This window comes from Arvicanthis niloticus, chromosome 12, assembly GCF_011762505.2.
Source record: "Arvicanthis niloticus isolate mArvNil1 chromosome 12, mArvNil1.pat.X, whole genome shotgun sequence".
NCBI lineage: Eukaryota > Metazoa > Chordata > Mammalia > Rodentia > Muridae > Arvicanthis > Arvicanthis niloticus.
In genome coordinates this window covers 65,771,876-65,916,054 of record NC_047669.1, presented here as the reverse complement: position 1 = coordinate 65,916,054, position 144,179 = coordinate 65,771,876, and positions in this window count along the sequence as shown.

The following is a 144,179-nucleotide window of genomic DNA, read 5'->3' as shown; positions in this document are numbered from 1 at the left end:
TCAGCAGCTGCCATGAAGTCACTGGTGATTGGCCATTCTCAATGATGCGAGTTGGGGTGATCGGGTAACCACATCTCTCAGCACATATATGGAGTTGTCTTTTCTCTCAAGCAATGCCTATGCCAAGCGCCACCTTGTAATGGCGAGAGCAGAGCCGCTTCCCACAGCTCCCCCTTTTTGTTTTATGCAAGCAGAAGGACATAGAGGTCTGACCCCCTGTATTTGAAGGGAGATTGTCAACCCCATTTTCACCACCTGCCGTCTACAGTATGGTTACCATGAGCGACCCAATCCAATGCTGTTTTCCAGGGGACAGGAACTGTGGCAAAATCTGTATGCAGTCAGACATATGTCTGAGGGCGTACAGCGCCCTCTGCAGTGCTATGCCCTACATCCTGCTGCATGTTACAACTCAGAGTTCTTCAAATAGCTTAGCCAGATTTGCGGGGACTGGCCTCCTTCAAGAGCAGTAAATGCTTGAACAATCATGGCATTAGCGTTGCACTGTTGCATATATATATATATATATATATATATATATTTATTTTTATATCTTCCTTTTCTCTTTTCTATTTTTTTTTTTTTTTTTTTTTTTTTTTGGCTAGGAGATCTAACAAGTATGTTACAACAACCATTGACATCATCTCTATCATAAATGTTTCCATTATAAAGTGAAAATCAGGAGTTTCATAGCTAGGTTCATCTCCTATAACAAGGATGAGAAGGACAAAGGCTACAGACTTGTTCTTCCTTCCTTCACTATTCTGAAGTTACTGTTCACATGACATATGGATTAGAAAAGAAGGGTCAGATTGTCTGTGCACCAAGAGATCTGTACAAAACTGATGATTCGTGTACTCTTCTGTCTAGGAGAGTTGCCATTTTCTTTCCAAGTTGTTGGAAAATTTCCCATAGATGTACTGAAAGTCGTAGTAAATAGATGCACAGTGCTATTTCCATGAAAAACAGTCTGTTCCTGGTGTAAGAACCATCTCAGATACAGTTAAATGCCCTGTTTCCACAGAATCTCAAGATATGACAAGCAGTTTTTGTTCTACAGGCATATAGCACAGGATATCAAGGTTTATCCTTGTGGTTCTGTTTTGTCAAAGCCATTTGTAAAGTTCAGAGTTTTAATTAAATTTAAGTCTATTATAAAAGATTAAACATATCCACTGGGTGGTTATTAGCCACACATATACTGTGACCATAGGGAAATATGAACAAGATAAAGGTTTCTATGTTGAGGTGAAAGAGTTGTTTTTATATTGCAATTGTTTAATGTTACTGTAATAGTAAATGCCCATCTTATAATCATAAAGGTCAACAACTATTATATTTTAACAAGTGTTAAAATTCATCATAATCTATTTTTATAGGTGATGAACACTTTTCTTTATGTAAGTTCTGGATTTCCTACTTGTCAAATTGCAGTTTTTTTTTTTTTTTTTTTTTTTTTTTTTTTTTTTTTTTTTTTTTACTTTTTTTTCTGTTTCCATTCTTCCTATGATTTTTTCTTTCTGGTTATGTGGATACTTGATATATTTTATAAAGTCGATACTCTACACTGTTGACTCTCTAAATGTCTTCTTCCAGAGAGCCTCAAGCAGGTATTGATATATTTAAAGGTTTACCCAGGAAAATGAAGGCTTGATAGGGTTTAAGTGGCTGTTCACAGAGTGATCAAAGGTATTTGTCACTTAGTCCTGAGGTTCATGAACTTTGCTTTGACATAGACCAGAAAAATGCCATGGGCAATGTGTAGAATCTTGCATCCCACCATCTTTTAAAAGTATAGAACTTAGTCACTCAAATCTTTAAATAATGACAATGTTTTTTAGTTCCTATGTTGTTTTTCCACATGAGTGACCACCCACCAAGTGTCTATATCACATAGTGTCTCTATACTGAACATAAGGTTAGTTATGTCTTTCACTAGACTAGAATACCCAGGCCATTCTAAGGTACAGCAGAGAGAGAAAACACACAGCACAGAGCCATTAAAATGTAGTCTAATATCAATCATATTCTTAACATAGAATCTCAATTACTGAGACTTCTAATTTAGATCATTTAATTGAGCAAATGAAACAACCTTAAACTGTATATAACAGCTATAAGTACATGTTTATCTGCAGTCAACAACCAAATCACACACCAAACCAGCGAATGCTCATTATTGTAGACCCACCTAAACATCTTACTCACAAGGTTTATTTATTTTCTTTCCTATTAAGCCTGTATAGACACATCCAAATTTTATTTCAGACGTCAAGATAAGTTATTCCATATGCATTCACCAGGAAGATTCAGGAATTTGCTGGTTTGCATATTGAGTATATTGGGGTTGTCCTTTTAATTTAATGAAAACTGGTTTAATGTAAAATAAAAGATTTTTTTATTGTAATGAGATAAGGCAGATGTAAGGATGCCCATATTTCATGATGTAGTTATATTCAACAGTTTAAAACTCAAACAAATAAATAGTGAAGCCACTAGGTACCCATTTAGCTTTCTAGGCATATTATATGAAGGAAAAAGATGGGGATATAATTAAATGTAAACAAATATGTAAAATCAACATTTTTTTTTTACTTGTATGAACATTGTTTCAAGGAGAAAAAGTTCAGAGTTCTTCATATGAAATGTATAGGAAGCCACGAGGGGATGGGGCTTTGGGAGGAATTGTAAATCTGTTCTGCCTCCTTAATTTGTGTCTATGCTGTTATATTTCACAGCTGCTATGTATCCAAAGGTGTTCAATAAAGACAGTGTGGGAGTGAGGATTAGAACCTAGGAAATATAAATACTACAAGCCTCACTGTTCTCGGTGATTTTAAAAATGGATACTACTTTGACTGTTGAAAACACTTGCTGAACTTCTAGAGCTCTGGAAGCATTGATTTTTGACAGTACTTACCACTGCACTCATTGCTTCTGTGAGTGAATTTCTAGTACTTATTACCATACCATTTCTGGAATGTTCTTCTCCTAATACTTAACACAGAAAAGTATACATAGTATTCTTCAATCTGTCACTTTGGAAGCATATCAAACATGTCTGGAACTGTTGGAAGGCAATAATATACACTATCCAATCTTTTGCCAATCTATAAAAAATTTGTTTGTGCAAATATATCTGAAAAATCTGAGACAGCAAATTTACAACTAAAATTAAGATTAGTTTTATTTAAAAAGTGAAATGTGAAATTAATTGATTTCATTATGAATTAGCTTTTCATTATTTTTCCATCACAAGATATTTATATCAAATTCACAGTCATTAACTTTATTTGTGTTTATAACATAAATATAACTCTGATATAAAATAATATTAATGCATAACTCTATCTATGTGAAATTTCATTTTTCTCATTAATACAAGAAAATGATGTATTGATTCTCAGCTTTTATTCATATTCTGAAAGAACAGCTGAGAAATACTGGGTTCTTCAGTGCACAGTCCTTTTTAGCTTTTGAAATAGGCTAGTCTTTTTTTCCCCCAATTAGTTTCCTTAACTATGGAGGGCAAAGTTTCAATGAAATTGAAGTCAATGACTTCTTACCTATTGACTTCAAACCTCTGTGGGTCCTCAAGGCAAAATTAATTCTCCTATTAAACCTTATTTCTTAATTTTCAGCTCAGAGTTATGGCTGACCTGGCATTTGCTTAAAGGGCCTTGTGGACTTTCCAGGAATAAAGTAAACAAAGGGACCATGAACTCTACACAGGATCTCTAGCAGAGGACCATGCCTTCTCCGTCTTTGTACTCAACAATAGACACAGTAAGTGGTGATTCATGATATATATATATATATATATATATATATATATATATATATATATATTTCTTAATAACTTGACACTTCCTCTGGGGAAAGAGTGATAATAGTTTAATAGTTCCTTGCACATTTAGCTTTGGCAACCTAATTTGGAGACATTATTGCTGACAACTTTTCTAAAGTGCCAAATGAATGGTTATAGGCATGGCTGAGCAAGGAAAGCATTGTGATAGCCAGGATCAAAGACATGAGGGAAATCTGATGGCTAGAGGAGGTATCACAGTGACATTTTGAAATATTGTGTCCTGCGGGGTATATTTCTATGGTGAGATGGTGAAAAATTGATGTTTACTAGCAAGCTACTGTTTTGTTTTTTTTTTTTTTTAAATCTTATTTAGGAGATTTTTAAAAGACAAGAAAAAGGAGTATTTTCTTTATTTTTTTTCTCAAGACCATTCTTTCTTCAAAATTAATCTGGAGTGTTTTCATCCATAGTGATGAATCAAAACAATCATATGGTGATTGTATAAATATTTTCACTTACAGAGTAACTTTTAAAAATAATTTCAAATTAAATTACTTTTTTGTGTGTATGTGTGTAAGCACACACACACACACACACACACACACACACAAGTGTGTGCCTGTGTATTCATGTGTGTGAGCATGTGTGCAAGTGAATGGTGCATGCCTTCACACTTCTGAGGACGTCAGAGAACAATTTCTTAAAGTCAATTGGTTTTCTCAAGCTATAGTGGAGTTTCCTCAGATTAAACTTAGGTCATCAGGCTTGGTGGCAAGTACTTTTACTCAGTGAAACATTTCACTGTCCCAGAGGCTAAATTTCTATGGCCTTTTCTGACAAAGCATATATGGGGGGGGGGCTCACTTTCTGTTTATCAGATTATAAAACTGAGATATAGTATCTCCATATGAGGATCAAAATTCATGTTCAAGCTGGAGTAGATGTAAACAATGACTTTTATACAATATGTCCTCATAATAATGATGAAAAAGTTCATGGAACTGATAGTGGGCACACATTTTATACTCTTGGCAAAATGTTATACCATTCTTCAAAAATATGTATAATTAATTCAAGTTAATCTAGATTTCATAATGTTATAGATGAAGTAGAAAGATGAACTACCTTGAATTCACATTATATACTTCTTTGTATAACAAATTATCCTCATTATCATGCATGGATATGAACAAATTGATATGTTTTATAGAAAACTGGGATTTAGGGATTGTCAATTGGTGCTTAGATTAGCTTTAATTTTCAGTCCTAAATGTCCAAGTTCAAGTTATGTTGATCTTATGACATTATTCAAATTTAATTAATTTTATTCTTCATGTATGACTTTTTTGCCTACATATGCATATATGTCATATGATTGTCTGTTACTTTAAGTTTTTCAAAGTCTACATTTAATGATGGTTTGTAAATGCTTTAACCTTTCTTTTAGCCCACCACCCATTAGAGGTAGTGAAAAAAAAAGGATGTGGGGGAAGTGGACCTGTTTAGAAATGATTCTTTATAGCAACACCCATCTGTGTTGTCTGAGTTCACAGGTCAGCAGTAACAGCTCAATCCATTCACAAACACTTCACAGATACACCAGCTATCCAGTTACTCAGACTCTGCCCAGCAAACATGAATCAGCAGTGGTGGCATGACCTAGCAGGAACAGCCAGGTCTCATACACAAGTCAGGAGGTACCAGGACCTCTTTCAAGTGAAGCAATGATCAGCGAAGATGTGAGACCAAGAAGCAAGCAAAGCTCAGACTCTGTCACTGTCCTTTGAATCATTTTAAACTCCTTCCAAACATCACATGTCCACAACAGGTCTGCCTTGAGCACATTTCCTGTCTCAGTACCTTTATTGCTTCAGCACATGAGTCTGTCTCAATTATTATCATTCTTCCAATCAACACAAGAAACTGTACCATGCCACCAGAAATTTTTTTGGTGCATTTCTCTCTATGGCGTCCTGATAAACCGTGCTCAACTATGCAATGTGAGGCAGACCAATATATTCATGTCCTTAGCAAAGAATTCTTCATATGTGTTCTTTCACATGCTTGCTTTAGAGAACATCCTTTCACCTGTGTCTACTTTAGTGAGATGTACCTTCAGGAGTCTGCCTTAGCTTCTCACCTGTGTCCACTTCAACTAAATGTTCCTTCCAATGTTTGCCCCAGTAAAACACCATCCAACACAACTGACTTCCCAAAGAACCCTAACTTTCCAGTTCAATTGTCTGATGCTTACACAGGCTAGAAGAGAGTGTCCTTATGACAGATATGAGCCCTAATGTGGATGCCAAGAACACAACGCATGTCTGATCTAAGTACAGCAAATGTTCTTTGTTCTTAATCACTGAGCCATCTGCCCATCCCCTTGTTCTTAAATTTTTAAATTAGTGTCCTCAGGTTTGTTTAAACAGTTTGTATATGAAAAAATGTGCACTGTATATGTGGTTTGGTGAATCTTACTACCATTTTAGCCTTTTTTTTTTTTTCAGTATCTGTTATGGAATCTATTTACATCTGTCTTGGGATTCATTTAATAGTAAAAATATTTATTACTTGAAAACAGTTTTAGGAGCAAATATTATAAGACATTTTGTTTTAAATAGAGTTGAGTTGTCAGATTTTGCTTACAACATTTGAATAGCATAAGCTTTCTGTGATATATATACACATCCTTCAGCTACTAAGTATCCTGCTGTTTTAAGACATAGCATCACTTAAGCAGTGAGAATTCCTAGTGTGAAGGAAGGAAGAGTTCATTACACTTTACATATACCCTCAGATGGGCACCGACTAGGTGCACACAGTAGTCATTTCTTACTTCCAGAGAAATCTGTTTAAGTTCATAGGCTTATATTGTGGGTTTTTTTTTTTTTTTAAAGAAATTTAAAACCCTGAGTCTCATGCTTTTCCATCCTGATGAAGACTTTCAGTCAACAAGCCTATTTTTAGGTTTCCTTTTTGTATGTGAACAGTGAATTTTTAGCCTGAGGGAGGGTGAAGATAATTTGCTGGAGCAAGGACTTCTCAGTGGTCCCACCACGAGGAACTTTATAACTGTACTCCCAACACCTGTTAAACTGCCTCTTGGGAAGTTTGGAGGTTTCATAACAACCCCTTCAGGATAAAATGATGACCTTTGTTTTTATGTTCATAATAAGGATGAAAATTCAATGGAAAAACTTAACATAGTTGCTCATGGAGACATGCTAGAAAATAATCACCAGTGAGGGAAGGGAGCGAGAGGGTCTGTATTCTAGATATGTCTTCCTGTAAGCCAATCACACTCTGGTCTTCAGTACTCTCAGAAAGAGCTGGCTTCCAGGTGTCTACGACACACTGAGTCTTGATACATTCACTTCCCTTATCTACCTTAATCTCCTGGTCTATCATCACTTCTCCTAGGAGCACACATAATGAAGTAGTTTTAAGACATGTTTTAGTGATAACATTATCAAAAATATTCTTATAATAATCTTCAAAAAAAAAACCCTGAAAATTCCAGATAAGGCCATCCTCTGCTACATATGCAGCTGGAGCCATGGGTCCCTCCATGCTTACTCTTTGGTTGGTGTTTTAATCCCTGGGAGCTCTGGGGGGGAGGCGGGTCTGGTTGGTTGATATTGTTGTTCTACCTATGGGGTTGCAACCCCTTCAGTTTCTTCAGTCCTTAGAAGGCCCTCGGTCCTATGAAGGCTCAGTGCCCCAGCATAGGGGAATGCTAGAGCAGTGAGGTGGAATTGGGTGGGTGGGGGAACACCCTAATGGAAGCAGTGGGGAGAGGGATGGGATAGGGGGTTGTGGAGGGGAAACAGGGAGATAACATTTGAAGTATAAATAAATAAAATAACCCATAAAAAATAAAAATATAAAATGAAAAAACAAAAAATGTAAAATGTTTATACAGTGACTTTTTAAAAGTAAAAACTATGGAATGGAGTTCTATTTTATTTTGTTAAGTGTAAAAAACATGGTTATTTCTAGGAGTAGAAGCAGAATTTATTTATATTTAGAGTATCTTCTGCAAAATTAGTATTCTGAAAAAAATTAAGTTTAATTTTCAAAAGTCAAGACTAGATTAGCACTGGTATTTTGTATTGAAACTGTCAGAAAGTTGCTTTTTGTAGGAACTAGGGAGTTGCTCGTTTTTCACACAGTGTATAAATATAGATCATACAGGCCATGTAGATTCACACTTAGACTCTCAGACCAAAGAGCTATTTCTATTTAAGACAATCACCAAGTAATGAAATCATTTCCAGTATCCACATCAAGCCTGTGACTCCACCTCCAGGGGATCCAGTGACTCTGGCCTCCAACCATCTTTACTCATGTGCACTCACACCCCCAATATATACAGAACTTAAACAATAAAACCAACTTTTAAAATTCTTGTTTCATACTTACATTTGAGATCCTCCTGTCTTTGCCTTACAGGTGCTTGGATTACAGTCATCTACCCCTGCCTGACTGACATGGTACTGGGGCTCAAGCTCATTGATTTAGGTGTACTAGACATGTACTCTACCAAATGACTACATCCCCAGATCAGACTCGGCTGTTTTCATGGGGTTGTGCTTCTTCAAATGATGGAATGGAGGTTTAAAGTACAGAATTCACGAATGAAAGAAAATAAGACAGCAACATTTGAGACAGAAGGCAAAAGATACGATTATTATTCAAACTGATCATATTTCAGAATACTGTGTTAGGAAAAGGTAGTAAACGTCTTGTTACCCAAACCAGTGTTGGGTAACAACACTCACTGAATCAGAGGCATGAGTAGGTCACTAGGCCCATTAATCCTAACTCCTATAAATTGCTTCTTTTTTTTTTCTGCCAAATTTAGAGCCATTGTTGAGATAGTTTTATTGAGTGAAGTTAATATGTCATGAGGAAGAGAAAAGAGCTGAAATGGACATGATTAGTTTGTAATTCTTATTTTTACCAGTGAACACTGATTAATTTCTTGTAATGAATAAGAAGAGACAGAACTTGAAGGATTGTTAAAGGAGACTCAGTTAGAATGAACAATCTAAATCAAAATAGTGGAGAAACTCTCTCTTGCCTCATAAAATGAGTAACATAATTTTATACTGGGTTATTATATATTCATATAGTTGTCCCATGGAAACATGCTGCATTTATGATTTGTCTATAGATGGACGTCTTACTGTTCACATATAAAGGGAAGTCTGAGTTCATTATTGTAATTTAACTCTTCTTGGAGTTTTAAACTTTTCTCTATAGACAGTTATTGATTTATATCTGTGATTAAAATCCCCTTATAGATTTCAGACACAATATGCTCAGGCTGTTATATATTGTGACAAATTATTAACATACAATGGACATATGTACTACCTGTGCTGCCTCATGTAATATAAATGTAGTGCATTCTTAGAGAATCAAAAAGGAATATATCTGTACATGCACATATCCCAGATATAACATTTTTCTTATGCTTTATTTTATTTTGGAGTAGTTTGAGAAGGCAGATATGAAACCTGTGCTTATGGATGACATGCTATAATTACATCCAAAGAATGTATGATGATCATTCACAGTTTTGTCACAGTGTGACCTGGAAACCAACTGTAATTAACATTTTGTTATATTTTTCTTCTAAGTCTTTATACATAAAAATGATTTTTTTCTGAAAGGTTATTTAACTGGGTTTGTAACTCTTAACCTTTATGCTGTTTCATTCATATTTAGTTTTCTGCTGGCAAAAAATGATGGCATTTGTGTGTTTTTATGACTATTTATGGACACACACATATTATGATGAATTAACCTAAATTAAAACATTGTTGTCATACAAATCATGTAGTGTATATTGGAACTGACTTTTGGTGCTGAAATGGCGAAAAGGGATGGCATCTGAAATGTAAATAAAATATCCAAAAAAAGGGTAAAGTGCCAGAAAAAAATATATAAAGATATGACTCCACTCTTATGTACCAGTTCTGTTTACCTGTAGTTTCACAATTCTGGCTTTCAGTATTCTTTATTAACCTCAATATAGAAATATAATACAGTAGATCACATAGAGAAAGATGGAGAGAACCACATTCATAATTTCATTTCTATATTGTTATTCTATTTAATTAATACAATGGCTCAATATGTCTAATTTATATATTAACTATATTGATATATAAAAATACATGTATGACAATCATAGCATGTATATATTATATATTTATATACATACAGGATTTTATACTGTTCACAGTGTGAGCCATAACTAAGTAGGTTTAAAATGGATTTTCTAACATGTAGGTGAGAATATTATAGAATTATAGAAATGATATTACTCCACTCAAATGCTCTGATCTATCTAATCATTCCTCTTTGTGTCTCACAAATTCCCAAAGTGATCAATCTTTATACTGTCTCACAAATTTTGTCATTTTTGTAATGTTATAGATTTGAAAACAGCATGCATATATTGAGAATGGCTTCTTTCATTAGCTGTATGCATTTTTCCTAGATTTTTTCATAATATTATAGCATTATATATTTCATATATATTTTAGCATGATTTATTTTCCATGACATTGGAAAAAGCATCTTGATTCTTTTGTTAAAATAGGAATTTCATAAGTATATATGCACAGGATTTCTGAAAGTAAGCATAATCACGAAATGCATAGTATATTTAGTGAATGTTCTCTAGAGGAACAGAACCATTACAATGAATTAATATTATGAAATGGTCTTGTTCATAGGTGTATAGTAGGAAAAGAAAAGAAACCCTAAAAACTCAACAACTGTTTTTTGAACTTCTGCTGGTTATGTCAATCAATTTCTAGTTTGCCCTGAAAGAGTTTGTTGACACAAAATGGATTTCATGCCTTTGATTGTGAGCTCTTCATTTTGCTTTAGGTATTTTTTGTCTTTTCTTCATTATTTTTTACTTTGCTTTGATTGTCTTTCCTTTTAATGAGGGCCAGAGTCAAAACACAAAGTTGGGTAGGTTGTGTGATGAGAAAAGATGTACTTAGATACATATTGTGCAAAAAATAAAATAATGGTGAATTTAAAAATCTGTGACAATGGAATAAAGTATCATACTTAAAATGAAATACTTAGTTAATATAAGTATTTACAGTACTACAGTATTTAAGTATTACAGTCTAGAAAGTCCAACCATGGCTGCCTGTACACTATGTAGCCTGAGAACATGGTAACTGCTTACTCCAGAAGACCTGATGCGTCACAATCCTAGTTTGGCAATTACTGTATGGAGGATTGTTGGAGATCTATTGCTCTTCAGTCCATATGGCAGTGTTATGCAAGCTGGATTCTGATGTCAGCAATGGCAATGGGATAAACACCAGAAAAAAACAAAAGTAATGGGTAGCAGTGTTGAGTGTTTCTAGAACCTCTTCATAACTGGGTACTTTCTATGTTCTTCCCACATACAGGGACTGTCTTCTCTCAACTGATGTTCCTTGAAAATGACCTCAAGTAATGGCTCAAGTTCTGCCTCTAATTGATTCCAGATACCATTAATTTGTCAAGGTATACCATCTATTATATATAGTAAGGGTCGCTTTAGATACTCTTAAATCAACAACCTGCTTTGAGAAAAACCTGTGCATGCTTGGTTTCTCACTTGAGAGAAGTGTGCATTACTAACCTATATTCTTGCCGGCATGGGATAAAATTACTCCTCTGGATTACACATGGCTAGGGTCTATATTGGATTTTAATGCTATTTTGTTTAATGCTTCCCTGAAGTTAAACAAGTGAGCATGTGTCCACAATTTAACTTGTTAATTGCTATTACTTTTAAGATAATTTTCTATCCCAGTCTCGGAGACACAATGGTCTCTCATTTTCTTTTCTGTCTTTTTTTTTTGGATGTTGGTGTTAGAACTAGATGGCTGTGACAGAATTAGTTAGGACTTACTAAATACTCTGTTTCTATTTTCTAAAAGAATAACTATAGAATGTGTAAAATTTCATCCCCAGAGAGCTGTTACAATGTACCAGTGAATTCATCTTGATTTGACATTTATCAGGGTATTGATTATTGATTTTATTTTTAGTGGATACAGGTCTATTCAGATAATTTTTTATTGCACAATAATGTATTATAAAGAAATTGTTCCCATCATAGAAGCTGGCAACTTTGTGAGTGCCACCACTTCATAGCCCTCCTTTATTACCCTGCAATATCTTGTAGAGTTGCAATGGTGTCCTCATTTTGATTTCTGATTTTAGTTAATTGTCTTTTTTTTTTTACCTTGGGTAGACTGTCACACAACTGTGGTCCCTTTTATTGACCTTGTGGAAGAAAGAATCCATGTACTACAGAAAGAGTCTTAAGGCCATTTATTGCCATTGGTTTATCATCCAAATTACTTACATAATGTTATTATTTCATTTAGACTCATATAACCATAAGTTCACATTGCAATCATTGAATCTATTTCATTCCATTCATGAAACAGGTATATTCACAGATGGAACTACTGAGGCAGATATTCACTAGCACAGATACATAGAAGTAGAGATTCAGATAAAAATAAAAACTTATTTTTCACTCCTTATGTCATGGATTATAAATGTTCATAGTTAATGAAATGTTTACCAGTACTTCATTGTTGCCATGTATTCCTGAAGACATACAATGACTAAGATGTTCAAATCGTATCTAAACTCTTCTTTTTATGTCTTCAAAATAGAAACAGCTCCAGAACTCACTTTAAATTATTTTAGATCACAAAGTCTTCCAGTAGAACTGTATACATAAACCTTAAGAAGTATTATATAAAGACTCAAAGAGAAAAAAGTACTATGTGGTTACTTAAAGTTTGCATATAGATCTTTCTTATGCATTTTCCATGCTTATGGAAGTACGATTAATATTACGAGTGAAAATACAGAAAGATACTTTTCTTTGACACTTTTTTATTTCCTATTCCAATTTATTTTTTATTTTATCTAATTTATTTTATTGTTATTATTATTTAGATGCCTACTTTTATTCTAATGAGAGAAAAAAGAGCAGTTGTCTATTTGGACGGATGAGGAAGTTCGAGGAGTGGTAACTCTAATGAGATTACATTGTATTTTTACAAAAGTCAATAAAATAATATACACACAATTTTAGAAGACAAGTTAAAGCATTGTTTTTTGATAAATTACAAAATCTATTTATTTCAAATTTAACTTGTGTTACTGAGAAAATTCATACTAAAATATGAACAGTGGTATATCAGAGAAAATATGAATTTGCTATTATTATTCAGTGCAAAATCATTGAAGTCATCTTATCAGGAAATAAAACTACATATGTGAATACCAGAAAGAAAATGTTAGTTTTATAGGTTTGTTGTTAGTTTTAGAGGTTAAATTTTTCTATGTTGGATTTTATTTTTATGCAAAATACAATTAATAGACTACAGTGGTCATCTAAGTAGCAAAAGTCAATCCTAGACTAGTACCACAGCATACATGTATTCTCCATTTCTATATAACTCTGTATAATCTTTTCTGATAGTGCATCTATCTCTGTGTACATAGTTGTATGAGCTAAATCAACTACAATTGTGACTAATAATGCAAATTTATCAAACTTTCACATATGCTGAAATAAAAATACATATGTAATGTTGATAAAGGATTAATTTAGCATGATACTGAGGTGAAATTTAATCAAACAACTTGCAAACATATTCAATCTCTAGATGATTATATGAATAATTTTGCCACTTTGTAACTGTATGTCATTTGATAGTATGGGTAATAATTTGATACATTTGGTATTTTTAAGAGCAGAGCAATCAAAAGAAACTGAAAAATAATTACAAATGCTCTCAACACATGTTCTTATAAAAATAATGTGTTTTGAATGTATAAAGATGTATGAAGTTTATGTGTTTGTATATGTATAGTGTGCGTGCCCAGCAATTTTGATTTAAAATGTAGACAATCTAGAATAAAATGAATATATCTTTTAAAGTTGTATTAACTACTTTTCTAATATAACAAATACTTAAAAGGCAAACAAATGTGTTAAAAGTTGTTTTTACATTGCTATATAGAAAGTCCATTGACTACCATGACAAAGAGGACAAAGTAGGTGACTATGTGAGAGTATGAATATGTGATTACTGTCTCGTTTTCAAAGAAGCATTCATACAACAATATTAGAATAGTGTACCCCACAAAACACTTTTGTCTTCTGATGTGCCCCATCCTCATGTGCTTTGCAAGTGAACCTCTTAAGATGGTATAATTTTATGACCATGTATTCAAAGATATTGTTAAGTATGGAGTAGTTCATATTTAATCCATAAAATTACACTCAAAACTGCACAAATGCAAGTTGCCTTCAATTCACCTTCAAAACTTTCTACCAACTTAAGTGTATCAACATTGTTCAAATGTCCAGTTTCTTCTAAGATGTAGAGTGAAATTTTATTTGTGAGGCTCTACAAACTCAAAGAGTCATGTCATATACATAGCACAGAAAAAAGATGCTCATTCTAAATGGAGAAAGAGGAGGATAATAAGAATAAAATTTCAACTAAAACCATACAAAACCAGACTATTAAGCATTAAGTTACTATAGGTACAAACCTAGCAGTTAGATTGATAACTTCATCTTCAATATTTTTTGGCAACTATTTCTCTAATGTAGTAGACACTCTTCTGATCTCTTTCTTGTGCAGGATCCACTCAATGACTGCAGCATTCTTGATGTCCTTTATTATGGACATTTACAATATACCAAGGTCTCCATTCTCTCTTAATTCTTGCTTTCTCCTCTACATGTATTGGCTGCTAAATATCTTCTTGCAAGAAATCCTATATATATATATATATATATATATATATATATATATATATATATATGTAATTTATTTTTGTCCTGAAATTTTGCTGCAAGTCTACAATACCCCATAACTCTTAAATCAGCATAAGTACAAAATATATACCATGTAAGGTGCTGTAATTCTGCTGCCAACCCGGGACTGATTCTCTTTTACTAACAGCTTGTTGACTTCACAGATTTTTGTTGTTGTTTTGTTTACATGAACCAGGAAAAACATTTGCTAAATTATTTATATTCTATAGAAATATCCTACAAGCTCTATTCATTTAGACAGCATTCATGTACTTTTCTTTCAAACAGATTTTTATATTCATACAAACCAGATGTGTTTTCCTCTAGAATTAAGCATCAGTGTCCTCTAGAACCATCTTTATTTTCCTCTCAAACCTTGTAAATAAGATTTTAACAGTCTTTCAGAATTCTGGCTTCTTAAATTCTTACAACAATGGCCTATTATGCTTTACTAACAGCATGATATAGTTTCTCTTCCATATACTCTAAACTCTTCTCTGTTTTTCTCACAAATAAATTTAAAGACATAAGAAATATATTTATGTTGATAAATTCTAACAACAATTCCAGTCCTCAGTTGTCAACATCTGCATATTACCTTATTACTATGAAAAACACCTAAATGAATCTGAAGAACTGAAGAAGCTTCCATTTGTTTCACACTTTGGAAGCTCAGTATAACTGTTGGGGCTTTTCTATGTCTGCTCCAGTTACTGAATAATGACATGAAGACTATATTTATTAATAAATGCCATTTGTTCTCATAACTTATAATTCAAGTTTCCAGTTTATTGATCCTATGTCTGCCACATGGCTGGCTAGTCACCTCTCCTCAGTTTCATACATCTGTCTTATTCTCCCTCTAGGTGCCAAATCCTCCCATGCCTGACTTTTCCCCAGTGTTCCTCTGTCTGATCAGAAATCCTGACTATTCTATCCTGCTTTGTTATTGTCCATTTAGTTCTTTATTAAAGGTGTTGGTTTTACACACTGCACAAGAGATTAACCTTCAGTTAATCCTGAAAATAAAAAGAAAAGGCTAGCCTATGTCTATAGTAACAGAATCATGAAATAGCACCTTTCTTACATGGCATGGACTGGAAGCCAAGGATGCTTGCCAGGAGAGAAATGGAAATAGCTTTCCAAGACCTTTCTGCTTTGACCCAACTTCATGGATTTCATAAATTCTAAAAGCAACAGCACTTGAGAAAATCAAGTTATATCTGTGGAAGATATTTCAAAATCAAGACACACCAGTTGACTGTGATATTCTACTTTCTATAAATAGTAAACAGAGAATATTATACTCTAAGCTATTTTCATGACTAACCTTTCATTTCTAAAATACATTATTATTTTCATTATGAACCTTCATTATTTCCCTGATTATCAAGCAGGCTTGCTGAATACTTATATTAACAATATAAAATAAAGTAGACAAATGGATTGTAAAATAGCACAGCCAGGCAAGTAAAAAATGAGGAATAAGAATAAAATGGTAGATCTTGACACTTCTACTGGTGAAGAATGAAAAATTATAAAAATCATTTTTATAGAATATATACATATATAGATGCTTTTTAAGTTCTTTTAGGGACATGAAAACTTTTCTCTGAAACAAGCCAGGCCAGTTTCAGGAACTGGCCGTAAAGAATGAAAGTCATTCAGGTGGTAAAAACACAATGACAGGGCTGTGGCTTTACAGCTGGAGCTAGTGAGAAATAGTTAATAGATAGTTGACAAGGTAGGGCAGTGATATTGTAAAACCACATTTTTGAGAAAAATGATTGTACTGAGTAATTTCCATGACTATTAACCTTTCAGGGTGGGTTTCTCTGGAATGTTTCACTATTCTTATGTTATGTATCCTTGGCAACCCCTCACCCCCTTCCCATTCCCCTGGTTTGTGTTTTTTTTTTTCCCTTTAAAACCCTCCTCAGACTGGCAGGCGGGGTCAAACTCTACTCCTGCGCGAGTATGTAGTCAGACCGATGACTGCTAGCTCTCTTCCCTAATAAACCTCTCCTGATTGCATCCAGGTATGGTTTCTTTTGATTCTTGGGTGGTCGTGATTTCCTGAGACTTGAGGAAGGGTCTCCCGAGTATGGGGGTCTTCACTGGGATGATTGTTCCACAATAGATTTTAGCTATTCAGAATATATTCTTAAATATTTAATTCACTGATGTGATACAAAATCACAGCACTTACTTTAATAGTAATAAAATATAATTTATCCTATACACATATACACATGATTGGTCAAAACCTAGAAATACTAATTTGAAGTACTTTTAATTAAATATATTGACTTGGAACCAATATGATGACATTATTAAAGTATCAACAAAGAAATCCAACAATTAAAGCAATTTAAAGTTTGTTATTAGGTATGCCATATCGATAGATTACATGAAGTAGAAAAATCACACTTATATGTCTTAATTGGTATCAGAAGAAATTTTTAGCCTTCTGGTTGTTGGAAAATGGGGTTTATTTTATACATTCTAAGTGGTTTATCAAATGGTCACAAATGCATATAAAACACATTCAGAGCTATCAGAAGCTAAAGATGGACTGTGATAATTTGGTTCTATATTTGAAAGATGTCACTCTCTGCAGTCGATGAATTTCTAACAAATGAATTAACATTGAAGAATGTGTAAGTTGCTAGTAATTTCCTAACTTCAATACTATAAAGTATGTGTTGGTATCCAGGGACTGACATTTCAGAAGAGTATGGATTTTTGAGAAATTTTATTTATCAAGACTACCTCTTTTCTCTATTTTCTACAGTCATGAAAGATATTTTATGAATTATGAATGAAAATAATTAAACTTAATTAAGTAAATGGACTATAACACTACACTTACCAAAATGATGACACATCTGGGCTAAATCCATGAGTAAGAAAATGAGTAGACAATACTTCCCTAGGACAAAAATGTTCTTTTAGTATTGCTGTTATAAAAAATGAAAACATATTTGAAGTTGGTGGACTATTTGAGGCTTCAGATTCCAGCTAATAAAAATATCCTCAGGCTTGGATACCTGTGGCAGGAGCAGTCTCCCAGTTGATCTGTTCCCATCTGGAAACTGAGTGCGGAAGCACCCTAGGGAGGTCACAAACTGCAGAGCAGCAGGTAGGAGAACCCACACACCCACACACCACCCTAGGCCTTAGAAGCACAACTATCAGTAGGGAGCCCCCAGAGCACACCTGGCATCCAGACCCTGTCCCTGCTGAGAACCACTCCCCTTCCACCGCTGGCCCAGATACCTGTGGCTGGAGCAGTCTCACAGCTGATCTGCTCACCTCTGGAAACCGAGTCCGGAGGCACCCTAGGGAGGTCACAGACTGCAGGGCTGCAGAGGTACCCAAGAGAGGTCAAGGACCTCAGAGCTGCAAGCATCGTAGAGAGGACACGGCCTACAGAGCTGCAGAGCAGGGGACACCATATCCTGAAGCATCCTAGAGGAGCAACTACATTCAGAGCAGCCAACACCTAACTGGTCTACTACCGTGAAGACACCATATCCTGAAATATCCTAGAGGAGCCACTGTACCCAGAGCAGCTGGAGCTCAGGATCATAGAGTCATCCAGACCCTGAGGAGTTCTGACACAACCAAGATAACTGGAAAGGCAGAACAGTCAGAACCAGTGAGTGCAAGTAGCACTACAGCTAATCAAATGGCAAAAGGCAAGCATAAGAATGTAAACAACAGAAACCAAAGTTGCTTGGCATCACCAGAATCCAGTTCCCCCACCATAGCAAGTCCTGAACACAACATCACACCAGAAAAGCAGGACTCAGAATTAAAATCACTTCTCATGATGATTATGGAGGACTTTAAAAAAGACATAAACAACACTCTCAAAGAATTTGAGGAGAACGCAGGTAAACAGGTAGAAGCCCTTAAAGAAATGCAAGAAAACACAACCAAACAGGTGAAGGAATTACACAAAACTGTCCAGGATCTAAAATTTGAAGTAGAAATAATAAATAAATCTCAAAGGGAGACTACCCTAGAGATAGAAAACCTAGGAAAAACATCAGGAGTCATAGACACAAGCATCACCAACAAGAGATAGAAGAGAGAATCTCATGCACAGATGATACCATGAAAAACATAGACACAATGGGCAAATAAACTGTGAAATGTAAAATGCTCCTAACACAAAATATCCAGGAAATCAAGGACACAATGAGAAGACCAAACCTAAGGATAATAGGTATAGATGAAGGTGAAGACTCCCAACTTAAAGGGCCAGTAAATATCTTCAACAACATTATAGAGGAAAACTTCTCTAACCTAAAGAAAGAGATGTCCTTAAATATACAAGAAGCCTACAGAACCCCAAATAGACTAGACCAAAAAAGAAATAATTCCCGTCACATAATAATCAAAACATCAAATATGCAAAACAGAAAGAAGATACTAAAAGCTGTAAGGGAAAAAGGCAAAGTAACACATAAAGACAGACCTATAAGAATTACACCAGATTTCTCACCAGAGACTATAAAAGCCAGAAGATCCTGGACTGATATCATACAGGCCCTAAGAGAACACAATGCCAGCCCAGACTACTATACCCAGCAAAACTCTCAATCAATATTGATGGAGAAACCAAAATATTCCATGACAAATCTAAATTTACACAATATCTTACGACAATCCAGCACTTCAAAGGATAATTGGTGGAAAAACAAGGAGGGAAAATACAACCTAGAAAAAGCAAGAAAGTAATCTTCCAACAACCCTAAAAGAGGGTAGCTATACAAACATAACTCCACTGCCAATAACAAAAATAACAGGAAACAACATTCATTTTCCTTAGTATCTCTTAATATCAATGGACTCAATTCTCCAATAAAAGGGCATAGACTATCAGATTGGATACATAAACAGGACCCAACATTTTGCTGCATACAGGAAATGCACCTCTGTGAAAAAGACAGACACTACCTCAGAGTAAAAGGTTGGAAGACAATCTTCCAAGCAAATGGCCCCAAGAAACAAGCGGGAATAGCAATTCTAATATCAAATAAAATCGTTTTTCAACCAAAAGTAATCAAAAAAGATAAAGAAGGACACTTCATATTCATCAAAGGAAAAATGTACCAAGAGGAATTTGCAATTCTGAACATCTATGGTTCAAATGCAAGGGCACCCACATACATAAAAGGAACTTTACTAAAGCTTAAAGCATACATTGCACCTCACACAATAATAGTGGGAGATTTCAACACCCCACTTTCAGCTATGGACAGATCATGGAAACAGAAACTATACTGAGACACAATGAAACTAACAGAAGTTATGAACCAATTGGACTTAACTGACATCTATAGAACATTTCATCCTAAAACAAAAGAATATACCTTTTTCTCAGCACCTCATGGTACCTTCTCCAAAATAGACCATATAATTGGTCACAAAACAGACCTCAACAGATACAAAAAGACTGAAATAATCCCTTGTACCCTATCAGACCACCATGGACTAAGACTCGTCGTTGACATGGACAAAAACAATGAAAAGCCCACATACACATGGAAACTGAACAATGTTCTAGTCAATGATAACTTGGTCAAGGAAGAAATAAAGAAAAATTAAAGACTTTTTAGACTTAAATGAAAATGAGGACACATCACATCAAAATTTGTGGGGCTCCATGAAAGCAGTACTAAGAGGAAAAAATCATAGCTCTAAGTGCCCACAAATAAATGGAAAGAGCATACATTAATAACTTGACAGCACACCTGAAAGCATTAGAACAAAAAGAAGCTAATATACCCAAGAGGAGTAGAGAGCAGGAAATATTCAAACTCAGGGCTGAAATCAACCAAGTAGAAACAGAAAGAACTATACAAAATATCAACAAAACCAGGAGCTGGTTCTTTGAGAAAATCAACAAGATAGACAACTCCTTAGCCCGACTAACCAAAAGGTGCAGAGACAGTACTCAAATTAATAAAATCAGAACTGAAAAGGGAGACATAACAACAGAAACAGAGGAAATTAAAAAAAAATGTCAGATCCTACTACAAAGGCCTATACTCAACAAAATTGGAAAATCTGAATGAAATTGACAATTTTCTAGATAGATACCAGGTACCAAAATTAAATGAGGAGCAGATAATCCATTTAAACAGTCGTATAACCCTTAAAGAAATAGAAGCATTCATTAAAAATCTCCCCACCAAAAAAAGTCCTGGACCAGATGGTTTTAGTGCAGAATTCTATCAGACCTTCCAGGAAGACCTAATACCAATTCTCTTCAAACTATTCCATGGAATAGAAACAGAAGGAACAATACCCAATTCATTCTATGAAGCTACAATTACACTTATATGTAAGCCTCACAAGTTTCCAACAAAGAAAAAGAACTACAGATCAATCTCTCTTATGAATATTGATGCAAAAATACTCAATAAAATTCTCGCAAACTGAATCCAAGAACACGTCAAAACAATCATCCATCATGATCAAATAGGCTTTATCCCAGGAATGCAGGGATGGTTCAATATTCAGAAATCCATCAATGTAATCCACTACATAAATAAACTCAAAGAAAAAAAAACCCAAGATCATCTCACTAGATGCTGAGAAAGCATTTGACAAAATTCAACATCCCTTCATGTTAAAAGCATTGGAAAGATTAGGAATTCAAGGTCCATACCTAAACATAGAAAAAGCAATATACAGCAAGCCAGTAGCCAACATCAAACTAAATGGAGAGAAACTTGAAGCAATCCCACTAAGATCAGGGACTAGACAAGGCTGCCCACTCTTACCCTACCCATTCAATATAGTACTGGAAGTCCTAGCTAGAGCAATTAGACAACAAAAGGAAGTCAAAGGGATACAAATAGGAAAAGAAGAAGTCAAAATTTCACTATCTGCAGATGATATGATAGTATAATTAAGTGACCATAAAACTTTGGCCAGAGAACTCCTAAACCTGATAAACAAATTCAGTAAAGTGGCTGGATATAAAATCAACCCAAACAAACCAGTAGCCTTCCTATACTCAAAAGATACACAGGCTGAGAAAGAAATTATGGAAATGACACCCTTCACAATAGTTACAAATAATATAAAATATCTTGGAGTGAATCTTTCCAAGCAAGTGAAAGATCTGTATGACAAGAACTTCAAGTCTCTGAAGAAAGAAATAGAAGATCTCAGAAGATGGAAAAATTTCCCATGCTCCTGGATTGGCAGGATTAATTTAGTAAAAATGGCCATCTTGCCAAACGCAATCTACAGATTCAATGCAATCTCCATCAAAATTCCAAATCAATTCTTCATAGAGATAGAAAGAGCAATTTGCAAATTTATTTGGAACAACAATAAACCCCAGGATAGCTAGAACTATTCTCAACAACAAAAGAACTTCTGGGGGAATCACCGTCCCTGACCTCAACCTATACTGCGGGGCAATAGTAATAAAAACTGCATGGTATTGGCACAGAGACAGGCAGGAAGATCAATGGAATAGAATTGAAGATCCAGAAATGAGCCCACATACCTATGGTCACTTGATCTTTGACAAAGGAGCTAAAACCATCCATTGGAAAAAGGACAGCATTTTCAGCAAATGGTGCTGGTTCAACTGGAGGTCAACATGTAGAAGGATGCAAATCAATCCATTCATATTTCCTTGTACAAACCTCAAATCCAAGTGGATAAAAGACCTTCACTTAAAACCAGATACACTGAAACTAATAGAAGAGAAGGTGGGAAAGACCCTTGAATACCTAGGCACAGGGGAAAAGTTCCTGAACAGAACACCAATGGCTTATGCTCTAAGATCAAGAATTGACAAATGGGACCTCATAAAATTGCAAAGCATCTGTAAGGCAAAGGAAATTGTCCATAAGACAAAACAGCAACCAACAGATTGGGAAAAGATCTTAACGAATCCTACATCTGATAGAGGGCTAATATCCAAGATATACAAAGAACTCAAGAAATTATACTCCAGACAACCATATAACCCTATTAAAATGGGGTACAAAGCTAAACAAAGAGTTCTCAACAGAGGAAACTCAAATGGCTGAGAAGCACCTTAAGAAATGCTCAACATCCTTAGTTATCAGGGAAATGCAAATCAAAACAACCCAGAGATACCACCTCACATCAATCAGAATGGCTGAGATCAAAAACTCAGGTGATAGTAGATACTTGTGAGGATGTGGAGAAAGAGGAACACCCCTCAATTGTTGGTGGAATTGCAAGCTGGTACAACTACTCTGGAAATCAATCTGGTGGTTCCTCAGAAATTTGGACATAGCATTAACTGAGGATCCAGCTATACCACTCCTAGGCATATACCCAGAAGATGCTCCAACATATAATGACATATGCTCCACTATGTTCATAGCAGCCTTATTTATAATAGCCAGAAGCTGGAAAGAACCAAGATGTCCCTCAACAGAGGAATGGACACAAAAATGTGATACATTTATACAATGGAGTATTACTAAGCTATTAAAAATAATGAATTTGGCCAGGCAGCAGTGGTGCACGCCTTTAATCCCAGCACTTGGGAGGCAGAGGCAGGCGGATTTCTGAGTTCAAGGCCAGCCTGAAAGCTTGGAATAGTGAAGACTCAACTCACAGACCACATGAAGCTCATGAAGAAGGAAGACCAAGAGGGGATGCCTCAGTTCTTCTTAGAACGAGTAACAAAAATACTCAAGGTAGCAAATATGGAAACAAAACATGGGACAGAAACTGAAGGCCATCAGGAGACCATTCACTCTGGGTATTCATCCCATGTACAGTCACCTAAGCTAGACACTGATGTGGATAGCTGGAAGTGCATGCTGTCAAGAAAATGATATAGCTGTATCCTTAGAGGTCTGCCAAAGACTAACACATTCAGAGGATGATGCTCACAGTTAACCACTGATATGATCAAGGGTTTCCCAATGGAGAACTTAGAGAGAAGACTGAAGAAGCAGAAAGGGTTTGTGACCCCAGGAGGAAAGTAACAATACCAAACAACCAATCCCCCCAGGGTCTAAACCACCAGCCTGGGAGTACATAGGGAGGGACCCATGACTCCAGCTGTATATGTAGGGGAGGATGGTCTTATCGGGCATAGGTGGGAGAGGAGTTTCTTGGTCCCATAAAAAAGGAACACAGTGTGGGGGGGAAAGGTGAGGGTGGGGAGGGGTAGTGGTGGGGGTAGGTGCGGGCACTTTCTCATAGAAGCATGAGGAGGGGGAATGGGATAGGAGGTTTCTGGATGGTGGGAGGAAGTGGGGAAATTGGATAAAATCTGAAAGGTAAATATAATACCCAATTTTTAAAAAAGAGATTGAAAAAAAAAAAGGAAAAAAAAGGAGGAAAAAAGAGAAAAAAAGAAAAAAAAAAGAAAGAAAAATAGGAGATTTAGTAACACAAAGGGAAGGATTTAGAAATTTAGGAGGCAGTTTATGTTAATGGAAACAGCATCATAGAAACTGGAAAATCACACCCTCATAGAAGCACAAGGAGGGGGGATGGGATAAGGGGTTCCTGGGTGGTGGTGGGAATGGGATAAGGGTATAAAATTTGAAATATAAATATTACAACCAATTTTAAAAAGGGAAAAGAAGAAAAGTTGTTAGAACCAACATCTTTAAAACCTCCGATATCCTGGAATTTCATCTGGATGCAGTAAAGACTCAGCATCAGAGGCTTATCAATTTACTCTTCCCCCAACCCCTCTTCTAATATATCAACACCCATAATCAGCTTGAAGAAGTTAAAGAAGAGTCAGTGCCCCTATTCCCTGGGCTTGGGGACTAAGGTGGTTAATATTGGTCTGCCTCTCTAGGGAAAAGTAGTAGTTTTGTTGGAACAGGGAGGATTAGCTAGGACTTATTGCATAGCCATAACCTATTGGTAGAAATCTGTATAATTAATATCAAGATGAAGTTATAATTTCTTAAATGGTACAAAATTTACTTTGATTTCAAATTTAAGGCTTTCATTGGCATGAGTTTCTTATTGATATAAAAGTGAGATGAATATTGTTACTCTCATGGGCATTGTGCCTATATAACACATTTAGGAATACAAGGCTTAGACCCAGTCCTTCTTTTAACTGATTTGGGACAGTTAGCTATGAGTTAAAGGACTATATCAAATTTATGGCTTCGAGTTTATTGTTAGGGTCTTTTCCATATTTTATTTAGAAATAGTTGAGAGAAGTTATTAGACAACAGTCCAGGTTACCTTACATGGATAGTTGGTTTTCAAAACGTCAGAAGTCCACAGAATTGACGTTACAAATATTTCTATATTAATGTTCATTTTGATTAGAGACCTGTCTGCTCCTGACAGCTTCCTGTCGTGGATTCTAAGAAGAAACTGAGCATCCTTGGAGTTACTCCAGTTGTGTGGTGACAGCCACTAGGCAAGAATTGCCTCTTTCCATCTACAGACAAATTACTGTCCAGAAAAGGACACAATTGCAGAATAGTTGACTGATTATATCTGCCTAGACAGAGTAATCATCCCTTAATAATTCTGCATCACTAAGGTCTGTCAGATGACTCTGGGCCAGAAGGCTGAAGATTTGATGCTCGAATGTTCGGTAGTATAGGGGCTTCTCAGGTGTTCAGCGGTCTCTATAAATTGGCTAAGTTTTAGAAGCTATGCTTAGTGCTTCCCTTAATTTCAGTTAACTCAGTCATTCTGGATTTCTGATGGGGTTGAAGACCTATAGTCTTATAGCCAATCCTGGCTATTTACTTTGAGAGAAAAGATCTGAGTGGATGGTTTTCAGCTGACATTTGAAGCCAGGTTCAAAACTAAGTGTTTTAGTTAGGAGAGATGACAGAGGTTCTGGTTAGTCAACAAAATGATGGACTGGGTATTAGGACTATCTTGTACCTCACTGGTACAATTAGGAATAATTATACTCTAATTGTATTTTGAGAAAAAAAGTTTTATTTTAACAGGAAAGATGATATGTAGGAGGAGCTAAGTGGGAAGGAGTACCGAGAGGAAGAGATGGAGTAAGGAGAGGAGAAGATGAAGGAGAGGAGAAGCTAGGTGATGAGAGAGAGAAAGGTGGGGGGGTGGGGCATGGAGGCAGATGTTCACATGTCTCCACCAGTCAAAGATTGTTTATATATTTAGGTTGGGTATTGGGTTACACTTCTGATTGAGCATTACCAAACTTATAAAGCCTTTGTTTAACATTTAAAAATAAATTGTATAAAAGTAAAAAGGAAAAGGGGGCATGGGATAGGGGTTTTCTAGGGAGGGGAAATGGGGAAAGGGGATGGCATCTGAAATGTAATAAAAGATAAAATAAAAAAATATTCTTACATTTAGTGTAGGCAACATAAGGCAGAAATCATTCTAACTTCTTCTTTCTAAATTTCATGTTTTGTTCCTTCTTTTTATTTTCATTTTTCCTCTATCTTTGTCTTCTCTGTCTTTCTGTCTCTATCTTTTCCTCTCTGACTCTCTCTCTTCTCTCTTTCTTTCTTCCTTTCCCCTATGTCATCAACACTTACCCTTCCCACACTCTTCCTTAAACCACTAAATAATGCCCTTTTCAAGGGGATATTCTATAACAAATATTTTGCATTAATGGGGGAAAAGGGAAGAAAGGATACATTACTTCTATATATTAACACATAGAACTTTAGCATCCAGTGTAAATGAATATGTTAATGATTCATCATTTCACTGTATAATATAAAAGCACAATTTACATTCAATGCTAGTAATTTATATTAGATAAAAAATTACTATTTTTTCAAAATATATTTTATTTATTATGGGATAAGTTTCTACAATTTATAGGAAATAATATGCAAAAGAGTAAAAATGGAGCAGAGACTGAAGGAATGGCCAACTAATGAATGGGCCAATTTGAGACCCATGCCACAGGAGAGAGCCAAGCCATAATGATATTCTGCTAAGCTTGCAGACATAATTATGCCTAGCATAATTGTCTTGTAAAAGACTTCATCCAGCAGCTGATGGAAACAGATGGAGAGACCCACAGCCAAACTGTAGGTGGAAATAGAGGAGTCTTGTGGAAAAGTTGGGGGGAGCACCGAGGGAGTGGAGGGGTTGAGGACACCACAAGAAGACTCATCAAGTCAGCAAACTACCAACCAAACAACACGCATGGGCTGGATCTAAGTTCCCTACACATATGTAGCAAATGTGTAGCCTGGTCTTCACTTGAGTTCCCTATCATTTGAAGCAGGGGCTGTCTGACTCTGTAGCCCTTTCCCTAGCTGGGCTGCCTTGCCTGAGCTCAGTGTGAGAGGATGTGCTTGAGCAAGAGGGTGCTGAGACTAGATGTGCTTAGGCAGGTTGGTACCCGTGTGGAGCCCCTTTTCTCTTGAAACTGGGGTATAGGTAAGTGTTGTAAAAGTAGGACGTGGAGGAGAGTAGGGGGAGGTGGCTGAGATCACGATGTAAAGTGAATAATAAATAAATTGATGAAAAATAACAGGTTTTATATTAACTTGTGCCAATGAATATTTTAGAGCCTTCTTAATACAGATGCAAAACACATATTTTATGAATTAAATACTTTGCAGGTATTAAGTATAAAACTTCTAGCATTCACATAGCTTTACACCATACTAAGCAATTTTGATATTGCTTTCTAAGCCCGTATTAAAACGATCACGTGCCATTCCTGTTGTTTACCAGAGACTAGTTTTGACTGTAGTCTAGGTGACAAGGATATAAGTCAATGCTGAGAACTTAATGTCATCCTATATCCTGTGCTTTTAAAAGCCATTTGCAAATAGTTATTTTGATTTTTTTAATACAAGGAACAATTTTATTGTTATGAATCAACACCTTCAATTAAAAGGTGTAATATGTCTTCTTCATTCTCCCTCTCACTTGTGTTTCCTGCTACTGACTTAATAAGTAATTTTACCAAGTTAGTTTACTTACCCAATTTTATTTCTGTCTTTGTTCTCAATTTAAAATGCTTTGTTTTATGAGTCTGGAATATTAAATCCAAGTTTAATAGAACTTCAATTGTAAATGTCTTTAGCCAAACCACAATGTTATTTAGTACTAACTGTAACATCATGAAAATCTACATCAGCCAAAGAAGACATAGAATAATCTCATATTTATATACTTATAAATGGTATACAAATGTTTTCATATATAAAGACACAGGTGTACACAAAATATGTTTATTTAATGTTTCCAAATCCAGTTATTAGTAATGAATAGGAATGTAAAAAGAGAAATTTAGATGATATCATTAGGAGAACAATGATTTCTGTAGCTGAAGTTTGTAGTTACACTATGTCTATGTGTATAATAGAACTCACTTTCTTACGTGTTGTTTCTCATCTTTCTGGGTTGCAGCAAAACAAAGAAATATCATGAAGATCAGAGATGAATTACAAGTTATTGCTCTCCTAAGGTTTTGTGATGATGCAATGTGAGAGCCAGATACAGAGAAGCCATGTTAGTCAGAGCTGCAAATGTTCATTGGTATTAGTTGCTTAGCTACCAGCTCTCATTTCCAACTTTCTCCTGACTCTGTATCCTCATGCCTTTACCACATGGAGTTACTGGGGACTGCAGCTGCCACTCACTAGCTTACAATTGTAGTCATAGGCTTTCCTGGTAGGTAGGCGTGGATATATAAACTATTTTTATTTTATGAAATCATAATATAAGATAATTTCATATTTGCTTTACTCTCTGTAAGCTCTTCCATATACCCAATATTTGTTGTTTATAACATGCAGAAGGGTCTAGAGGAGATATTGGTATACTACTTACTTTTATAACTAGTTTTAACAGGAGCAAAAACAAATGCTCTCATATAGTGGATCAAAAAATTACATTGAACATTTGAAAAAACCTTTTATAATAAAGAGATAGAAAACCAAGGTCTTGACATGAAAGGTAATGTAAAGTCCCACAGATTATATATATATATATATATATATATATATATATATATATATATATATAAATTGATGAAATATATGGAAAAGTCTAGGTTTTCTTAATTTTATTACAGAAGGGTTTTGGGTGTAAATGTAACTTTTATTTACCCAATGTAATTGTTGTCTCAGACGCTTATTGCAAAATAACCTCACTCTTGCTCCATGTGAATTCTGGCTGGCTGGTTCAACTCAGCTCTTCTGCATCAAACTCCTCTCGAAGCTGACTGATTCAAACTAGATTCTCTCAGCTTCTGCTTGGCTTCAACCTAACTCTAGCAATCTGGTCACATATTATCTTCTGGTTTCTTCTTATTTTCTGACTTCATCTTCCTCTGCTGATCTCCACTGAACTGCAGGAACTCAAAACATCTCAACTCTTCTGAAGTGTTCTCACTGCAATTATTGATCAGAAATCAACAGGCTGAGCAAACCTAGTTGAACTCCACTGTAATATCTGAATCAATTGACTAGAACCCTGAGATCTCCAGGAATCCATTTCCTGAGTGCTGGGATCAAAGGTATGTGCCATCCTACCCAGAGCTAAGCTTTTTTTTTTTTTACCCAAAATTTGTTCTATACAAAGATGGCTTTGAACTCAGAGATCTTCTTGCCTATGTCTCCTGAGATAAAAAGAGTGTATGTACTCTAGCTGCATCACACATACCTAAAAGGTTTTTGGATGTGATCTCTTAGTTGATTAAAATTCCTCTCTATATAAAGAAAGCATTCCTCTTGAAATTGCATCATAATTATAATTTGTTGTTTCATCTGTAGTAATGTTTTATAATTTGAATTGATCTTATAGTTATTCAAAGTATAACATTAAGTGTACTGAAATTTAATTGTCAGTTTAATAAAATATCCACTTACTTATAAGTTTTTAAAAATAAAAACATGCTTATTCTGGATAAAATGTAGTATACTGAAACTTAGGACTTAGTTTTATATAAAGCTCATTTAACAGAATAGCAGTGTAACCACCGGCTTTCCACCCAGCCTATTTTTTCCTGAGACATAATGACTCTGAGACTTCTTATATATGAATAAATGCCTAGGCCAATAGCTTTGGCTCCTTCTCTGGATGAGCTAATAACTTAATTACCAGTTTATTATAATCAAAGACCTGCTATGAACTTGGTTATCTCTTCTCAGTTTCAATGGCTGTCTGCTTCAGAGTTCTGGACAAGTCTCTCCCATGCCTGACTCTATCTCAGAAATCCTTTCTTTGTACTGTGTCCTGTCTTTTATTCCTGCTTGGCTCATTGACCATAGGCTTTTCATTGACAGGTGATGCTTCCACTGAGTACCAGAGGTTCTCTTTATATAGTAGTCATTAATTCTTCACAAGGGAAAGTTTGTTAGCCAGCTATAGCTATTTCCCCAAAATATAAGAACTAGATATGAGTTCCATCTTTTGGAGTGGGGCTTTATTAAGTCTAAAAGTAAATGTTTACTTTAATAACATTAATGCAACTATTGTACCAGTAGACATATCTTGCCCTGTCATCGGTTGTTTTATCTCAGTGTTCAGAGCTGGTTACAAATATGGTTACTTTTCTCCTTCAGTAGCAAGGATAGAACATTGTGTTTTCAAAGCAGAAATTTAGCCAGAGTATATGAAAGTTTAAGGTCTGTACAAGCTTGATTTCTCCATATTTCATAGTTTAAGAATACAATGTTTCAGCAACTGGATCTTATTTTCACATTCCTACATAGTGCAATTAAGAACAATGCTAATATACTGAAATGTTTGGGTGCCTTTGATTTGTCAATAATTAAAAGGTAAAATTATGTAATCCCTAACTGGAACTGGACATTCAGTACGATAGTCCATGGTGTCTAGGAGAAATATTAACCTCCCATTATAGGGCATCTCAATTAAAATTCTCTTAGGCATTTAAAAATCTCCAAATATTTTCAGAAGTTAAAATTCTCTTAGGTGTTTAAATGTCTCCACATATTTTCAGAAGTATCTACTGTGGGAGGTTCCAATATTTCATTTCAAAAGACTTACTGTTAAATACCCATCCATTTATTCTTTTCCTTAACCTAGACATAAACATTCTACTCCATTTAACCATTATTGTTCCATTACTTCCTTCGCTATTTGTACCACTTGCACTGGGACAACTCAGGATTGTGGTTGATATATCCAGTATCACTTAAGAAAACTGATGTTTCCTCTCCCAGAAGCTATCGATTGCAAATAGTTCCTTGAACACAGGTGGAACCGTAATCTGTATCAAGGCAAGCATTTGAAATTACATCTGCAATTCTCTTTGAGAATTGAAGCCTCAAATAATCATTGCCTTTATTGTCTCTATTTTTTTTATTTTTCTTTCTTTTCTAGAACTACAGGAACTGGTTAGACATTCAGTTTAATATCAAGCTTGTATTTCATTTCTCTTGTTATATAGTGGCATTTGATATATCCGATCTGAACATTGTTCTGACAATCTATATTTTCCATCATTTGTTTATATTTTAGAAGGAAGAAAACTAAATAAGTTATCAAGGTAACATGGAGCTTAATAATAGTGAGATAAAAATAATCTATGTTTCTAAAAGTGCATTTATTGAAAACTAGATGACTCCCATTGTTTAATGTAAGTTACCATAAACAGTTGTGACAGATTTTACAAGCCTCTCATGTCTTTTTTTTTTTTTTTTTCTTACTCAGGAGTAAGGTGCATCTGGCAGCTCATTTAAGTTGATGACATTTCTTAATAACTTTCCATTATTTCAGTCATGATGCATGGAGTTTTTATTCTTATGGGCCTTCAACAATATCTAAAACGGATGTTTCTGCTTTCCTAATTTAAAGATGCTGACAAAGACCTTTCTTAGAGAAATTACCACCTGTGACCAGTGACATACTCTAGATTACTTCCTATTTCTCAGAGAGAGTGTTGAACTGTGTTCCTATGTCACATGCCACAGGTTGATTACAATGTTATCCAGCATACTTGGCTATGCTGCTTCTGAATACTGCCCTTATTACTAACACTGTATAAAGGAACAAAACTCTGCACTTCATCCCCCTTAATATTTAAATTATAAAAAGTCAATTAACTAAACTTGCCTTGGTCAAAAAGCATTACAATACCCAAATATATACAGGTAACACAAAGGTCTGCACACATACACATTTGTACAAATATTTTAATTAATTTTAAAAGTTAAAATTCTATAATTACTCTTTTTTTCTTTTACTCTCTTCAACCCCTCATATGTACTCTTCATTTTTCTCTCTCAAAATGGTTTAATATCTGACCACTAGAATTGTATAAACAGTTAAGGGGCTCATCTATGGGAAAACTATCTCAGATTCATCATTCCATTGTTCCCTGCAGTAATTTGTTAATATGTGGGTCGCTGTGAGATTCCCTCTTCCATGTTAGCATTTTCATTGGTGTTATACTTCTTTAAGACATTGTTATGAAACAATATTGTTGTGATATCATGTGTGAAACATCACTGTAATTTCTTAAAGACATTCTCACAGTTGATTTTCTGGTTACCAAACATCTACAATCTTTCTTCCCCATCTTCCACAATATTGCCTGAGCCATTGGTATAGAATGTGTCTTGCATTTGCATCAGTTGATATTTGGAACACCATGAAATCATTTGTTCTCTGAATTATGACTATTTCTTGTTTTCTGTAATGTTCTCCCTTACAGAAAAGTGAACACTCTTTGATTGGTTGTGAGGACCAAACTTATGGATGAATAAAAGGATCAGTGTTTAGAATGCAGATCTAAGTTATGTTGGTGTAATAAAGTAATACTATGAAATTTCTCTCTAACATCCATGACCTCAGTAGGCCTGTGTATTTGACAAAGGTTTCCAGTGCCAGGTATGACTTCCTTCCTGTTGAGTATGTTGTAAGTTCATTCACAGATCTCTTGGTTACTTCCAAGATCTGAATATCACTAGTGCTCCTTTAGGGTTGCCCTATCGTGCTGGATTTATTGATTTTTCATGAGCATCACAGATAGCCAGGACTATTGGTTGCATCCTTTCTCTCTAGAGTTGATCGGAGACGTCTGGTGTTAGGAAAGTCAGTTCTTAAGGAGAAGGCTCTTGAGTCAAAGCAGCTCCAGTCTTGCAGGTCTTGTGTCTAAAGTGCTTAGGATCCTCAACATTAGGAACCTACGTTCAACTTAAGGGAGAGAATGAAGAATAATAATAGAGAACTATATTATTTGTGGAAGCTCTTAAACTCCATTTATCAACAACATGAAAGGAGACTTTTCATAATTGGTTGGGAATTTTATTTGTTAGATTGTCTAAGGCTCTTGGGGGAGCATTATCTGCCCAAGTAGGATGACTTCATTTTACACACAAACACACACACACACACATACACACACACACAGAGAGAAGCTTCTTTTGGGTTTATAGCATCAAAGGATAATCCTGTAATTGTCTGTAAAGTCTGTTCAAAGTACTTTTCCAACCACTGAAACTTGTCAACTTGTTTCCCAAATAGTTCAGCCACCACTACTCACATATATATATATATATATATATATATATATATATATATATGTGTGTGTGTGTGTGTGTGTGTGTGTGTATATATATATATATATATATATATACACATATAATGTTGAGGATCCTAATATATATACATACACACACACATATATGGTACATATTTAACATATATGTTATATACATTATATATCAATTTGTAAATATATATAAAATGTGTAATGTATAAATATATAATATATACATAGATATTTAAAATTGTCATTTATTTAATTTTATTGTTTAGTGGTTAAGAAGACTGGCTACTCTTCTAGGAAACTAGGTTATATTTTCAGTAGACCCATGACAACTCACAACCATTTTGCCAGAGTATCTGTTGCCATTTTCTGACCTCTATGAGTACCAGGAATGTACCTGCTACATATATATCTATGTAAAACATCTACATAAATAAAATAAAGTAAATAGATTTACTTATATGATTTCTTATTAACATCTTTTTCAGAATGACTCTCATAAGCAAATATTTACTGTTTCATAATCAAATATTTTAAAATTGTAGTTCAAATTATTAAAATCTTTTCATCTATGTATAGGTGCTTGATTAACTTGGGAGCTACAAGGATATCTGCATATTTCAATACTAAAATTTATATACTAAATTTATTCTGATGTGTATATATTAAATTTTGTAGCAGTATATTTCCTGCTATATTAAACTTGGTATTTTAGGAGGAGCTAATGTGGGAGGAATAAGAAGAGAAAGAGTAGAAGAAAGAGGAGCTAGGAGAGAGAGGACTGGAGGAGAGAACCGAAGATGGCAGTGGATGTGCACATGTCTCTAGCAGTCTAAGGTAGTTGTAATATCTAGGTTAGGTATTGGGTAACACCTCTAATTGCGTGTGCATCTTGTTTATTGAGCATTACTAAACATATAAAGCCTTTGGATAATCTTTAAGCATTAGAGTCTCATTTCTACATGGTACCACGCTGATGCAGGATGGTCTGAGCCGGTGGCCTGAGCTGAATGGCAGCGTGCTCCTGCTGCTCATAGCCTCAAGCCTTGCCTAGTCCCTAGTCAGGAAGATGGCAGCCCATAACTACAAGGCATATTGGGCGCCATTATAAATGTTACTATCAACAGAACTTCAATAAAGTCTTTTCAGCTTCACATTTTTCTAAATAAACACTAGTGCCTTAATGCTTGGAAAGGGGGTCCTTAGGAAGGGGTGTCTGGGAATGCCAGAAGAAACAATTCAAAGTTAATCATGGATACAAACTGACAGCTCTGTGTTCTGCTTGAGCTGGCTCTCCAGATAGTTGTATAGATAGCTTAGCTGTTAAAGAGCAAAGCCCATTCTTTCATTAGTATATTAATCCAATCAATATCAATTATCCACAAATCAGCATCAGAATTTTATGACCTTATCTCCTTGATTCATAGAAAGAGACAGCAAGTACATTTTTTTAACACAGCAAATGTAGTCAGATATATGCTTTCCTTTGTGAGCACAAACAATAAATTTATCTGGTGGGATCCCATCCTGAGATTACCATTCCCACCACATCTGTATCTATACAGACTCTGTCCCAGGCTGACCTTGAACTAAAAAAAAAAAATCTGCCTACTTTTCTGAACACAAACAATAAAATTAGCTGAGTGGGATCTTGCCCTGAAAACACCATTCCGTAAATCTCTATCTCTTTCCTTAGCATCTTTCTGACAACTTGGCTTATTAGTACAGCTGCCTCTGTTCTTTTAGTCTAGGAAGCTCCTCATCCAATTCATATTGCATCCTTATATTTTGTATAGTTGAGAAATTATATATCCTTGAATATTTTTGAACTCATGGTTTTACAGGTTGTTTTTTTTTTTTTCCCGACAGCCTTAAGGGATGTCCTGGAAGTCATAGCTTTTAATATTTTGCTGAGGACACACCTTTATTTCCTGTACTCATGTGGATTCTAATTATGATGGAGTCATTAACCTTAACAGGAATAGCATTGCCTGAAAGAAGAGCATGGAGATATGCACATTATTATATACACAAGCCTTAAGCCTAGCAATTGTCAATACTCACTAAGGCCCACACACTTCTAGCCCTGCTCCAGTGGTGGGAACTCTTCATGTCATCACTTCTACAGCCATGCAGGACTTGGCACCTTAAATATCTAAATGCAATTCAATGCATTGTTTAAAAAATCTCTTGTAAAATAACCAGTGTTATATTGTGACTTGAAAAATAGCTTTTATTATATTCAGACATTATATTACTTTTAGAAAGTTTCATTTCTACTAAAATATTATACTTTGTTGAACCATTCTGTCTCTAGTCATCATTAAAAAGTACTATGCTAAGAAAACATGAAAGCACATTCTCCAAGGACTACTTAAATATATGTTAGAGGCCTTCTAGAAATCAGCTTTGACTGTTCTTTAGTTTATTCAAAACACACTGCCCATAAAACACTTTGACTACATTTGAAAGGTGATTAAATTTTCCAGTTATATGTTGTTTCTCTTTCTGTGAAAACTTTTTTTATATGACAAAGCTAATTAGCATGCGTGAAGAAAAAATTTGATTTAACATTATTTTGAAGTTTTATTCTTATTTCTAACAAAATAAATAATTAGAAAAGGTGAATTTTTTAGCAAACAAACAAACACACACACAATGATTAATTAGTACATTTACTATGGAAATAAAAATGATGATTCTTCAGAAAATTGGGAATCTATATACCTTAAGATCCAACTCTACCATTCTTGGACATTTATCCCCCAGTCACCCTGTCATACCACAAAAGGACACTTGCTCAAATATGATCATAGCAGTTTTACTTATAATAGCTAGAAACTAAAAAAATCTACATATACCTCAACTTAAAAAATTTATAAAGAAATGTAGTGTACTTACACAATACAATGTTACTGAGCCTTTAGGAAAAAAATGATATCATGAAATTTTAGGCAAATAAATGGAATTAGAAAAAAATCATCATGAGGGTGGCAACCTAGACCAAGAAAGTCACACATGTTATACATTCATTTATTGGCTCTTAAGTAAAGGATAATCAGACAATAATCTAATAACCAACAGAAGTTAGATAAATAGGACTGATCTAGGCAGAATTCATGGAGCTCCATGGGAAGGGGAAATAGAATAGATTATGTGGATGAACACTGTTGTGGGTAGATATGTGAAAAGGAGTGATCAGGTTAGAAGAAAAGAGTTTGGCAAGAGATTGCTGAAATTTTCTTATTTTATTGAATTTTGTATTAGTACCCTTTGGCTATATAAGTTGAAGATTATAATTTAAAGTGATGTCCTTGGCTGTCTAACTTGACAAGAGGTGGAGTTTCAATATTAAACTTAATTGCGGGTAAGACTTCTAAAGCCAATTGTCATCAGGCTACATTCCTTTGAAAAGTTCTACAAAAGAGTCATTGTGTTTAATATTCAGAGTTTCTAGGACTTTCTTCTTTTCTGAGCTCATGAACTCAATAGTCACATCTCTATGTTGTCTGCCTCACTATTCTATGTGTATATAAAGTCTATTGATTATCTTGGTTTCACAGGGCAATCTAGAGCACTCACTTTCTGAGATTTAATTTTAATAACAGCTACATTTTTAAAAATAAAATCATATCTGACATTCTGCCTTAGTCAGGGTTTCTACTCCTGCACAAACATGACCAAGAAGCAAGTTGGGGAGAAAACGGTTTACTCAGCTTACAGTTTCACACTGTTGTTCATCACCAAAGAAGTCAGGACTGGAACTGAAGCAGATCAGAAAGCAGGAGCTGATACAGAGGCCATGGAGAGATGTTACTTACTTGTTTGCTTTCCCTGGCTTGCTCAGCTTGCTTTCTTATAGAACTCAAGACTACCAGCTTAGGAATAGTACCACCTAAAATGAGCTATCTCCCCTTGATCAGTAATTGAAAAAATTCCTTACAGCTGTATCTCATGGAGGCATTTTCTCAACTGAAGCTCCTTTCTCTGTAATAACTCCAGTTTGTGTCAAGTACACAAAACTACCCAATACACATGCTTAGAAATTATACAACACAAGAGTGCATAAAAATATTGTAATATCACTAAAATTTTAATGAAAATGTAAAATAGTCCTGTAAACATTCTAAATTCAATAAGGTTCTTTCATAGTTCTCTACAATTATTAACCTTTACAAACGAGTACAAAATACATCAGTATTAATAAATAAGTTACCTTAAAATGAGGAATACACTAAATTTCTTATTTATCTTCTTCATGTTTTAGATTTTTAAAAAATAACTATAGTAGTTAATAATTGATTGAAATAAAAATTTAACTCAAATCTTTATTTCACAATTTTGCCCAAACTCAAACGTTTTTAATCCTTCTGAATTCATATATATATATATATCATCATATCTTAACAATGATTTACCATAATTTATAGGCAAAATGTTTTCAAAATATTCTAAATTCACTAATATAGTTTCATAGTTATTTTATTTAAAAAACAATTTATTTTTTAATAATTTGATGAGTTTTATTTTATGATACAGTATCCAATATCCCAACTAGTCATAGATCCTTTCCCTTCAATACCAAACTACTTATTGCCTTTTTTCGCTTTTAAAAGATAAAAAGAAAAGTAAATGCCACTAAAAAACATAACAATAATCAATCAAGAAAATCATTCACATACTTAATCACAGGTCAATCTGCTAAGGGGATTTTTTCTTTTTTTTCTTTCATGAAATTCCCTTTTGAAGAAGGAGGAGGAAGAAGAGGAGGAGAAGGAGGAGGAGGAGGAGGAGGAGGAGGAGGAGGAGGAGGAGGAGGAGGAGGAGGAGGAGGAGAAAAGAAAAAAGAGGAGAGAGAGAGAGAGAGAGACAGAGAGAGACAGAGAGAGAGAGAGAGAAAGGGAGGGAGAGATAGAGAGAGGTGTTTGGATTATAAAGGGAATAAAAGGAAAGAGACTCTGGGGAAAGGGCATTCCAGTCCATGCGTTGGAAAGTTCAGGGTTGAGATAAAAATATGCAAGGTAGGGACTGATGAATGCTAGGTAAACATGGAGGCCAGGCTTGCTTTGATATGTAAGCTATGCACCTCAGTCCCTTGTCTAGGGTCTGAAACAGAACACTAAACATGTCCACAACTCCCTTTTTCTATTAACCTTGTTTCTCACCTACTTCTAGTTGGTGGAGGTAGAATGGAGGTTGAACTGTTTAAGAACTCTAAATAAGAGTACTATACTGAATAAGTAGGGAGAGATACTTATCTAGTCCCTGATTTTAGTGGGATTGCTTCAAGTTTCTCTCCATTTAGTTTGATGTTGGCTACTGGCCTGCTGTATATTGCTTTCACTATGTTTATGTATTGGCCTTGAATTCTTGATTTTTTCAGGACTTATCATGAAGAGGTGTTGAATTTTGTCAAGTGCTTTCTCAGCATTTAGTGAGACCACATGAAGCTCACGCAGAAAAAAAAAACAAAAACAAAAACAAAAATGAGTGCTTTGCTCCGTCTTAGAAGTAAGAAAATACTCAAAGGAGCAAATACAGAGCCAAAGTGTAGAGCAGAGACTGGAGAAGAGGTTGTCTGGAGACTGCTGTACCTGGGAATCCACCTGATGTGCAGTCAACAAATGCAGACACTGTTGTGGATGTCAGAAAGTGCATGTTAACAAGAGCCTGATATACCTGTCTCCTGAGAGGCTCTGCCAGAATCTGGCATAACAGAGGCAGATGCTCCCAGCTAATCATTGAACTGATCATAGGGTCCCTTCCCCAGTGGAGGAGGTCCCAGGGTCTAAACCCCCAGCCTGGGAACATACATAGTGGGACTTATGGCTCCAGCTGTATATGCAGTAGAGGATGGTCTTCTCAGGCATTGGAGCTGGAGTGTAGGTCCTTGGTCCCTTGAAAGTGGTATGTCCCAGTGTGGGGGAATTTGAGGGCAGGGAGGAGGGAGTGGGTGGATGGGTGGGAGCACACCCTCATAGAAGGGGGAAGGGATAGGGAGTTCCGGGGGGAAGAGATAACATCTGAAATGAAAATAAGTAGAATATCCAATAAAACTACATTTAAAAAAAACTAAATAAAACACTACATGTGAGCAGGAAGGAGGCTTATTTTCTCCCTCTCTCATCAGAAAATGATCACAGGTAATGTAGGTTTTGGGACTATGTAAAATTTCTTCATCTACAGTGGCATATCAGTTGGTGGTGTCATTTAGTAATCTGCGGGGCTGTAGTTCATGTGCGTGGGCATGGGTACTGTTGGGCTGTTGTGGTTCCTCCGTGTCGTGTCTGCTGCCCCAGGCAGCTGGAACCGTGGCTCTGGGCAGCAGAAGCACGGGAATTTGGCTGAGTTCACTCCATGCGGTGCTGGGCAGATGCTGGGCTGTGAGAAGCTGTGAGACTCCTCCCGGGCATGGAGAAGTCTCAGCCTGAAGTCCCGCGGAGGTAGAGCTCCTGAGTGGGGATCTCCAGGCCAACAAGGCTGACCAGGAGACCCTTGGGCTCCCAGATGGATGGAGTGGTCATACAGGCTGGATCTCCCGCAGCTGAGAGGGGCAAAGGAGAAGCCCAATTAGCGTCTGTGGGTAGGAAACTCTTGCTTAAGCCACTTTCTTGGCTGGGTCTACTAGCTTGGTTGAATTGGCAGCCTCTGTGGTGGAAATGTAGAGAAGTCTCCTAGCAGGAGATTAAGAAGGGGCTTGGTAATCAAAGGCCTTCTCCATGGTTCCTCACAACAAGGCCCCAGAGACATGAGGAAGTCCATGGTTTTAAAGGGTTTATTGTCATGGCAGAAAGTGAATGTGGCTGCCCCACCCCTCCCTCTGTTTCTCAGGGCAGACCTGAGTAAAATAGTTAGGAAGAAGGGAGGAGAGTCTGGGAAGAAATGCTTAATTGGCTATGCCCTCTGGCCTTTAGGTATCTCATTAATATTGAGATCTCGAGGCTGAGGCCTGTAGTCACGCCCTCTACCTGTGCTGAGTCACGCAAACCTCTCTTTGGGAGGGGCTCTAGGGGCATTGCCCTACATGACTGAAAGGCGCAGATCGATGGAGGTCGTTCAGCCATGTGGCAGGAGCCTGGAGTCTGGGAGTGTGGTGAAATGGATGCCGTCCCTTGTAGTGTCTCCGGCCATCTCTAGCCAGTGCTCCACCAGTAACCAAGCTATCCTTTCATGGTCCCACAGTAATCCAGAGCTTATGAGTCTAGCTGTTCTGTGTTTTACACACACACACACACACACACACACACACACACACACACACACACACTGTCCTAAATGGGTGATGAAGTTTATACTTACATACTGATATTTAGATAGGAATTTAGAACAAATTTATAAATTATATTGCTTTAGGGAAGTGTCCAGAGGAGATTCTTCTCACTGGCCTATGATCTATCCAGCCACAGGGAGTTGGCTATGGTTGTAGAATCAACTATTAGTTCCTCCATGTTGAATGAGACTAATCAGATAAATATTTGTGGCACTAAAATGAAAGCATCATTATTGTAGCATTATGGATATCTTACATGTTCATTAGTTGTTATTGTCCATAGGACTTACCTATTAATCTTCTCTTTTAACAGCTTACATAGCATCTGATATGTTAAGAGTTAACGTTTTAGAACTTTGTAATTCAAGGTATCTGAAATTTTTTGTTTTGCTCAAACACTTACAATAATTTTTTGTGGGTTAACTATGTAGTATATAGTCTTTCTTTGCCATGCACACATTTGTTTCTGAAAAAAAGAACAAATTATTTACTTTATCATAAATTTCATGTTTTCTTAATCTTGCATTTAGCTACAGCAGATGATAATTAGTTGTTAATATGTTAGCTATAATTGTCCCTATATATTTTCTTGACATAATCCTAATCACTCATAATAACAAATTTGAATTTATGGAACATTAATCAGGTAATTATCTCTCAGAGGGAAAGATACAAAGTGGGCATTGGAGATATAAGAAAATATTGATTCATGATGGCAGTCATAGGCATGTCAATTCACTTATTTCAAATAAGGTTTTAAGAGGCCAGTGACATGGAATGGGAGAAGGCCTCAGAGAGTCTATAATGGTGATTCTAACTGAGACTCCTAGATACAGAGCCTGGAGTGGCCACCTCCTGGAGACTGACAGCACTCCCTATCTACAGAGATAAGGACAGCAACCCACATACAAAACCTTGTTCCCTACAAGATGTACAGGGACAAAGATAGGAGAGAGAGAGAGAGAGAGAGAGAGAGAGAGAGAGAGAGAGAGAGAGAGAGAGAGAGAGAGAGAGAGAGAGACAGAGAGAGACAGAGAGAGACAGAGAGACAGAGAAAGAATATGACTGGCTTAACTTGAGACTTATCCTATAGGCAAGAATCAATCTGTGACACTATTAATGACATTTTGTTATGCTTGCAGACAGGATCCTAGCATAAATATCATCTCAGAATCTCCATGCAGCAGCTAATGGAAACAGACAGAAATTTACAGCCAAGCATTACATAGAAATCAGGGAGACTTGTGGAGAGTTGGGGGACCCTAGGAGGACAAGAACTCCACAAGACCAAGAGTGTCAACTAACTTAGACCCTTGGCTGCTGGCAGAGCCTGAGCCATCAATCAAAGAGTGAGCATGAGTCAGCCTAGGGTTCCCTCTGACCCTGTACACATGTAGCAGATGTGCACCTTGGATTTCATGTGGGTCTCCCAGGAACAGGAAGTCCCCGACTTTGTGGGCTGCCTGTGAATCTCATTGTGTAACTTGTCTGCCTTGGCTGGCCTCTTTTTGTGCCAAGGTGATGTGATATATGGGAAGTGTGTCTCTCTATTTTCAGGGGAGAAGAGAAAGTAGAAATAATAGTAAAAGCTGTGTGAGGGGGAAGTTGGAGAAGGGGATGGGGTGATATTGGGGAGTAAAGGGAATGAATGAATAAATAAATAAATAAATAAATGGAAGATTTCTTTAATATTTTATAGTTTTATTTTTATAATTTTTTATTTTCTTTAGACCTTAAATTATTGTTCAACAGATGCATGCTCTTGGTCCAACCAAATCTGTGTACTTTACTAGGAGTAAAAAACTTTTAAAATAAACAAATATTTTTACAGAAGAAAGATATGTTTTTCTCTCTATTTATGGGATATGGATAAATATGGATTAGCTTCAATGAATTTTATTAAAAATCCATTTCACAAATAATCTTTCTTCCTGACATGATCTGTGGCTCTTGTGCTTGCCTTTGTACATCTAATATGACTTCTGTTTAAGAAATTATTTTATAACATCTTATGTTTCTTGATTTAGTGGTCCTTTATTCAAATTATTTAATGTTGCATAAATAGAAACAAAGTGAAAACATAGGATACTATTGTACAAACCCACCCAGATAAATGTACTTGCCCTATTAGAACAGAAAGTGGGCTGAACAAAGAAAGCCAGGTAACTCATCAAATATAGAGGCAGATGCTCACAGCCAACGATTGGACTCAGCAATGGGTCCCAGTGGAGGAGTTAGAGAAAGGACTGAAGGAGCTGAAGGGATTTGCAACTCCATAGGAAGAACAAAAATATCAACCAACAAGGGCCCACCTCAGAGCTCCCAGGGACTAAACCACCAACCAAAGAATACACATGGAGGGACTGATGACTCCAGATATATATGTAGCAGAGGATGGTTTTGTTGGACATCAGTGGAAGGAGAGGCCTTTGGTCCTGTAAAGGTTTTATGTCCCAGTGTAGGGAAATGCCAGGGCAGGGAGGCAGGAGGGGTGTGTGGGTAGGGGAGCACCCTCATAGAAACAGAGGGAGGGGGTGGAATAGAGGGTTTATGAAGGGGAAACTGAGAAAGGGGATAACATTTGAAAGATATGTATATCTTTCAAATGATTATATATATATATATATATATATATTGACTTTTACTTGTCAATCAAGATGTGAGCCCTCAATTGTTCCTGGTACCATGTCATTTTCCACCATCATAAACCTCTGAAAATGTAAGGGCAATTAACTGATTTCTTTTGTAAGTTGCTTTGCTAATATTTTGTTAAAGAAAAATAAGTAGTACGAGAGCTAGGTACCAGTAGCTTATTGCTGTTAGTTCTGACAATGTGGCTTTTAATCTTTTCCTTCTCTTTCCCTTTTTCCTTTCTTTTGTCTTTTCTTCTTTTCTTTCTTTTTTCTTTCTTTTTCTTTGTATTATGAATGTAGGAGACTTTGGGACTTGGGACTAGAAAAGTAGTTGAACTTATAAGGAGAACTTAGCGGATCATTTAAAAAAGCTTGAACCTCAGCTAAATTTAGAGTTATGTGATATGTTAGAGCTTAGAGTTATATAATGTGCTAACAATGTTATCAATTGGGTTAGCAACCATTCTCATGATAATGTAGTAAATATATGGCTTCCTTAGACCTTTGCTTAAAAACTGTCCTACAGCTAAACTGAAAAGCAATGGTTTAATTTATTTGTTTGTGGAGATTCCATAATAGACTAAAACTGTCTCTGTTACATGGTTATTAGTACTCAGTCTTAGGCATTTTTGTAATAAAATATTGAGGGGAAATAGAAATACAAAGTGAATACTTTGAAGAAAAAAAGAATATGATATTTAGTGTTTGTGCAAGAGATCAAGAAAGGAGACAAAGGTAAAGCCTGGTCCTCATTGAGGTAGGAGAAGAATTGCCTTTAGTGAAACACCCCAACCAGTTAATCCTAAATATTGTGAAAAAATTAAGGAATTTTTCTGCTCCTAAAATGCAACATAAAATCAAAGATGTTGTAAATGTGGTTCAAGTGGGCCAGGATTCTCTCCAAGTTACTTGTCAAACTTGGTAATGTCATCAGTGTGGACCTGGTTTCAGAGTTGTGGAGGATACTGAAAAGTGGTTGTCAAACCTTCCTTTGCAGGTAAGATCTGCTGAGGTCAATTGAGTGCTAAGGGAGACTATAGAGACTTTGAGAAGCTTTTGTGTGACATTATAAAACAAAGACAGATTTGAATTGGAGACTCCAATATGTTACAGGTGAAATAGCCATAGGATTTATTTTAAGGAGAGCTGCATGCAGGTAGTTGAAACAGCTCAAGATAGGGAAGGATGTTGCAGGAAACAATGCCAAAAGGGAAGAATCATTTAAGTCCCTTGATATCAGGTATGGTGCTAAAGAATTTGAATATTTCCCTGCAAGGTTTAGGTCTTGCTTTGCTCCAATATTTAGTCACTATAGATTATTGTTGCCTTTTGGAATGGTAATATAGATTCTGTGCTACTGTATACTAAAAATTTTATTTGACTTTTGAATTCATAGGTGATTGGAAATAAGGGAATGCCTTGAGTCTCTGGAGAGACTTGGACTTTTCATTCTTAAACACTTTTGGGTCTGTGAAAGACTATGGGCAATTCATCAAGCTTTTCTAAATTCTTTTCTATTAAGATATGAGTGGGAACCTAGAGGCTAGGGACTGTGGCAGTTTGTACGAGAATAGATAATATAGCTGATATATTTTTATTGAATATTTTATTTATTTACATTTCAAATGTTATCCCCTTTTACCATTTCCCTCCCTCCAGGCACCTCCTATTCCATCTTCCCTTTTCCTGCCTATATGAGGGTATGCTGCTACCCACCCATCCACTTCCACCTCCCTGCCTTCAAATTCCCCCTCATTGGGGCATCCTGACTTCATGGGACGAAGGATATCCTCTCTGACCAATGTCTGACAAGGCCATCCTTCCTTACATATACAGCTGAAGCCATGAGTTCCTCCCAGTGTGCTCCCAAGATGGTGATTTAGACCTTGGGAGCTCTGGTTGGTTGGTATTGTTGCTCTCCCCATGGGGCCACAAACCCCTACAGCTCCTTCAGTCTTCTTTCTAACTCCTCCACTGGGAACCCCATGATCAGTTCAATGGTTAGCTGTGAGCATCTGCCTCTGTATATGCCATGCTCTGCCAGAGTCTCTAAGGAGACAACTAGGCAATATAGTTGATATATTTTAATATTTGGTCCCTTCTTGATGGAACTTTTGGAAAGAATTAAAATATATGGCTTTGTTGAAGGAGAATTGTTACTAGGAGCGGGTTTTGAGGTTTGGAAAGACTGGCACTATTCCCAGAATGCCTTCTCTTGGCCTACTACTTGGGAATCAAAATGTGAGTTCTTATATATTCCTGCTGTGATGGCTTTTCTCCCTCATCATGTACTCCAATTCTCTAAAGCCATAATTCCAATTAAATGATTTATTTTATAAGTTGCCTTGGTCATGATATTTTGTAAATTGCAATAGAAAGATGACTAAGACAGTGAGTTTAGCCTATTTCTTAAGACTTTTAGTATCATTTGTTTATTTTTATAATTATAGGATGTCTGAAACCTTTTCCCCCATTCCATCTTCATTTTTCATTTATTCTTACTAAAATATTTATTCATTTTTCTGTGCTTTGTATTCTTGTGAAGGAGTATTATGGTATTTAAAAAAAAAACACTTCTGGTTACCAAACTCTTATGTACTACTGTGTTGTGTAACACTATCCCTAAGAAGATAAGAAGAATATACTAATCCCAGATAAATAACTAATCATAGACCAAAGTAAATATGCCATGAAATTCCAACTTTATTTAGATTGACTACAAGACTATATATGAGGAATTAGTTACATCACCAGAAAAGACAGAAAGACAACCTGTAACCAAATTCATTCCAGCATGGGTAAATAGCGCATGAAAGCTGGAAATCTTGAAGATACTGAACAACTTTCAGACAACTTGACAAGTTGGAGAGTCTCTCTTTCAGACAGGTGAGTAGTCTGACTCTCTTCAAGATACCTAATCTGGTCTCTCTTCTAGTCTGCTTAGGTGCTTTCTGGTTCTTCCAGATGCTCATCTGATTTGATAGTATTCTCCATCAATACTTATTATTTGCACATGCTTGAGGATCAAGGGGTTGAATAGTGAAGCTGAGCAGTGGATGGGACTTCATGATGCCACTGAGTTTTATATTTTCTAAGTTTAATGAGATCCCTGCGTGGTAGACAACTTAAAAAAAAAAAAAAAAAAACTCGCTTAGAGCATCCTATCATACCTCTTAACATCCTGTCTTCTAAAAAGTGTGATGTTTCATTTCATCTTTTACATCTTGCATTCTTAGGAGCCTCCTTCTATGACAGAAGGTTACAAGCTCAAAAGAAACTGTTCTATATCATATAGAGAAGTACTTTTTCCCTTGATAATTCTTGTACTGTGAGTTTGTTTTTATGTCTTGCTTTAACTTATTTCAGTGATACTTTACCTCAATGCTATCAGCCTTTTATTTTATAAAAAAAATCTGCTTTATTTACTCCTATTGTTTTAATGGCCTATTATAGATGATGAAGTATTGTTTTATGTTCCTAGGAAGAAAATGTCTGAGGATAAAGAGGATGGTAAGCTAGGGTTAGATACTCTGACAGTGTATTTCCTGTAATTACAATAGTCATAGTAAAAAAAATTGTTTTAATAGATAATTGTTTAAACAGTTATATCAGCAGCAGGCTGTTATATTTAAAAGCATCTTTCCACAAAAATATCTATCTATCTATCTACCTGCATACCTATCATCTATCAGTTGATAGATCTATAAACATTTTCCCATTTAGCAAAATTATACTGTATTACTTTTGGTTTCAAGCAATCAAAAGCTCAGCTGATATGTACTAGGGAAATCTTTACAATATCGAGTGGGCACATTTTTACCCATTAGACTTTTTTTTAACTAACTTAAAATCACCACAAAGTAAAACGAAGACAAGTATGAGGTGTTCATATTTATACACACAAATAGTTCATTAGATTTTCTGTCGGCAACATAGCATTAGTGCCTACATTTCTCCTTGACATGCTTACATTTCTCCTTCACACTCGTTTGCTTTAATAAAACAGAGGTGATTCTAACATCACAATGAGGTTACTAAACCAAGGATATACAAAAGGTACATGGCTCTGGTTGGTGTTTGAATGCAGGCAGTTTTCCTTTCATACATATGGTTTTGGTAATATAATATGCTGCTAATATATTTATAGTAGTTTATATTCATAGATACAATTAAACATTTCAACTCATCGTTGTCACATGTTATGCTTTCTTGAAGAGTGATATACCTAGTACTCTTAATATTTAAAGATCTGTATAAAATTAAATAGCTGTTATGTGGGAAAACAGTTTTATCCTCAAATATCAAGTTTTGCCTTTCCATTCTCTTATAGTCCCAGATAGAAAATTATAGAAGAATATAGAGTCCCAAATCACAGTGAAGCTTTCACAAACCAGGTCTTAAAATGACAGACAGAGGTTCCACAAACCCATTCACTCAAAAGAGAAAAAAATGGCACTGATTGGAGGAGAAGTAGAAAGACTAATGCATTTTCATCCTTAAGGGTTAGAAGAAAAATGTAACTTTCAGCTTTGCAAGTGCACACAACAAGCAATTCAAAAGTATTATTTGTGCAAGGCAGTTTGTAGAATCTGCTCCATTTGTCACTGGGAATAGTCGTCAGGACTTAGAAAAATTTGAGCTACAGCTGAGGCCTGAGATCTGTGGCCACATGTTAAGAGGTTTAAAGGTGATTCACTTCTTCCAAAGTACTCAGGACAATCGATGCCCTCAGCATTATCTCTTCTCTCACTTGCAGGGTTGATTGAAAGAAGACAGAAATTAACCAGCAGTGGAAAAGAAACAAAATTATACAACCTATTTTATCCAATGCAATAATAAACTATGTCATGGCTAAATATCTCAGTCTCAAGAAACTTTAATGTATAATTTAATGTGAATTTGGAAGATAATGAATGTCTTTTATTTGAATTTTATCAATTATTAGGTACAGAATTCCTCAAAAATTAATCTCAAAAGAGAAAAGAAAAAAATAAAGGGCACACACATATTTATGATGTATCCACAACTAGTTATAAAACTTTGACTATATAGGAGTTACTAAAGTAGATTTATTTTCAATCATTATAGATTTTCAAAGACTGTTAACATTAAGAACATGTCTCTCTAAACTCTCGTCTGCTTATAGATTATTAGATGTTGTTGTTCAATATTAATTATTTCTTAGGTCTGGACAATATTCAACAGAAAATATGAAATTCATTAATCTTGCCTAATGTACTAAGATGAGATATTCTGAGAAGTTGAAAAAAGGGTTAAGAAAGTGGATTTCTTAGAGGGAAAATCTTCTCATGGAATTGTGGAAGAACTTTTTAAGCCAAAAGTTTTTCTCTATGGAAAGCCCTGTTTCTGAATCTTCATTATTCTGCAACCTCAATTGCAAAATGGGTTTATAATCTCATGGGATCCATCTCTCCGATGTGTTACTTAGCCTGATCATATTTCTGTAGGCTTGATAAAAATCTCCATCTTGCAAGCCTTCAAAAATCAGGATTTTATTAAGCTCTGATGGTAGAATGAGATTCTCTTTATCCACAGGTGGAGGTCCTCTTGTGTGACTTTACAACTGAACATGTAAAAACAGTTACTTAAGAAAGTCACCTTTGTACAGAGTATCTGGATGGCCCTCCCTTTACAGAAGTTTTTCTTTCAAAAAATTTGCACAGGTATACCACAGAGCATCCAGAGAATATCATCTTGCCCAAAGGTACTTTTCATATTGTGTTATTGCAAAGTCCAATTATTTTCTCAGTTATGCTCTCTGCCGTCTTGTCTTTGTTCTGAGTTCTCTTGTCATGCCTCACTCCTCATGAAATTATATATTATCTCACCTATTTTCCTTTACTACTTTTATGTATATGTAGCTAAGATTAGAGAAGGACAACCATGCTCTAACCTGAATAATATGTAGGTTTGACAATTTCTCTGTCTTTACAAAAGAATAATTCTTCACGTTAAAGTGGACATCATTTAAACTTTTCAGGTGATGGGCATTTTATCATTAGATGGTTTGCCAGTATAACTTAAAGAACCTCAAGTCCATGATAGAGTATGCATTATCTTCTAAAAAACTATAACAACATTGCAGCCCACATTTTTGTTGGCATCTGGTCAACTGAACTTCCAATATGTATCCTTAAGCTCAGTTTATAGTATTCTAGGGATTCATTCCCCTAGAGCTCTAAATTCTTCCATGTTTCTACCTCAAACTAATTTGAAAGTCCTATAAACAATATGGTCAGGTTTTATCTCACAAAATGCTACGTCTCTGGCACCAATTTTCTGTAGAACAGCTGTGATCAAATTCTTGACACAATACAACTTAAAAGAGGAAGGGTTTAGTTTGGCTCATGGGTTTTGGGTATAGTAGCTGAGGGTATAGTAGCTAAGTTTGTAAATACACAAGTGTGTTGTGGATGTTTCCTATTCAAAGCATGACAAGACAATTTTATTCACTTTGACATATGGTTTCAAGAAGGTTCAGTCCGTCATGGCATCATGATGTCCCAGAGAACCTTACAACATGACAAAAGAAAGATGAAAATGAAATATGAAGTGTTTATGGGTATTTAGTTCGTGGGATGGTCACCTAATAAATTACTACCTGGAGTTATGCTGTATCTCTCAAAGATTCATCACCCTCCTAAACAATACCAAAATCTGAAGATAATATACTTAATATATGAACCTTTGAAGAATGATTTAGTACTTGATCATAAAACTATAAAGATATAATTATAAATGTTATTTAAGTAGATTTTTAATTTAACTGTCTAAAATTATATTATTCAAGTCATTTGTTCCTTATTACTATATATTAATAACATATATATGTATATAGACAAATATTACTTCATACTTTTACTCCTTAATGTTTATATTCATGACATTAACCCAAAATTCAAATTTTTGGCTGCAATAAGAAAAAAATATCAGTTTTTAATGTATATTAGCAGTCAATATTAGGAATCCTATTTCTATCCTATTTGTATCACTTCTATTACATTTTAGATTGAAAGGAAATACTGAATGTCTTTGAATTTCACAATTAAAAATAGTGAGCTGGAATTTAATGAGAAACACAAATTAACATAATTTAAATGACATTTCTTCTTTTATTTCACTATTTTCTTTGAAAATGCTGTATAATTTTAACATGATTATTTTTTTTCAAAAAAAAATCCTTCATAAAAATGAACAATTATTAGAAGAGTTTAGAAACCTACCAAGTCTTACTTGTCATTTTAACATTTATGTCTATTCTTCACATGCTTGCTACTCAATTTATATATTCTTTCAAAGAGTCATAATTTTCAAATGTATGTATGTTAATAGGTTATATTAAACACTCTTTGCAATAAAGAAAATTTCCTAGCAAAAGAATCCTTAGCAGTTTGAAGAGTAAGACTGTATGTTAGAAGCAGTTATTTTTCAGATATTCACCCACAAAGTAATTAACATCAAGAGAATGAAAAAGGCTAGAAATAGTCAGCATATTTAAATAGCATAGCAAAAAATGAGATTCCACTTCAACCCATCATAATAGTGATTCTGAGATAATAAAAGAGGGGATGGAGAGATGGCTTAGAGTTTAAGATCCCTGGATGTTCTTCCAGATGCCTCTCGTTCAATTTCCTACACTCACACAGAAGCTTGCAACTCTCTATGACTCCAGTCTCGGGAGATTAGGTGTCCTCTTCTGGCTTCCAAAGTTCCAGCCGTGTATTGACAAACACATTAAAAAAATGCTTTGACAATTAAAAATAAGTATATTTTAAAGAAAATATGTAAATAACAAATGATGATACATATTCAAAGTCGAGAAAAAGTCTTACACACAATAGTATTGGTAGAAATACAAGTAAATCTATCTTCTACCTAATGAAACTATACCACCCTTAGTATATATATGAAGTATATGTATGCATATAACTGTACTTATAATATTTAATAAGAATTTAATCACTGTGAATCACAACATCTATTTTTCGTGTTCGATTTTTACATAACTATACTTTTAAATGTACTTAACTTTACATCCCTATATCAGCCCCCTCCTTCCAGTACCCCGTATACAGATCCTCCTTCTGTTTTTCCTTCCTCTACTCCTCTGAGGAGAAGCCTCTCCCTGGGTTCAGCCCCTGGCCCCATCCCAGAGAGTATTTCCTTTTTTCCTTTTGTGAGTATATGTAGGTCAAGACCTGAAAGACTTTAGCCTCCATATAATCTAATCATCAGCAAGGCATCTGAAAGCTGTAACTTCCACCCTCCCTCTGGTAAGCTAGATCTAGATGTTTCAGTCTCAGAGACTGAATAAACTCCCTCTCTCTAGCTTTTTCTGAACTCTGGATGGCTGTGTCAACTCAGCTGTTCTGGCTCAAACTCCTCTACATGCTGACTGACTGACTTCTCTTGGTTTCTGACTGAACTGCTCTACTTGGAAATACTGCTTCTGGGTACTATGAATTCAACTTCCCAGAACTGAACTAAGGTGAACTAAATTTTTCTCTCCCGTCACTCCTCTTTTAGAACCTTCTCTTATTTCTTCTCATGAGAGTTGGGCTATTTCTGGGGCTGGAGAGATGGCTCAGCAATTAAAGGCTAGGCTCACAACCAAAACATAAAGTCGTTTAAATAAATGTAATGAGCTAAATAATTTTGTCTGCCTTAAGTAAACCATGTATTTAACTGTGTTGTATGAAATATAAAAATATTTTTTATTGGATAAATGTTAGGAAATGTAGAATGCTGCCCACATGCACTTGCTGGTGTTGTATGTCAGATTGACACAAGCTAGAGTCATCAGAGAGAAAGGAACATTAGTTGATTAAATGCCTTCATGCAATCCAGCTATAGGGTATTTTCTCAATTTTTGGTCAATGTAGGAGAGTACAGCCCATTGTGGATGATGTTATCCCTTGGCTGGTAACTCTGGGTTTTATAAGAGCGCATGCTAAGCAAGCCAGGGTAAGCAGGTAGGTAAGCAGCACTTCTGTATAACTTCTGCATCAGCTTGTGTCTCCAGGTTCCAGCCGTGCTTAACTTCCTCTCCTCACTTCCTCCAATGATGGACTATGATTTGGAAGTGTAAGCCAATAAACCCTGTCCTTTCTCACTTGCTTATTGGTCTTGGTGTCTTGTTTCACCAATAGTAAGATACTACTCTTGTTTGTTTATTGATTCTTCATTAATTTTACAACATGTATCCCAGTCCAACCCATCTCTCTATCTTGTCATATCTGCCCTCTACTTGTATAAACTCCGACCAAGAGTAAAACAAAACAAAATAAAAACAAGTCTCATCATGGAAGCTGCATTTTGTCACGGTGTGTCTACAGTTTTAAATGAAGTAAATAGAAGATTATTTTTTTTACTGTTGTTCAACTGCTTTTAACTTTTGTAAACTAGCTTTGGAAGTGTCATGGAGATTTTAAGACAATACTGTGACCATTCATCTTGCCTGGAAATTATTTCCAACTATGTATTTCCTAATATTGAAAAAAACTAGCACAATAAAATTTTAGTGGTGATTTACACAGTAGTAAATGTGTTCAGCTCTACCAATATTCTTGATATTACAACATCTTGTAAATATCAGACATATGGAAATGTGTTGGCCTAGTGATTCAATGTAATTGAAACAATACTATGCATATTATATTGTGGAATATATTTTAAAACCCAGTAAAATACTTTGCTTAGTTTCTTTTACTAATTTACAACAAACATATCTACTTTCTTTCACTGAATTACCACTCTATAATACCATAGCATAGATGGCTTGAGCAATAGAAATCTATTGATTCACAGATCTAGATAATGAAAATCAAAGATCAAAGTGCTAGCCTAGGTGGTTTCTCCTATGAAATGTCCCCGAGAGTTGGCACTCAGTGTTTTTTTTTCACTTCTCTACAAAGGTTTTCTCATCTGTATGCATCTTTATATCTTCTTATAAAGCAATCAGTCATTTCTCAGCCACAGCAATTGATTATGGCCTTCGTTAACCTTAAAAATCTATTTAAAATCTATTTTGCATTAAAACTACAATAAATATAGCATAGACCAAAAAAATCTTTTTTGCAAGTATAGTCACATTAAGGACCATGGTTTTAATAAAATAATTTGGGGGAGGAACCAAAATTTAGTCCAAGCATATTTTGCATCAATAACAATAAAGCTATTCCTCTTGTCTAGAAATATATGGTTAAATATATAAAAGGCTGATTATGTGGTTATAGGTCTAAGTAATTTAAATTTAAACTCCTCACATTGATTTTACCTTAACTGCTTCCATGGGATTGAAGACAAAAGACAATTCTACCTTGAACCATTAGCAACTCATTGTTTAGATTTATAATGGTCTTCCCTATGTTGATTGGTAATTTCAGTTTTGCCGTTTTATAGAGCAATTAATGTTAATGTTGCATAACCTTGAATACTTCAGGTTACCAACCAGCTATTAATCTACAAATTCTACAAATATGCAGAGTTTTTTTCTAGTGCCTTTGTAATATCTCCCATAATCTGTTTTTGTGGGTTAGATCATTTTTTCTAATAATGTTTTGAGTTCCAGTATGCATTAAAGGAAAAAATACCAATGATGCATTTGATACAGATATTTTTCTTGAAGTAGTTTTTCAATTATTATTAGGTATGTACACACACACACACACACACACACACACATCTGTATGCTTATTTGATTTGAATCTTACAAATAATGATTCCTAATTCTACTGACAGTGTATGGCATGACAGTAAGTTCATGGTGCTGTGTATAGTGGTTTATTTCTTTAATCCCAGCACTCTGGATGCAGAGACAGAGACAGGTGGATCCCTAAGATTTATAAGTCATCCTGGTCTACATAGTGAGTTCCAGGATAATAAGGGCTACACAGTGAAACCCTGTTAAACAACAACATCAATGACAACAAAAACATACTAAGAATAAGTAAAATTTAATTATGAAAAAAATCACACTTTGCATGTCTTTTCCATATTGTAGAATAACTTACCTATTTTATATAAACAAAATAAAATTCATTTAATATGTAAATTATTTAATATGTAAATTTAAAACACTATTCAATTCTGTATATTTTATAGAATATGCTAACTTAAATTTTTTCATAAAGCAAATATGATAATCAGTGTTGTACTACTGTGAAAATACACCAAGATCACAACTCTTATAAAAGAAAGCATTTAATTGGGGGCTTGCTTATAGTTTCAGAGGTGGGAAAGAGGTTAGTGCACCAAAAAACATGGTACTAATGAAGTAGTTGAGAGTTCTACATCCAGATCCATAGGCAGAAGGAATAAAGAAGCAGTGTGCCAGGATTTGAATGAATTGATTACTATATCTATCTATTAATTAGAACTTTAATTTATAGATCTAATAGTATACATTCCAGTCTTTTGTTTTTTGTGATAAATTAGATCCTGCCTAAATACCAGGCAGGCATTAAACATTTTTAAAATATGTAAAACTGATTTCATTTGAAAATGTATTTACACATTTATTTTAATTATTCTTTGTTATTCATTTTAACAGTTAGAAAACGTATTTGGAAATTGACTCCCTAAATAACAGCGGTTGAACTTCCTCTTGTTGCTTAACACGATTGGAGGAAAAGGAGAATCCATCTGTAAAGCATCTTAATTATCCTTTTCCATCAACAGCCATCTTAAACACACCATCAGCACCTTCAGAAACTTATGCCAAAGAATTCAGCAGATTGCTTTGTCTCATGAAAGCAGAGTCCCAGGTAACTGTTTTAACAGGAGTTTCTTTTGAAACTTTTGAAAATCAGAAATCTTACTGAACCATTTTTACCCTGGTTAGAAGGGAAATATTATATCCAACAGATATGCTTCGCTGATCAGTATTAAGGGTCGAACTGATTGAAATTCAAGTCTTAATAGATGTTACCAGTCTAAAATGGCTTGGGTAGCTAAACAAATGACTCTCTAAATACTCATATATATATAATATATATAAATATTATATATAAAACACATGTAAACATATGTAAATAAACATATATAATATATAAATATTATATATAAAACACATGTAAACATATGTAAATAAACATATATATATGTTTATACATATACACACATATATATTGTTATTATTATAGTTATATAGTACTTAGGCTCACTTTGTGAGTTGTTTATTTAGTCTCCTATGGTACTTTCTCTTGAACTGCAACATCCAATTCAATGAAAACTCTTAGGTAGCTTTCCTTGACTCCTTTCTGCAGTACACAGTGACTTAGGACCACAATGAAAGAACCAGTAAAGGATGAGTGCAGCAGTGGCAACAGGGCACTGTACAGATGGTGGGGTCAGGAACTTAACATACTCTAGCTTGGTCATCAGCACTGACCTTGAACGGAGGCTTGTAACTACAAGCTGCAGAACCTATGAGCACCACGTATACACCTACATAGTTCCAGAGTTAAAGATTATACGGGCAGTGTTGCAGAGACACTATACCACTTGACAATGAATCTGGTTTTCCAGCCCAGTGCACTGGCTATTTTACGCTTGATGGGCAAAGAAACGGTCTCTAGTTAATACTAAGGAACATCCACAGGCATGAATCTGGTTAGCAAAAATGTACAGAAATCAGGCACTTGGAATTCCCTGTCGATTTCATGTGAAAATATCCTGTCCCTGTAGATAACAAGCTGCCAGAAAGGTGTGTGGCTGAGCAATGCAAGCTGTCGTCATTGTTCATATTAGTAAATATCTTTCTGGAAAAAAAATCCTTCCCATATACTGTTACAATAGAAACACTTACCTAGATTCACTTGGCAGTGTCTACTTAATAATTCAAGGGACATTGGTAGAGGTCCAAAGAGGCCAGAACAGGAGGAAAACAATAACAGAAAATGAAATATAATATTAAATAGGCCACAAGGAGTCAGAAAAGAAAACACTTATGATCTGGTTGAAAGAATTCTAAAGGACTGTCGCATCTTCATGACCCCAGAATGAGTGCTTTAATACCTGTCTCTGCAAAGAGCCAAAGGTTATGATTTCATGTCATCATAGAAACTGTTAATACTGTAGGGCTGAGAACCCTAATGGTCCTCGAAGTTATGGTCATTTGTCTCTGTTTCTACCTGCCAGACTACCACTGTTGACTACTTCAAAATAGAGGGAAATAAAAGTTCTTAGAAGCATTTTTAAAGCTTCTTACCTACTTATATCTATCAGGTACAGCAAAACAATGTTCAGGGAACAAGTGCATGTTGAGTGCCCAGTTTAAAATAGAATATTGATATCACCCATCCCAAAGTTAGTGAACATTGCAGAAGATGGAGAATAAAAAACATAACAGTTTGATGGTGGGTAGAAGGCTTATTGAATCATATTTTGGCATGACAGAGCCACTGTAATCATGAACTCATAGTAGATATAGCTACCTGCAATTGATCTCCACAGAGTGAGCCTGTCGACATTTATTCTAGCCTGTCAAGGGACTCATGGGATTATGCTGCTTCTGGGGTACAATTTGAGATTGGCTTACACTGGCTGCTATTGAAGGATATTGACTAATCATTTTAAGATTGGTAAACAGTTAAATAGTGAATAGTACTTTATCCATGTAGAAAAGATATCATTCTTGTAATAAAAGTATGAATACTGTTTACAATTTGCTTTTTAGTGCTCCAATAAAACAGATATTGATTGAAGCCAAAAAGAAAATACCCTTTTCACATCCAATGTTATGCCCAATAATAATAAGCACCTTGGAGAAAATTACTGTAAGCAAAAATAGGATGTAATAGATGGGGTAATGTGTTGATTACAAGTGAACGAACATAATAAGCACAGCCAGGTTAAATGTGAGAGCATGACATGTAAACATTTGGAAAACTCTTTAGTACAAAGGAAAAATTCAAATGCAAATTGATTACTAGCAGGCCTGAGGTATGTCAAGAATCATTGAAGCAAGATTGACAAAGTTTAAATTAGAATTGAGTGTCCATAAGGATAACACAGAATGGTTGGTTCATCATTTAATGATTTTTTTTTACACTGTTAGTCTTATGTGTTAGACTAATGACATTGAATGTAATGAAAAAAAAGTCAGCTCTTCACTTACAGTCAGCTCTTACCCTGTAAGCAATATATTTCTTGAGAAGCAAATATTAAAGGTATGTTCTATACTGGTCATTCTTATAATTTTATCAGCAAGGGGGCATCTAGAGAATGGTCAGGTGAATGAGATACCCAAGCTATAACAAAACCAGGGAGACTGAAGAATAAAATAATGCCAACAATATGAACCAGACTGGTGCAAACCTAAAACAATGCCAATAAGAGTTGAAACTTCCTACATGACTCAGCTGGATAAACCAGCCATCATGTCAAGGGAATGCAGAAAGAATGGGGTGTATGTGTAGGGGGAAATGGAAGTAACTGGTTGCCCCAAAATCTGGAACAATTCCAGGGAGATACAGTCAAGACGTATTCTTCCCAAAAAGAATCCTGATTCCTTTTTAGTCACACCCTGGCTCTGTCCCCAAAATTACTTTGTAAAATGTCATTTTCAGTTTAAAAACTGATGTTATTGTTATCGAATATTGAATATTCCTACTTACCTTTGTTTTCTTTTTCTATTTTTTCCACTTTCATACATGCATGTGATGCAATCATATTATTCCCTTGGCTGTGACTATCATTGACTCCTGATGAGATTACTAGTGAGAGAGTACACAATGGACAAGGATTCATGCTTTGCTGAACCTAGACATAAGAATAGGTTGAGCAGTGAGGGATAGCCTTCCCACCCAATATCTTCTCTATCCATGTCTGAATTTGGATGGCCCACTCATACAAGCATATCGGGTACCCATGGAAAGACTATCTTTATATCCTTTTGTTTCCAGCAACCTGTGTAGCCCTTCCAGGATAATGAAAGCTAACCACCAATCAATGAAGCTTCTAACTCAGCTCCTGTTAGATTTCTTTATATTAGGCAAAATGTGTATAGGTATCTTCAGTAAGTGTTCCATAAAAGATTTTAGTTTTGTTTTCACTTCGCTTATGCATTTTTCATTTTTGTACATAATTTTATTTTGTTTTAAAATATTTATAAGAAAGTACTTTGTATGTCTTCCTACAGATTTTTCAGTGTAATTTGCTCCTGCTGCAAAGTACAAAATAAAAGTCAAATGTAAGGTAAAATGACTTCTTGTAGTGATGTTGAAAATATGATATTATTGTTATATCATTTAATCTTATTGAATTGTATCTGCCCCAAATTTTACTTTATACTAAGTATGTAGTCTGTTATTTCCCCCTCATTTTGAGGAGTACTCATTTCAGTATGTACTTCATTAATAGAAATAAACTACAGTTTATACAAAATAAGTATTTTAGTAATTTATTTTATTAGTATTTACTACGAAAGCCTACAAAGCAAAGTCAGAATACAACTTTTCATAGCATACAACTTAAATAACTTAAGTACAACCTCTCTTGCATTAATAAGTTTCTCAGATTGTTTCTATTAGCTATACCTTTGCCTATTTAATCTACACTTAACATAAAACTAGTTTAGTTCAGTGGCTGTTAAGAAGTTTCCCTCATTCATTGGTCAACCTGAGCATTAACATTTTCATTCTTGTGTATGTTAAATCTGTTTTGAGTTTCATTTGCTTTTTGGAACTTGTGAATGGTTTCCAGTGATATCTTTCATACTGAAAGGAAGATCAAGAGATCATAAAGAAAGGCTCAATGAGAGTTATTTTTAGAAGTACCTAATCTTACTGTCTTATTTTTATTAACTATGACTGATATCAAGACAGGAAATTATTATGGGCTAAGAGCATACTTGATAGCCAGAAGGAGTGGATGGCAAATTATATTTGTTATACAGAGAGTGGTTTTTCAAGTGAGTGTTTTAAAAATATCTTAGTGTAGTGATAGTTTAAAATGTTTGTACTTATAATTATATAAGGTAAAATAGAACTAAATGGATAAATTACACATATAATATAAAGTAACATTTAAAACTGATGACATTAAGACAATGTGGAATTATGTAAATAAGCTTCATTCGTTATTTGCTAGTAGGTCCTATATTCATTTTGAAAGTCTCTCGGTTGGTACATAGGACCCATTTACAGATTCATGTTGGCTTTACGCATAGCTTATGTGTGCCATGGGTCTCTGTGGCTCGCTTATTTCTCCTGGTAAATAATGTGGTGGTGGCAGGCAGTTTCTTTCCACTTCTGTCTTACTAGAAAGTCTAACAGAGCTTGATTGTGCTTACATATGGAGGAAAATATTTTAGGGTTATATTAGTGAATGTTTGAAGCCTTAAATGCTAAGGTCCTTAGAAGAATTGCAACAATAAGTCATTTTTCCTGACATTTTGAAATAATAAGCAATTTTTTATCATCTGAATTTTATAACAGTTACAAATTACATACAGGACCCCCATGATTTTCTGTGATCATAAAAGTTAGAGTCTAGAAAGAAACAGATGAATGGCTGGTGGCAATAATACATATTAATTGAATTATTTTATAAGTTCTTCACAAATATGAATGTATGATGACTTATTCCTGAGGACAACATTTCAATATTTTAAAGAGCTAAAATGTGGCAATTTACCAAGTACCTAGGGCTCTGTTTCTTCCATATTCTCTGTATAGGGGACTAACCAAACAAAATAATAAGAAATTCCTCAGATCTAAATAAATTACTTTGGATTTTCTTCTTGAGGTAGAAAAAAATACTGCTATACTTACTTATTGTTAATACATGAATATAACATCCCTTCCTCTTATCATCTCACTGTAATGACAGTTGAACCTGGTAAATGAATGTCTTTAGCAAAGATGTTTTTAAAATAATCAACATATGAAAAAGCCCTTTCTCTATATAAATAAAATATTTATGTAAAAACTTAATTTGATACCTCAAATAAGAACAAATATATATTTAATAACAATTTTTCCACCACTGGGAACATGCTGCTCTAATGCCTGAGCCTCATTAATTTTTTTCTTTTTTTCAATAAGTGCTAAAATAGTAAATGAATGATAACTATTTATATTATTAGTCAAATGTTTTCATTGGAAATGAGAAAACCATTTTCAATCCTTCAGATTACAGGCATATTCGTCAGTGGTTAGGAGGATCAATGCAGGGCAGACTCATTTTTCTGATTCTCCCTCCAAGGACCATAGGTACCTTTAATATAAGATATATTCTATCTCGAGGGGTTTTCTGCAAGATTTATCTCTACATCTAAATAATCCTTTCACTTTGTCATAGAGGAGAATAATGGTAGCTATACACTGACCTTTTTACTATGGTTGCTGCACAATTACCTATAATACTCTTATATCCTAAATGTATTCTTTCATATACTGTCTAAATGTGCCTCTCTAGAAATCATGCAATATTTGTGTACTTTACTTCTTATTGGGCAGTGATTAACACTTGATCTGTCTTGCAGTGACAGGTAATATAAAACAACATCTTAGGCATGCTTTTTTACGATTTGTCTTCCTAATGAGGACTGGCACAATATGTGAGCAGCTCTGTGGGATAATGAGAAAACAATAGTTTATTTAAATCATTAACGTTTGCTCTTAGCAATATATTTAAATAATCCCCATCTATAAAGTCTTGTCAAACTGAGTATATATTTTTGAAAACCTAGTTATTTCAAAGCCATTCAAATTAATGCTTGCTATAACTAACAATTTAATTTTTATTTTCTTTAATTTTTAATTTATCAGTTCCATTTCTAGATTCAAATTATGAGTAAGTGTGCTTCAGATGTTATTGGCCAATGTTTCAATAGAGTAAGTAAGAAAAGTCAAAAGCAAAATGATCATCATCAAAAACAACAAAACAAAAACACCCCACTGAACTCCCCTTTCCTCTAAGAGCTAACTTCTTAGAACCAATTCTTTTTGTGCTGTTTGGACACTGTTTTTTAATCTGACCAGGAAAACACATAAATCTTCTTCATCGATTTCATTTCATTGCATTACAATGTGTCTCAGTCAGTTCATCAGTTCAGGCTGCTGTAACAAATTATCATGGACTGGGTGGCTTAAACAATGAACATTTATTTCTTTCAAGGCTGGAGGGAAGGAAGTCCAAGGATCAAGTGTTGGCAGATGTATGTGGTATCCGACAAGGGTCGGTTTCTTAGCTTACGGGTGGTCATCTGGCTGTTTATATTTTCTTATTGGGAATCACAAGAAGTAGAAACAAGCCCTTTTAGTTATCTTCTCACAAATGCACCATTCTTGTCATGAAAAGTGTCACCATCAGTCTACCTCTCTCCCTCCGGCCTTGGAATTGCTTGTATCTGTGTAGAAAAAGCCTGATGTGGACGTTTAGAAAACCAACACCACTATGTGCACAGCCTGTTGTTTGTGCCTCCACAAATTCACTGGATTTTTCTTCCCAATGAAACTGAATTTACCAATATATGTTTTTTAAAAAAAATCTATTTAAAGTGTTTACCCTTCTATTTCTAAATAAGATTAAAACAGCACATGACATACATTACTCACACTTTGTATGATCTTTCTTCAGGATGTTATATGACATGCAAGGGACAGATTACCCTGAGACCTGTGACTCTGGAATGGGTGATGATCATCTTATTTAACCAAGAATTCCTAGACATTTACAATTAAAAATTCAGTTTTCTATTTTGAGAATAATAATTTAATTCTAAAGTACCATATTCACCTGTATCAAATTCAGTTTTGCTTATCAATCCCTGGAATTCTTGCAGAGATAGAGCATGTTTCTATAGTATTTGAGTTATTAACTTTGTCATGGCTTTGATATCTATAAATATTCTACATGCACTTGGCTCATCATGCAGAGGGTACCAGTTACTAAAATGGCTTTCTGCTTAACAGAAGCACACAAGTTGAGACAGCTGAATCTCAATATGTATTCATTTTCTTATTCCTAAGTGAGATTCCTATTAGCAAATATCTAGTAATATGGAGATGTACCACAAGCAATTAAGTGCCTTCATCTCTTGATTTTTAATTTTTGAAGCTGTATGAAATTTCCAAGTCTCATGCTTGTCATTCGGTATAATGTTAGCTAAGGCAGCATCTGGAGTTTTAAAGTTTGAACAGCAAATAGTACAAACTACTGAATGCAAAATTTTAACTTGTCCTGTGTAATATGTTATTTCAAATTAGAGGAAATACCATTAAACTAATCTCAGCCTGCAAAAAGAAGATAAATGATTTATCTATTGATAGAAGTACACACGAATACACAGGATGTGTTTCATAATTTGCTTCTAAATTACTATATATATATATCCCTCTGTTTGAAGAGAGAGGGAAGGCTTGTCTTTCATATCCATTTGTCGTTCAAGATTATGTAATATATGTTCTGTGAGGTTTAGTTCCACTTGAAACCACTATTTAGACACTGGTGGTGAATTGTTGATATAATCTAATTCACAAATTTAGTGTAAGGGTTTTCCTAATCTTAGGCTAGAACAAAGAAGTAGACTTCAGACATGAAAATGACTTTGGGCCAGGACAGGGAAGTTGGCTCAGATACTTTGGTCATCCTCATAAGCACTTAGAAACAGTGATCACAGGAGTGTTCACAGAATTTTGTTTATTGCCTTGCGTATTCTTTGACTATTTGTGATTATTGATGTGCTTGTTCCTTGAATATTTGCATCTATTGTATTGCTAGTTTCTCAACCTAGAAGTGACCTTAATACTTGCATGCAGTTAAAACATCATAAAAGCAAGAAGGAGAAGGGGGGATGGGATAGAGGGTTTCTAGGGAGGGGAAATGGAAAAAAGGGAGTGAATCTGAAATGTAAATAAGTAAAATATCCAATAAAAAAAAGAACAAGGCAATAGTATTTACTAAAGTTAGGCTATAGTATAAAAAATAACATTGTGGCATATTGAAACTTAATCCCACAGTAGAACAACCTTGTTTACTATTTTATAATTTCTAATTTTTATTATAAACTCTCTTATGAGATGTGAAGAATTATGTTTAAGTTTAATAAACTTAAAAAAAAATTAACGTGAGGTAATTCCTGTCAGAATTTTGTTTTGGAAAACTCTGAGGTAGGCTTGGTACCACCTATAATTTAGGAATGTCTTTAATACCACACTTGAGAGCATGGGTAACAAATCTCTGAGTTTGAGGCTAAGCTACCCTGGTCTATAGCTAGCTCCAGGACACCCCGAGCTACACAGAGAAATCGAGAATCATGGGGCAGGGGGAGCAAACAAACAACTCACACACCTAAAGAAAGAAGGAAAGAAAGTAAGTAAGAAAGAGAGAAAAACAAAGAAAACTGTTGCTCTTTCTTACTTGAATTATGTTTATATCAAGTAATGGCTTAAGAGTTTAAAAATTAATAAATTTATTTTACAATTACATATACATTTCAATTTACATTTACCTTGACTGTAAATAACTTCAATGATATTGTGCCAAATCATCCATTTTTGGGCTGTAAATGAGTTTGGTTGAACAGAAGTTTTATGTTAATAGAATATATGTACCCTAGATATATGGATTAGAGGAAGATGGTACAAAAGGGTCAAAGGAAAGAATGTAACATGTAATTTAGATTTTTTTCACATGAATGTTCAAATAGTAGAGCTTCATAAATGTGTTCATTTACCCAGAAGCTTTAACAAATTATTTTAAATATGGAAAACATGCAAGAGTTATATACAGAAGCATTTATGAGACAGTGAGGTTTTGTAGATAAGCAGTTTATATGAGATGATTAAAAAACACCCTCCAGGTTATTATTCATGTCAAAGTAATGCAACATCAATTTGTGTTAGTTACATTTCTGTGACACAAGATTTCCCCTTCTTCTTTCAAAGTGTCTTCTGATGGTGAAAATTCAGTTTCTAAATTCTGACACATCAATATCATACATTTCTAAAACTTACAGGCATTAAGGCAAATTAAGTTGAACTTAGTTCCAGCTGTGCAAACTGGATCATTAAAAGAATCATTTTGAATATCACATACCCAGCAGAGCATGATTTACAAAAAAAGTTTTTGTAATTAAGTTTAAAATAAATATCCTTTAAAAGCACCATCTTTGGACAACTAAAAATATACAAAACATTCATCACCATTATTATCATCTATGTTAAGCTTATATTATTCACAGAAGAATGGTTAAAGAAATCCAAGTACAGGAACAATTAAAAAAAATCTCTTCAGGTTGTTTGTGTGGCTAGTCAGTTTTCTCCAGCTTTTCTCTATTTCAACTGCAGGGGTCAGCAGCTTCTGTCCATTGGTTGGGTGCAGATGTCTGCATCTGACTCTTTCAGCTTCTTGTTGGGTCTTTAGAAGGAGGGTCATGATTGGCCCCCTTTTTTTGTGAGCACTCCATAGCCTCAGTAATGGTATCAGGCCTTGGGACCTCCCCTTGAGCTGGATCACACTTTGGGCCTGTCGCTGGACCTTCTTTTCCTCAGGTTCTTCTCCATTTCCATCCCTTCAGTTTTTTCAGATAGGAACAAATATGGGTCAGAGTTTTGACTGTCTGATGGCAACCCCATCTGTCACTTGATGTCCTTCTACTGAAAGTGGACTGTACAAGTTTCCATTCCCCACTATAGAGCATTTCATCTAAGATCCCTCCCTTTGAGTCCAGAGAGTCTCTCATCTCCCAGGTTGGTGTGATTTTCCCTGGGAAAAGTCACTTTTCCTAATCCTAGTTTTACTCAATTGCCTATAGTTCTCTAGGCCTCAAAGGCTTTCTTCAGTCCAATTTGGCATGTTCCCCATCATCAGCTTGGTTTAGCTCACATTTGTGCAGTCATTTTGATGAGACATTATGCGACCAGCTTCTGCTAGTACTGCTAGACACAACTCCATAGCAATCGCCTTAATCCTACGCCATTCTGGGCTTTGGGGGCCCTTGCAGGTAGTGTTCCCGAGCCTTAGGGGTGGGAGGGTTTGTAGATGTAGCACACTGTAGAACGCATTAGAATGTGGCTCTACAATTTAAAAAAAATTTTTTTTGGTTGTAGTTTCTGTAACGGTTGCTTCCACCTGTTGTAAAAAGAAAATATTTTTAATGAGGGATGAAGACTCCAGTTACCTCTATATAGGAGGTATGTTTGTACAGGACAAAAGTTTGTAGAGTGTTACGGAACATGCTGTATTATTAAATTAGTAGTTGTAAATGCTCCTCAAAAATTTTCATGAGATATGGAAAATTATTGATTATTTCATGATCAGAACTTTTCCTACGAAATCATATCATAGTGTTTCAATTGCATCTTGCTCTTGATATGATCACTCCTTTTTCTTATCTGTAAATCATAACGATGCAATGGGATTTCATGAGTTATGTAATGTACTATGAATGGCATAAAATTGTACAGGATCAGTCATATATTTGATACTGGAGAAAATGGAGGTGGTGTAATGTTTTACATTATAACTTATTCTTTTGAAATCATAACTTATCTTCCCATATATGAATAACTCTTCTGAAAATTAGTTATTGCCTCTTTTAAAGCATATTTGGATGTGGGTGGATCTTCGGTTTAAAATATCATTTGTAATACAATTCAAACAAGAATTTCCTTGGAAACAATTGTAAAGTTTAGAGAAGATTTACTTGTGAAGTATATGCCTAATGATTTAATGTATTCAGTTTTTTTTATTATTATGGTCTTGAGTTTAGAACTAAAACTCTCACAGGAGTTTTTAGTTGAGTTTTTAGTCTCACAGGAATACTTACTCTCCTGTAAATAAGAATCAGATTCTTTGCAAAATAAAAAAAAGTGAAGCCTTCAGGTTTTGATAAAAAATAATTTTCCTCAGAAATGTTTTATAGAAACTTGACGTTCTGGTAAAGCATGGCAATAGCATAATACACTGTTGCTTCTATCTTCGGACTACAATGTTTTACAGTTTATGAAATAATCATTTTTTGGATCAATTGACACAATTTAGAATTATCAAGAACATAATCTTTTTTTTTAACTTTTATTTATTTACAGACTAGCCATTGCGCCTCTCTTTATTGATCTCCCCTCCCACAGCTCCTTATTCCATTTCTCCTGCCCCCTATCTCCAAGAGGTCTGCACACTCCCAGGGGCCTCAAGTCTTTTGAGGACTAGGCATGTCTTCTCATACTGAGACCAGACCAGGCAGTCCTCTGGATAAGATCCACAGAACTCAAGAAGATTAACAAGCAGAAGGGCCTAAGTGACCATGCTTCAATCTTATTTGGGAGACAGAGGGAGGGAGGAACCTAGGTGGAGAGGGGTATTGGGGAACATAATCAGGTATGGGTGGAGACAGAAGAGAAGCCTTGAGGGCTAGCAGAATGAATGAAAACATGCTACCTCACTGGTTGGAAGATGAGGGGACCCTCTGGAAAGTGCCAGAGACATATGTAGTGAGAGAATCTTAGGACTGAAAGGGAGGGATTTTAGATGGAATGCCCAACAGTGGGTAGAGGGATCTTGTAGAGTCCACTTCCAGTAGAGAGACAGGACATCAAATAGATAGGGTTACCATACCACAGTCAAAAATTCTGACCCAGAACTGTGCCTGTCTAAAAGAACTGCAGAGACAGAATTGGAGAAGAGACAGAGGGGAAGAGACATTGCAATTCCTTTCAGTTCCTTCATTCCTTCCCCTAACTCTTTTATAGGGGTCTCTAGTCTCATTCTAATGCTTGGCTGTGGGTATCTGCATCTGTCTCAGTCAGCTGCTGGTAGAGAGCCTCTCAGAGGACAGCTATGCCAAGCTCTTCTCTGCAAGTACAATATGGCATCATTAACAGTGTCAGGATTGGTGTCTCTCCATAGGCTGGATTCCCAGTTGGCCTTGTAACTGGTCTGCCATTCCTTCAGTCTCAGCTCCATTTTTTTTGTCACTACATTTATTTTAGACAAAAGAAGTTTGGAATAGAAAATTTTATAGGTAGGCTGATGGTCTCATCCCTCTACTAGGGCTCCTGTCTATCTACTGAAGGGAGTCTCTTTGGGTTCCATCTCACCACTGCTGGGCATTTTGGCTAAGGTCATCCCTACTGGGTCCTGGAAGCATCTCATATCCCAGGTCTCTGGGATTTTCTAGAGGTTCTTCCTACCTCCCAGCACCTGAAACTGCATATTTCCATTCATTTTCTTAGTCCTCTGGACCTTTCTCCTGTATCCCCCATACCTGATTCTGTCCCCTCTTGCTACCCTCTCCACCCAGGTCCCTCCATCCCACTGTCTCCCATGATGATTTTGCTCTCTTCTAAGTGAGACTGAAGCATCCTTACTTAGATTTTCCTTCTTGTTGACCTTCTTAGGGTCTGTGGGTCTACGTTCGGTATTTTGTACTTATTGGCTTATATCCACTTATCAGTAGGTACATACCATGCACATTACCTCACTCAGGATGAAATTTTCTAGTTCCATCCATTTGCCTGACAAATTCATGATATCCTTTTTTAACTGCTGAATAGTACTCCATTGTGCAAATGAACTACCTATTATGCATCCGTTCCTCAGGTGAGGGACATCTGGTTTGCTTCCAGTTTATGGCTATTACAAATAAGTCTGCTATGAATACAAAGTACTTAATGCACCTGTGAGGGGAGATTTCCTAGATTAGGTTCACTGAAGTGGGAAGACAAAGCATAAAGGGAAGGTTCAGCATTGCCTGTGCTGTGGTCCAGAACTGTATTGAAAGGAAAAAGGAGAGCTAATCTATGAATCTGATCACTGTTGTTTTCTGACCATAGACACTGTGTGATCAGCTAACTCCTGTTTTTGCAGCCATACCTTCCCAGAAGTAATGGACTCTATCCCATATAAAGGTAAGCAAACAAACAAACAAAATCCTCTCTTAGTTTGCTTTTACCAGGTAATGAATACAATGTATTTCAGCTAAGGCTATCCTTATGGGTAGCATTTCTTCCTCAATTTTACTTACTCAACTTCTAAGTTCCTGCATAGATTCTTAACAGTTCTACCTGGCTTTATTTTATTCAACTGAAGTTTTGTCCACAGTGTACTCTTTCAGCTGTATTCATTTGTCATCAACAACATGACCAGTCTGCACTCTGACCTTTAATGAAATTCTGGCACACTATCTATGCATGTCACCATTGCTAAAGTACAATACTTTCTTTAGGCTTCTGTGACAGCTATGTATGTAATTATATTCACTTTATGATGAGAAAAAATATTCAGATGGAGTAAGGCAGTGTTAAATTGATTTATATTCTAGGAAAAGCATTATTATCAGGTCTGTAATAACTGTGGTTTATGCGTATTCTGGGATAAGAGTGGAAAAACACTGGTTGATAAGGGATTACCCTAAAGCATCTTTAAACTTGTTTTTCTAATATTTCATTGACTTATCTGTTAGCCCTGAAGGAAATATTACTGGTAGGAGTGTAAAAGCTACATCGTTGTTTAATCTATGCATGGTTGCATTCACCAATTTGTTTCCTTTTAGATATTATCTATAGCTGTTTACATTCTATTGCTTCTTGACTATCATCATAGGCATATAACAGGTATTTACTTTTAAAAGTGGCAGAAATAAATCATTAAATGGAATACAAATGTGGACTTGGAGTGGAAATAAAACAAAATCCATAAATTTTAAAGGATAACTTTAGATTCTAATACAAGGTGTTAAAGCTGTCATTAACAGTGTTGGTATTGGTAGCTATACTGGTTCTTGAGTTAGAGATGACTCCTTAGATAATTCAAATGTATGAGTGTGAAACTGATAGTTATATATACTTATGTACCTTAAAAATGTTGAGATCATATCATCTTTGACAATATGAAACACGTTGGGGGCAGAAAAGAATGTTGATTAATCCAAAACCTTAGCAGTTCATTCACACATACTGATATGTACATATATTTGCACATGAGCTGCTATCTTTATAACCATTTTGTTAAACATTAATTATTACAAAATATTCAGCTGTATTCTAGTATCTTATGATATACAGAACATTCTGGAGAATGGAGGTAGTCATACTCATTTTACACTGTAAGTTTAAATTACAAAAATCTTAATTATTTTTAACTCTCTGTCTGTCTGTCTCTCTTCTTCTATCTCTGTGTGTTATTTTTTCTTTTCATTTCTCTCTCTCTCTCACATACATACACACACACACACAGAGAGAGAGAGAGAGAGAGAGAGAGAGAGAGAGAGAGAGAGATATGCAAACATACATACAAGCAGAGAAAAACAAACACAAACATACATCAGGACTAACTTCCAAATTGAAACACTTTCCATGGACTTAAAAAATTAGAAAATATGTTAGACAAGAGAGAGAAAATGAATAAAATGAGGGTAAACTGATATAGAGCATTATACACTAGATTACATGTCAGGTATATTGTAAAATGATATAAAGAAGGGCTCTGCAGTTGTCTTTTAGGAAGAGTTCTATTAGCTCATTCTTTTATCTATGGTAGCTTATCTGAAACTGGTAATTAATAAATCATCCCTTTCTTATTTATGTAAGCAAATATTTATCCATGTACTTTAGAAAATATATTATCTAGAATTTTCAATCATTTTAGAATCTTAGATCAAGGTACCAGCAGAGTCCAGTATGGGCTTTACTTTCCTTGTGAGTTTGTTCTGTTTGATGAAAGGGAAAGAGCACATAAAATGCCAGAAAAAAAGGGGTGGGGGCAAACTTTTGCATCAAACTAACTTATATAACAGTTATAATTTATCAAAAAGCACAGAGTCCTTGTGATCTATTTAGTTATGAGTTGTTCATGTGTGTGTGTGTGTGTGTGTGTGTGTGTGTGTGTGTGATGGGAAGAGGTACACATACATATTTATGCATGTTCACATGATGGCCAGAGGTCAACCTCAGATATCTTTTTTTTTTCAGGAATAATATGTTTATTTGGTTTTGAAACCCTGAACAGGGTGGGTAGGGATACCCCTCTCTGCATTTTGCAAGTGCCTAGATTGAAAGCACATTTCGCCATACTTAGCTTTCATTTTACTTATTGTTTAATTGTTTTTAGCTGAAGTCTAGGTATCAAACACAGTTCCTAACACTGTGCAGAAAACACTTTACAGATGGGACATATAACCAGTCATCCATCATATATATATCCAAAACATAATGACAATTATTTTTAACATAACCTTTGGAGAAGATAAACATTCAACCTAGAGTGAAAGTTAATTTTCAATTGTTTTGTGGTGTAGGTAACACACACACACATCTGCACATACACAAACACACACAAATATATGTTTTTAATATTCTTGTGGTTTTTTTCTATCTGTATACTCAGTAGTGACAACTGTCTTCCAGATTAGACAAAGAGACTTATTTCTGAGTACAGGCCACAGCAAACATATTCCCCTCCTCCATTTACTTCAGTATGTTCTGTGCTATCTCTAAACACTCTGGCACTATTCTATGTTTCCCTTAACATTTTCAATATGAGCACACCATTTGTTTAAGCATTAGGTATCTTAACAAATTTAGAAAAAATTCTCTGTTTTACATGCTCAAGAGCTAAGCACATTCTCATCAACATCCTTTAAACAGCATTTTATCTAATGGTATTTTGGTTCACGACACTGTCTTTCATTCTGTTTAGTAATCTAGAATCTTAACAGCATCTTTTATTTTGTCTCTTACCTCACTTCAGCATATAAACATTTCTTGCAAAGTTAATTTGGAATTCTTAACACCTCCTGATATCTTATTCTTTGCCATCTGTTTAATCCACGGCTTTCTCATTTCATATTCGTCCCATTTTAAGCAGCCATCTTTATCACAACAAATACCTTTGGGTGTTTTATGTGCAATGCTTTAATCTTGGGCCATCACACCCAAAAGCCCAACACAAGCTTAGCCATGCTTTGTCCTGTTCATAAAGATTCATGCTCAGCCTAGCCTTAAAGAGGCTGGAAAAATAGTCAAACATCTGTGTTTGGGGGAGTACAATTTTCTAATGAAATGCTGAGCCTGTCTTATGAGAGACCATTACTGGCATCCTTATAGGGATGCCTCAAATGTAAGTCATTAAAAAACAGTTGCTTACATTTTCAATCAGCTCAAGGTAGAAAGCTTCAGGTTTTCAAGTTTCAGTCTTAGTTCCCACTCACACCCTGCCTTCTACTCAAGCAGCTGAAAGGTCATTAGACATTAACAGTCAGCCTTCTGAAAATTTTCTAGCTATGAGCACACTCAGTCTAAAACTTCCCTACCAGCACAGTTTTGCACAACCAGCATGATCCCTTAATGCATGCTAAACCTTATCCTATTGCACAGTAAAGTGAAACTACTGCATTTTTAAAAAGAATCTTCTCTGTATAGTAAATATAGACTACCACAGAAAACCAAAGCCTGACACACAAGGAGAGAGCAACAGTTCATAAGTAGTCCAGCCCTTGAAGATATAACCACATCACAATTCATTCTTCTGTGCCTCAAGGAATATCATGCAAGGGGGAGGAAGTCTGCTAACAAACAGTTTCTTCTACATATAGCTGCATTAACAAGACCAGAAAAATGGTAATACCAAAGAAAATAGTAATAGGAAGAGGAACAATTTTACAGGGCTCCACCCATAGACAAAGAACCGCAGGAAATTGATACTTGCTGAACAAAGAATTAGCTTTATTGAAGGATCAGCTCTCCCACCAATTGTCCAATAAAGAGTGGTCAGCATTGAAATCACATATATACCACAAACAAAAATAGATTCAGCAGGCTGCATTTATATATTTGTGCCCACTCATGCATATACTCATGTGAGCACACATGTGAATATCTGTATGTGTGCGTTTAACAGTAATGTTCAAAGAAAAAGCAGCTATGAATTGAGAGTAGGGAGATCATGGGAAAGGTTTGAAGAAGGGTGGCTGAGATGGTGCTGAAAGGAGAAGAGGGAAGACAAAATTATACAGTATCATTCCAATTAAAATATATTAAAACACAAAATAATTTTCTGCAATTCAGGAGATTTTAATCAAGAATCATAATTCAAAATACATCAGAAAACTTTCTATTGATGAGATATTTTGAATGTTTATGCCACCCAACATTATGCTACTAATATGTCTCCTTATTTGATGGTTTTAAGAAGTAGAATTACCTAAAGGAGTCCACTCCATGAGCCTCACAAGCATCGGACTGATGCCCTTATGAAAGAGTACATGCTTCATATTTCACTACCCACCATCAGAGATGGCACAATATCTTAGAAAGCAGACCCTTGTCCGAGTAAATGTAGCAACACCATTATCTAGGACTGATTAGACTCACAAGCCTGTTTTGTATAAACTGTAGAAGCAGTGCTATGGGAGGATAATTGTGGCTAGTGTTCAGAAGAGCCTTGTATTCTGTCTTTGAACAAAACATCCAAGGCTTCAGATTAATAGGTAGAATAATATGACATTGGCGATGGAAACATAAGTATATCACAAATTAAAAAGGTTGGGGTTTCGCTCTCTCTAAAGCTCTGCTGGAATCTGCTGAGTTGAATCTCAGATTGATCTGTATCTATCATTATTGCCAATCATGGTGTAGCATGAGAGGGTGTAATTAGTCTCTACGTATGATACCTATACCTAGAGACAGTGCACTATTTCTTCTCCCACATCCCAAAGCCCAGGAAGTCTTTGCTTTTGCCAGCTCCAAGAAACACTACTCAGGGCATCAGCTCTCTGTGAGGTAATCTTAATCATGCTTGACTGCTTGCTTGCTTTTTTCTTTCTTTCTTTCTTTCTTTCTTTCTTTCTTTCTTTCTTTCTTTCTTTCTTTCTTTCTTTCTTTCTTTCTTTCTTTCTTGTCTGCCTTCTCTCCTCTCCTCTCCTCTCCTCTCCTCTCCTCTCCTCTCCTCTCCTCTCCTCTCTCTCTCTCTCTCTCTCTCTCTCTCTCTCTCTCTCTCTCTCTCACCTCTCTCTCCTAATTTTGTTTGGTTACCTGTCACTAATCAGATGTATTTGCTGAACATTTGCTTTTGTGTTTGTTTGGGGCTATGGTGAAACTCCAAACTACTCTTTTGGAACTAGGTAATATGTTTCAATTCACCAACACTTCTGTTTCTTCTTTTAAGTTTTAGTCTTGTCAATACCAAAAACCAGAGCCCCCCAGGGTGTAAACCACCAGCCAGGGAACACATAGGAAGGGACCCAAGACTCCAGCGGTATATGTAGGGGAGGATGGCCTTGTCGGGCATAGGTGGAAGAGGAGTTTCTTGGTCCCATAAAAAAATAAACACAGAGTGGGGGGGGATGTGAGGGTGGGGAGGGGATAGTGGGGGGGTAGTTGTGGTCACTGTCTCATAGAAACATGAGGAGGGGGATGGGATGGGAGGTTTCTGGGTGGTGGGAGGAAGTGGGGTTAGGGGATAAAATCTGAAATGTAAATATTACAACCAATTTTAAAAGGGGGAAAAAAAGAAAAGTTGTTAGAACCAACATCTTTAAAAAAATGTCAGCCCCCTGGGGGGGGGGAATTTTTTTTCTTGATACTAAAACTTGTTCTGAGAATTGTATACACAGCCTTGGTGTATCTACTCATCAAGCATACTGAGCAGACCTGCCCAAACCTCCGATGTCCTGGAATTCCAGCTGGATGTAGTGAAGACACAGCATCAGAGGCTTATCAACTTACTCTTCCCCCCACCCCTCTTATAATATCTCAACGCCCATAATCAGCTTGAAGAAGTTAAAGAAGAGTCAGCGCTCCTATTCCCTGGGCTTGGGGACTAATGTGGTTAATAATGGTCTGTCTTTCTAGGGAAAAGTAGTGGTTTTATTGGAACAGGGAGGATTAGCTAGGACTTATTGCATAGCCATAACCTATTGGTAGAAATCTGTATAATTATTATCAAGATGAAGTTATAATTTCTTAAATGGTACAAAATTTACTTTGATTTCAAATTTAAGATTTTCATTGGTACAAGCTCCTTATTAATATAAAAGTGAGATGAATATTGACACTCTCATGGGCAATGTGCCTGTATAACACATTTAGAAATGCAAGGCCTAGACCCAGTACTTCCTTAACTTTTTAAAACTGATTTGGGACGGTTAACCTATGAGTTAAGGGACTATAGCAAATTTATGGCTTTGAGTTTATTGTTAGGAGGTTTTCCATATTTTATTTAGAAATAGCTGAGAGGAGTGTACAGACAACAGTCCAGGTGACCTTACATAGATAGTATGTAAGGTGACCTTACATAGATAGTTGGTTTTCAAAATGTCAGAAGTCCTTAATTGATGCTGCAAAAATTTATATATTAATGTCCATTCTGATTAGAGACCTGTCTGCTCCTAACAGGTTCCTATTGTGGATTCTAAGAAGAAATTGAGCATCCTCGGAGTTATGCCAGTTGTGTGGTGACAGCCACTAGGCAAGAATTGCCTCTTTCCATCTACAGACAAATTACTGTCCAGAAGAGGACACACATGCAGAATAGTCGACTGATTATATCTGCCTAGACAGAGTAACCAGCCCTTAATAATCCTGCATCACTAAGGTCTGTCAGATGACTCTGGGCCAGAAGGCTGAAGATTTGATGCTCCAACGTTCGGTAGTATAGGGGCTTCTCAGGTGTTCAACGGTCTCTATAAATTGGCTACGTTTTAGAAGCTACGTTTAGTGCTTCCCATAACTTCAGTTAACTCAGTCATTCCGGATTTCTGACGGGGTTGAAGACCCATAGTCTCACAGCCAATCCTGGCTATTTACTTTGAGAGAAAAGATCTGAGTAGATAGTTTTCAGCCGACATTCATTCTAAAGCCCCCCCCCCCCCCCCCAAAAAAAAAGCCAGGATCAAAAGTAATTGTTTTAGTTAGAAGAGATGACAGAGGTTCTGGTTAGTCAACAAAATGATGGACTGGATATTAGGACTATCTTGTACCTCACTGGTACAATTAGGAATAAGTATGCTCTAACTGTATTTTGAGAGAAAAATTTTACTTTAACAGGAAGAGTGAAATGTAGGAGGAGCTAAGTGGGAAGGAGTATTGAGAGGAAGAGATGGAGTAAGGAGAGAAGATGAAAGAGAGGAGAAGCTAGGTGATGAGAGAGAGAGAGAGAGGGGACATGGAGGCAGATGTTCACAGGTCTCCACCAGTCAAAGATAGTTGATATATCTAGGTTGGGTATTGGGTTACACTTCTGATTGAGCATTACCAAACTTATAAATCCTTTGATTAACATTTTTAAAAAATTGTATAAAAGGAAAGGGGGGCATGGGACAGGGGTTTTCTAGGGAGGGGAAATGGGGAAAGTGGATGGCATCTTAAATGTAAATAAAATAAAATAAGAAAAAAAAGTTTTAGTCTTGTCTAAGCTTCATTATTGACATATTGCTCAGTGATGAGAATTTTGTAAATTCTTCTTCATCCTTAGGAAAATCTATCCTTCATAGATTTTCAAATGTGTGTTTCTTTAGCTAGTATGAAAATAGCTCAGTTTTCTATTTTCCTCTGATTCTTACTGTGAGGCTTATGGTATAGGTGCTGGGTTATGTTTCTTTTAGGCTCTTGGCATGTGACTAAATTTTTTCTAAAGTATACTAGTTCTCATATGTAAGGAGACAAATATGGGATAGAAGTGGAGAGATGAAAGGGAAGGGAGGAATATTATCATATTATAATCTCAAAATAAAAAAATAAAAAATCAATTCCAGATATGCATAATATAATTAATTTAAAAATCTAGTAAAGCTAAATATGAAAAATATCAAGAAATTTTCTATCTTTCCAGAAATGATGAACGAAATGATTTGTTTGAGGGACAGTAGAATATATGAATGTTTCAAAATGACCATGCTGAAGCATTCCAAAAATCAAGCATAATCAGGCCATAAATAAAATAGGCTATTTCTCAAATGACTAATTCATAAATTACATGCTGCTATACAAAGAAAGTCTAAAAGCTAGCAGCCTTATAGAATGACTACTTTTGCAGTTAGATGGTATGTTATTATCTCTGAGAACCTTCACTTTTTGTAAGTCCTCTTCTCTTCTGCTGGTTCATTCTTAGACTGCTATTTGAAATGAAAGTAGTATGAAGGTTTTAAATTATTATTATTAATTGATAAATTGATGTCACTAAGTGTAGGCACATCATGAGAAAAATAATACTCTTGCTCTCTCATATAGTCTTCTTCAAACTGAGATAACTGTCCATGAAGTATCTGAATCTTCCTTTACCAGTCAGATGTCTTTGGTCCCAATAGGGTTATTGTTGAACCTCACACCAATCACTAGCAAGGTATTGGGGATTGCTCCAAGTCAAATATCTCATTAATTATAGTTTTTTCAAATGTATAATTGAGATAGAAAGCAAGCCAGCAGTGGTGCAGTGGTGCAGTGGTGCAGTGGCTAAGGTAGCCACCTGCAGAGGGCGAGCCCGTGCCCTTTGCTTTCTCTCTCTCCGGGTTCGCATCCTGCTTTCCCCATGTGACTCTGCCCGAGTTTCATGGAAGAAAAAGAATAAAGGGGTCCTCTACATTTTGCCGGGCGGTGGTGGCACACGCCTTTAATCCCAGCACTTGGGAGGCAGAGGCAGGCAGATTTCTAAGTTCGAGGCCAGCCTGGTCTACAGAGAAACCCTGTCTAGAAAAACCACAAAGAGAGAGAGAGAGAGAGAGAGAGAGAGAGAGAGAGAGAGAGAGAGAGAGAGAGAGAGAGAGAGAGAGAGAGAGAGAGAGAGAGAGAGAAGTGATTTGTTTTTAACTGACATTTCTTAAGAAAGATAATGTCAGGTGCACTTAACATTTATACAAACTACAAAGTATAGATCATCTTTGCAAAATTTTATATTCATTCAAGAAATTTTAAGATATTCTTGCTTTGTTTTAAAATTTGCTTTGTAAAAGACAGGCATTTCAAAACAAACTACAATTGGTCTTAGCTGCATAAAGAGTATCATTATTACTGAAGTGTGAGAAAATTAAATATGGTACATTTGATGCATATGGGTACACATGGAAGAATAAATAGTAAAGAACTTAGAGGAAACCCTGAAGGTGATTTAAGAAAATTAACAGAAGCTATTTAAACCCAAAGAGAAGCATATATGTTACCAGTTGTTCTCATTATCCTTTTCTTGAGAAGACATAGAGGCTTTCTTGGATAGCCTCATCAGAAACAATCACCCACCTGACAGTGTGTCAGATAGTTCCTTCTAGAAAGGTGCTGAGAACAGTTAAGTATGAGTACAAAGCTGACACTTAAAGAAAACTTGCTTCCCTCTAAGATGACCAGGTCTCACAGACACATGCACATGGAAGTGGGGAACCTTGTGTGGACTCTAATTCTACAAAAAGTACTACAGACAATCATAGAATGTTGAGAGTAAAATGGTCTTCCCCAGGGAAGTACACCAATTTGTTATTCACAGACAAGTGGTCAGTCCTGAAATCATATAAATACAAGTAACATTACATAAACTGAACAGATTCTACACACACAGACACACACAGACACATACTTATACTTATAGACATACATGTGTGTATATAATTTTATATCTGAATAATATCAATAAGTATTTCTATATATCTCAATTGATAATAAAAGTAAGATTAAAACACTTAATGTAATCAAAAGCAATGAAGGTTGTCATGGAAGGTGTTGTATAAGGGAAGTTAAAGGAGAAAATTTTGTGATTGTATGTTAATTTCCAAGAAATAAAAAAGTAATAAAGTTTTTTAAAAGAAACACAGATAAACGATGGACACAAAAATTTTTGATTATCACATGCTCAAAAATAATGGAAAGTTCAAAGTTGGATTTTAATTGAAACTCAGCCATTACAGGGTCTTTAGCAGAAAGCCATGTGAGATGACTTTAGCCTTTTGGGGGAATCTAAGCTGGTTTCATAACAGACATGTTAGCTTCTGTACATGAGTTTCATTTGGAAATGTCAGGGGACCTAGACATTGCAATCAGACAGAACTGCTAATTAAATAGTGTTCAAGGATCTACTGATGTGTGATTCCCATATATACACTGCTGGACTTTGTCTTGACTGGCTACACTTTCTCAGGTCATAAATGCTGGAGAACCCTAGTCTGTGTTTTAATCTTAGAATTATTTGTTAATCATTTCTTACCAGGAGATAGTTATTATACTTTTTAACTGCTAAATAGACGTAATAACAATGTGTTGAATGTGTTAAATATCAGATGTATTTTTGTATTTGATAACAGTTAATGAGTTCTTAGAACATTTACTCTTTCTGTCGATGAACAAAAATAATTTAATATTTAATAATCTGCTTAAAAATCTCTTCCAGTATAGATATAAGTAGTTTCCAAAGCCTTATGTCTTGAAATGTTGTGTTTAGTATCAACATATTGAGTTACAGGTCATGTGAATCTTTAGTGAATAATTATATATGACATTTTCCCTCCCATATCACATGCAGTATAAATATTATGAACCAATAAGAGCAGTATCCTAGGAACTTGTATGAAAGACATGCAACTTGTCATCTACTAGGAAATAATATAGTGTACATCTGAAACAATACAAACAAGAAAATATACTACTCATATAATAAACTTTTCTATTAAAAATTCTCAAATTTAAGAGCACTTGAATAGACTTGCTAACAGAGGAACTGAATAAAAAAAACCTACTTAATTAACCCAAAACCAGATACAATTTTTAGCTCACATGAAATGTATGTAAATCAATGTAATGTTTATTTAGAAATATTTGTTACTTTACTTTTCTAGAGTCAGCAACTCATAATACAAGATCTCAGCTATTGTAACTTAGTCTCATGTTTATAACATTTTCATGTGTAAAAATGTTAAAAGTTGTGTCAACACAATAATTTCTTTTTAAAAATTAAAAAAAACTTCCAATCAGTTTTTACACCATTTTAATTACATGCAAGTATTAAGCTCAGTTCTAGGCTGAGGAAAGGCCAATACAATAGATGCAAATAGTCAAGGAACAAGCAAGGCAATAAATACAAATTGTCAAAGAACAAGCAACACAATAAACAAAGTCCTATGATTCATTTCTATGTGTTTATTAAATTCAAGGGAAATATACCCAATTTTTAAAAATCTCCTCAACATTTTTTCATTAGTGGAGTTTTCAGATGATAAGGCAGCTCTGTATTTACTCTTTGAGAAATACTGATGCTTTTCTTATAGTGGTTAATGACTGTATGCTCCCAACAATGTAAAAGAATTCTACTTTTGCACTGAATTTTGCAAGTTTACTGTCTGTCTGTCTGTCTGTCTGTCTGTTTGTTGGTTAGTCTCTTAGTCTGTCTGTCTCTCTCTCTCTCTTTTTCTCTCTCTCACTCTGTGTTTGTGTGTCAGTGTGTATGTGTCTGTGTGTTTATGTTTGTGTTTGTGCTTGTGCCTGTGTTTGTGTATCTGTCTTTCCCATTATTTCAAAGTTATTTATTGTTCTATATAATCATAAGAAATTTAACAATTTAAGCTATTATATAGCTGAAGTATTTGTTCTTTTGCTCCTTATTTTTATTCTAAGTGTTGACTAATAGTAGCTATTATAACTGGAATGATTAAGTCTCACCATGATTTGAATGCATATTGCATAATTCCAAGATTTGAATGCATATTCAGCAAATTATGCTGAATGTGTTGGTGTTGTAGAACGTAGGGTCTATAAGGTACATCAGACTGCTGATGTATTTTCTCTCCAAATTTTCTGTGTAGCTTAATTTCTCTAAGTTCCTTAGTCAAGGTATGTAGAGTCTTATAAAACAGCATCTTGCCATCAGTTCTTTGAGCAGCCAAATGAAATTAGAATAGTCTGTGCTGTTTTGGGATACTTTATTTCCTACCAACTTATACTATGTATCCCACAAATGACACTGAGATTCTTATTTGATCACATATGGTTTCTAGAACCAAAATTATCTGCTCATACAGAGGATGCCAGATCATACTTTTAATTATAAGTTTAAATTAGTTTACATTGAAGGAGATTTCCATATAACTTCTTTATACATTGTTAGTTTTAGCTAACTCCTTTCTTTTAACTCCAAGTCTCATTCCCCATTCAAACTCTACCATCCTAATATTATATTTCTTATTTTTCTTAAAGTAATTATCATTATTAGTGGTTTTTTATGTATGTGTATACACGAGTGTGAATGTAATACATTTAGTAAAGGAATTCAGCAGTGTAACAGAAATATAAAGGACAGAAGGCAACATTTAGAAGTCAGTTCTTTTCTTCTACCATGGGTTCTAGGCATCAAATTAGGGTTGTCAAGGTTACGCAACAAGCATTTTTATTCAAAAGAAATCTTACTACCACAAAAAGATTAACTATTTTTATTGAGTTTTTAAATGATACTTGGAAGTAAAGCCAGGGCTTTGTACATAGTAGGTAAGCACACTACCTCAGGTTATTTATAGCGCCCTCCCCTGCCTACTTTCAAATCAAATGTGTTCTACTATCTACACCCTTATAGGACTTTTTATCACTGGCATGACACATATACAACTTTCTACTCACTGTAGGAATTCTAATTTACACACAGAAATCTAACAGCTTGCTATTATAATGTATATATGTCAGAGAGAATAAGATATGTCTGTCTTTCTGGATAAAGGTTACCTCATTTCTAATTCATGTTAACTCAAATAAACCAGGCACTGAAAATTTTTTCTATATGATTTTGTTCTACATGGAGACTAGAAAAATCTAATCTCATACAAGTAGAAAGTAGAACAGAGGTCAATGGAAGCTGTGGAGGGCAGCCAGGGAGGAAACGATAGGGGAAGTGGTTAATTATGGCATAATGTCAGAGCTCCAGAAGAAGCATAGGTTTGAGCACATTTTCCTAGTTAGTGATGATCCCAGTCAAAAGTAATGCACCACATATTTCAAGTTTGTTGGAACAGAAGGGCTTTGAATGTCCTCATGACAGCAATAATAAAAATGATTGGGAAAATGTATAAGTGTGATATGTTTTAGTTACTTACTACAACACAGAGAAATTAAATATCACACAGTGAGAGAGTCAATTTTCTTTGAGGATATGGTAACTTGGAGGTTATCTGCACTATACGGAATCCACAGTCATGTGACTATAACTACATCAATAGTGGGATATTAAAAATTGTAAAAATGAAATGCATGAGTCTTAGAAGGGAAAATGATAGTGGATTCCCAAGAAACTAATTGGGGGAAAAGAAGAGTGGATGAGATTTTGACACATTGTAAGTACACATGTAGGAAAAAAATTCTCAAAGAATAATTTTTAAATAATATGGTGGTGCATGCATTTAATCCCAGAGCCTCAGGTGGTGAAGGCATGGTGATTCTTTGAGTTCCAAGAGATCAAGTGAGACCACAGATACTTCCTGTATCACATAACTGACTTCTGATATAAAATTTTATATCTTTATCTTTGAGAATTTCAAACATGCATACAATGAACTATGACCATATATATACCACAATGCCCATTCTCTTCACCAGATTACCCTATATGACTCTCTGGATTACTTTTTGATACCTTCCTGGGGATGGAGTATAATTCTTGAATGATGTGTCAGCTGTATATTCTTCATGCTACAGTGTATGGTCCCACAATCATTTCTATATGAATAGCACTAATTGGACTTAATGGTTTATAAAATTTACTTTTAACCTATGAGTGGGTTTTAGACTGAGACTACTCTAAAAGGCATGCATCTCTCCTTCGGATGAAGCCACAAACACAATTAGAAAGTAGTTACCCACTCCATCATATCTATGCCAGTATTTCACCATTAGGCATATTTCACCTCGCATGTTACTATTCAGGATCAAGCATTGCATATGACGTTTGGTAGTTTGCTTATCCAATTGAACTTGTTTTCACCTGCCAGAATTATAAAAGCTAGCTGGATTGAAAAAATAATTTCCAAGGTTTCCTGAGATTGAATGTTTATGCTGTGAATATAAATATGACCATGTCTTCAATGATACAATCTTGTCATCATGCACTTTAGGTGTGTAACCCAATATGATGATGAAAGCCTGCAGGTTTGGGCAACTCTAGGGACAATGACCAACACCAGTAGGAGCTATCACTGAAATTATCCTTTAAGAATCTCTGAATTCCTGGAGTTTCATTTTCTACCCAAGCAATGTACTCCTGTTTGAACATTTTCCTTTTAAAATTTAATTTTTTAAATCATCTTACTAGTGAGTGCATTTTTATAAGGCTTCATAGTGCATCTTTAGTTTTGGTGAATCCACCCCACCCACCACAATTATCTCTGCCCCATACATCAATTTTCATCCCTGTTAGACTTTTAATCCTCAGCATCTCACTTCCTTTCTTTTAATTTGAATGCATTCTATTATCCTTTCAATTTTATTTTTGTGAGGTGCCATGTAGGTGTTGAAATCAAAGCTTGATCCTCTGAAAGATCATCTAGGTCTCTCAACCCAAGAGCCTTCTTTCAAACCCCATATTTCAATTTTATCTTTAATTGGGCCATGAAATGGATTTTCATGTGCCTTTTTGTAGAGTATTTATGGGTTAACCCTACCCCCAATCTTTTGACTTCCCCATATTTTAAGCCCATCCATGTTTACATCTTTCTTTCTCTAATATTCCACCTCTTCACTTTTATTTTACCTATTGTCTTTCACCACTGCCCTTTAACTGTCTCTGTGTCTTCAATATCTGCTCCAAGTTAAACTCTTTCTTACTCTTGATAAAAATAGAAGACTGAGTTTTATTTATTATATTATTAAGAAAGACATTAATCTGGACATTAGTATAGAAAATATTTATTTTGAATATGGGATGAAATTTGAAGGTGTCCATTTTTCTAACCTGGGTAGCTTCTAAATAATTGAGACAGAGACTTGCAGATTTATTTAACAAGCTTTAAGCACAATAACTGAAGAGATATTCCTAATCCCCTATGCTTTCTTAACTATTTCTCAGCCACATGCCCCGAGTTACTTGGATTTAGTCTCTCCTTGGCTCATTCTGCTGTAGTTATCCTCCCTCATGCAGAACTCTCTTGGAAACTCATTGTACCTGACCTCATGGTGATCATCTTCTTCTGCCACCTCATAGCCCTTCTTCTCCTGCACCCTCATCTGCCTCATGGCAAATTTCTTTTACCTGGATCTTCTCCCTGGGACCCCTGGGTGAGATAAGAAGTCCAACCTTTTTATCTTTTCTGCCCAGTTATTGACTGTTCAACCTTTTATTAACAAATCAGAGATAATTTTGGAGCATTCTTTGCAACACAATAATACAGAAGATTCTTCAATATTTGTGACAGTGTTTACATTCAGACTGTTACTAGATCTGATAGCACAAAAATCAGCATGTGAATACATAGTCCACATTGCCAACCCCCAGCATTTGAGTTCTTAGAATATAATTCATTTTTAAATAACATAAAATGTACCTACACCCAATTAAATAGAGTAATGTGGTAAATCATAATTCAACTTGGTATGAGCAAAACTAAAACATATGTATATTTAAATTTTATATTAAGCAGTTTATTAATTTATTGGATATTTCAGATTATAGGCTTTCTATTATAAATAAGACTTTAAGTTTTAGTATATTTGTGTATAAAATCCTTTTATTATTATTATTTTTTTGCTTTTTGCTTCTGATAATTTTTTATTCCTGTACCATGTTATAGCACAACATGCATCTCCGAGAGGTAACAACAACAGTATCAATAAATAGATTATTATCCCTTTTCAACTTCAGGCTATACATAAACATTTTCTCAAGGAGGTTCCAGAGAGTCTCTATACTCTTGACATGTGTTTCATTTCAACTGGTCATTTGCCTTCGTTGTAGAAAATCTTCACTTGTAATACTAATATTTCAGTAATTCACCAACAGTCTTATGTGTAAAAAGAAATTTACCTTTTCTAGATTAAAGTCAAATTAAAATTCTTCTGTTATAAAACATTTATTTAAATATAAAATGTTAGTTTTTCTGTGTTTTCTTTAAACACAAACTAAAATTTCCAAAGTTATGGAATTATTTGCCATGTAATATCTCGCTGCCATTAGAGAACTATGAAATATATCTTCTGATGGCCTTTTTTTAGTTCTTCACTTGTCTAGAACTGCAAAAAATAATCAGAGAATTTTTCTTTACATAATTTCTTAAGTATTACTGATTCAGTCTGATACAATTGCCTAAATGAAACAACTTCAAAACTTTCCCAATGCAAGTTCTGTGATTTTTAAGTGCAGTGAGCCACTTAACACATTGAAATGCTTTACATCTCTATTAAACTTCTAAAGACAAGTTATCCTCACTAATGGTATCCAAATATACAGTATTTATTATTAATTATACCTTGAATATAAAATATTTGATTATGATATATAATACATACAATAATGTATTAAGTCTATAAGTGTATAATGAATATAAACACAGTGATATGTATGTTTTTATCTTTTAAATATATTTTCATATTCATTTACCCTTTGTTTACTAATTATTAACAGCATGTGTGTATGTATGTATGTCAATATTCCTAGATACATAAACGTAAACTGCTTACTAAAATGTAACACACACATACACACACACACACACATAATGTTCATACATATAAATGTTTTCAAGTATTTGTATTAGATACCAATTTAAGTGTTCTTCCCTAGGAATAACTATATCTTCTGTTCTCAACATTGATTATTTGCCTGTAGTTATTTGTTTGTGGTTGAATCCTCATGAGGTTTCTCCTATTATATTAGTACATCTACACTATTAATCATTTTAATCTCATGTTTAGCCACTCATGTTGGTGAAACTTTATCAACATAGTTTCTGACATTTCTAGCACACACAGTCTCACTGTAAATTTTTCAGTCCTTTGGCTTTTTCAATCCCTCTTCCTTCTCCTCTGCAATTTTTTCCTGAGCCTTTGGTGAAGGCATTGTTAGGCAAGTTTAGCCATTGGAACTGCTCTCCACAACTCTGCATTTTGATTGGCTGTTGTTTTCTGTAATGATTTTCATCTGCTTCAAAGAAACGTTTTCATGATGAGTGGTGACAGCTACATGTATCTGTGCCTTAAGGACAAATAGATTTTTCAGTTTCAGTAAAGTGGCCATTTCATGTTCTCTTCTATACCAATGACTTCACTATCCCTGGGTTGTTTCCTATATCAGGCACTATTTTCCTCTTGATGAGAGGGTCTTTTGTCCAATTGCAGAGCTGTTTGTTGCTTTCAGTGCATTGGTGTTACTTATGTGTCCTTAAGATTATCATGACATGCTGGTCAGTGTTGTGTTTCACAGGTCCTCCAGGCCTCCTCCCTTCAGCTTTCCTATGTTTCACTCCTTCGCTCAAAGCAATGGCATCTTTTTATTTTATTGTTATATTTATATATACAGTCATATATGTATGTACATGCAAGCACATAAATATAACTTACTGAGTCCATCTTTGCTACTTGTGTCTATATGCCACATTGTTCATATATAGCACTTTGTAATCATCACACCAGTTTTAAGTGTGAAGCATCCAGAGATTCCCACCATCATAATCTCCATTTCTGTAGCTTAGCCAGTTTAACAAATGTAACTATGATTGTGTCATTTTTAATAATGCTTATAAAATATAGACTTAATATATCGAAAACAGATCTCTGTAGAAAACCTAGTAATAAGACATATTTAACTATTATCAGTAGATGTGATACCTATTATATTAAGTGAAGTTTTATAAGAAATAACAAAATTTACAAGATTTAAACAAGTAAGTATTTGATTTGTAAACCTAATATTTAAAGAAACTAATGTTTAAAGAAACATGATAAGAATATATTTAGGATGAAATTTCTCTATTGCTTCTCATAAATTTCCTTTTATCATGAGTTCCTATAATCATGGAACAATTGTTTTCTTAAGGTGAATGTAATTCCAGCCAAACTATTAGCTGAAATTTAGAATTAGTTTGAAGCCTGCTTAATGAAGATGATCAGAGTGAGAAGTTCATATTAAGTGTATTGTTTGATGAAGAAAAAAAAAAACACTAGTTTCATTTTTCCAAGAAAGTGATTGTTCTAGCTTCATTTCAGTTGCTCATATAAATATCCTGATGAAATGTAGCTTAGGGGAGAAATGGTTCATATGGCTGATAATTCCCTAACTGAGGGAATCAAGGCTAGAAATCAAACAGATGTTCACCTTACACTAACAGTCAAGAGCAAAGATAACTTTTCATACATGTTTTCTCAAACAGTTGCCCATTTGCTTGTCTCCACTAGTCTTTTTTTTCTCTTGTACTGTAAAGGATGCACTGCCAGGTCACAATTGTTACTGCTCAACAATAATCAAGACAACCCCTTCTGTACCTACAGGCAACCTGATTTAGCTATTTCCTCACTGAAGCATCTTTCCAAGTGATCTTAGGTTGTGTCAAACTGGCAGTTAAAACTAACCAACCTGCAGTGAACCTGAAATCATTTGAGAGCACTAGTTGTTTTCCTCTTAATATCTATTTATCTACACTGACAACAGCTCTTCCTATGGCTCAAAAGTGGTGTTGTAACAAAGTTATAAGTCCAAGGATCTTTAGGTGCTTCTAGCTATTTAAGTTTCCTCAGTTGAGAGTTCTTTGTTTAGCTCTGTACCCCATTTTTAATAAGGTTATTTGATGGTCTAGAGTCCTAAAGGAAGAGGGGGTATAAGATAGCGGGTTCTAGGGAGGGGAAATGGGGAAAAAGGGTGACATCTGTATTGCAAATAAATAAAATATCCAATTTAAATAAAATAAGTCTAGGGATCTGTATTCAGAGGGTCAAGGCTTTTGTCTGCAACTCTGGAGATCTGAGTTTGAGCCATAGAAAACTATGTGAAGGCACAAGGAAAGAATTTGTTAAAGACAGTTGTTTTCTAGCCCCTACATACACACCTTGGTTTGCATGTACTGGCATCTTACATATGTATGCACATGTATGTTTGCATGCATGCACACATAAACATTCATATGCACACAAAAACAGAGTGAAAGAGAGAAAGACAGCTAGAAAGAGTATAAAACAAGCCAAGGTAGTTTTAACCATATACATGTACAGAGTGGTCTACTAATATAAATGCTATCTTCAAGTTATTCTATTTTAGAAATTTTACAATAAGCATCCAAAAAGAAGGACCTTTTTTTCCAAAAAAGATTCTCATTCATATAAACTCATTCATTTGAGATGTTTTAATGCTTATTGAGGTATATGCATTCTCCTTCAATAACACCAAGCTTACTTATGCCAGAAATAATTCAGAGCTTTTCCCTTCTAGGTGACATTATAACCACCATGTACATCAATTAGTGTTATTATATTTTTACAATCATACAATGTGATAACATCCCCCTAATAGAACAAAGCATCAGAAGACTGTTGTCTACTTTTTGTGCCACAAATATTAAAATGCATATTGTGACAGTTGCTTTATTGGACATAACATCAGAAGAATAAATGTATATTGGATACTGTATGAATAATTGCAGCAGGAATTCATTCTGGAAATGTGAACAAGCTAAACATCATATAACCTTCAGTGCTGACCAGTGTGAACAGATAGTTTTCTAACAGATAAAGCATGCAAAACAATTACAGGATATTAACATCAACCCACTGGAAGGAGACTCAGCTATTTCTATTCAATAATACACTTTGATTTTTCCAAGACTGTGTTTCTATTTAAGGTGGTTTTCAATTCATGTTCACGAGAAGAATTATTTTTGAGTGGGCACGTTTACTTGAAGAATCATTCTTGTGGAAATAAGACCAGCAGAAAAACAAATAACAAAAAACAAAAACAAATCCAGCTATAATCACTCATTGAGGCAAGGACAAAAAGCACACATCCTAATTGCTTTGCTTGAGAAAGACTTGTATGCCCATTTGCATCTATCACAGGAAGTGGACAATCAGGATATGCTTTGGACTCCATGAGGGTTTTATAGCATAATGTTCTTATATAATTTTATTCAATCATTTGTTTCAGAAAAATACAATTTTGCATCCTGGATACTTGTTGCTGATAACACACACACACATACACACACACATCCCAATTAAAAACAAAAACTCAAGACACTCTGTTTTGTACCCCATGCAATTATATTACAAATTAGAGCTATATACTACTTATAATTCTATTAATATGTGTATGCAATATTTAATCTTACATAAAAGCAGTTATAGAATATTAATTTTTAAAAGCATGTATCTTTGTGACATTAAGTACATTCAAATTTTTGTGACCCTATTACTAACTTATTTTCTCAGATTATTTATCTTCTTAAACAAAAAAAAAATCTGTCTAGGAAGCATTAACTATGTTATACTGCACAAACTGCTCTACAAAGATTTTATTTATGTATAACTTTTTAATTTACATTATTTCCAAATTTTGATTTGAGGAGTTATTACAACATCACAAAATATTTCGTATTATAAATGAGCTTTTAAGCTGGGTGGTGATGGCACATGCCTTTAATTCCAGCACTTTGGAGGCAGAGGCGAATACAAGGAGAGCCAAGGTACACATAGAAACCCTTTTTCACAAACAATCAATTCATATAAAATACCCAACTGTACCTTCCCCCCACCATGAGCAAGCCTGGAGAGACCTTGTTTACCACAACAAGGTCAAGTGACAGGATCTAGGTGGAATTACCCACCTTGGCTGCCCGGAACACAGAAGCAGAACTGCCCCTGGGCTTGCCTTGTGACATCTCCTGCCGTGACCTGGAATGGACTATGGATTATCCCACCCATCTGAAACCAGGAGGGGTTGTGGGTTGGGTCTTCCCCTTTAAATTGAGAGCTGAACATTAAAGCTTGGGGCCTTGATCAGAGAACTTTGTCTTGGCCTCATCTCTTCTCGCCCTCCTTCCCCTTTCATTCCCAGCCCCCCTTTCAGGTGAACCCAGTTGACTTGTGGCCGTGGGCGGCTACACCCAAAAAGTAGTAGCCTATTCCTGTCCCTGCAAGTGTTACTTGCTTAAATGGTACATTCATTTTTATGCTAACTTCATTTAAATTTGTTCATATATGTGTGTATCCAAGATTCAAACTGAAACAAGGTAGAGTCATTCAAGAGAAGAGGGTTTCAATAGAGAAAATAGATCTATATATAGGTTGTAGTTAAGCTTCTAGGTGATATTTTAAAATTCTTTAGCTATAAAGAGTGACCCAACCAATTGTGGATTGTGCCGTTTCTGAGATGATGGTCCCGAGTTCTGTAATAAAGCAGACTGAGCCAACCATGATGGCAACCTAGGAAGGATCAACTCTCTATGGCTTCTACATTACCTTCTACCTCAAGGTTTCTGTCCTGTTTAAGTTTCTGCTTTGACTTCTTTCAATGATGAGCAGTGTTGTAGAAGCACAAACCAAATAATCTCTTCTCTCCCAAATTGCTTTTGACAATAGTGTTTCATCATAGCAATCGTAACTCTATATCACACAGGAAGCTTCTACACCATTAATTTTTTATTTATTTTCAAAAGGTATTGAAGATAAATTTATTTTACATTCCACCTTACAACCATTAGAATGGCTAAGATATAAAATCAAGTGAGAGTATATACAGGCAAGAATGTGGAGCAAGGGGAACAGCCTGCCATTTTTGGTGGGTGTGCAAACTTGTACAACTACTGTGTATATCAATTCGGTGGTTTGTCAGAAAACTGGGAATAGTTTTCTCCCAAGACTCAGCTATACCACGCCTGGGCATATACTAAAATGATGCCCCACTATACCACAAGGTCACCTGCTCAACTCTGTTCATAATAGTCAGCAGCTGGAAACAACCTAGATGTCTGTCCACTGAAGAATAGATACGTGGTACTTTTATATGATGGAATAGTACTCAGCAATTAAAAACAAAGACATTATGAAATTTGCACGCAAATGGATGGAATTGGAAAACATAATCCTGAGTATGGAACAGGTCCAGATAGATAAGTGTGATATGTACTCACTTATAAATAGACATTTTCCATAAATACAGGATAATCATGCTACAATCCACAGAACAAAAGAAACTAAACAATAAAGAGGGGCATATTGGAGGAGAGTTGGATATCACTCGGAAGGGGAAATAAAATAGGCATCAGGGTGGATGGAGTGAGGGAACTGGGTGAGAGAATGAGTGAGGAGGAGAACTGGAAGGGGCATCAGGTGTGAGGAAGCTGAGTGGGAGAATGCTAGGAAAGAGAAAGAAATTGGTGGGGGCCATCTCTGGGACTAGCCTGAGAGCCTGAGAACTGGGAGTTGGGAGTCTCCGAGGAGTCTATGTGGGTGGTCCTTACTGAGACTCCTAGCAGCTAAGAACATTGAGACTGAAGTGGCCACCTCCTGTAGCCAGGTAGGATTTCCAATGAAAGGAGGAGGACATCAACACACCCACAAAATCTTAAATGCAAAATTTGTCCTGCCTACAAGATGTGTTGAGATAAAGGTGGAGCAGAGATCAAGGGAACAGCCATCCAATGACTGGCCCAATCTGAGATCTACCCCATGAAAGAGAGTCAATAGGTGACACTATTAACGATACTCTGCTATGCTTACAGGCAGGAACCTCGCATAAATATCTCCTAAGAGGCTTTAACTGATGCCAAACATCAGGTGGAACTCAGGGAGTCTTGGGGAAGAGTGATGGATAGAATTGAAGCAGGACACCACAGGAAGACCAACAGAGTCTAGAACCTGGGCCCAGGGCAGATCACAGAAATTGAACCACCAACCAAGGAGCAAGCAGGGAATGATGCTACACTTTTGGAGCAGATATGCAGCTTGGTCTTCAAGTGGGCCACCTAACTGTTGGAGTGGGGGCTGTCTCCGAATCTGTTGATTGCCATTGGATCCTCTTCTCCTGGCTATCTTTCCTGAATAGGCCTCAGTGAAGGAGAATGTACTTAGTCCTGGTATGACTTGTCACAGTTTTGGGAGTGTAGTACTCAAGGGGGAGGGTTCCCTTCACTGAGGAGAAGGAGAGGGGGTAATGAGGGGAAACATTTGCAAGGGTGGAACTGGAAGAAAGGGGAGGTGGGGCACTTCAATGAAGATGTAAAATGAATAAAATAATAAATAATAACTTAAAAAGGAGACACACTATTAAAAGTAGAGTACATACACTATATTTCACCAGCTCATTGCATTTTTCCGTGTTTTCCAGATTGTTACAATTACCACTCATTCTAGTAATTAGAATATAAAAAAGGAATCATTCTTTCCTATATATTGATATTCAAAATGTAGACTAGGTTGTATCTCAAGAGAAAAACTTCCCAAGCCTAAAAACAAAGACACACAGAGTTTCTGAATTATATATTACTTAATGCTACTTATTATATAAATTTGATTATATAATGATATATTTCATAAAATAATATAGTATATTAAAGCTTTCTGCAGACAGAAGCTGTTAGGCAGTAAAAGCAACAAAATTAGGTCTTTGCTTCACAGACGGCCAACCTACGTTATACTTTGCCTTCACTTTCCCAAAGGGGCTTTGATTAAGATAGAATTTGCTTTTCAACTGAGCTTTTGCAGCTCAAAAATTCTGCTGTAATTGCTACCTTAACACTCTGCTGGGAATCTTCATTAACTGTTAACCCAGAGGAGAAATAAAAGACCAGACAATTTCAGAAGTGAAGCGATGAATATCTCAGACTTTAAAATAACCTCTGACTACGGTGCCATTTTGATAATGTTGCAATAGAGGTATTTGCATGATGGTGAAAGAAAATGAAGGAAAAATTGTCTCTATTCTATTAAGAACTTGGTACATTTTAAGTTACAAATGAGTGAGTAATTCTAATAATGGTTAATGTGCACTGAGTGGTCATTATAGGCCAGACACTGCTGTAAGGATTTTAGATATGTTAGTATATTTAATTTTATCTGGTAGCTGGAGGAAGATCTAGCCTACTATTATAAATTAACTAGTTTCTAAAATGTATAAATGCTTAAATCTGTAAAGCTAAAACAAAAATACTATAATTCACAAATTCTAGTAGAATGTAATTTAGTCATTTACTTAAATACTTTCGAAAATAATCATTCCAGAAATATTAATCATTTAGTGAATTTCTGTGGCTTGAATAGTTTCTTCTAGATTTATAATTCAGATTTTTATTTTTCCTCAATAATGTATTTGAAATAAAGTGAAACACTAACTGCCATATTAAGAATCATCCTCATCTGGCAGTCCTAACAGATTTTTGTATAGATTATTCTAGATGATATATATATAATAATATAAATATGAACTTTTCTATATGTCCTTTGGCTATCTAGTCTTGGGATCTTGGATACCAAAGTTGTGGTACAGAAGTGTTGTGTCTCATGGAGTAGGCTTTAAACCCAGTCTGATATTGGTTGTTTAGTCCCACAAATTTTCTGCCATTATTCCATTAACTCATCATGTAGATCAGTCACTAGTGTAGACTGAGGGGATTGTAGCTGTGTTAGTATTTACGCTTCTTCTGCAATAGCATGCAGAGTATCTTCCAGTATCATCACTACTAATCAGTATGGAGTGAAAATTCTAGGTAGGAGTCATCTTAAATTATCCATGTTCAATGTGTTGTGTAGGTGTCTTTAGAAAGAGAGCCTTACCATCATTTAATGGAGAGCAACCAATCACCGTTAGCATTGTCTGGGTTGCTTAGTGGTTCCCATTGAGCCATTTGACCAATAGTTCAATTCAATGGAACCAATTTTTCAACTGGATTCTTCATTTACTGAGGAGAGATGACCAGCTGGGGTTGCTTCTACAAAAATGACTCCTAATGACGTAGTTGCATGCATAAGTCAATTCCTTCCTCAGATATTGTTATAGAGGCTAACTCAGATGACATCTCTAATTTCTATCCACTTTAAAGTGAAAATTCATTTTCTCACTAGGCATACAAATCGTTTTTAAGGCCAGGTCCTATGCCCAGCAGTAGATGGCTAACACAAAACATATTTATATTATCCAAGCCCTTAGGGTAGTCCGTGGGGGGTAGGGGTTTAAAAGGTGCCAATTCCATGACACAAACCCTGGGAGTCTGATGAGAAGCAGAACCAGACTCATTTTTTGTGGTATCAGGGTGTACTTTTATACCCTCTACCCATGCCCCATTAGTTCATGACATCTCACTCCCTGAGGCTGGTACCATCCTATTAGTTCTTCTGCTCACACACTGCGTCATGCAGATTTCAAGGTTGCCAAATGTGAAAGTAGCATTTGTGTTTCTCAAATCAAACATCTTTGATTTTTGACAGCTGAGTTTATGTTATTAAAATAATTTTATATGATATTATTTAAGCTTGAAATATTTTATTTTTATTAATATGTGTGTTTGTGAGAATGTATATCACATGTTTTCATGTGACTTCTGAATCGAAAGAGTGAATCACACATCAATATAGTGTTCAAACATTGCCCATTTGTGTTTTACTCTCTATTCCTCCTCTTAGTTACTTTATTATATTTTAAAAACTGTCCAATTGATTTAGAGACGTTTGCACTATATGGATAATGGATATCAGTTCTTATTAATGCGTGTAACTGCTAGTTTTCTTAAATTTCAGTTACTGTTTTATTGAAGTGACCATTTGATGAAAGGGTAATAACAGAGCTATTTAAGATTCTGGATGTAGACCAGATAGGTAGTGCACATGAATGATTTCAGCAGTGAGAAGACTGAGAGAGGATGCGTATAAATCAAGAACACTCTGGAATGCATAGTTGAATCAGGCTAGACTGAGTCACATAGTGAGACATGTATCAATAAAAATAAATAGGAAAATAAATAAATTATACACACACATATACATACAGATGCATAGATTGTAGACAGATACTTTGAAAAACACTGGGACAACAACACCATGATTATATGACGAACACAAAAGTGTAGCACAATCAAGTAAAGATAAGACATAAGCAGAAAACCTAATCTATACCTCTCTGTGATAACAAGTTCTATAGTGATGAAGAACAATTTTCAACTTTTTTATAAGGTAGTACAATAAATAGTCTTTCCACCTTGTTTATTTAATTATTGTATCTTAACTACAGCAATATGTTAACAATGCTTCAGATGTTACCATGCCAGGCAACAAGAAATAAAGAGCAATGTAATTATCCATCACTTCCTTTGCCTAGGAGTTGACACTTTTGTGCCTTCCCCATAGCACAAAGGATATATTAATTATAGTTCCTGACACAGTTAGTGATATATTTCATGCAGTCTTTTTTGTGTTTGCAATCCCCAAACTGTAATCACTGCACTGATTCACATAAACAAACAAATAATTTCTGTATTTATAGTGCTTTTCTAATCAAAGGTATTCACACTTTTGAAAATAAATCTTAGAATGTATATTCTTGGATATTAGTGAGATGTGTTATAGAGATAATCTTAGGTTAGTCTCATGAAGCATGCCTATTAGTGAGAAGAAAATAGGAACAAGTTTCATGATATCAAGTAAAAATGTAAATTAACTAAATTTAATTTTGGAGGATTAGGCCAGATAGCATATATTTGCAACATTAGTCAAGTCCATGACCTTAGATAGACTGAGTTATATATTTAATTCTATAGTACCTTCATTCAGGAGTAACTTAATTCATTTAATCAGGGAGTAATTGAAGAGTAAATAATGTACATTTGGTCTGATTAACAGGTTATTATTGTTGTTTCCTTTTTTTGAAGTTTAGATTGGGAAGCTCATGTCATCAAAATGAACCACAACCTTAATAAAATAACATTTATTTTAAAGGTCATCTGCCTATGTAAAATATAAGTAAAATAACATGATTTATTTTCTCTACTGTACTATTTGATAAGAAAAAATGGGGAAAGGATGTAAAAATAGATTATACAGAGAATCCATTAGAAATAGAAGAATGATTTGTAATAAGGATATTTTAATCAATCATTATAAAAAGAGTAAAAATATATAAAGAAAAAAAGAATACAAGCAAGAAAAAGAAGGTGGAGTAAAACTGGGACGAGGAAGGGATGGAAGAAGGGAGGAAAACAACAGTGTTTTTAACAAAACTTAGTGAAGGTTTTTTTCCAACAATTTGGAGATGTATTGGGGGGTTGACATTATTGGCTTACTGCAATGACTTGATTTTGCTTCATGATAATTAAATGTTTAGTTTTGTATAATTTTCATACAAGCCTCAATTTGATGTCCTCATTTTGTCAATGCTTCTAATCCTGGCAAATTTAATATCTCACAAAAATTTATAGATTATGAACTCAAGTGTTATCATGACTGAATTTGTCAATAGTGCATAATGACTTTGTTAGTAGAATCTCAAGATCACTTTGCTCATACAGTTTTTTTCTGTAAATGTAACCTTGTGATTGAGGAGGAAAGCTCCTTAATTTCTTCGGGAAAAAAAATTAACCCACTTAATGATGGTGGTACAGTACAGATGTCTGGTAGCATTTTGCTTTCTCTGAATGCAGCAGGGAATATTCTGGTGTCTGCACTAAATAATCACAGAAAGCAAGTGCCTCCATTTTCTGAGTTCATCTGAGACAAAATTTCTGTATGTCTGAGGAAATAGAAATAATTGGAAAAAAAAGAACTTGTGGTTAGCTTAGGAGTATGTTAATTTAGTACTAACATGTTTCTCTTGTCCCATTAGCAATTGCATGAAGAAATCCAGGTAAGAGTAGCTTTAATATTTTGATACTTTTAAGTAAATTACAGTAATATATGAGATGATCAAATGAAAGGTAAACCATTTCTTTCATTCTTCTTTACCCATAAATAGTCTCACTAAATTACAGCAATTAGTTATCTTTTGCATCTGTAGCTGTGGACTTCTCTTAATTAAGGCTGCTTGTTTTGTATTCTAACATTAGTAGAACAGTTCTTCAGTGTCTATATTCTTTTTCTGCATTGCTTTTAATTAGTTAATAGGCACCAAGTATAAGTGAATCTAAGTTTCTTCAGTCATTGCTTTCTAATTTTATCCCAGAAGAAAAAAGCAATCTCTGTTGACTAGTTAACAGTGTCAATGTCACAGAAAAACTGTGCTTGTTGTTTGTATATCTTCACTCTGTGATGTGTAGGAAAACTGTATTATCTACAATTCTACTATCTAGTTCGATTTGCCACGGGTATGGGTGAGGGACAGCACATCCTCTGTGTTAAACTCATGTGATTCCTTAGCAAACAGTATTAGATCAGGATTCTTAATGTAAATTGTTAATAAACCTGAGGAATAAAATGAAGAGTAAAATTTTCCCCTAAGTTGCTGAGACACTAATGTAGACCTCTTTCAGAGGAAGTCCAGAGAAGAGAAATACAAAGGGAAAATACATACATGGAAAAGGACAGTTAATTCCATTAATACATCAGCCTATTACCTTGAAAACACACTTATTTTTTCTTAGTAGTGAACAATGTACCTCATGAAGAAATACAGGTTATTGAGGAACACAGAACTAAATCATAAAAATAATCATTATGTTTCTAAGAGCTGTTTGCTTACCCTAGCGTTCTTCCCACAACTACCTCTGACCTACTTACCGCTTACTCCCCCTCACTTTTTCTAGTGTTTCTCCCCTTTATAGCCCTGTGAGTCCAATCATAGCTGCCCTCATGGGTTTTGTGCTATCCACTGGTTAATGGGCAATTTATCAGGGGCTACTTCCATGAAATAAACCTATTCTATGGCCCTAATAACCTTCTTGTAGTTCATGAGGTCATAGACCCTATTATTTTCTTAAATGGGTATAGAGATATATCACTTTCCAAATATATATCTCTACCAAGCAAATAAAGCATCATTCTACTTTTCAGTGAGTTATGATAATCCATTGGATATTAAAATATGCAATATATGAGTTATTATATTTACTCATTGAATTACAAAGATTATGAAAAAGATAATAGACTCTATCATTTGTTTGCTGCCAAAAGATGTACTGTTTTGTTTTGTGATTCTTTTTGTAATGGTAGATGTAGAGCATGAATAACAATGGAATCACCATGTGACATTTATATAGAAAAGTTATACTCTTATATTCATTTACTCTTGCCATAGCAAGTGATTAAAATGTATGTTGTTTTGTTATAAGAGAGTACAAATGGATAAAGAAGATAAAAGTTTGTTTTCTACTCTTTTGAAGGAATATACTATTTGATCATAGAAAAATATTGGTTAATTAATGTGACCAGTAAATTTTTAAGTCAACTTTCATAAATGAGTATGAATCAAAGATGATTGCACCATTTTATTATATTATTGTAAAACAGAATAAAGTCATAGATTTATTAATAATTCTTAGTCTTAATCAATTAAAGTCATTTCTTATAGCATGTTTATGAATAAATATATACTATTTTAATTCAATAATATCCATAGGCATACAAGAGAAAGCATTAATATAATTATGGAATTCAGGTAGTAAATATCTGAAAATTTATCAGTCATGAAGAATATGTCAGGAACTTGAGTCTAATATTTTCTTCATACTGAGAGTTTTATTGCAAAGGCATTGTTGCTAAATGATGTGCATATATTTGTTAAGAAAAACATTTATGGATATGAATGATAACAAAATAGCCAAATAATCATAACCAATAACATAGATATTCTTCAAAGAACCATTGCTGTTTTATTTTTTACTAAAATTATTGATATCTGTTAGATAATATTTTACATATGGAAAAATTTGCTTAGTAGTGGTGTTTTCAAACAACTAAAATAATCATGATAAGCAAGTTAAAAACATACATTTATAAAAATATTTATAAAAAGTTACTTGGAGACAATGAATTCAGAGTCATTCCTTAGGTTAAAAAAAAAACCCGAAGCAAACGAAATGATTTTTGTTTTTCTTTGTTAATTTTGTTCTGCACATTTTATAGAGATATGCAGAATACCCTCCTTCCGTAAAATTTAATTCTAATTGATCAAAAGAGGGCAGTATATCATTAGAAATATACAAAATCATAAAAATCTTCCCAACAATTTTTATAGTATAATACCTTGGGGATATTGAATGAAAATGGCTTTCACCATTTCATTGAAAACACCATACAAAGACATGACTTAGCATAAGTGCCATATGATCACTACATTTTCTTTTAAATTTGGCTTAAATCATGTAAAGGTAAATTCATAATCATGAATAGTACTGTACCATATATTGTAATTCAAGATTAATTACTAAAGCAAACAACAGGAATTTGTAAAATCTTAAAAAGACACGAATAACAAAATTGAAATACTTTTTAGGTTTGACTGTACATCACTTAAGACATTTGTTTTATCTTAAATGGAGTCTGGAGAAAACTTTTACATTTCTTGACATTTTATTACTATCCTTAACCTTAAAAACTGTGAGTTAAGAGAAAACTAATCTCTCTTAAAATGCTATAAGCAACTTCAGAAAAAATTCCCATGATGAATGCAGTATTTATAACAATATAAGCATCATCTAATACTGATCTGAGGTTGCTAAACTCTGCTCTTTTTGTATTATATATAGGATTCAGTGACAAGATAATGATTTAAAGAAATTTCTATGTAGAAACATTTAATTGCCTTTTTAAAGACTTTATTTTTGAATCATAGAGTCAGGGCTATATCCAAAGGCTATTAAAAAGAGCTGCTCAGCTAGCCAACTTCACAAAGGAGATTGACTCTCTCCCATGCCTGATACTTTGATAGACGTTCCTAGAATTGATTCTTATATTAACGTACTTACATATGTCTTGTGTTGTACAAAAAACTGAGGTGCAGTGAAGAACACAGCTTAAGCAACAATGCATATATTTACATCCTTCCCAAAACTCCAGTTTCTCTTTCTTCTTGGTTGTACTTCTTCTGATTTCTAATATAAAATTTAAGTAATTTAATCACTGTGCTTTTTCTATTATTGCATAGTTTAAAGTTATACATTTCTATCCAAGTACAAAGTTATATCTCACAAGCTTTGTTAAGTCATGTCTTATGTGGTACCATATATTTTAAATTTTATTTTATTGAATTGTCTTTACTTAATGTACATAATATTTAGAAATATCACACAAATGTCTTCTAACTAATCTTAATCTTTGGAATTTTTTTACAGAAAAAATAAAGTGTGTTATTGCTTTCTAATTTTATTCATTTTAGAACTGACAAAACGTATCTTGTTTTCTAATATTTATGTAAAATGTAATCACATCACTTTCTTCATTCCTTTTTTTCCTTCCCCACTTTCCTTGTTACTTCACTGCAACTTCTACCATGCCTCCAAGTTCTTTTAAAATGAATCATTTATAATACTTTTGACTATTGCTGTTGCACACACATATCATATACACACACGCAAATGCATAAATACATAAATAAAAAATTGCTGAGGCTGTTTAGTGTGATTTGCATTTATATGACTTCTGAGATGACCACTTGAATTGGACAACTATTGAGAGAAGATAATTCTCCTCTCAGCAGTCACTGTGTGTGGGTATATGCAGTTCTTTGTCTATTGTTGGAGACCCTGTGTGGTTTGTGCCTTCTGTGTTAGCATGTATACTTGTGTTATACTTCATCAGGTTTTTTTTTTGACAGCTGTGTAGTTGAAGTATTGTAATTGTAGCTTCCCTATCTTTTCTAAGAGAAACACTATCACAATAGAGATCCTGGTCTTCTGCCTCTTATCATGTTTATATGCCCTTTTATTGTTTGCAATATTCTCTGAGCTTAGTTGCAAGAGTTGTGTTGTTGATGTGTCCATTGGGTCTGGGGTCCACACAGTCTATTGATCTGCATCATGCGCAGTTATGGTTTGCTCATCACTGTTTCCATTTTCTGTAAAGAGAAGCTTTCATGAATGGTGATCTGTGCTTGTCTCTAGGAATAAGGGTATGTTGTGCAATGCAGCAAAGAATGATACTGGTCTAATAAAGTGTTGATAGAGTGTTCTTTTCTGTGATCCATAGCTATGGGGAGATATCTAGGTTTCTAAGATTAGGAGTGATTTTCTTATTTAGTTGACCAGTTGTCCAGTTGTTAGCTGGTGGATACTGTCAGATGACACTGCCACTTTGCACCTTTAGAAGTATCTTTTCATGCTGTTCAATGCTATAGTTCACAGGAATCATGGCTGGGTAGGATTATTGATTGATTCCCTCCAATAGGAACTTATAAAATACTCTCTGGTGCTAAGGAAGTTAGAGTAGAACAAGGCTTTCAGGTTAAATTCTACTTAAATCTTTCATGTTCTGATTCTGAGCATGTGGTTTCTTCAGTGATAGAGACTTATCTTTAACCACCCTGAGATAACTGAGAACAACAGCAATAGCTTTTATTGTTTTGGAATGCATTTGGGCTATACAGACCAGTAACACCTTAAGAATTAAAAATTTCAAGTTATCAATTATTCCATATCATTAATAGATTGTGTGGTTTTTTTCCAATTATACAGACACACACAAAAAATGTTTATATGTCTAAGGCTATAAAAAATTCCCTCCAGTTTTCCTTTGTAATTTACAATTTTATCTTTTCATATTTGTGTTTTATTCTTTGTAAATAAAATTTTGTTTGGTATATACAATAGTCTTTTTACTTTGTGTGCCTGTCCTAAAGTGTCTAGGTCATTTACTAAAAATTAGTTTTTCCTTATTCAATTACACTGAATTTCTAATAATAGATCAATTGGCCATATACCTGACACTGTTTCTGGAGTCACTATTCTGCTTCATTGACAGTAAGAAGCTATCTCAGTTGCCATAGGCTTAAACACTGTAAATCTATGTCACATGTAAATTAGGTCATTTACTATATGTGTATCAACAATTTCCTTGTCCTTAAAAAAAAAAAAAAAAAAAAAAAAACACACTGTTGACTTCTCCCTGAATATGGGCACAAATATACCTAGTTTATGGCATTGTCCTTACATCAATCAGGGACAGAGCCGATGGCAGTCCTGTGTTCATTCTCACTTGATGCCTGTCTTGGTGGCCAAAATGTCTTATGCCTAGGATTCATAAAAATCAAACCAAATCACATCAAATTCAGGCAGCACAGGAAACAAAGGAAGATAGAGAGAAACTTACAAACTATCATGCCACCCACAGATATGCATACCAGTGCATGGCACAGGAAGGCCGTAGATACCTGCTTGCTGCTACTGTGCAACATGGATGGAGGATGCCACCCAAGTTACTTGGCCAGCCTGCAGCAAGAGACATTGCTATGTGCAATTATCGAGTGTTCAGATGGGAGAGAAAGAGAAGTGGAAAAGTGTGAGCATTATAAAGAAAAATAGCCTGTTCTGAGTGGCAAACCCACCACCAGAGGCCATGGTTACATGCCAGCCCCAGTGGCTGCTTAAGGCTGTGTCTATATGCATGGCTATTTAGCAGGCAGCAATCTGTGTCAGTGTCTGTGGCTCATAATACCATTAGAGAACATTGGAATATTTCTGGTTGGAACACTCAACAGAGACCATGTGGATATCCATGGGCTGTGCATAACTGGCCCCACCTTTCACTGAATGCTTACCCCATCTCACACTGCTGACAGCACTTGGGTGAACAGGTCCTACACTTTGCCCAGGCAGGACAGTAGATCTGACTTTAGTAACAGAGATGTGAGAAAGCTGGTCGTAGGACATGTGGATGGGAGAACTGACCCACTACTCATCTGCCATGGGATGGCATGGGTACCAGCCCACTTGACCTTCACCATCTTTAGCAGTCAGGAAAACTGTCCACAGGGTTATGAACTTGTGGTACCTGGCCCAATACCTCACCAGCTGCAGCATTCAGGAGATCAGGTCCAGTACCTCACCTGAACAACACAATAGAGCTGACCATGGTGGCAGATTAGCCAGCCCAGAGGGCAAGAGCCAAGGAGAACTGGCCCTGCCACTCATCTGCTTTAAGGTACAGTGGGTGAAGGGGCAATGTCCTCCCAGCTCACGCCAACTGTTGCATTCAGGAGAACTGGCCCTGAGATCATGAAAGTGTATGAACTGGGCTTTCCCCTCATTGGCTATAGCAGTCACAAAAGCCTACACTGCACCTCATCTGGGGAGCACAGTAGAGTTGTTTCTGGTGGCAAAGGCACTGGTAAGCCAGCCTTGAGTTGAAGAGCTGTCCCAGCTCCTAAGAGATTGAGGCGCTTAGGAGAGTGAGGCCCAGCAGAGTGGAACTGAATCTGGAGATATTGGTGAAGATAAGTGGCCAGAAGGCATGAGAGCAGAAAAGCTGAGCCCGCCTTCTGCTGATGGCTGGATAGCCTTAGCCTAGCATCTACTGATGCTGATTTGGTAGCCTCCAGTGCAGGAGAACTTGCCTTGGTGGTGTTGTTATGAGAAACCCAGTAGGCTGAACAGCTCAGCTACTACCCAGATCCAGGACTTTGAATTGGCTCACCCCCAAATCTGTATCATCTGGGAACAAAAAGGCCATTACTACTGTTCCAAAATGGTACACTGTCTATAAAAGAGGGCAACAACAGAATAGTGAGGAGAGGTCCCTATGAGGATCCAATATTGATGATGTTGCAGAAGCCAAAGTAATGGCTCATGGCAAAAAACATTTGCAAGTGAAGTTGTGTGGACAAACAGATATAGTATGAAGCATACTGTGACATACTACAGCTTTCACTATGAGATGTTTTCTATGCTTGTTTGATTGGTTGTGTATGTGCTATATTTTGGGTGAAGTTTGCAAGAGTAAAGGATAGATTTGAGGGGATAAGGAGATGAGAAGAACTGGGGTGCATTATGTGAAACTTACGAAGAATGAATACAAAGTAAATTAAATACAACATGCTATTGTCATACTAGATTTTTGGTATATCAGCATAAATAAAAATTATTTTGATTTTTCAAATAAAAATGTTGGTTCTTGGAATTAAATGCAAATACAGTGTGATTAAGAACACATGACTTGCTTTGCTTCATATGACTTTTGTAGATATATTTTCTGCTTTTAGTGAGTTGGTATGGCTAGATTTGAATACCTCAATTAAATATGATTAATCTTAATGTTCTTGAGACCAGTTTTTTCATAGTGACTTTGTCCTTGTTTATTCATTAAAGAATAAGACAACTTAAAATCTCCATCTATGTTAAGTTAAATTTTAAAAATTATCCATTTCATAGTTGACTCACCAGTTGTTTCTTGCTATTAAATAGTAATCTTTATTTAATTTTTGTATGCCATAAAATGTACTTAGGGCTTGGAGATCAACTTTTAAGAGTTATTTTTCTTCTTCTACCAGTTGGGCCAATGGGATGTGATTCAGAGCATCACGGTTAATAAATAGCAAAGACCTTTATTTGTCATGGTAACAAATACAATGATAAAAGAAACATTGGGGAGAAAATATTTATTTGCCTACAACTTCAAATCACAGACATTATTAAGGCAAGTCAGGACAGGAATCAAAACAAAAATTTGAACCCAAAATTATCAAAGAATGCTTCTTGCTGCCATGCTCACAGAGTCATGTTTAGCCTGTCCAGAAATAGTTCTGCCCAGAGTAGGAAAACCACCCCTATACTAATCAGCAATCAAACAGTCCTCCAAAGACATGTCCATGGACTTATCTCTTTAGAACAATTCTTCAACTGAGACACCCTTCTTAATTGACTCTAGATTAAGTCAAGTTGACAATTAAAAATATATAGATGCAGAAACACACACATTTGTCTGCACAGGTATCTCATAAAAACCAAAAACAGGGAACCATGGTATATATGCAAACAACCAGAAAAGTAAAAAAGAAATCTCCTGGCAAAGCATTATAAAATGGTCTTGCTTTGTTTAGAAAGTCTTGGTTCTTTGGTGTCCTCCAACCCTCTGGCCCTTACAATCTTTTCCAGTCCTCTTCCACATGTTGCCCAAGCCCTGATGGAAGGGACTTGATGGAGACATCCCATTTATCACTTAAAACTCCAAGGACTCAACTCAGCATATTTTCCAAATGTGGGTCTCTGTATTATTTCTTCTGTACTGCAAGAGGAAACTCCTCTCTGATGACCACATAAGATAATTGATCTATGAATTTAACAGAAAGTGCTTAAGAGTTATTAAGTTGTTACATGTGTTTGTTTTTGTCTTACTCTAGTTTTGTATTTTATCAAATTTTATCCTATTATTAATTTTTAGTTGCACGTTTGTATCATATTGACAAAGAGAAGAAAAGGAAAGTGAGGAAGTTGGAGGAGTTTGATGAATGAAAATCCTTATCGGAATATATTGTATTTTAAAAATCTACTTTAAAATGATATCACTTAAAAAGAAAGTTAACTAGGTTATTCATTGAGTATTTGCCCTGTTAATATTTTTATTATAAAAACCCCCTTCTCTTTCTGGGAATTCGCTATGCTATTAAGCTAGTTTTGTTTTATATTATTGTATTTTTATGCTTGAACAAATACTCTATGTTATGTATGTAAGCCATTTCAGTCTTTGTATTTAAAGCAGGTTTCTGACAGATGATGTAAAGTAACACCTGTTTTATAAGCTCAATATTAGATAAATAACCATTTTATGGTTGGTTTAAGTGGATCATTCATAGGTAAAATAATTACCTATATAATTATTATATTATACATATTATAATATATACTGCTTGTAGCAGTTTAATTCCTTTACTGGTTGGTCAATTTACCACTCATTCTCTTGTTTTGTTGCTTTGAATCAAATATCTTATTTGATTACACTTCTTATATTTATTAAAATGATAAATATACTCATTTAAAATTTAGTAGTTAACCCAGAGTTTTAATTACAACTTATGTAGTTATTTTCAAATAATTGATACTGCTTGTCATTTAACAGTTACCATGTGACAGGATATTCCCAAGTATTCCTCATCTCATAACATTGAACCAGCTCTTTCTGCATTTCTATATACAGTTTTCACCTAATAAATTATACTATTTTTAAATGATGCTATCATTAAATAGCTAAATAATAAAAAACCTGTTTTCTCTTTATTTATTTCTTCTCCACTGAGCTACTTTTAAGGTGCAGCCAAGATTCTGATGTATATATTTTCCCTTTACTCAGGATAATTTGGTTATTACAGTATCTGCTGTTCATGCATGACCTCACTTTTTGACAGGAAAATTCATCACCTGTTTATGTTTAAAAAGAATAATTGGATATAAAGTTCTAGACTTTTAAGGAATCATTTTACATATTAAACACTGGCTATTCTTGTGAGCCTGCTGTTTGACAACTAGTCTGCCACTATTGCCCTTGTCTTGAGCTATATGCAATAATTTTCTCCCTGCATTGCTGCCTTGACTATTTACAAAATTAACTAAATAAATGATGTGAATTTAAGGCACACAGTATCCTGTTAGGCGAACACACATATGGTTACCTAAATAAAACTGAGAAACAACATCTATGTGTTGCTAGTTTTTCTTAGGACCCATCACACTGAACTTGACAATACCTGCCCAGAGACCTGCATTCAGTTCAGAAACCAGCAGACATGTTTTGTGTTTGCAGATACTACTAGCCATCCTGATACAGTCCAAGGACCTTTGGTCCTTACAATCCTTGACAACCTACTTATGATGATTCTCTGCACTTTGAGTATAGAAACTGCCAACCTCTGGGGTACGGATTTAGGGACATTGTGACTTCATACTCCTTGAATTATGGATATTATAGTTTTCCTTCTATATGTTGTAGGTCTAGATGTTACCACCCAATTTATGTGGCTTTTAGCACCTGCCAATCACACTGATATAGAAAGATCTATGGATCTGACATCTATTCAATTGTTAAGTTTCTATTGTATTATAATATCATAATCACAGCTATTTTTTCATGCTTATACCAAAGGGTTCTACTTTATATTTTTTCAATAGATTCTTCAATGTTGACTTCCTGTAAATTATTAAATTAATGAAAAACTCAAAATTATAGTTGCCTGTGTAATATACATACCTTGTGTATGTGTAATATGACATATCACAAGTAAAAAGTAGAAGTATTTTAAAGTGAAAATTATATAAAAGTGTATTCACATGAAAATCTATATCCATTGTTATTATACCGACTCCTTACTGGGCTGTTAATGTTCCGAATGCTTAAGGTGGCAGAGCTGGAAGTGATTAGTGGTTTGTCAACTCTACTCTGCATGGTTCCCTGAATAGCATATACCAGCCTGCTTGTTCCCTGTTGGCCAAATTAACTTATTTCCAGAACATTTATTGCCACCTCTATTGACCTTTTCAGAGTCTTCTCTGGGGATCTGAAGTTTCTTTCTAGGCAATAAGCTCCTGGTGATGACACCTTTAGGGTAACATACGAATAATGTTTGTAAAGTCTTATTCTGTATTCTAAGACTGAAATCTGGACACAGTTCCTTCCCCCTTCAGACAAGATTCGTTTGATCATCTACCTAGATGATGAGAGGCCATTCAGGCAGCCTATCTTCTGACCTAGCCAAACCTGACCTTTCTCCTCATATTGGAAATAACCTGCAAGTGTAGGTGAATGTTCTTGCTTTGAGAACATTACTCCATGAAGAACTAAACATAACAAAGCACCAAACTAATCTTAACTAGAGCTCCTTATTTTGCTGTAAAATAAAAAAAAAAAACAAAAAACAAAAAACAAATTGCTCCTGACCAGTGAGTTGTCGCACAGTTGTAACATTTATTATTCAGAAAGCTGAGGCAAGAAAACCTTAAGTTACAGATGAGGCCAGGTAACCTATAGATAGATACCTAGTCTTAAAACAAAAATAAAACAGCTCAGCAAGACAGCTTAGAGGAAAGCATTTGCCTAGCATTGCTTACATCTCCAGGACCACAAACAAAAAATCAAATATATGACCCCATAGAGCTTGTTTTCTGTGAGAATACAAACATGTATATTTAGCTTTGGATTGCATAGATATAACTGTTTTCTTCCTTCTACTTCTAGAAACACAGCAGTTTCCCCAAAATGTTTATGCATGGCATTAGAAAGATTTCTCTATGCTTTTAAAAAGTTTTATTTTTTAGACAATGTTTTATGTAGAAACCCAATATCTAGATAGTGTTGTGTTTTTTTTATGAGAGAATATAGAAATTATTACAGTATTACATTCAATAAATCATCATTTGTTTCTTTTCTTTCCAAATTATTTTGGTGATTTGAAATAAAAATCTATTACCTTGATTTTCATATTTGCAAAACAAAATTTTTAACCTATCTTTCTATCTTGTTTCTACCTACTTTCTTATAGCATTATTATTTAATAGGCAAATCTTACATTTACTTTCTTACTAATATAATGTACTTTCAGAGTTGCTTTGAGAGATAGCATTGAGTTTAAGATGGTAAAGGAAACTTTTGCATATTAGTGTTTTTACTTATAGCCCTTTCCATTATGACAATCGTTTTAAATGAATGCACAGAAAAGGGATATTTGAGATGATTCATGACAAATTGCTAACAAAACACACTTTTGTTTATCAAATTCTGATTTTGCCAAATTAGTTTGCAATCCTTGAAACGTGGAGGAGAGATTTTTTCCCTGTGCTTATTTAATTTCACAAAACATATCACATTTTACATCATGTGATGTAAATTCTCTAAATATTAGTGATAATAGCAAGATTTGATTTTGAAAACATTTTATATTCTATATAAATACAAATACATACGCATGCCATTGCAAAGCCACTAAGTAACTGTGTGTTGACTTATTAATCTCTGAACTCTAAATTCCAAGGAAATTTAGCCTGAAGCCTGTGAGAGAAATCGCATTCCATTTGCAATCTAATTCATCTCTCTCCTCTATATCAGATGTGTTTCTTCTGACACTTCTTGCACTCAGTAACAGCCAGAAGAAACGGTGAATGCTGCTCAGGATTATATGGTCAGCTTTTGTAATTGCTCTAATAAAGGACTGAGTTTGTCAAAATATGCAAATTTAAAACCCACAGATAAGGTGCACCAGTTCTACACTGACATAGTTCAAACATGCAACAAGATTTGGGTGAATTGGAGAACATTGATTTGTCAATAAAAACACATTTCTAAATAAAAAAAAGTCACAGCCATTTGTGAGAAAAAAATCAAATTTTCAGCAATATATGTTAAAATTAGTTTCTCTTTTACCAGTTCAGAAGATAAAACTGTTTTTAATCTATAAAAGTATTTCCAACATGTATGCTTTTTTATTTTCTAATAGCTTATGAAATATTATACCATTCAATTGTGAAATCAGTATTTAATTGGTCTTACATGTTTTATGTAAGGGTATGTTAATTAAATATATCAAGAGCTACTTTAGTTGAGAGAAAAGAAATTTGAAAATAATAATTTATTTAAGCTGTATTATGTGATAGTATTTTAAAGTTAACTAAAAATGAAATAAATGAAAGTATTTAACTATGTCAAATAAGAAATTAAGTAAATCAAATTAGATACATAAATAAAGGGTAATAGGAATATTTTATTATATGACTATATTACATTTGTCACACAATATAATGGTATCAAAACATAATAATCCAAACTATATTGATATGTATGTATGAGCTATACTATGTATATGCATATATTCAATGCTCATATTTTGTTACTAGAATAAATTTCCTGAAGTAATATATACTTAATTGAGAAATATTTAAATTCTATGCAGGAAAATATATGTGTGTAAAACGTTGGCATTTTTCAATTGTTCCTTTCAGTCAAAGCAATCTATAACCTTGTAAAAATGCAGACCATAAGTGGAGCCCTGATTTCTCTAAATTGCTTTCCTGAGGCACTAATCATCAGAATCTGCAGACAAGCCACCAATGACCAACATGCAATAGGAATCATTGCTGATTGTCGTTATGGCTGTATGCATCTGCTTGTCTCATTACTTCTTAATTTCCTTTGATTTGTTGTCAAATTTGTATCAGTTCTGTGCAACCTCTCATAAGGTTATTAGCAAAACATCTACTTGTTTGTTTTGAATAAACTGGATAATCTAATGGAGAAATTGTCCAAGGCAAGTAAAATAAATCTTATTCACATTCAGTTTGTGGATTTGTTAGCTGTTGATCAGAAAAATAGAATTCTGCTGTTGGTGTTTTGAAAAGTATACAGAAAAAAAAATGCCAAAGAAAATACTAGCAACATGCTACTTTAATATTAATTAAAATCACTTGTTCTTTAATTTAATCCAGAATTATATCATAGGTTCCATTTGGAAATAACATGACTTATTTTTAAGTCATGACTTCAATTTTAAAAGATAAGATTAATATACAGGAAAAGAAAACATTTCAAATAGATTGTCTATTATAGGTCAGGTAATGAGTAATTTACAGAAGACAAATTTGTAACAGGAACAAAAATTTAAATCCTTCTATTTATTAGTTTTGGTTTCTAGTAGAAAAGAGAACAAGATCTCAGACTGTCCTTTCCAGAAATGGAAATTTGACTATTACAGTGACTCATGCTTTTTCAAGATAACAGATTTAGTGTGTGTGTGTGTGTGTATGCACATACATACACATTACATATATGCATCTATAAAATGTTGTAACTATAAACTTCATAGTGGCTATATTTGGAGGAAGAATCTAATCAATTAGATTTTTTCCATTAATTTATACATTCACTTTACATCCAGATCCAAGCCCTTCTCCCCTCCCAGCTATTGGCCACAGGCTTCTCCCACCATCTCTCCTCCACTTCTTCTCTGAGAAGGGTAGCACCCACCACTCATACCAATCCACCTTGGCACATCAAGTCACTGCTGGACCAGGTACTTCCTTTATCACTGAGGCAGGACAAGGTAGCCCAGTTAGGGAAATAGGATTCATAGGCAGGCAACAGAGTTGAGGATGGCCCCTACTCCAGTTGTTGGGTGACCTACTTGAAGACTAAGCTGCACTTCTACTACAGATGTCTGAGGTGGTTGCAGACCAACCTATGTATACTCACTGGCTAATGGTTTCTTCTCTGGGAGCACCCAAGGGTTGAGCTTAGTTGACACTGTGGGTCTTCTTGTTGTGTACCTATCCCCTCCAGGTCATTCAGTCCTTCCCCCAGTTCTTTCACAAATGCTGCAAGGTCGTTATAATGTATGGTTGTGGGTCTCTAAGTCTGTTTTATTTAGCTGCTGGATGGAGCCTCTTGGTGGACATTAATGATCTCTTCTCTCTGTAAGCATAACAAAGTATCATCAAAAATGTGAGGGATTGGTTCTTGCCCATGGGATGGGTCTCAAGTTGAACCATTCATTAATTGGCCATTCTCTTAATCTCTGTTCCTTCTTTGTCCCTGATTTTTTTTTGTACTCAGGACAAATGTGGTGCCCAATCTTTGTGAGTGGGTTAGTGTCCTTATCCCTCCACTGAGAGGTCTGCCTGGCTAGAAGAGGGGCCAATGCAGGCTTCATATCACCCACTACTAGGTACCTCAGTTACAATCAACCTCATAGTCTCTGTGGAACCTCCCTCATCCTTGGCCTCTGGATATCCTACAGATATCCACAGCTGCCCACATATCCCACCCCTCCTTACCTTTGATTTCTTTTCACATTACTTTTCCTTTCTTTTCAGTTTTCCTTATACCTGATCCCCCCACAAGTTCCCACCTTCATTCACTGCTCCTGTCTAGTTTTTTTCCTAAATCTACTTCAGATAACTATTATATTTTTCCTTCTCTGGGATGTACCATCTTCTCCTGCTTCTTCTCCATTTTCTCTTGCTTGCACCATCTACTCCTCTTTGTGTGTTTGCTTTGTTTAGCTCTAGAGCTTTCAGGTGTGCTAGTACAAGATCACTCCAATTTCTTTACAAAGGCTGTATGAATTTTCTTTGTATCACGGAATTCATTGTGGCCCATAAGTTTGGGTATGTTGAGCCTTCATTTTCATTGAATTCCGGAAGGTCTAATTTTATTTCTTCTTGATGCAGTGGTCATTGAATGGAGGTGTTCAGTTTACATGAGTATGTAGAATTTCTGTCGTTTCTGTTGTTGTTCAAGACCATCTTTAATCTATGATTGTCTGATAAGATGCAAGAGGTTGTTGCAAACTTCTTGTGTATGTTGAGGCTTTCTTTGTACCCAAGTATTTGGTCAATTTTGGTGAAGGTTCTGTGAAGTGATGAGAAGAAAGTATATTCTTTTGTACTTGGGTAAAATATTCTCTAGATATTTGTTAGGTCTATTGGATTCATACCATCTATTAGTTTCATTATTCTTTCTTTAGTTTCTGTTTTGACATCCTGTCTATCAGTGAGAGCGTGATGTTTTATTAATGTGTGGTGTTCAATGTGTGGTTTAAGCTTTAGTAATGTTTCTCTTATGAATGTGTGTGCCCTTACTTTTGGGACAAAAATGTTCAGAATTGAGATGTCATTCTGGTGGATTTTCCAGTTTTGAGTATGAGGTGTCCTTCACCATATTTTTGGTTACTTTTAGTTGACAGTCAATTTTATTAGATATTAGAGTGTCTACTCTAGATTGTATCCTGTGCATTTGCTTAGAAAATCTTTTTCTATTCCTTTAGTGTGAGATAGTATCTATCTTTCTTGCTGTGGTGTATTCCTTGTATGTAGCATAATGATAGATTCTGTTTATGGAACCACTGTGTTGAGTTCATTGACCTTGAGCTATATTAATGACCAATGATTGATAATTCTTGTTATTTTGATGTTGATAGTGGTGGTAGTAGTAGTAGCAAAAGGATGTGTGTGTGTGTGTGTGTGTGTGACTCTTTTCTTTTGGTTTTTCTGGTGTGTAATTATGTATTTTGATTGTGTAGTTACCTTCATTATGTTTAAGGGTTTTTTGTTTGTTGGTTTGTTTTTTTGTTTTGTTTTGTTTTTTTTAGTATCCAATGTAGAACTGGATTAATGGAAATATATGGTTTAATTTTGGATTTGTCATGGAACAAATTGTTTTCTCCATCTTAGTGATTGAAATTTTTGCTGGGTATATTAGTCTGAGCTGACATCTGTTGTCTCTCAGGTTCTTTAGGACATCCATGAAGACACTTCTGGCTTTTAGAGTCTCTGTTCAGAAATCAAGTGTAATTCTATTAGGTCTGCTTTTATATGTTACTTGCACTTTTTCGTTTGCAACTTTTAATATTCTTTCTTTGTTCTTTACATTTAGTGTTTTGATTGTTATGTGGCAGGAGGATTTTCTATTCTAGTCCAATTAACTTATTTTTTTGCAAGCTTCTTATACATTTTATAGGTATCTCTTTAGGTTAGAGTAATTTTCTTTTATTTTTGTTGAATATATTTTCTGAGCCTTTGAGCAAAGAATATTCTCTTTCTTCTATTCCTGTTTTTCTTATGTTTGATCTTTTCACAGTGCCCCAAATTTCTTGGATGTTTTATGTTAGAAACTTTTGTAGATTTAGAGTTTTCTTTCACTGATATTTCAATTTCTTCTTTTGTATCTTCTATGCCTGAGATTCTTTCTTCTGTTTCTTAGACTCTCTTGATGGTGCTCGTGCCTGATTTTCCTTTCTTAGCTTTCTCTTTTAAAGTATTGCCTCATTTTGTGCTTTCTTTATTGTTTCTCTTTCAATTTTAGTCTTTGAAAGTTTCATTCATTTCCTTCACCTGTTTGTATTGTTCCTGTATTTCTTTATATTTATTTGTTTTCTCTTTAAAAGTTACTCTCTCTCTTTGATTTTATTTTTCTGTATTTCTTTAATAAATATGTTTCCTCTTTAAATGTCTCTATTATCTTTATAAGATTAAATTTAATATCATTTTCTTGTGATCTGGGTATGTTAGTATATCTAGGGCTTACTGTAATAGGATAGCTTTATTCTGTTGTTGTCATATTGACCAGGATTTTCTTGATTGTGTCCTTCCTCTGGCCTTTAGCCATCTGGTTACACACAGTGTTGCCAGGTCTGCTATTTTCTGATGGCAACATGTCTTTAAGACAACAGGAAGAGATGATATTCCCTAATGGTTGTAGGTCTCTGGGAACTGCAGGTAGAGTTGTTGCTCCCTGATGGCAGCTGGCCTCTTGGATTGCAGGTAGAGCTGGCTGTCCTAGATGGCAGTTGGCTTCTATGGATTCAGTCAGAACTGTGGCCTGGTGAATGAGGTGCAAAATTTACTGCTACTTGGTTTGTTTGGAAAGGCTGCAGGCAGATAGGGAATTTGGGGTGGGCATCTCACCTGGTTGTCCTTGATGACTGAAGGTCTCTGGGACTACAGGTAGAGGTTTATCCAGTTAGATTTTTTTTAAAGAAGAAACTGCACATTCATGTGTGATTTCACAAACAAGGACGATTCCTAAGGAGAAAATAAGACATCTTTCACTTCAGAGAGTGGACTTGGGAGAAAGAAACCCCATTAGTGTTTCAATCATAAACTTATAGCCCCCTAAATGTGTGAAAAACAAATTTCTGTCTTCTTTGTCATTTGTTGCAAGTGTGTGTGTGTGTGTGTGTGTGTGTGTGTGTGTGTGAGCGAGTGTATGTATGTTAGACTGAGCAGGCAAATAGACTTAATGTAATCTTTGCATAAGAAAGTATATTTGACTCTCTTTTGTGATAGTTAAAATTTGTAGCGAAAGTTTAGATGACAGGGAAAAGAAAGACTGCTGCTTGTCCCCTTGCATAAACTGGACAAAATATTCAAACCTGGAGGCCAGAACTTAATTTCTAGTACTTTTCTAATGTATTCCAATTTGGTAAACTAACCTTCCAAAAAGTGAACAAATATACTTGAGGAAAATAAACCTACAACATACAAATGTAGCATATATATTTTTGTTATTGAAAAAAAAATCTTGTTTTTTTTTTCATAAAATAAATTCTGATTAAGGTACTCCTTTCTCAACAAACACCTGCTTAATCTGTGTGTATATTTACACAAACATGATCTCAACAATATAGGACTGAAAGAAACTATTAATCACACCTCTTAGATTTTGAAACTGGTAGCATGGCCTTAATTACTATCTCATCTGTTACACGTTCTGTATGTTTTCCACATCCAGCAAGCATCTCAGGGCATTTTGACTCGTTTCCTAGAGCAATAAACCATTTCTTCATCTTTAAAGGTCTGAGCGCTTTGTTACCATGCCCAGTTTGGATTATTTTAAGTTCCATTGACTTTAATCACAGTACATGGAAACACCCTAAAATCTAGGCCACAATTTCTGTGGCAGCCCAAAGAAGCCCTTTGAAAAAAAATACATGTAGAGAAAAGTTAGAAAACATGATTACATGGTTAGAGTCCATGAATAGACATGGGAGCAGATACTACTCACTGGGTATTGATAAAATTCTAACAAAATGTTTAATTTATCTAAATTGTCAAATTTGCGATTCCTTATTGTGATATCTTCAGTAATCTGAAATTTTAACTCTAAAATAGACAAGAAAACATAGGTACTACATGTATGATATAGCTATAGAATTGAAAAGATAAATAGAAGTATGTGTTTTCCTGACCACACCTCTAAAAACAGAGCAATCTTCTGTAATTCCAAGAGGATCACTAGGAAGATAATATTTTTCTTTAGACTTTTGAAATACCACAATAATAATTAATGAACCTCATCCATAAGTGAAGAATATGTCTTAAATCATTTCTTGCATTTCTGCTTGTCTTAGTGATTTGACCTGTACTATTCTTATGGATATTCACACATTTCTGTAGAGCAAAGAACTGGAGAAGAATAATGTGGCATTTCATCCATAGTTTAGGTCATAGATTTATTTCATTCCAAATTTCTTTCTCTCTAATGATGACTGGACATGAACATTAAGATATTACTGACACTTGAAACAGGGTGGACTCCATGAATAATGGACACTATCACACATGCCATGTCTTCCCAAGCTATCTTGCTTTTCCACATAGAAACTGTAGTCTACAAGGTCAAAATACTTAAAATGTATATTCTGTTTTTCTTAAAATTTACTTTAATTTTATGCCTATGGTTGTTTAACTGCTTATATATATGCACTCCATGAGAGTGCCTGATGCCAGTGGAGATGAGAAAAGTCTATCAGATTCACTAGAACTTGAATTACAGATATCTGTGAGTCACCTTGTGGATGCATAGAACTGATCATGTGGGTCCTTTTCAAGACTAACAAGTGCTCTACATTACTGAGTCATCTCTCTATCCAACATTCAAGCATTTTTAATAACTATTTTTGTTAATTTTTAAAATTTAAAATACAATTATATTAATCTCCTTATTCCACTTTCCTCCCTCTCAAATTGATGACATCTTTCCCTTAGATGGCTTACATATATAACACTGATAGATAGCTGAAAGCTGAGATACCCCAGCTGTATCTTCCATGTCATTTCTAGATGACACAGTCTCATAGAAGACTTTTTGATCCTCTCCCTCTAATAAACTGTCTACCTCATCTTCTTCTAAGTTTCCTGAAACTAAACAATAAGAGTTTTATTATAGAAGCAGCTATTGGAGCTGGGATCTCCATGATTACTACATCTTTTGATTATGAACTGTTGTATTTATTTGTTTGATTGATTTCTGTAACAATCTCCATTTGCTGTGAAGAGACCCATTTGTGTTACCTAAGATAGCCCTTCCCTCTACCTGCAGCCATCTCTGCACCCACAGGCCCACATCTCGACTCTAAACTAGTAAACCTGCTTCATTACCAAGCTGCCTTTGCTTCAGAAGTAGCTTCTCCAGTCTTCCATCAATCCCTGCACTTACTTTCATCTTGTCACCTACAGACTCATGTTCTAAGAGTTTCATCGCTAGCTGGTGAGTCATTCCTCTACTTTCCAATGCACCCTTTACCTAAGTCTACTCCCTCAGGCCCAATTCCAGACCAAGGCTCTCATAATAGCTTTACCTGACATGGTCCAAGTCAAAAGCTCATGCTTCAGCTTTACCTGGTCTAGTCCTGGTGATGTAGCCCCTGTACACATGTAGCCTCATGTAAGAAAGTTCACTGTCTCGCATTTTCAAGAGTCTTGTTTCTTCCACTAGACTGTAGACCACTGACCATTTAACTCAATACTTGCAGGGAGATGGAAATCAATGGGCTGCTTTCTGTGTTTGATATCATGTTCTCTTCTTTCATGTGTTATTAAATATTCCAGTTGTGTAGACTTTGAAATTTTAAAAAAAATGGAAAATACCTCTTGCCTTTACTTCAAATTTTTTATGTATTTTTGAATATTGATTTGAATATACCCATCTTCCAAATAAAAGTAAATTCCTTCCACAACTCTATAGTAATTTTGGTAATTACTATATATTACTATATATTATATATATATATATATATATATATATATATTACTATATATTATAGTAATGTGAGGAAGTCAGATAATTATATCTTTAAGAATTTTAAAAATGAAAAATTGGAGCCTATTATAATTCATTGCATTTTGGTTCCTTTAGAAAATAAGTCTTTAGTTGTGTGCATGAAATTTTGTGCTACTCTGCAGAGAAATAAAATGCTGGAAGAGACTGTTTTATTAGTCCATATTGTAACTTTACTTATTTCTTACATTTACTTCATCTGTTATGTTTCAGCAGGAGATTTGAAGGAGATTTGAGCTCAAGAGCTTCTGCCTGGCAGTTGCTTGCTGTGTAGCCTGTCTTAACATAAACTAGCCATCACTATTCATAACCTAGATCTTAGTGGTATCCCTCTCATGTAGCTGCTGAGATGCATTCAGTCTTATAAGAAGAATCTCTTATGGCTCAGAAATGAGATTAAACAACAAAGATTGTAACAGCAAAGATGTATGAAAATAAACACATCTCTTTATCACATAAAAAATACCATAAAATGCATCTGCCCAGAAGTTTCTTTAGGGAGGATGTTATCAGATTCACACTATTTTCACAATTTTTTTTTCACAATTTACATAACAATGAATACCTTTTGGATTGTAAGAAATGGCAACTTTCTGAATTATAGCAGAAGTTTTAGGGAATGATTTGGGGTAAGATACTTACCTTTATTTTCAGAACAAAGACAACAAAATATGCCTCCAAATATGCTTTGAGGGAATAGTGTAATAAACAATTGAATTACACACAACCTGAAAGAAAATGTTTTCACTTTTCTTTTAATGAATTTGCTTATTTTTTACTTTCTTTGAGTGCAAACATTGTTTAATTCTAAATTACAGTCATTACAGGAATGATTGGGTTTCTGAACAAATTTGTTGAGGGCGAGTGAGCACACAACATAGTGATATTGTGATGGTTTTCCTATTCGCTGTGTGCATGAAGATATCCACAATGAAAATTTATTCTCATTTTTGAGTTATCTTTATACTAGATTATTTTATAGTCTCAATGTAAGATCATGGAAAATAATGATTTAATATAAAATTTATTTTGGATTCTTGAAAACTACAATGAAGCAACTGTAACACTTTGATCTTAATCACTTTCTGTTTTTCTCAAGAGAGAATCAAATCGGGGGGGGGGGGGGAAGCAAGGAAAACCAGCATGGATGTGGGGTAACATGCAAAAATCTTGACATTAGGTAAGGATCTATGGGCAGTAATAGCTTATGGGAAAGGGGAAGTCAACCTCTCCTTTTTTTAATGACATGAAACCTGTAACTCTCTACATCAAACTGTAGTGCAGGATTACTCCAAAGTATCTTTGGTCAACATAAACTAGACTCTGAGAGGAGGAAGAAAGAAAAAAATGAACTTAAAATGGAATAAGTATCAGGATGAAAGGAGGAAAAGGCAGTTATGGGAGATTTTATGGAGGTAAATATGAGTCAAATATAGTGTAAGAACTTCTCAAATAATTAAAAACCATCCTCTAAAAAAATCGATAATATGTTTTCTTGTAAGAAATATTTAGAAACTTACTTTTTAATTTATAACCTTGAACTTCTGGAGTTACCATCAAGTTACCATTTTTATGAAATGGAGGTAGTGCATTCTCTGTATTTTAAGCTTATTGAAGTAATTATCTGACTTCTTACTTCTCAAACTACAAAAAAAATGCTTACAAATGATTTTTTCATAAAAAGTTAATGTGATGAAAATGTTAAAATACTTAAGCAATGCATGCAAGTGATATTTGAAATTTGACATAGGAAAAAAAAAAAAAGATGATCGTTGAAATTCTCTTGAAACACTTTAAATTTCCCTAGTCTAAGCACTAACAGTACTGCATAAGAGGATTCATGCAAAGCACACTCTAGGAGCCAGGGGGAAATAGAAACATTAGATACTTTTTCATTTGATGATAACAATATTTTACAGCTGTGGTAGATTTATGTGAATATAATACCTCAAATTTGAATGATTTAAATGTTGTTTCACAGTCATTTTTCTAAATTTATGATGGGCTTACATGTTTTGAAAAATGATACAGTGCAAATTAAAGAAGAGAGCTGTTTATTTCTTCCTTATATTCCTTTTCTTCATCTTTTTGGCCTGGGGTGCAACACTGATATGCATAAAGTTACTCCGTAAAAATACATTGTCACATGTCTGCCTCTGTTTGATGCAATCTATGAGGACAGGTTTGGGTAGGCATCCTGAGATTTTATCACTGCCCATCAAGGCTGAGCATGTGAAGGGCAATTAAACACTAGGGCAGGATATCATATGAATTCTCAGTCACATCACTCAGACTCAACAAAGACAGTGAGCAACAGGAACACAGGCAAGATCTGTTTAGTTACACTGAAAATAGGATAGCACTGGCTGTGTCCCTTAATGTTCCATTAATCTGTAAGTAGATTTACCTGGTTTGAAGTACCCCATCAAAGATGAATACCAGGATATTTTAGTTCCATTTTGAATATAAAATGTGTAGGCACCAGCACTCATGTACTTTTATATATTTATTCAGTTTCATGGGATAAATAGTATCAATATAATTTATGTTTTGTCTTACATACACATGTTATTCATAGGGTGTTATATATTCAATATTCTATATGTATAATATAACACATATACACATATAATATATATGGAGTTTTGCTTTGATTTATTTTATTTAATAAAATCATTATATATTAAGGTATATATTTATTTAATAAAATCATTTTATATAATTTAATGCACCTTCATCCTCTCTTTATATCAGTAAAGTATAACCATGCACAAATAGTTTCTTGTAAATCTTATGGCCTGATAAATGTAGATAAGACAGAGCCAGTACTAAATTTCACTTATAAAAGAATTAATTAATAATACTCACAATAGAAAATTAAATTGCAGTGATGGTTCATACAGGATTATTGAAGCTATATAACAAAATGAGGTGAATAATACTATTCTTGTTAAAATTCCACTTTATGCAATTAATATGCCAAGGCATATTATAGCAGAGTACTAGAGTTAGCTTCTTTGTTTGAGATGAATAGCACTAAATATAGATGAAGAAATTTTAAGAAAATGGGTGGGTAGACTTTTAAATGCTAAGGATATAGTCTTTCAACAATAAAACTAAGCATGCAGTTCTCATAATTTTTGAAACTGAAAAAAAGTTCTTGTTTGACTAACACTTGTTTTGTGGTTATAGCATGATTGAACAAAACAAAGAATAATATTAGCTCAGTATATTAATTTTAATACAAATTGTGACATTTTCTGAAATGCTATTTTGTGTTTAGTATATTTACTAAAAATTATGTATATCTAAACCTTAGCCTAGGCAAGTTAATAAACTATGTTTGTAATGGTAATTTAGACTACTTGATCTTTAATCAACTTAAAATTTCTAAATTTATCATTCATCCCTATAATATGTTTTCCTATGTCCCTCTCAAATCTTGAAGATACTTATAGTATCTTTATTCAGTGTCTATATGTAGCCTGAAAAAAAAATTCCTGGCAATCTGTCAACATTGTATACATTCAATTATATTCTTATCTAGTCCTGGTTGGTAGCAGTAGGCTTCAAATAACTCCCTTGGTACAGCCACCCCTTACTATGTATGCCACCTGCTTTTTATTCGCGTGTTTATATATCTGTTTCTTTTCTGCTTCCAGAAAGCCTTTCTTCTTGAAATACCTTACCTTCTTCACAATCTTTTAATAAATTATGGACAAACTTAATGCCAACACTCAATAGGCAGTATTCACACTGAGAGATCTTTACTTTGTGAATTCTGCACAATATTTTCTTTCAGTAAAAAACATCTGTGGTTTTACAATTAGGTAGTCATGTAGTCAATTATACATGTGCAGTGGGGTCCAAACTCAAAATTTTAAGCCATAGGTGACACCTGAATACCAGTAGCTTCCCAAGGCCCATGATGGCCAGTGCATTGCTCACCTCTCATGATTCTCAGAGTATATCATCTTGGAGGTGATTTATATTGAGTTATTTTTTAACACATGTGAAAGAATGCCAAGTTTTAGAAAAATACATTTCACAGAAGCTTATTGATAGAGTAAAATCATGTCCATACCATCTCATTTAAATGGCAAGCACACATGGCTCTCTTCAAGGGCTATAAGCAGCAACAGTTTACTTTCTAGCCTAATGTGACTGCATTAAAATGCAGTCTTACTGAGCAATTGAAAAAAGTATGTGTAAATTCCTCAAAAGTTAATTTCATTACCTCTGGGTGATATTCTCACATTCTACATAGCTGTCCATGACAGTAATATTTTTTCCTACAGTTTGAAGGAGTTTATAGCTATCAATTAACATACACATTTATGTACCTGCATATATGTATTCATAAATTTATGCAGTCTTATGGCATTCATATTAACAGGCCTGTTTCGATTTAAAGAAAATCTATAGATTCATATTCATATGTCCTCAATAAGGTTGAAATGAGATATATGTACTTTAATGTAAATTTAGATTTTATTAAGCCATATATGGTTCATTGATATATCAAGTAGAACAATGTTTTTTGTCAATGAGTCTCTAAAATTGTGATATTTCCTTACTAGAGTACTGAAATGATAAAGAAACATATACAAGGAAGAATTCAGAATAATAGTGGGAAGAGTTTCTGCAAGTGTTGGGCTCAAAATACCCATCCAAGTAATAAAGGTAGTATCCTTGTTTTCTTCTTGAAATGTTGTCTTTGATATTGAGAATTTCACACATAGGTACAATTAAGTATAATCATATCTACCCCCACATTCTTCTCTTTGAGTCTGATATCACCATTTTTTATTTTATTATTTTATTATTTTTTTTATTTTATTTGGTAACCCACTAAGACCAGTTAATATTTTCCATATGTAAATGGATATTGGGTCAGTTTTCTTTAATATTAATTAAAAGCACTTCATACCTACAGGACTTGGCCCTACTGTGTACAGAACACATGAGTATGAGGAGCATTTATTACAAGAATATGCTTTGTCCCTAGTTTTCAGTTTAGAGCAATAGCAAAGTAGCTTCACCAAAGCATGAAGGAAACAAATAAGAGAAATGAAGAAAAGTGCTCATGGCAGTAATAAAACTACTGTATCTGGTAAGAACAGAATTTCTCACAACAGGTTTTCTCAAAGAAGTAGAAAGGAGTTTAAAAGTAGGGGATCATCCTCCCACAAAATAAAACAAAGATGGAGCAATGTGCAATGTCATTATCCATAGTTACATTCTGAAAATAACATAACTTTATTAATTTCATCCTTCAACATATTCCATTGTGTTTATATTCCAAATTTTACTCAGCAATTCCTCTGTTGGTGGATATTTAGGCTGTTCCATTAATTTGGAATGATAAATAACTTTGTAATAAATATTAATGTGAAAGACTCTCAATGATATGTTAGCCTGTAGTCCTTTGGTAAATACTCGGCAGTGGTATCCTTAGAATATATGGCTTACTTAGTGTTGAAGTTTCAATGACCTCCTTCCTGATTTCCTTAATGGCTGAGTAGCTTTCATTTTCACAATTCATAAGGGTTCTGTTGTACAAGTCTTCACCTGAATTTCTTAATTACTATTACCATTTTGACATGGTTCTGCTGCAATCTCAATGCAGTTTTAATCAACATTTTTACAACCATTTGTGAAGTTTCCAAACAATTGTCTGTTGTTTGGCAAAGGAAAACTGAAAAAAAAAAAAAAAAAAAGCATTATCCCAAGTAAAATAATCCATTCCCACAAAGACAAATATGCTATGTATTTGTTTATATGTAAATGTTAGCTCTTGAGGTAATGATAAGCAAATTATAGTCTGTTGAACCAAAGATTAGATTTAGAGTAAAGGACCAGATGGGAGAAATGGATTTTTCTTCTAAAAGGGAAAATAGGGTACATATGAATGCAGACATGGCTAAAGTGGAGGGCAAAATGGGGAGGGAAAAAAGAACAGGTAGAAGAAGAAGGGAATACAAGCAGAACCTCAGCGATAAAAATGATGTCACCATCAAATCACTTCCCTCCAGGCTTGGGGAATCCTGCAAAAAGAGGTGACAGAAACAAAAATTTTCTTATATTCCTTTGTTCTGTTCCATTCTGGTTGGTTTGCTTTTATTTTATCTGTTCTAATTTTATTATGTCTTAGATACCTGTCTGTTTTCTAACAAGAGATAGAAATGGGGTAGATCCAGATGAGAGGAGAGGTAAGGAGATACTGGGAAAAGTCAGAGGAGAGGAAACCATGATTAGAATATATTATATGAAATTTTTATTTCAATAAAACCAAAAAGAAATATTAATAGAAAAAAACAAAGAGAGAAGTATTAGAAAACATCAGAAGTAAAAATTTCTATATGTAACAGGAATTAAAAAAAAAAAAATGCAATCCACTCTATGACAGCAGGCCCTGGCAGACTGGCTGGCCAGGAATTGGCAGGCATGAACAGCCTGTTCTTATCTTGTGGAGACTCTCTGACTCAGAGCCTTGAATTCTCTTCACCTATCTCACTAAGTTCCCACTGGGGGGTCACTACAACAACAACCCCACACTTCAAGATTCCCATGACCCTTTGGAGTACACTTCTTTCAAATCCACCCTTTGCTGCTGTACTTTTCTCTCTGGAATGCAGTTGAGGTGCTGCAGAGGAAAACACTTCAAAAACTTCAGAATCAATGGTAACTCAAGCGATAGGCACAACAATTACCATCTAATATACAAGCCATTCTAAGTTAAATCTTCCAGTAGTGGATCCAAATAGATCCACCACCTGAAATGGGGTCTCAACTCTCTACATTTTCACCTCCTGTCCTGTCCTCCACACCTTATTTTCTCCCCTTCCACTATCCTTCTGTCTGACCCAGAAGTACTGCCTACTCACCCAGTGATTGGTTTCTTTACTCTTTAGAAGGGTCACATGAACTCCTGAGTATGTTATTCACTCCTCTTTCCAGGCAGCTCCTCTTGGGGAAGCTGAATTAGCATCAAAATACACACAGTGCCAGGGCTATCCACAACACCAATACTCATTAAATAAGAAGAGTTAATATTTGAAAAAAAGCTACAATATCAAGACAATGTACAGGCTTTCTAACATTGGAATGTTAGAATTCCAATCAAAGTGTCTACGATATTCTTCATAGAAATAAAAAGTGTTAAAGTTTATTTGGAAGCATATAAGCTCTTTGTAGTAACATCAACTCAGGAACGACGATGATCGTGATAATAAATGCAGAAGAAAGGATTAGCATGTGTAGTCTCAAGTGATCCTAAAGAACAATAATGAGAAAACTATCGTGAAAGTGTCAGAACTGTGATGATGTTGGATAGTGGTATTATATGCACAGTGGAATCTATGTATGATCACATGCAATCCTGCAGTGATATATGTGGTGTTATGCAAATGAGTCCTACTAGAAACTCTTTAAATTCATTGGTTTGGTGTTAAATTAATGATTTGGCATTGTATGCTCAGCAATGCTTTACCATTTTTAAAATTCTACAACCTGCACACTCATTTTCGCAGTACCATCTGGGGCATTGAGCCATGACGTAATAAGCTGTGATACAGAACTTGTCAACTGCTGTACTTGCTCCCCTATCCTGATCACTGAACTCGATCTGGAAGCTGACTCTGAAAGGAATAATGATTCTAACTTGTCATGTTATGTTTCATAAATTGCATTAGTGCATTAAAAAATTGAAACTGTTAAACTAGATTTTAGTATTATGACTTAAACAAATTCGACCATATACACGATATGGAAGAAACTCAGAAAGCTTTTGTTTGTATGTCTGTTTGTCTGTACTTGATATGTACTGTGATTGTTTTAGAGTAAAGTAAGTACAAAAATTCAGAAGCATGCCTTTAGAAATTTTTGCAGCAAAGTTGTACAATACTGAAGTGCATTTTGATCAAGTGTATAAAAGTAAAAAGGAAAGATACAAAATGTATGGTGCAAAGATTAAACTGGTGCCAGGAAGTTCAGTGGAGCTAAATCCTCTGTTCAAGGATATTAAGTGAAATAAGGGAGAGGAGACCTCGGAATAAAATATCATCAAGCTAAGCTTATTGTTTATAAGCGAGAAAGGGATAGTTGTATCATGTGAGGCATTATTATGACTGGGTTATTGTTTTCAGTTGGAGATAAGTCTATACAATTTTGTGTCAAATTGAAGAGGGATGGATTGTGATGACTATTCTCATTTGTCAACTTGACTATATCTGAAATGAACTACAATCCTTATAAGTGATAAAAATCCTTATGAACCTTACAAATTTATCCTTGACAAATTTATAAAGATTTTGTGAAAAGAAAAATAAGAAAAGCTTAAGTCTAGGAACTGTGGTACACATGTTTAATCCTAAAAGACAGAGGGAAACAAATCTCCAAGTTCAAGGCCAGCCTACTACAGAACAAGTTCCAAGTAAAGAAAAGCTTAGGTCCAGACCTGGCAGTAGATGCCTTTAATCCCAGAACTCAGAAGACAGAGGCAACTCTGAATTCAAGGTCATGTTACTGAGCAAATTCCAGGACAGCCAAACTTAGGCAGTTAAAAGTGTAATAGAACAGGTGTGGGGGTGGGGGGGTGCGGATTTTCCAGCCCCAGCAAGCAATGGAATTTTGAAGCTTTGGCCACATGCTTCTGGCTTTAGAGTCAAGAACAGAAGGAATTACTGAGACAATTGATGCTGATTAGCTGGAGCTAAGAAATTAGCAGTGATTAAGAAGAGACCAACATTTGTGAGGTGAAATCTTCTGGGAAATGTTTTCTGAGAGCACAAAGAATCTCTGCTCCAGAGATCAATACTGTTCTTGGGAGCCAGACTTGATAGTATGTAAGAATCACCCAGATGGTATTTGTGTTGAAGGTATGAAGTAACACCATAGACAGCGTCCGAAGACTTGCCTCTATGAGAGGACAGGAAAGGACATTGGTAAAGGTGCAGCCTCAGTTTCAGTTGATGGACCAGGGCTGATGGGGCCAGGAAAAGAAGTTGAGGCTCAGTGTCATGAAGAGAGCTTATGGTAAAGTCTAGTTGCAGCAGAACAACTCAGCATATTGGAGATGCCAATACCATGGGTGAACACCAAGAACAGCACTGTCAGTGGTGGGAATCAACCAGAGCCTGAAGTGCTACAGAAGGCAGAGCTGGAGAAATGACCCAGTTCCTTTGTGCGAGCCCAGAATATCATGTGTGGATTCTAGACATTGAAATAAGAAGCTGTAAAGTTAAAGTTACCTTGGATACCCTAAGACGTTAGAGGTCCCAGAACTGTAAGATGCCTGCCAAGGAAAGCTACTAACAGTGGAACCAGCCCAAGAGAAAGAAGTTTGTTCTAGTCAACAAAGATGAAAGTAACTGTCGATCTAAAGAGTGATTTGATATCAGGCATTGAGATGCAGTGTTCGGAGTTTGCCCAGATGGCTAGAAAGCATTGGTCTAGTATTTCCTCATTTGGGAACAGTAATGCATATAATGTGATCTTCTTTTTGATTTGGATTTTATAAGGCATTACAGTTAAGAAATTGTATGATGGCTGGAAAGTGTAGGGGAATGCAGAGGTGGCATGGTGGGAGTGGGGTGGGTGGGTGGGGTAACACCCTCATAGAAGCAAGGGGAGGAAGATGGGATAGGGAGTTTCTGAGGGGGGAACCTGGAAAGGGGATAAAATTTGAAATGTAAATAAAGAAAGTATCCAATAAAAATAAATTAAAAAAAAGAGAGATTGCATGAATCTCAAAAGAGTCTTTGAACTTGGGAATTTTAAACATTGTGGAGACTGTGATAGACTATGGAGCCTTTTGAATTAGGATTAAGTATATTTTGCACTATGCTCTGGCTAGGTTTGAACAAGCCTATTGGGGCAGGGAGTGGAATGTGATGGTTTGAATATGCTTGGTCCATGGAAAGTTGCATTATTAAGAAATGTGGCCTTATTCGAGTAGGTTGGACCTTGTTGAAGGAAGTGAATCACTGTGCAAGCTGGCTTTGAATTCTAGTGCTCAAATTCCAGCCAGTCTGGAGCCAATCCCATTCCTGACTGCCTTCAGATCAAGATGTAAAACTATCAAATGGACGTATTGGGTTGCAATTTCACAGTCAAAACCTCTGACCCAGAATTGTTCCTGTCTCAAAGAACTACAGGGACAATAATGGAGACGAATCTGAGGGAAAAGTGGTCCAATGACTGGGACCAACTTGTTATCCATCTCAAGCAGAGGCTCTAAGCCTGACACTATTACTGATACTATGGTGTGTTTACAGACAGGGGCCTAGCATGGCTGTCTTCCAAGAGGCAAGCAGCTGATTGACTCATAAGGAGATAGTTATACCCAACCAATGGACTGAAGTTGGGACCCCTATGATTGAACTAGGGAAAGGCTGGAAGAAGCTGAGGAGGAGGATGACCCATAAGAAGACCAGCAATCTCAACTAACCTGGACCACCCCTGAGATCTGTCAGACACTGAGCCACCAACTGGGCAGCATACACTAGCTGTTATGAGTTCTCCCGCCCCCCTCCCCCCACACACATATACATATACAGCAGAGGACAGCCTGGTCTGGTCTCAGTAACAGAAGATATGCCTAACCCTCTAGAGACTTGAGAGCCTAGGGAGTAGGCAAGCCTGGCTGAAGGAGAGGACATCCTCTCAGAGACAAGGGAGAAGGAAGAGGAGGAATGAGATGAGGAACTGTGGGAGGGCAGGGCAGACTAGGAGGTGGGGGTAACAACTGGACTATAAAAAAATAAAAGTAATAAAAATAAAAAGAAAGATGTAGAACTCTTGTATCCTCTGGCACTAAGTCTGCCTATACAATGACATGCTTCCCAACATGATAATAATGAACTGAACCTTTTAATCTATAACCCAACCATAATTAAAATGTTTGCCTTTATAGGACTTGGCTTGGTCATATTGTCTCTTTACAGCAATAAAACCCAAACTAAGACACTGTGTATAACAATTATAATAAAATAAAAAAGACATCAGTTTGAGATGGAGCAAGCAGGCATGGTAGAGGTTGGAGAGAGAGAGAACACATGATATATTGTAGGAACTTGGAAATGATGTAATTATATGATAGTGTAATTTTTTCAAGATTTAAAAACAAAACTTCATATATTGAAGTGCTGTTAATATGAAATGGGTAGAAGTGGGCAAGTTTTATTTGTTTACTTTCAAGTGCATGGAAAATATTGTGGAATCACAAATAAAAAAGAGTGAGGTAATAGGTAATCATAGATTCCTAGTAACATAATGCTTTAGTCTGCTTGATGAAGGACAATGTGCCCCTTCAGTTTTGTGTATGTGTAAAGAAATCATTGTGTACTAATAAGTTTATGATTGGTGTGCATTTTTCTAAGCAAGTCATTTTGTAAATAAATGCTTTCTTTCACATTTATTTGCCTTTCTTTGGATAAATATACAGAAGAGTATATTCTTCTTTATAGAACAATTTCATCAAAATAGTTTATAATTTTTTAAAGTAATGTTATTTTCTCATATGTACATATGCATGAATTCTATTTAAAAGGCTAGAATTATTTTGTGTTGTCAGTATTTTAACTTCAGCTTCAGCTACTAGTTTGTTACTATATATAGAAGTACTTTATTTTGATTATATTTCCCAGTTAATCTTGTGACTATGGATTTCTCTCAGTTCACACATATATTACCTACTTACCTATGTTATTTCATGAAATAAAACACTAACTTTTTATTTTAAAATGTTTTCTTATAAGATCCAGTTTACACATAAGCTTCAAACTTTTTGATATTAAATACATGATAGATGAGGTTTCTTTTTTGAGGGTTTGTTGGGGGAGGTTGTTTGTTTTTTGTTTTTCAAGTTTTTTTGTTTTGTTTTTTACTTTTTATCTATTTGCTAACGGCCACATGCTTAAAAAGCATGTAGAGAATGGGGACAGGAACACAGAAAGATTAACAAAAATGTATTATCAGTAAAGAGAAATGACAATAGTCCTTATTTACTGTATTTTACATGCCATCAAGAACTTCTTTGCAGAAATGATAAACTTCAGCTTGAATTTTTGCATTAATATTCTTGGTCTCAACACACTTATCATACTTGTCATTTTTGAAGATGAATATATTCTAGTGTTTCTGAGGCCTTGAAGGAGTCATGTTGCCCTTCTGGATACTCATTAAATCACCTCAATATGAAATAGTTAATGCTGAAACTATATACACCAGATATTATTAGACAATAAGGGAAAATGATACTTATATATATATAGGAGCGTGTACAAGTGTTTATCTCTCTCTATCTCTCTCTCTCTCTCTCTCTCTCTCTCTCTCTCTCTCTCTCTCTGTGTGTGTGTGTGTGTGTGTGTGTGTTAGTTAAACACTTTATCCTGTACAATATATATTTTATAGTTGTGTTTGGCCTTAAGCCTAAAGATTGGATTTTAAAAACAAAAATGTGTACCTTACCAAATGACATTACTTTTTTTTGTAGCTTTTCTTATTCTGTCACCCTGCACCTTGTGCTTCTTGCCATTTTAATGTCAATGTCTAAACCTTTTTTTTTTTTAATTATAGGCTATCTATATTAACAGTTATGGGTGATTATACTTAGCCTTATTTTTTATTCTACTTTTATACAATTCTTATTTATTGCAGGCTAATGATAAAACAGTGACAGAGAAACATGCAAAATTATTTAGAGGAGATGCAGGACAGGATTGAAGTAGACAAGAGAGGACAGGACAGGAAAGGAACAATTCTGAAACTTCTTTGAAGAGACCTCTTTCCAAGCAAGGTAGGAACTTGAAATAAATGAATATGCGACAGTAAATTATTTTGTCACTTTGACAAATCTCTGCCTTCCTGAGAAGAAATGTGGTTAACTAATTCCCATATATGATTGACCTTTGAATAAGACTGTGAACCATTTTCATCATATTACCTATGGGAATGCCCAGCCTGTGGGCAGTGACAGCCTTGGAATGGTGATCCTGGGCTGTATGAGAAAGCATACTGAGCAAACCCTTAGAGCAAGCCAATGACCAGTGTCTGTCTATGGCTTCTGACTCAGTTCTTGTCTCAAGGTTGCTGCCCAGTTGAACTCTTCGCTTGACTTCTCTAAATAATAAACTGTGATGAGATGCATATGCTAAGAAAATTCTCCTTTTTCATTTTTTATTTTTTTTTGGTCCTGATGTTTTGCACAGCAATAGAAAGCAAACTAAGACGTGTACCAAAAATATATCTTAATGTACATATAGGTATCACATGTACATTTTCTTAAGAAAGTGAAAAATATAATTGAGAAAATATTTACAATTATATAAATGTTTATATTGTTATATGCAATATTTTTCATAACAAATACTTTTAAGATCCATTATACATGAATTATTGTATTCATGTACAATGAATACATACCAATTTTATCCTTATTCTAAATGTTTAGTTCTACACTTTAACTTTGAAAAGGAAAGAAAACATTATTCATTTTTTGTGAACAAAAGATCAATTAAAACTCCTGGATTCTTTAAAATGTTTAAGAAAATATTTTACATACATTGCTAGAAGTCTGAATATTTTTAGATGGCAATGAGGCCAAGATCAATTTTATCCTGAGAAGTTAAAAAACAAAGTGATTATATGTGAAGTTGAGGGAATTAGAAAACTGTAAAGAGAAATCATCAAAGTATTGTTTGACAGCCAAACTGCTTTGGGGTAGTTGGTAATGCTCTCCAGTTTTTGTAAAATTGGTTTGCTTGTTCAGAGCATGAGATGATTGATTGCTATCCAATTCCATTTCTGGATTATGCTCTTGCAGATTCTCACTGAACCTGTAAGCATGAGTCCTGCAAGGATCTGCAACAGTTCCTCTACATGTATGTTAAGGGTGTTAGGTGTGTGGTGTTGTGGGACTCCTAACAGATAGAGGAAGTAAGCACACCTCTGACTCTTTGTCTGCTCTTGGGCCTCTTACTTTTTTGAGGTTGCCTTGTCTTACGTTGATATGAGGGCTTTCATGTTGTCTTTTTCTTGTATCTTCTTTTGTCATGTTTGGCTGTTGTCTCTTGAAAGCCTGCTATTTTCTGAAGAGTAAATGAAGGAGGAGGAGTAGATATGTGGGAGACAGGAAACGGGGAGCAGGACTAGGAGTGGAGGGAGGGGAAACTAATTGGGATATATTTTATGAGAGAAAAATGTATTTTTAATAAAAAATTAAAATCACTAGTAACATATATTTTAAGGTATTATTTTTTCATGAAACAGGTGACTGATTTTAGATAAAATAAAATGCTCTAGCTATTTTTAAAAATTGCTTTAAGTTCACAGGCAGATTTGACTTTAGTACGTTGCTCTATAGGCCAACGGCACTAGAAAGTCTGAGGACAACATTTGCCATTGATATTATAAAACACTTACAGCAAGTGACTTTCTAACATGAGAAGATGCTCTTTACTTTGAAAGTTAAGAGATCAGTATTTTTTTTATTTATTTGTTTACGTTTGATCTCTAAGATGAATTCATAAGACACAGACAAGAATGATAGGTAGGAAGTGAATCAATATTATGTGTCTAGCATATTTTTTAGTTTTTCTTGCAATTAGGTCATATGTGCTTCGTGATTGACTTTAATCTAATGATAAGCAGATTTCTCCCATCTTTTTGATGGATTTCTTGCGGCCTTACTTCAAGTTAGCTGCTGTCAGAATGCCAGGGTCCCACAGAGATGAAAAGTTAGGAATCTTAACTTTCTTAATCATTAAAATTCAAACACCCTGAAGAAAGATACCGCTGCATTGAAACACCATCAGGAGACTTTAAAATATTAAATCAAAAAAGTTAAGGAGAAAAGTATGATAATGGATCTTTTTAAAGTGTGTGCTTAAGGGCAAAGGGCAGAGAAAAAAGAAAGACAAGCCGGTGTGACTCTGTTTGAGGGAAACACAAAGGCTATTTCTGCTTAATGTTCAATTTCTCACTGCTCCACTAATTGCTTACATTGACTAAGACTTAGTTTCCAAGGCTACATTACCTCAACCCACTAAATATTAATATTGTGAATTTATTAGTTTGTAAGTAAGTTCTGAATATAATAAATCTTTCATTAGAAAGTCTATAACTTTTTGTGAGACTATTATCATTCAGAATGTTGATGTGGCAATAAGTTCATTTAAAAATATCTCCAAGTCGGTAGGCATATTTAGGTTCACGACAATGTTCTATGGGCCACCAGCACTAAAAACTGAGAACAGAACATTTGCCATTGATACTGCAAAACATTTATACCAAGTGCTTTTTATAACTGAGTTGATATTCTTTATATCAACTCATATATATATATATATATATATATATATATATATATATACAATTTAGATATTATATATGTAAACAAATCTTTATTATCATCTATAAATGGCTTTTTAAAACATCCTTAGTGTACTTTGCTTCCCCCATTTCTCTTTATTAGTTTCCCTTCCTCCTCCACAAAGATCCTACTATCCTAAAATTTTTTTATTTCCATAACAAAGACTTTTTCACAAAAATCCAATTAAAAAAATCAGTCTTATCATGAAAGAATCTTTTTGAAGTAGATGATGACAAATTCACCAACACACTTGTCAAGATGCAATGGAGATGAGACAGCAGAGTGTTCAACCTTAAATCTATATCAGACATCCTGTTTTCAAGATCCAGGGATTATTATAGTTGAGGAGGCAAAATATACTTAAAAGTCAGAAGAGATTGATAATTTCAAGAAAACCATCTTTCAGACAGAACAGGACACTGCACATATGAACTGACAGCAATTGTGACTGCTTACACAAGACTGTGTGAGCTCAAACCAAATGAAATCCAACATGAATGGGAGCATTGTTCCTTAAGTCTCATGCCTCAGCTTATAACTACTTATAATTGGTAAAATAGATGAGAGTGAGGGTCAGTTTTCTTTAAGTATGTTGACCCTGGTAAGCTGATTATGTTCCAATAGAAGGTCACACATCAAAGAACACATGAGAAGCACAAATATGTCTTGATGGATGCAGAAAGGGGTTTGTGAAAAGAATACAGTATAGGCAGGGAAGTAGAGGATGGATCTCAAAGGAGTTGGGGGAGTGGAGAAATTGACATTCACGTTGTCCAATTCTCAAAGAACCAACAAATTTATTTTAAATTTTCCATGAATCATATAATATCTTCAAAATTATATCATTTTAGAACAATAGACAAACAGCAATTTTAATCATTTTCAGAAAATACCCCTTAGATTAAAGGTTACAGTATAAATAATACCCCGACAGTTTGCAATTGTAGTGATGTACTTTAGCTAACATAATAGTTGCAAATATTTAGGAAGTATAGTTGGCATTTCATAAATGCCCAGAATGTATACACTTTCAGTGTAATGAATATATTCATTTCTTCACACCTGAATATGAAGCTTTGAAACCATTAAAGAAAAATAAAGAAGAATGTCTTCTGAGTATGTTTGTTCACTAAAATTCTTGGACATGACTACAAACACACAGAAAAGTAGCATACGTCTACCTGTGTAATTGATCATAATAGAAAAAAATCACCTGTGCCTCAAAGGAAATACTATACTAAAAAATAAATCTAGAAACTGTACAACTGACAAAATATTATTATACAGAATCTGCCAGGAATCCAATAACCAAAATGTGATGAAAACAGATATAATTTATCATCATGTTTCTAGAAGTGAAATGTATATAAATTATATCAAAATATCAAATGATTGTATACACAGAAACATCTTATAATAAAAGAGTCAAGCCTAAGTTTTAGAAGCAAAAAGTCATGACTATTCAATCAATTTGCAAACTTTAGCCTGTGTATTTATTTAATGAAGAAAAGTTGAGTTCTCTTTGGTGAAGGACATAGGCATACTGACAAAATCAATATGATTGATATTTCTCTTATTGTTGATAATGAGATCAAGATCCAAAACCTTATAAATGGTAAACAGATTTTAATGAACAGTATAATTAGATATTCTAGGCTCTTCCAAACCCTAGCTCTAAATTTACACATATGCCTAGAAACACATTGTTTTTTTTTCATAGCCATTCATGAGAAGAAAACTAAAATGTAATCACATTGTAATTAAATACTTGCTGGGATATATAAGCTATGAAAGAAAAATAAAATGGTATGGTATGGTATGGTGTGGCTGGAATATTGTCTCTCCCATACATCAACTATGTGTGTATGTATAAAATGTGTGTGAATGGTGGTGGAACATTGTTTCTTTCATTCACCAGTTGGATGTATTTCTGTATGTATCTGGAATACTTAGAGCCTGCTTGTTGGAGCTTTCTTCTAACCATTCTATGTGTGAATATGTATATGTCTGTTTGTGTATTTATATACATGTATGTATTTCTTTGCATTTTTTTATCATTGGCCTGTCCATGCTTAACTGAGTTCAGTCTGTGGCCTCTTTGTGTGGTCCTTGTGTGCTTGGTTTTTTTGCAGTGACTGCCTGAATTTTGGCATATGTAATAGTGAGTAAAGAGTGGTATATCTGTCTGAAGCCCTGCAAATTTAAATAGAAGAAGGTACTGAAAGATTGAAAGACTTCCTGTGCTCATAGATTGGTAAAATTAATAAAGTAAAAAATTCCTTCCTATCAATAGCAATGAATATATTTAATTTAACCCTCATCAGAGTTCCAATGCAATCCTTCAAAAATTGAAATAAATAATCTTAAATTTCACGTAAAAGCACAAAAGATGTAGGATCTTGCTTTCAGTCCAGAAACAATCAAATTATCAGTCCCTGTAACTATAAGAGCACAAATTTCAGTATGAGAGTGTCTTCTCTCTCTCTCTCTCTCTCTCTCTCTCTCTCTCTCTCTCTCTCTCTCTCTCATGTGTATGTATGTGTATGTATGTGTGTGTGGTTGTAGATGTATGTGAGTGTGTTGTATTTTTGTGTATGCTAAATGGTGAAGGTGATAGGATAATATTTAGAATTACATTTCCTATTACTGATTGAGTGAGGTTGATATTCTTTATATCATTAAACAATATACAGAGAGTAAGCTTTTTTAGATGTTGATATATAGAGTTAAGCAATAAAATAAAGAGCTGGGCTAGCAAGCTGGGAAAAAATATCTTTCATGAAGCCATAAAATTGAGTTCCACACTTATTCCTGAGACTCACATAGTGAAATAACAAAGTCAACCCATAAAAGTTGTTGTCCATACACATGCATACACATGTACAAACACACACACACACACACACACACACACACACACACACACACACACACACACACACACACATGAGAGAGAGAGAGAAAGAGAGAGAGAGAGAGAGAGAGAGGAGACAGAGGAGAGTGTAACAAAGGTGATTCAACGACTCAAACAATAGATATAGACAATAATAGATAAAAGAGAAGATATAACACATTTTGATTATCTTTCAATGACCTAAAAATTTTGGATAAGTGATTAATAAGATGATGGGTAATTGTGTGCTATCAGAAAATTAATATAAATGTAAGATGCTAAGATCAAAGAACTTAGAAAAGGCATTTTCAGGTACAATTCTCTAATACATGACTAAAAGCAATCAGCTTTCAGAAACATCTTTCTGAACATGAGATATGGGAGAGCCTTGATTCAGTGCAATAGTCATCCTCACAGCCATTGTAGCTATTGAAATGTGGACTGAGGTACTGATTCATATCCTGATGGAATTTGTTTTCTTGAGTAGCTCACTTCTGAGTAAAATACTGTTGTGAGTTATTCTCAATGTCAAAGCATTGTTTACTTACTTGGTGGGTGAAGATTGAATTTACATTACATGTTGTACACATGAAAGCATCTGATTCTAAGGAAGTTAGGCTGATATAGGGATTTAAATGCAATTAAGGCACTCTTATTCAATTACCAATAATAAAAAATTAACAGCACACAAAGCCCTAAAATAAGATTAAGAGAAACTATAAAAAATGGAATATACTATCTTAAATGCATGTTACAATATGTGTGAATCTGTACATTTTTCTGAAACCTAAATATAGAATGTTGGACCAACATCTACACAAAGAAATTAGGTTTGAACAAGATCATCTGTATATCTCAAAATCTAGATTGTCAAATTAGATTATTAAATTGACATTTAGATATTTAAAATATAATATACACAGAAAATATAGCCCTTTGTTATTATGAAATGCTTCTTTTTACTAAATGTCTTTATTGTTTTGTCTAACTTTTCATTATTTTTTTAGTATACTTTAGCACCATTGTGTATATACAATTTATTTCTGACACATAGATTTTATACAAATATATTTGTTAGAATTTGCATTTAAGATAGATATCAATGAGAATATCATAATAAAACTTCATACTTTTCTTCTAATACATAGACAACATAAATACTGAACAGCAAAGCAGTAGGTTAAATACCCTCTTTATATAAATATATTTATAAAGGAGACACAAAATGAAATGTCAAAGCTATGATATTTGTCAATTCTGTGATCTAAGTCTTAATGGGTAATTAAAATGAAGACTGTAGTCACAGGAAATGTTTGTGTAAGTCCAGTCCTGATAGTTCCTTTGTTTGAGCAAAAATGCACCAAATTTTGTTATATTTCTTTTATATATTTTATACACCTTTGTTTTCAGGGGATTTGCCAGAGGCTACTGTGTGATATATATCCATATTAAGAACAAAATCAAGTTATATCAATTTAAAATGTTTTTACATGTTTAGAACAAAGAGGAAGCTCACATAAAAAGAAAATTTTTCTTACTTTCAAAATGTTTTATAACACATTAAAAATATACTCATTTATCTTACCATTTGTAAAATCTCATCTGGGAAAAATCATACAGTTTGTGTACTTTTAGGTCTTTCCAGTGTCAGTGTAACTGATTCTACAGTCTTGAATAGTGTAGTACCATCAGTTGCTGATTATCTAACATGTCTAAGATTTCTCTGGGACTTTTGATATTTTAATGAAGTCTGCAACCAATTATTTAAAATCAAAGTGAATGGGAAAAACATAAACTCCCTCCTAAAAGAAGAGATGAACATCATTTTGATGGTCATTTCCATAGTTTAGTTTTTGTTGTGAAGTATAATTTTGTCAGAGACACTATCATAAAGCAATGGGTGAGTAAGCTAGAAGTCATTTGAAATATATGTTCAATCATGTATTGAATTATATGGTATAAATTCTGTTACCTGTTTCACAGGTCAATTGATCCTGAACATATAAAGTATGTGCAACTATATCATTTAAGCTGTCCTTGAACTTCTAGTTTTTCTGAATCAACCCCTCAAGTATCTGAGATTAAAGACATATGTTATTACTTTCTATAATGAAGAAAAAGACCAACTAAAGAATTTACTTATGTATCCTTTAAAATTAGTATGAATTTTGTCATTGTTGCTGATATATATATATATATATATATATATATATATTGTTGTCCTAAAATTATTTTTTATATTTTGTTTGATTTTGAAATGAAGAGTCATAATTTTAATAAGAAAATAAAATTAGAACATTGTAAATTTATATATTTTTTTCTAAACTGAAGTAATCTATGTTGGAGATAGATGATTTAAGGATCAAACTAAAAAGAAAATGTAAGAGACTCAGTGTGAAAACCATTTGTAAGACTCAATAATTTCATAAAACTTACAGTATTTCTGAGTTTACCTTCCCCAATTTTATGTATGTAACAACAAATGATACAAGGTCAAACAATGTCTCTCTGGTGAAACTTTAGAGTCATTCAGCCAGAAGGAAATCATGTCTGGTACTAGAAACATAGCTGCCTATCAATGGATAGTTATAAATCTTGGAAATGAGCCTATCAATTTAGTAAACCAACATAATTTTAAATAATAATCTAATTATTAGTTCTTATAGCCACAGGTAATTGAAGTCTTCATACCATATCAAGCAAACTTTCCTTTGCAATGGAGTAAGAACATTACAAATGATTGGGATGAAGAACTGTAAAGCCCAATCTCAAGAGATACTTTCACAATATGAATCTACACCTAAAAACTTAAAAAAACATTGCAAAAGAGAGTGTAAAAAGATTGAAAGAGTCAGATAATCATAGAAATTGGTATGAGAGTGTACCTTCTAGTAATATTAGAAATTATACCATAAAGTCTCACCAAAAAGATGGCCTGAAATTTATATGACCAAACACAACATTAGACATCTAAACATGTATTGGGATGAGAGGGGTCCAGATTATCACAATTATGTATTCTCATCCCTACATAATAGATTTTAAGCAACTAAGGAATGATACAAATATGAGAAATATAGTGTTACTCAAGAAATAGTAGAGCAATTATGTAGCTAATACAAAATTGTCAGCATTAAAACAGTTGATATAAGAAATATTATACCAACTTAGCTTGCTGAATTATATATATTTACATAATGTATATAACAACATTAATGAGAATGAGGTCGTGAATTTGAAAAATATAAAGGATGCTTATATGTGAAGGTTTGTAGGTAGGAAAGAAAGAAGATTCAGTGATAAAAATTATGCTATATTCCAAAGTGTAAGATAATAATTTAAAAAATTTAGATAAATGTATTGTACTTTTTCTTAAAGTAAATAGACATTCTATTACACACACACACACACACACACACACACATACACACACACACTCACTCACATACACACATATGAATATAGGGGTTTACTTACAGGAAGAAGGATTTTAGTGAGGGGAGAATAAAAGAGGGAAATAGAATATAAAAGTTCATATTCCATGTCATGGCTGAGAACTCATTCAGATGTTCCTTGCTCTACTGGTATCTAGAATCACAAGTCATGCTCTACCCAGACATCCAAAAGTTACTGACAGTTTGCTCAGCTTTTCACAACAGCACATCCTCCCCACAACTCCACATCCAGGTCGCAAGTCTGGCAGAGTTCCCCTACTCTACCAAAGGCCACACCTGTATCTTGAACCCCAGGACCCCAGACATCTTGAGGGCTCTCAAAACTCCAGCAGAGGCATTGTATTGGACTTGTCTACCACCAGAATAACAGGTCACTCAGTCCAGAATTTTGGAAAGTAAAAAAAAAAAGCACAGGAAAAATCCGTTCTACAAAGATAAACTTAGATACCAGCATTTATATCATTAATTACTTAAAACCAGATGCATAGAAGCCAGTGTAAGAACACAATCAACAACTGCCAGGTCAATGTGTCAGCAATGGAGACTAGCTATCATACTCCAACAAGTTCTGATTAGTCCAACAGAAGTAAAGCTCAAGAAAATGACCATAAAACCAACTTTATGAAGATATAGGAGTTCTTAAAAATAAAATAGTATGTCTCTTAAAGAAATGCAGGAAATCACAAACAATTAGAGGAAATGAAATAATCACTTAAAGAAATAAAAAACACACACAAAAAAGAGTAAAAAATTAATAAATCTTCTAATGAAAGCCAAGAAAAACAAACGAAACAACAACAACAAAATGAACAGGTAAATGAATAAAGAAAATAAATAACATTGTTCAAGACCTGAAAATAAAAATAGAAGCAATAAAGAAAATGAAACTGATGGTATCCTAGAGATGGAAAATATAGGTAAAAAGCCAGGAACTATAGAAGAGATGAAAATATCACTGACAGAATAAAGCAACTGGAAGAGACTCTCAGGTATAGAAGATATGGTAGAAAAAAATTGATACATAGCCCAAAGAAAGTGTTAGCTTTAGAAAAGTCCTGAAAAAACATCTAGGAAATATGGAACAGTATGAAGAGCATGAATAATAAAACCTAAGCATCATAAGAATATAAGAAGAAGAATCTTAGCTCAAAGACCCAGAATATATTTTTAGCAAATACATAAGTTTATTTAAAAAAAAAGCTTTCAGAACACCAAATTGGTTAGATCAAAAAAGAAAGTTGACAAATCACGTAATAATCAAAACACTAAATAAAAAGAACAAAGAAAGAATATTATAAGCTGAAAGGGAAAAGGATAAGTAATATATAAAGGCAGACCAATTAGAATTCCACCAACCTTCTAAGTGGAAACTTCAAAAGCCAGAAGAGTCTTCACAGATGACTTCCAGAAAGTAAGTAACCATAGATAAAATTCTAGACTACTATATCAAGCAAACTTTCAATTATTATAGATGGAAAAAACACGACAAGGTCAAATTTAAACAATATCTGTCCAGAAATCTGGCTACAAAACAGGAACAGAAACATTCCATCACACGGAGGTTAACTACACTCATGAAAACACAGGAAATAAGTAATCAGCAAAACCAAAAGGAGCACATGCACATGTGCACACACATACACACACTCAAACTCACACCCCCCACTACTGCCAATAAAATAACAAAAATAACAATAATTGGTAATTTATTTCTCTCAATATCATTACAGGCTAACAGAATGGATGTGAAAACAGATCCATTCTTTTGCTTTTTAAAGGAACACACCTCAACATCAAAGATACATATTATCTCAGAGAAAAGTTAAAAAAAAAAAAAAGTGGAGCAAAGAAATAAGCCAGTATAGATCGTACTCATAAAAGAAAAAAATCTACCAAGATAATATCTCAATTTTGAATTTCCATCTTTCAATACAAGAGCACCAATGTTTATAAAACAAACATTACTAAAGTTTATATCACACATTGAACATCACACATTAATAGTGGGAGACTTCAATACCTAACTTTTGCCAATAGAAGAGGTCATCCAAACAAAATCTAAATAATAATAGAGATAACAGATGTTATAACTCTTATGGACCTAAGAGAAATCTATAGAAATTTTCATATAAACACCTAAGCATATACTTTCTTCTCAGAATCTGATTGAATTTTCTCTAAAATTGACCATATATTTGCTCACAAAGGTAGACTCAACAAATATAAGAAAATTAAAATAACTACATATGTTCTTTCAGACCAGCACAGATTTAAGCTGTTTCTCAACAACAGCAGAGTCATAAGAAAGAATACAAACTCATAGAAACTGAATAACTACTTGGTAAAGGCAAAAATAAAGAAAGAATTTAAAGACTTTCTAGAATTCAAGGAAAATGAAAGCATAACGTAGCCAAACCTATGGGATACAATGAAAGCAGTACTAAAAGGAAAGTTCATAGCCCTCACTGCCTTCATAAATTAATTAGAGGGATATCATACTAGCAACTTAACAGCACACCTGAAGGCTCTGGAATAAAAAGAAGCAAGCACCAAAGAGGAGAAGGTGGCAGGAAATAATCAAACTCGGAACTAACTAATATAAAGAGAACAATACAAAGAGTCAAAGAAACAAAGAGTTGGTTCTTTGAGCAAATCAACAAGATAAACAAAACATTACCACACTAACTAAAAGTCAGAGAGAGAGAGAGAGAATGCTGAAATTTACAAACAGAAATGAAAGAGAGAGCATAATCGCTGACACTGAAGAAATCCAAAGAATCACTAGATAGTTCTGTAAATACCTGTACTCCACAAAATTAGAAAATGTGACATTTTTAAAATAAGTAACAACAATTAAATCAAGATTCAAAAATACCTATAACCACTAAGGTAATAGAGACAGTCATTAAAAGTCTTACAACAACAACAGCCTATGGTCAGATAATTTTAGTACAGAATTCTTCCAGTTTTTCAAAGAAAACTAATACTGAAATTGTTCCACAAAATAGAAACAGAAGAACTATTGTCAAATGTATTTTATGGGGCCATAGTCACCCTAAGAGTCTAACCACATGAAGACTCAACAAATATAGGGTATTACTAAACAATTTCCCTAATGGATATAGATATAAAAATACTCAATAAAATACTTACAAAGCCAACCCAAGAACACATCAAGAATATCAAATGCCATGATCAAGTAGGCTTTATTACAAAGAAGCTGAGATGATTCAACATATAAAACTCAGGCAGTATAATCCTCCATACAAACAAACTGAAAAAACCTACATGATCATATTAAAGATGCTGAAAAAATTTCATCTAATCTAACACCCCCTCATGATGAAAGTCTTGGAAAATTAGGGATACAAAGGACATACATAATACACACACACAAAGTCAATTTACAAGCTAATAGTCAATATCAAATTTTATGTAGAGACACTTGAAGCAATTCCACTAAAATTATGAACAAGGCTATCCACTCTTTCTATATTTATTATTATTATTATTATTATTATTATTATTATTATTATTATTATTATAGTTCTAGTTGGAACAATAAGACAACTAAAAGAGATCACAAGGATTCAAATTGGAAAGTTAATCAAAATAGTGTTATTTGCAGATGATAGGATACGTAAGAGACCTTTTTATTATTTCTCTTTATATTAACTGTAGGAATTCTAGACATTGTGTTAGTTGATTATTTTTGCTGTTGTTGTTGAGTTCTCTGCTTCTCCATTCGCCAATGTTAGGCATACATGATCATTAGCTTAATACTAATAATCATTTGCTATGATGGCAACATGTCTGCTCTTAAAATGCTATCACTGCATCTGCCGGTTGAGTACATTGACAACATGATATGCTGAAGACATTTTTGTTGTTGTTTTTTAGTGTAAAATAATGCCACACACTCACAAAACGTCAACTTAGTTTCTTACCATAACTTTACCTGTTCATTGATCTTGGGCCAAAAGTATACATGAGTGATACTTGAGACAAATCAACAAAGAGCTTTGGTGAAAAACATACCTTTTAATAGATTGAACTAGTTTAAAAATAAACCTTATATTTTAGGAATAGAAACTACTGTTAATGCAAAACCATGAAACTTTTTTAAGGAATTGAAATCAATGTTCTTGGTATTAGTTTTGATTTTTGCCAGTCTAGAGTCTTATGTGTGTAAAAAAAATCAATAATTTATGTAGCTGGCACATCAGATGAAATTCTTGTGCTGATACTCTCTTACTTCAGCATTCTGAGTCAGAACCAGATGAGAACTGGGAAGCTAAAGGAAGGCATTTGATTAAACTTCGAACATTCTACTGTTTACTGAATTGTGATGAGATCTTATTCTGACAGTATTTCAATATTCTTTTCCAGTTGATTTTTTCTGTTCATATACACATGGCTGGGAAAATGCTAATGTACTGCATATATTATTCTATCTAGTTTCAGTATTGTGAAGGTGAAAAAAAAATCCAAAATACTAAAGTATTTCATGTCCTTGCCACACTACTGAAATTACAGTTTCTTAGGAAACAATCATGTCATCTTTGAGCATGACCCACCAGGGTGATATAGAACAATAGCTCATTCTGTAGCTAGAAATGGTTATTATTTTATGTAAATACTTTAAATTTTAAAATTTAAGAAACACTTCAATGTTAATCAATTCAGAAAAAGGACTATAAGTCTATACAATTTAGATTACTTCTTAAATGTGTCTTTAAAAAGGCACACATGAATAGACAAGTAATATTAAACAAGAATGTGTATCAGTTTAGTCTCTACACAAGTATTTAGTTAGACTGTACCAGATCTAATTTGGGATTGCAACTCTCTAATAATTGTTTCCCATTAATACAGAGTTTCTTTTTAGTTATAATAAAAATATTGTAAAGAGACTTCATGCTTAGTCACCTGAATTTCCTAGTAGTTAAGGTATGCTTTTGTTTATATGACTTCTAACAAAACCAAAAACATTTAATGAGATTACTAATGGATTGTTTTAAAGTATTTGGTAGTTCAATATGCAGCCCACGTGGCCAGAAGAATTGAATGTAGCCATTCTGTTTAACAGCCCACAAAATTCAAGACGATGTGTTTTTCTTTGTTGCTGTGATAAAATATCTGACAAAAGCACAGATTAAGGAGAAAGGGTTTCAATGTGACTCACAATACCTCATAACAGCCAGGTTAGAAGGGGGTGATCTGTTCTGTGGGATCTGCAGAGAATAAAAGCAGGAGTAAGGGTAAGGGGAGTCCAAGGTAACAGAATCAGAGAGTAGAATATCTGTGGGATCCTACCCAGTTTTCTGGCACGTGTGGCCTCTAGTTGAGCAGGAGATGACTGCTTGAGTTGAGGGCTGAGATACAGTGATGAGTTGGGAGAAATTGGTTAGGAGGAGATGCTTTGTAGAGGCCCTGAAAGATGTGGGCAGAGGAAAGAAAGGCTGAAGTTGGTGAGCTGCTCTAGTTCTAAAGACAAGACTGAGTGATTGGGTCTAGAAGAAAAGAGAGAAAGAGAAAGTTTGCAGGCAGCCTACATAGTTTTCCGATGGGTATAGCCTTTAATCAGGCTCTTCTTAAATTTCTGAAAGAGATTAAACTGAGATCTACTTATTTATATATTTTAAATTCTTATTTTGTTTTGTTTTCTTGATACTGAAATCAACTGTTTTATGTTCTCAACACATCCTGTTCTGTAATAATGATGCTATTCACTACTGTAAATGAGCATTAGAAGATTTGTAAGCATCATTACTTGTTCTTGGGCTTTGATATTTGATTCTTAGAACATCTTTGTGTAGTAATCATGTCTTGACCAACAAGATCTTACTCCCAAGCATCCTATTCACAGAGGACCAGATTGTTCTGTTTTGTTGAGAAAAATAAAACAAACCAAAACACAATAAAATATATCATATTCTAGTGCCTGAAAGAAATCAGGAAAGGGATGTTCGACATGTAGGGATCCTGAGCTCAGTTTTGCTACTAAGCAGGCTTCTATCTATAATTTCTTCTCGAGTGGCTCTGTC